This window comes from Anabrus simplex, chromosome 13, assembly GCF_040414725.1.
Source record: "Anabrus simplex isolate iqAnaSimp1 chromosome 13, ASM4041472v1, whole genome shotgun sequence".
Taxonomy (NCBI): domain Eukaryota; kingdom Metazoa; phylum Arthropoda; class Insecta; order Orthoptera; family Tettigoniidae; genus Anabrus; species Anabrus simplex.
In genome coordinates this window covers 31,895,049-32,039,227 of record NC_090277.1, presented here as the reverse complement: position 1 = coordinate 32,039,227, position 144,179 = coordinate 31,895,049, and the positions used below count along the sequence as shown (strand labels likewise).

The window sequence follows — 144,179 nt, the reverse complement described above, 5'->3', positions numbered from 1 at the left end:
TATCTCCTTTCTTCCTGATCACTTCAGAGATTCTTTCAGTTTCTTTATTTTTCTACAGGTGCCTCATTCTTTCTGTGTCTGAACTAACAATTTTCAGTCTTTAATGGGCGCCAGATTTTTCTTAGAATCCTCCTTACCTTTATCTCCAGCTCTTATATTTCTGACGATTTCATGGAGAGCATACACTCTGTAGCATAGAGACAGTCTGCTTTAATTACCGTTTTATAATGCCTGAATTTATTTTTGTTGGAGAGATTCTTCTTATTACAGGTGTACTTGGTCATTTGGTAGGCTTGTTCCAATTTCCTTCTCTTGATTTATTTGCTTCTTGGTCTAGATCACGGGTCGGAAATGCGTGGTCTGCAAGGCTTACACAGTTTTCGTCATGATATACTGAATATATCTAGAATGAACTTGACACTGCATAAAACACTTCAGATGTTCTGCGACGTGAGAGAATCATCTCTACCGAAGTGGTGTCTGTGTAGTAACTCAAGATTTAATCAAACATTTCATTATATAGCAACGTAAAAATATGATCGATTAGCAGTGAGAAAGGAAACTGATGACTATTTTAGTACTTATTCTCCCTTGCTACGTTCATCAGATCATGCATGACAGTTCTCAGATTTGTGGAATGGGTGCCAATGTCGTAGTGATTCGGCAGCAGCATATCATTTTCCACCCACTTCCTATAATAAGGCCTGACATGTACAGAGAGTGGCTGCAGGTCACGCATTCAGTATGTTGCCCAGCATGGTAGGAGAGGTGATTGTATATAATTTCTAACCACTAGATTGCGTGCCTAAAGCCTGGATTTGAATCCAAATCTCTCTGCAGTATTCACAAGGAGTGATAGGGGTAATTCACGAACTGTGAATTTTCACTGAAATCTAAAAATTACGAGTAACGACTCTTGCTTCTTACACTGTCACTGTGTTTAGCAGTGTGCTGGCGAATTCTAATCGAACTTATGGTTCCAAACTGTAGCTAGCTTCAGGTAGTTCCAGTATGAAATTTTAGATGGCGGTGGAGGTCATTCACAACGGGTAGATAAAGGTAGGAACGTTCTGTAGATGGCAGGCAAGTGGGCATGAAAAGGGTGATTTTTGTAATTAAAGGCCGTATGCCTCGAAGCGAAGTATTTCATGTCTAACCTCAGTCAGTGGGACCTTATGACAAAGAATAAGTCGTATAACATCAAGTAATATGAAGATAACACTGCTGGATTGCATTGAATCCGACTTTACCCAATCTATTTACATTATTCGAACTAATATCGATTTTAAAAGATAGTTCTCATGATGCTACAGTATTTGTGTTGTTTGAATTCCAAGGGCCCATATACCTGCGCTGTAAATTTTGGTCCTTGTGCTTGTTTATTAGAAATATATCTTGGCCAGTCCTCCAGAAATCCTGTATTTCCTCTTTGAGTACAGCTCAGGGGCTGAAGCTGAATAGTTTTATTAATGTGTTTATATATATTTCCTGTCTCAGTGCACTTAATTCTGTTATTTTTATTTTAATGTGGTACTTAGATACGGATGTGATACCCATATTTTGCGTATGTTTTGCTCTGCTGTGTTGCTTTTGAAGGAATTTAATATTTGTTTAATATCAGCTTTCTGGTAATGTGTCAATCATTCATTTCAAGGTTAACTACTTTGTTGTATGAGGTTATGCTCTCAATAACATAGTATGCCGTACGAACTAGGGGCATCAGATCATTATCATTATTTAGGACATAGCAGCTTGAAAATAATAGCATATGAATTGTAATGTTTTGGGAATGGAAATAGTACAACTGCATTATAATCGTCGTAGTAGGTGAGGGGGTGTGGTGAAGGAGGGGGAGGAATAGGATAGAAGGTGGAGGGAGGGACGTATTGTGGTGACCATAACCGGATGTGCGCCACTACGGCGGATGTCACTTCTCTGCGCTATCTGTTGATAATAATAGTAAGGTATTGCACACAATGCGCATTACAAGGTGCCATCTGTCTTTGAGCCGAAATTTATTACAGACTTTCGTCTCTGTCCTGTTATATCCTTTTGGTGCTGACATAACGTGAAGTTAGGTGCACCACCATGTTTGCGAGCGGTATTGATTTTTGTAGAGTTTTAAAAGAGAAAAATTATTGTAAGTATAAAACTTAAAAATAATTAAACCTCGTCATCGCTGGCAGTATAAATTTTAGAATTTTGTCGTGTTGACCATAGTGTAGTATTATTATATTATATTATTATTATATTATATTATTATTATATTATTATATTATTATATTATTATATTATTATTATTATTATTATTATTATTATTATTATTATTATTATTATTATTATTATTATTATTATTATTATTATTATTATTAAACGCACGTTCAAAATAAGGCCTGTTAGGCAGGATGAGGAGAATGTTGCAAACACTTACAAGCACTAAAACACGAAACATTTCATTCTTTGTTTAATAATGTGTTTTATGTCGTAGTGTGATATTTATATTGAACTCGTGTGTTCGACAGACTGAAAAGCTGTACTTGACATAAAACTCAACTCGCTCTTGTATGTTAGATGTTTATTAATGAATGTACTGATCAATTTGTAATTTCTAATTAATGTTAAGAATCTATATACCGTATCTTTGCGGTAAAACTCTCAAAAATACTCTTATATGCAGGACTTAGCTCTATCTATTACGAAACTATGCACTTCTCATGATGCTGTGTAAATTTTTAAAATAATTTTGGAGTCAGACAGTAGTTGTCGTAGTTTGCAAGCAAAATCATACCCAGAATATTTCAACGAGTATACTTCTCATTGAACGTAGCTTTTGACAATCCTCATGAAAACTTGCCTTTTTCTTTAAGTCCACCATTAATTGTACTAGGTAGAAGTGAAAAATGTGGCTTAGTTAATGGGAAGTTTGGGTATGTCAGGCGGAGTTCAGTCGACAATGTTGGTGAGCTCAACGGGTTTGCTTGTATTATATATCAGCAGCAAAAGCCTTTTGTGGCATTTCCAGTGCCTTTTTATTTCGTTCATTTAAGCAAATTGTATTACTTACTCCTGTAAATAATATCACAGGTAACGATCTAACATCCTACACAACTGAAACATGGGAGTTTAAAATTTGTGTGAAAACTGCAGGCAATAACAGGCTGAGCCATGTAATGTTTAAGGACTTATTACTATCTGACAGTTATGAAGGTCATAACTCAGACAATTTAAAACTTTGCGGTTTGAGAGTGTGTATATTTTAAAAATTGTCATAATCAGCTGAGCTTAACCAAACAGACTCTGAAAAAATCTTTAATATTTCCATCGTTCTATAACATGACAAAATAACAATTGCCAAGTTCTCAAATATCCAAAGCGTATACACAAACAAAGTGCTTTTTTGCTGAGAATGGCTCCCAGACTAAATTTGGACAGTTTTCCCATGCATACACGTTGAACAGCACCTCTTGTGCAACTAATGAGTTCTATGAAACTACATTTGCTGTGATCAAGCAAGAGTGTAGTACCGAGTCAAAAATAGTTTGTGGTAACCTAGCAAACGCGTGGGCTGTGATGTTAAGTATTGATGGAGGTACATGGCATAGAGATCCATGGCCTGCGCAACTGCAAGGGAACTGTTGCTAGGTGATATTACGTCACACATTTTGAGATAGAATCAAAGTGCAGCAAAGCTTATGTAGTGAGCTCGCAGTTGCAATCAGCAGTATTCTCCAAGGAGAAAAATCAGCTCACGCAAGAAACTATCCTTATGTCTGCCTGTTTTCAGGCAACCTTTGTTGTACGGGAGTGGAAGCTGTGTGAATTCAAAGTAAAAATACTGGACATGAAATCAGCGTGAATGATCGCTGATACAAATAGGTGGGAACACAGGAAGGTACTCAGAGAAAGGAGAAAAAGTCTAAGGTAAAAATGAACTCTTATGGATGAAGCTGCGCGCTTATGGCAGCTTCAGTGGTGGGGTTATGTGAGGCGAATTGTGGTGGATAGGTTACCTAGGAGAATAATTGACTTGGTCGTGAAGGGTAACGGAAGTAGGAGGAGACCAAGAAGGAGACAGTTTCCAATAATTTAAAGAGAAGAGGTATAGAACCAAACAACGCCACAGAGCTAGTTGCAACGAGCTAGAATAACACAGAGAGGCGGAAGCGCTTTCCCGCTGAATCAAAGGGACGTTCAAACTATCACGAAGGTAATAATTTATTAAATTAAATAACACGATACGCCAGTAGACTTCGATTTAAAAAGAAGTTAAAGAGAATACATGGTATTTCACTTGCTAATTACGGTACTCAACAGCTTTTGGATTGTTGAGGATTGTTGCTACATTCCGACGAGATCAAAGAGTACATACACATGGTAGTGGTGCAATCAAATACAAAAATCAGCTGATTACTTTAATCCGATAATTTGTAGTCTAAGTTCCCGGCACGTGTGTGTATCTTTTAGAGCATAGTACTCTCTCTCTAAGCGTTTTGCTTTGCTGGTATTCTTTGATTTGTTCTTGCAAATTTCATTCCTCTTTGTGTTAGTAGAAACCTAAGACATTGTAACTAGGATACGTCTGAAAGTAGTTCACTGTACAGTAGCATACGAGTAATGTCTTATTAGATATTAGCGTGCTTATTCTATTACTGTAAAATGTTTCTGTAGTATAGAAGAGGTATCCGTAGAAAGTCGGTATTCAGTAATTAACGGCGGTTTTTATCCTGTTAGGGTGTTGTAGGTTAAAAATAGAGTACGAATAAGTAGTATTGTAGTGTAGCAGTATATTAATTACCTTATTTTCGTGTGATCTTTGTGCTCTACCCTAGAAAATATTTCTTTTCTTTCATTTTTTTGCACATAATAAGTTATTTTATTTTTCTTTACTCATCATTTTCTGTACAAAGTGGATAAGGAGTGCAAGTGTAGGAACTGTGGGTGTGGCGAGGCTTTGAGGAGTATTAAGGAGGAGTTGGAGAGTTTGAGGGAGATATTTATGATTCTCTGAGAAGACAGGAAGGAAGGTAGGCCTCCCTCAAACAATGTACCGGATACAGTAGGTTGAAAAGTGGGATGGGAAGGAAAGGGGGAATTGTAGCAGACAGGTGGTCTAATGTTCTAAGGGGAAAGAGGTTGCAGAATGAGGGCTCTATATTTAGGATCAGAATTCAGGACAGGTGTCTGTGATAAATCGGTACGAGTCACTGCAGGTAGAACAACAGAGGGAAGATGGGGAACAGGGAATTGTTGCTGAGATATGTGGAAGTAGCAGGAAGGGAAACGGTAGGAAAGGGAAACGTAGAAGAGAAGACGGGAAAAGACAGGTGGAACAGGGTCATGGGGGAAAGGGAGGAGGAAGTAGATCCTGCAGGTGTCAGTAAAAATGGGGTTGACTGGGAGGGGAAGAGATCAAATGAGGTGGGTAGGGTTGAGGCCCTGGTCATGGAGGATTCTATTGTTATACATGTGGAGGAAAGGAAACCAGGGTAGAGTGTTATCCAGGAATTAGGTTGAGTCAGATGTTGAGGAAAGTAGAAGAGAATAGGGGGCAAGGAGAAGGTGGCAGTGTTTCACATTGGTACCAACAGCGTAAGGCAAGCTGGTATAAGTACCAACATAGTTGGTGATGTGTGGGTCTTTGTAATTGCAGTACGGGTCAAGTTTAAGGAAGCAGAGATTGGTATCAGTGGAATACTGCGTAGGAGGGATACTGACCGGGGGGTGATTGGGGATTTAAATGAGACTATGTGGGATACTTCTAGATCCTAATGGGTGGGTAGGAAATAGGGATCTGCGTTCAGATATCCTTAACTTAAATTGCAGTGGTACATTTAAGTTAGGAAATTTATTTGTAAGGGTAATGCGGATGCACATTCAGGTAAACGGGGTGGTCTAGGGAGCGGTGATAAGGGTACATGGATCTGGAAGTTACGTAGGGATGACATAAAAATATCAGTGTTGAACTGTAGAAGTATTGTAAAGAAAGGAATAGAATTGAGTAATTTAGTAGATATATACTTACGAGATGTTGTAGTTGAATCATGGAAGAGAGACGATATAATGGACGCAGAAATGTTCTCACTGAATTGAAGTGTGTATCGTAGAAATAGGATAGGAATGGTGGGAGGGGGAGTATTAATTCTGGTGAAAGAAGAATTTGTAAGCTACGAAAAACCTAAAGAAGACAAACATGAAATTATATGTGTAAGGCTCATTTCTAAACATAATTGGCAACTGGATGTCTTTGGAGTGTGCAGACGGGGAAAGGGTAGCGTTGACGCTGATTCAGAATTATTTGATAAGATAATCATTTATGTGTGAAACGACATGGAAAAGAATGTGATTGTAGCGGGAGATCTGAATTTAGCAAATATCAATTGGGAAGGTAATGCGAACGACCAACAAATGGCAAATAAGCTAATATGGGAAGGACAGCTGATTCAGAAAGTGACGGAAACAACGTCTTGGACGTGGTGCTAGTAAAACCAGATGAACTCTATAGAGAAACAAAACGAATAGATGATATTAGTTATCATAAAGCCGTTTATGTCGTAGTTAAAAGTAAATGTGATAGAAGTAAGGTCTTAATAGTAGGACTATTAGGCAGTAAAGCAGGCATGAGAGAGTTTTTAAAAAGTAAGTATGATCGATGTAAAACGGTAAATAAAAATGTTAACAGACTTTGGGATGGGTTTAAATCAATTGCTGAGGAATGGGAAAACAGGTTTGCACATTGACAGGTGGTTAGATTCATATAATAGAGAAATAAAGTGACTGAGAAGGAGGTGCAGACTGGAAAGAAATAGAGTTAGAAATGGCTGTGGAATAAAGAGATATTGAAGGAAATTAAGAAGAAATTGAATCTAGCAAATAGGGCAGCTAAAGATTCCATGATGGCAAGCATAATTGGCAGTCGAAATTTTTGTGAAAATGAATGGGTATGTATAAATATTTTAAAACAGAAACAGGTTTCAAGAACGAAACTCCAGGAATCATTAATGAACAAGGAGAGTCTGTATGTAAGGATCTTCAAAATGCAAAACTATTCAGTCACAGTATGTAAAGGTTGTTGGTTACAATGATAATGCCCAGATAGTGGAAGAGACTAATGCTAAAGAAGTACTAACATTTACATACAATGACATTTACAATAACATACAAAAGTTGAAAACTAGAAAATCAGCTGGAATTGATAAAATTTCTGGGGATATACCAAAGACAATGGATTGGGGTATAGTACCATATCTGGAGTGCTTATTTGATTATTGTTTACATGAAGTAGCTATACCAAATCAATAGAAAGTTGCTATAGTACCCCCTGTGTATAAAGGAAAGGGTGATAGAAATTAAGCTGAAAATTACAAACCAGTAAGTTTGACATGCGTTGCATGCAAGCTTCGGGAAGGCATCCTTTCTGATTATATTAGACCTGTGCGCGAAAGTAATAACTGGTTCGATAGAAGTCAGTTTGGGTTTAGGAATGGTTATTCCACTGAAGTTCAACTTGTAGGATTCCAGCAAGTTATAGCAGATATCTTGGATTCAGGATGTCATATGGACTGTATCGCGATTGACCTGTCTGAAGCATTTGATAGGGTGGATTATGGGAGACTACTGACAAAAATGAGTGCAATTTGACTAGACAAAAGAGTGACTGAAAGGGTTGCTATATTTCGAGAAAATAGATCCCACAGAATTAGAGTAGGCGAAGCTCTATCTGACCCTGTAATAATTTATAGGGGAATTCCTCAAGGCAGTATTATTGGACCTTTATGTTTCCTTATATATAAAGTGTATGAGTAAAGACTTTGAATCAGAGATAAGGCTATTTGCAGATGATGTTATTCTGTACAGAGTGACAAATAAGTTACAAGATTGTGAGAATCTGTAAAATGACGTCAATAATGTTGTGAGATGGACAGCAGGCAATGGTATGATGGTAAATGGGGTTAAAGGTTAGGTTGTGAGTTTCACAAACAGGAAAAGTCCTCTCACTTTTAATTCCTGCGTTTATGGGTTGAAAGTTCCTTTAGAGGATCATTGTAAGTATCTAGGTGTTAATATAAGGAAAGATCCTCATTGGGGTGATCACATAAATGGGATTGTAAGTAAAGGGCACATATCTCTTCACATAGTTACGAGAGTGTTTAGGGGTTGTAGAAAGGATGTATAAGAGAGGGCATATAAAGCTACAGTAAGACACCAACTAGATTATGGTTCAATGTATGGGACCCTCACCAGAATTACTTGGTTCATAAACTGTAAAAAATCCAAAGAAAAGCAGCTCGATTTGTTCTGGGTGGTTTCCAACAAAAGAGTAGCGTTACAAAATTGTTGTAAAGCTTGGGCTGGGAAGAATTGAGAGAAAGAAGAAGAGCTGGTCGACTAAGTGGTATGTTCCGAGCTGTCAGCGGAGAGATGGCGTGGATTGACATTTGTAGACGAATAAATTTGAGTTGTGTCCTTAAAAGTAGAAAAGATCACAATATGAAGATACAGTTGGAATTCAAATGGAAAATGTTTGCAACTATTCGTTTATAGGAATGGGAGTTAGGGATTGTAATAAATTAGCAACGGGGATGATCAATATATTTCCAAATTTTTGAAATCATTTAATAAAAGTCTAGGAAAGCAACAGGTAGGGAATCTGCCACGTGGGTGACTGCCCTAAATGCAGAGCAGTATTGATTGGTTGATTGATTAATTGATTGATTGATTGATTGATTGATTGATTGATTGATTGATTGATTGATTGACGCGGTTCTTAAATGACGAAAATTGTTGAAAGTACGCATTTTGAAGCACATTTGTAAAATTATAGACCGTCAGTCGAAAGCATACAGCATTGTTATCAATCAATATTCTAAAGTCTAATGCCTTGTCGATGCAACCACTCTTTTCTTTCATTGGCTGTTCGCTTCAGTTCCATGTAATTGTTACAACCTAACCTCTTCTTGATGTCGTCCAAATACTTCATCCTAGGTCTTCCTCTCCCTTTCTTTCCCATCACTTTCCCTTCAAGTATGTTAGTGATGAAAGTATTGTGTCTGATGACATGTCCAATACATTTTATTTTTCTGTTTTCCATTTCCTTTAAGGATCTTATCTCTTCTTTAACTTCCCTTAAGACTTCCACGTTGGTTTTTCTATCCGTCCAGCTCGTTCTGGTCATTTTCCGCCATATCCACATTTCAGCAGCTTCGAGTCGATTCCTTTCTAATTTACGCAGAGTCCAACTCTCACTTCCATACTGAAGTGTACTCCATACATATGATTTTGCAAAGGATTTTCTGACATCTATATTCATGTGTGCGCTGGTTAAAATGTTTTGCCTGTTTTGCCAATGTTATTCTTCTCTTTACTTCCAGGAAGCATCTATTATCCTCTGTTATCATACTACCAAGATAACAGAATTGTTATCGTAGAGTAAGAATTACGCCACTTCAGGGAGCGGCCGTGGCCTTAATTAAGGTATAGCCTGGTGTGAAAGTGGGAAACCACCGAAACCATTTTAGGACTGCCGGTGGTTCGATTCGAACACACTATCTCCCGAATGCAAGCTCATAGCACCCCTTGTGTGTTGGGGTGGTAGAATAACAACCACGGTATCACCTGCCTGTCGTAAGAGCCGACTAAAAGGTGCACCGCGGTATCTTCACTTGGGAGCGTGGGTAGGCCATCGCAGGGCACTTAGCTGAGGCCAGGTATTGATTGTGCGAGCCTCCTCACCATCCTATACGACCTCCATTGGTCAACTCTTGTTCATTTCCGTCCCCGACCGTATTTGGTTTGCGAATACTAAGGGAGTCTTTCATTTTCATGCCTTTCGTCCCATTTGCCACTCTAAGGCAGACAACATCAGTTTTCTAAGCGTCGGACATCTTCCGTTATTTTCCTTTGATTAGTGTAGAGATATGCTTCCTATTCAAGCAACCACCACCACCACCACCACCACCACCACCACCACCACCACCACCACCACCACCACCCCCAAGCTTACAGATGCGCGACCTTAACAGCAAGGACAACTTGCTCGGTACTGGGTTTACTAGGTGAAAAGTAACCTTAAAAGATGTGATTTATGAATTCTAGCCTAATTTTAATTATTAATGCGACTGGCATCTACATTAAACACTTTAAAAACTTCACAAACAGCTGTAACGTACAGTTCTTACTATGCTTGGTGCACCTTTGACTCGAACTCAAACCAATGCCCAAGCACAAGACATAGAGAGTGACACACAGCCTTCAGGACCTTTATAAAAGAAGAAACTAGAATATCAAACTTCAGTGAATCACATACCAACAACAGATGGAAACAAAATTAAACTCTCAGGGACAAGAGGTAAACAGGTAGGCTAACAAGAAATAATCACTTGTGATAAGTGGGAATGAAGAAACGTTATCTATCGTCATTCATACAACTCAAAATATGGCTGCCCTTGATGAAAATGCCTCCGTTAGCGATGATGTCAGCCATATACCCCATCCATGTTGCTCTAGCACGTTGGATATTTACAAATAGAGGATTCTAAGTGTGTTTAGTAAATTCACAGGGGCTTGCCGACTGAATGCTGAAGGCTTAACAATAAACAATTAAGATGTATGTATGGTTGTAAAAAATGTGTAAAATTTACTTTGCACAGAAATCCTCTCTAAGCAGATTTCAGTTATACAAATGATATATACATCAAACTTCTTTAAAATTTCTGATCATATCTGAAGAGTTACATACCACTTCATTTGAGCTATGGCACACTAATGACAGATACTTTCAACTGTCACTAGGGAAACTGAAAACCGACAACGTTGAGAAATGATTTAGCTGTTACCAGGAGCACTCAGGGAGATAATTATCATCCAGCAGTCACTCAGCTCATGGAGTGGGAAATAAAAAACACGATGGTGAACATGGCATGTCACAAACGATATCACCACTCTGATACACGACATACTTAGCTAATGGTTGCTCACTTAGCGGCATTTGACAACAATTCCTAGTGTATTAGTTGTTCACGTGTATTGCTGTTATTTAAATTATCTCTGCCATCAGTGACGAGATTTCTGTTAATTTCTTGTAATTCATTCGAGTCCTGAAGTCCAGACATATTGTATAACTTCTCTTGGTCATTCACCATGCACTTTGAAAATAAGCATCTACAAACCGCATCGCACACGAGTTATATAAACCAGCACGTAGCACCTACTGTCGCGTTATCACGCGGAAAAGATGATCTCTTGCAAGCAGATGTAGTAGAAATAATTCCATATGCCTCTAGCAATAACGGGCATAAGTATCTACTTACTGTCATAGATGTGTACTCTTAGTTTGCTTTTGCACAACCTGTGTGTTCTAAGACAGCAGTTCAAGTCAAAGACGCATATAACATATTATTGAACAATCGAAACACTGCCCAATGCTTCTTCAAATCGAGCAGTGTAAGGAATTTTGCAACGTAATTTTTCTTCTTACCCCAAGTTCCTTGGCATTCAACACTACTCTACCTACAGCAATCTCAAGGCAAGTGTTGTAGAACGCTTTAATCCTATACTCAAAACAATGATGTGGCGAGAATTTACAGCTCAAGGTTCTTATCGTTGGATTGAACTGGTACCTAGACTCGTGTCTACCTACAACAATACACCTCATCGCATTATCGGCACAATGCCAGGTGTTGTTAGTAAGAATACACCACGCTTAGATGCTATTCATCTTGTAAGCAAAACGGCTGATCCGCGCCGCCACCGCTTTGAAAATGTGATTTCGTCCGCTTCAGCAAACACAAGTCTATCTTTACAACGGAATACACCCCTAACTGGAGCACAGAAATTTTTCAAATCAGGGGTGTTTAACTTGCTAATCCAGTTACGTATTTACTTCGCGCTCTCACAGGACCTCCTATTTAAGGAGGATTCCACATAGAAGAACTGCAGAAAGCAAAATATCCTGATCACTATTTAATCGAACGTGTTATTCGAAGTTGTGGAAATAAACTGTATGCCAAATGGCTTCGTTTTAACAACTTCAATTCATGAATTAATAAAGAGTATGTACTTTAAAACTTGAGGGGTGTTATTCTCGAAACTCTACCTCTCCATTCTTCTACGTCATAAGAGAAGATTAATCTTGAAAATCAACATTATTACTACTAGTTAATTTAGGACATGCTGTAGGGTGGGATTAATATTAAATAATTTAACAACACCTGTAGTTCACAATTCCTATTTATTTCAGAATACACACATTTTTCTTTCTTCAAGTAAATCTGTTCTGTCATTTCTTACATAGATTTTTTCTACTGTCTTCACTGTTTAATGCCACTACCCAGTAACGGTATTCCTTTCGTTGCAAAGGCAACGACAATTGCTGCTATCATCTCAGCAACTGAATCATTAGGTGACGACACACGCTGCATAGCTTTACGAAGCAGATTTTCATCAGCTACACCTCTAAGTTGAGGATTGATTTGACGATAAGCAATGTAATGCTCTTTGCAGGCAGCATCTAACATATTCATAGCAGGAACACCACGTGACAAGCCGACGTCAAGTCGTGTTAAGGGACGCAGTACTGGTAACCAGGATGGCGAAGCTCTAAAGAAAGAAGATTAATTACCTTGTTGATGAGTGTACGCCCAGCATGTTCCTCACCTCCCTCCCAGCACATTTCTTTACCTTTTTCTGCGACAACTTGCTTACTCTTTTCGCAGCCATGATAAGTGTTTATAAGCGAAGACAACTCGTTAGTTTTAGGTCCGTGATAAAGTATAATTAGTTGACATCTACGGCACTGTCTCATTGAAGGTCTCCTTGTTAAACGCACTTGTTTATGATGTAAACTACACGTTTGAAGCTCCAAAAACAGTATCTTGAGTCCACTCACGAGGCACCTTGTACCAGATATTCTTTACAGCATTCGCAGCTACACTGACCAAAAATGCCTTTCGTAATGCATTCAACTCCACTTCATTAAAAGTGTTAAATTTTTTGCAAGCATACCATTTTACGATTGCCTTTTCAATTGTGTTACACTTAGCATCAGATAGAAATGACATGATGTCTTTACTGTACAAATGTTTCTTTCACACTGACTTCATTTCGACACTGCAATTTACATATGTTGTTCACCTCCCGGCATGCACTGCAACACAACCAACCAAAGAGCATGCACACATGTCGTAAAGACTGTTTAATAGTTTCACCACTATGCTCCTCGTGAAGAGCTATAAATGGTGGGCATCCTAATTCATGCATGACGATAATTTCATATGTTCATGGCAGATACTCACGCAACCATTCCTTATTTTCACAAACCTTTAAAAGTATCAATACCTGCTCTTGACAAATGAACGTTCATGATCGTAGATAGGAAGCGATAAGGTACGTATTCCTTTGTCTTCCCAAGGCAGACTCACTTTTTCTATCTATTCTGTCTGCTTTTGGTCTTCATCTGTTTGCAAACAGTAAGGGAAGGTGGGCTCAATTCTAAAATGACGAGTTTTGGTGCCCAAAACACAGTGAAATCCAACACAGCCACCTCCTTGAACACAAATTTGTTGCCGTTCACTTTAGAGCCAAGTATTGTTCTTGTCATGGTGCAATTAAGCGCTCTACCCTCTATAACTGTATATCAGAGTCTAAAGAAAAACTCACATTTATGCCGTCTATAAAGGCACCAATTTACTAGAGAGTTACCTTGGTAACGAACAAGTCTAAACATGCATAACCATGTCGAGGTAATCGCCGCATGTTAAAAATGGATTTTTAAGTCGCCCGCGCTTATTACGTCACAGACCTGTAACTACTCCAAGGAGGTGACTAGTCCAGATGAGGAGGAGGAAGAATATCTGACCGCAAAACTGGGCGTAGGTGGCGACTGTGTAGTTAGGTCCCTCCATAATTGTGTCTGTAAGGAGGAAGGGGCATCTGTCCGTAAAACTGGGCCCAAGATCTGTCACTACACCCCAACAGGGGGACTAGGCCAGATGAGGAGGAGGAAGGCCACCTGACCGTAAAACTGGGCGCAAGATGGCGACTGTGTAGTTAGGTCCCTCCATAATGGCGACTGATAGGAACGAAGGGCATCAGTCCGTAAAACTGAGCTCTGTGTAGTCAGGCCAGTGAAAAATAGCGACGAGAAGGGCATCTAATCGTAAAACTAGGGCAAGATGGCGACGCTTTAGTTGGGACCCTCAAAAATTGTGACGGGAAGGGCATCTGACCGTAAAATTGGCTCTGTGTAGTTAGGCCCTTTCAAATGGCGACGGAAAGCGCATGTGATCGTAAAACTGGGCATTGTGTAGTTAGACCCCTCCAGAATGGCGTCCGGAAGGCAAACTGGCCATAAAACTGGGTTAGGCCATATGTGCCCCCTCTGGTGGAAGGATCAAAATGGTGACGAGAATGGCATCTGGCTGTAAAACTAGACCAAAGATGGCGACGGTGTAGTTACGCCCCTCCAAAATGGCCCCGGGAAGGGCATATGACCGTAAAATTAGGCTCTGTGTAGTTAGGCCCCTCAATGGCGTTATGCATGCTCTATTATGCGAATCCCCATTGCCCTAATACCCAAGATGGGGTCGGCAAAATACGCGAATCACCATGGTCCTACTACTCAAGATGGCGTTGGGAAGAGAAACTGGCCGTAAAAGTGAGGTTAGGCCCCTTCATGAGGTTAGGTTTGCTCTCTTACGCGAATCTCCATTGCCCTACTACTCAAGATGGCGTCACGGAAATCCCCGTCGCCCTACTACTCATGGTAGCGTCGGGAAGGTCATCTGGCCATAAAAGTGAAATTAGGCCGTCCAAGGTGGTGACTGTTGCCGTCGGGAAAGGCTCATGACCCTAAAGGTGAGGTTGGGTCACACCAAGATTGACACTGTGAGGTTAGGCTTGCTCTCTTACGCAAAATGCGCGTCGGGAAGGGCATCCTGTCGTGAAAGTGAGGTTATGGCCCTCCAAGATGGCGACCGTGAGGTTAGGCTTGCTCTCTTATGCAAAATCCGGAGGGGGCAGTCTGTATATATGCTAAGGGTCAGTGATATTGCCAGGGGTCAAAGACCTCGTGGAAAAATGCTGACTCAGCACCCACTGTTTCTGAATTCCCCTTGCTACACTACTAGTAGCGGTGTAGGGAATGCGTGCCTGCCTCTTACCAAAGGCTCCAGTTTCGATTCCCGGCCAGGATCTGAGGGTTAGTTCGAGGTACATTCAGCCTATTTGATTATAATTGAGGAGCTATCTGGCGGTGAGATGCGGACCCGGCCATGAATAACGGCCGAGAAGATTCGTCGTGCTGTCCTTACGACACCCCTTAATCTGCTGGACTTCGGGCTGAGCAGCGGTCGCTTGGTAGGCGACGGCACTTCGGGACAACTGAGACACGGTGTTTGGTTTGGAAAAGTAAACAGAGAAGGAAGTGACATCCCTGCAAGGCTCTTTAGTTTCCAGCTAGTTCTTCCTTCCGGTCTCGTGCATTTAGGACAGTTGGAAAATGTATGTCTTAACAAATGCTCCTCATAAAACCGTTGTAAAAGTACTAACTGTCTCTATATATAACAATCAGTACAAACGCCTCATTTTGATGTGGCTCAGTTGGTTGAGTCGCTGTCCTTCTGAGTCCGAGTTCACAGGTTCAAATCCTGGCTTAGGTCATTGGCCCTTAAAAGGGGTTGAAATGGTAACAGCTCCTTGTCGTTGGTTTCTGGCTCGTTGTTAAGTATTATATCAGGCGGCTTGCGAGCGCCTTACAAATGTCCCTCATGCACTATTGATGCAGGGGATAACTAATAACTTATTTTCGAAGGAGTGCTACAACGTGCTGTATTTCGGATGTTGTGAAATAAACAGCAGTCATTTAACGGCACACGTTCCACAAGAGGGTGCATTTGCAAATACGCCAAAGATGCAGAAAATAAAATTTAATAACTTATTTATACACGTGCAGACATTCCGTTCTTGAAGGTGTTGTTTGTACGAAACAAATACTGTTCGGTGAAATACATGTCTAGAAGGCAGACGTCTGTTTGGAAACACTAATGCGTACCGTCTGCGAGCTTCGGCAGCATTCCGAATACATTTCCCATAGATTAAAATAATGTCTGCGTATTTATCGTTGCTGGACACACTAGCCCTTGCCGATATATAGGCAGCAAACATAATGCTGCTGTACCATACACCAGCCTAGCACTATGCGGCCAAAAACGAGGTTTACCAATGCAAAGGTTTGCATTAGACGAGTAGCACTAAAGGACATGTTGCGAGCGACCGTCCAGTAGTTATCTCTTCATATTCTAACGTAATCTGTCTAGTGGCCGTAGCGCCCCTGTGAAAATCATTTAGTAGACTTCCCATTGATCATTAATGTATGCGGGACATTTATAAGTAAAAAGAAAGGCGCTCACGGTGCGCCTGGTACATATATATATATTAGCGTCACAAAGCCGTAACTATTCTTATAAACTAATAAACAATGAATAGTATAAATAACTAACTCGAGACATTGATAAAACATAAATTTGAAGAGATCATCCCGAAACTAAAAGACATAGCTGAGAAAATAGCCTTGCCAAGTCCAAGGAACAAGCATCAATGGTGGGATGAGGTATGCGATAAAGCACTTGAAAGTAGACATCAGGCATGGTTAAATCATCAAAGTCAGAAAACAAAGACATCGTATGAAGAATTTACCAAGCAAAGAAAAATTATCCAAATAAAACCATCAGAAATATTAAAAGACAACATCAAGAAAGCATTATTCAACAAATAGAAATGGATCAAAAAAAGATCAATTCTAGGGATTAATATAAATACTTAGTAAACAACTTCAAAAATATGAACCGCCAACACTTATGCTAAAAGATAAGAACGGAGGGATGGCACATAATAATAAAAATTATATACAAATTCTAGCAATCACATTCAATAAATTATTGAATTGTGAAAAACCAAAAGAAGTCCTTCATATAAACACAGACATGCCCATTAAAACTCCACTAGAAAATATCGATCCACCCAGCTTTGATGAAGTTAATCAAGTTATTAAAGAACTGAAAAATTATAAATCTTGTGGGGAAGACCAAACATTTGCCGAGTTGTGGAAAAATGCAGTGGAATCAATTAGAGAATCACTTCACCAATGCTTGGTTAAAATTTGGAATGATGAGAAATTACCGGACCATTGGATAACTGCAGTAATCCACCCTTTACACAAAAAAGGAGATAGAACAAATCCTGATAACTATAGAGGACTATCAGTCCTTGATTGTACTTATGAAATATTCTCGAGAATAATTTACAATCGGTGCAAATGTCGACTGGAAAAAGAATTAGGGGAGTACCAGGGAGGATTTCGACCATGGCGTAGTTGTCCACATCAAATCATAACACTAAAATTATTAATGGACATCTACAAAAGAAGACAGAAACAAATGATTATCACTTTTGTAGACTCTAGGAAAGCTTATGATTGGATTCACCGACCTTCAGTATTAAAAAAGATTACGAAATTTTGGAGAACATCCTAAATTAGTTAAAATGACAAGCTTAACGTTAACAAACAGTAAATCAAGGTGAACTATTGCTAGTGAAATAGGATTAAGAATTTCATTTAAAAAACTAAAATAATGGTAATAGATCCCCTTTTAATAAGCAGTGTTCTGATATGTGGGAATGAAATAGGAATTGCAAAACAGTTTAAATACCTTGGAGAAACTATAACATACAATTTAAATGAAAACATTTCTTGGGCAGAGAGAACGAATAAATTATCCAGAGACCAAAACGTAGCCAGAAATACATATAACATGAAATGTTTGTCAATAAATACAAAATTGAAACATTATAAGACAGCAGTTCAACCTGAACAATTTATGGAATTGAAACATTATTTAAACAAAAGCAAAAGAATAGCATAGACAAAATTTTAAAAATAGAAAGAAGAATAGTAAGAACATGCATTAATAAGAAGTACCAAAAAGAAGGAGAATGGCGAATAATCCGAAATGCAGCAATATATCAGGGAATAGAACCTAAAACGGATTTTATAAGAAAGAAGAGAACATCATTATGTGGACATCTGCTGAGAACACCTCAAGACAGGTTATTACGCAGAATTTAGGAAAAGCTTTGGAAATAAAGACAACAACCTGTCTGGATAAAAGAAATAAAAGAAGACATGAAAGAATTAGACATAACACTGGAGGATTTAAAGAATAAATCAAACAAAGTAAATAAATTGAAGAATAGTAACATTAGATTCCTACCAAAATGTGATAAAAGAGAAACAAATAAAGGGTATTTTCAGAAGAAGAACGGTAACGAAGATCGGATAGAATGAAGAAATACTGGAAGAACAGAAAAGAAAAACCATAAAACACCATAGAAGACCGGACATAAATTGACTACAGTGGTCCAATGTGGCCGTAAAAGCACAATAATAATTCGGTATCCGAGGGTTACGATGGAAATTAATAGGACAAGGTAAATCCTACCTAGCACATGTTGTGACATGTATTTCTGTTTACCAACTAACAAAATATCTATACCCTTAATCGTTACATTCTGAACCGGGTGGTTCACCAGCCCCTTATTATTTTCGGAGGTACAGTAGGTAATTCAACTAACGTGTATATCATAGTTATCCGAAACACATTAGTACCTGCTCCTTTATGACCCTAGATCGATAATACCGTTTATATAATGCTCATGAATACGGTAGAAATCATTAACACAACTGCAAATAACAATATCTTACGTTTAGTCAATAAGTGTCTATAAGGACTACAACTTGGTAGCTAAGCACTACGGCTCGCTCTAGTTAAGGAGGCTAAAGCACGCGGTACTTCTGTTGCATCAGCCAAGCCGCGTGGCAGTAGGTTTTATTCAAAGAGTTAATTGTTATTTGGTCCTGAAAAGGACCGATTTTTCTGATTATTCGTAACCAGGTTGGAAGACGATGTGATGGTCTGTAGGTAGGAAGGATTGTACCCTGCAAATTCAGAGTAACAAGTGTTCGAAGTGCTCACCACTATATAGAGTTCGTCTAACATTTACAATTACGGAGCACGTTGCATACATTTGAATTCGACCGCACTTTCTCCGTAAATTAGCAACAATTCAACGTACTCTTCATAGGAAAACATCGTGAGGAAATTAATAAGTGCTGTGAGTGACCTGGTATGTGTGTGCGTTGGATTCCGTAGGTTGTGGATTCGAATCCCATGCTGGCCGTCCTGAAAACGGTTCTTTCAGTTTCCCATTTTCACCACCAGGCGAACGCCAGGACTGTACTGTACCTTAACAAATGACCAAGGCCGATTTCCTTCCTAATGCTTCCCACACCCATCCTTAGGAAAAAGACGCTAAATCGGAGCGCACCCCTTCAAACTATTAGCAAAAAGTATGGATTGTTATTGTATCCCCACTAAAATGGAGCACTTCTGTCGCTAAAAAATGTTCTTATGCTATATTCGAACCATTACGCTGCCAATATTCACACATCTCCTGCTCCTGCCCTTAACCGATTCAGCCATGCTTAAGTGTGGCTATTCCACATCGAAAGTTATCACACCTGTCAAAGTCTTCAGTGAAGGTTTACGGTGTTCATTTAACTTCCTTACGCTAGAGAGCACGCGGCATAACCTATCAATTCGCTCGTATTATGGGTACCTGTGTTATTTCAAGGCGCAATAAATCACGTTTGCAGAATGGCCCTTATTATTTGGCGCGGAAATGTGCATAGTATAGTCCGCGCAACTTCTAGTGATATTTCTTTGTACGGGGTTGAGGAGAAAGGAGGGAGCTAGCCTGTATCCGGGATACTGCCAACTGAATGGAAATGAAATCTCAATTGAACTGCTAATAAGATGGTATGATCGATATGATTTTGCTACAACTTTATTGACATGAATTTTCAGACAAATCACTTTCACAATCTTCACTGCTCTCATAAGTACTATTAAGGGGAGTCGGAAACAAAAAAATTAAAAACTGACTTTTTCCAAATGTTGCCTCATTCTATTATTTGGACTCTGCTGATTAAAATGGCGTATAATTTATTTTAATACGACACATGGAAGCATTTTAAAGAAATATTTTAAATTCAATGCACAATTGTCAAATTGGGCAACTTATACATGTTTGTTTTGGAAAATATAAATATGTGGAACCCTTTAATCTGGAAGGCTGTGGTTTTCGCTGTTCTATTCCTGAATGTTATGCGCAGAGGTTTCCGGCACTGTCATAACAAACATTTCAATATTTTCTATTAAATAGTGTTGCATTTTAGGCACTATTGTGGGTAAATGTGTGAGTGAACATTCTGATTTACTTTGAAATCATATTCTGAAAAATGACTTTCTTTACACGTTGGACCCATTATCTCAGAAACTACACTGGATAGGCAGTTCATTGTTTGCAGAGAGTCACCTTGTGCCATGACACAGCCACTGAACCAGATAAAAGCACTTCACATACATAGTTTCTGACTTACATACATTTATAATGACATTTTTTGTTAATTTGGAACTTATTAAACAAATTCATAACTTTACAATCGTTTGCTGCAATCATTCCAGCCTGGCTAAGTACTTATGGAATGGGTGTAAATAAAAATAGTAAAAATATCAAAGCTCTAAACTTAATACTTCCTGCGATAACGGGGCATCTTTTCCGTCAAATTAACATTATCAGGATAGGGCTTTCCGACTCCCCTTAATAATAATCTCATCTACGGCTATCTACGGTCATGCCTCCAGTATTCTTCTTCCAGTTTTTCAACATTTCTGCCATACTCTTCCCAATCTGCGGCAGGCCCCTCTAGCCACTGGGCCATTGTCACTCGTGTATCATACCTCGATGGTATTTTATCTACCTGTCGAGAATGATATGGTGCATTATCCTACACTATCACAAATTCAGGGGTAAATTAGGGAGCACAGATGTTTCGAACAATTTCTCAAAGTTATGGGAATTCATTTGTCCATGGTAATCGCCTCGGGTACTTCTGGCTTCAAATATTAATTGTGCTTCTCCAACGAACCCTTTCTTAGATGCAACACTTGCAATGATTGGCCTTTTCGAAGAGCTTCCCCATGCTGTAACATATTTTCCCCTCTGCCAGCATTTTTCAGTTGTTGCATTATTATAAATCCAGTACTCGTACAAGTAAAATACTTCCTTGCCTTCTTCCGCAGCATGTTTAATTTGGACGAGGAAACGTGCCCGCCAATTAACTATGTCTGCCCGCTCCAGCAATAAAACACGTTTGTTTGGGACCTTCTTCCGCACAAAACCCACACTTTCCAAATTTTTCGGCGAGACGTTGGGCTCCACTTCCACTTAACTTCTATTTTCCGGCACAGGGATCAGTTTCTTCAAGGCAGGGCGCCTCTTTTGGGACGGTATAGAAGTTTTCGATAGTGTCTTTTATCACTCGTTTGTCGAAATCGTCCAGTTCTATCTTTCCTTGCGTTCTCTCCCTACGAGAAAGAGAACACCATATAACACTTGCACATGACAACCTACTAGTATCCATAATGATATTGTTTAGAACAGATTAGGTAGACTGGTTAGACAGACCTACCTATTTTACCAGGTGTGCATGTAGAATCGCCTGGTTATGAGGCAGAGAATGCTTTAAACCTATTAATAGTTGCAACAGATTTTCCAGTATTCGTGGCAGCGCGTTGATTAGACTTGTTGAGAGGGAAGAGCAGCTGTTTACTTTTTTCTCCATAACCACAGCACTTTGTAACTTGGGCTATTATTTTTCGTCCCACTATGCGTATAGCCCTTGATGGTCGTTTCCGTGTTGCAGTTCCAGGTGACTCCTGTGATGAACTTGGGTTTTCCGCACTCATGTTCACTCCTAACCTATATTTAGGCTTTTTGTGTGAACAACAACAGTACGTAAAGTGTACGCCAGATGTCCCACGGCGATGCACAATCGATTCATAGTTTGTGTTCAAAGGTTACCAATATGAATCTCGAAGGTTGCCAAGGCCTACCGATTCAAAACTAGGGTGTCCATGTATCACTAAAAGTTGCGCGAGTGGTAGTTTTTCCTTTGAAAGGTCCATGGATAAATTCCCAGTGATAACACATATACGGGAGAGCCTTATTGACCATAAGGAGAAACCTCAGATTATTTGGTGTTCGTAAAACAGAATTATAAATATCTTTAGCATTTACGAGTGATTTGGGTTGCCTGTCTCCAAACAAATGAGGGGCTGGTGAACCACCAGGTATATATGTTGTTTGTGTGTATTTTTTTCGCCGCATTACTTGTATAAAATATAGCTTATTTTCAGCTTATCACATGACCACTATTGCAATAAAATTACCGTATTTATTCTAAAGCATAATATTGCATCTTTACTCAAACTATTTATTATTGCATTCATTTCAGTTGTATTCGGAATATATGAAATATGACAGTTATGTTGGGATGGGAATAACAGGGTACAAGGAGTCCAGAAACCCCAGGAGTTTTTACGAATGTACTCTTATCCAGCATTTTATAAATGATGTATATTATTATTATTAGCCTCTGGAATCCGCACGAGTCCACCACTCTTATTTGGAGCCAAGGACACTCAATTCCTAATTACATATTCTATACCACCCATACTCTCTGGAAGTTTGGACACCAATCGCTATAAAATTCTGAATGAAGACCTACCTTAAAGGAAACACCAAACTGAAATCCTGGCTACGCTATTTCTATTAGCATTTTGTGTCCACACAACCCCCCTCCCCGGCCACGCTAACCCAATCGGCCGACCCTGGCTATACTACTGAGCAATTGATATGCAACACACGGAAGCAGAATCTGGGGGAAAATAAGAACGATTAAAATTTTAAGAACCAGTTATTTTCTCTGTGATTTAAATGGTAAAATACATTGTACAACAAAAACGGTTGAATGTTTCCTTCACTTCGTGGGTCAATTTTTACTGATTTAGGGTTGAGAAAAATGAATATCACATAGAAAAAGTTTTATTAGCTCGTTTATGTGATATACAAAAACTGGAAGTAGTTTAACGGATGGAGAGAAAACGATACAGTTTTATTACATATGCCAACAACATTGAAAGTCTATCTGAACGCACGGTTAGTACTTGAACAAAATTAAATAACATTGCACCAATCACCCATATGAAGAGTACATAGAACCAAAAAAGTTAATCCGTCAGACGGCAGGCACAATGTAACTAAGAGGCTCCACAGCCATTTCAGTCCCATAACTAGGGTGGACGGTAATCATTTCTTCTAGCCATTATGGCTAGACGGATTGGCACAGCAAACACAGCCATCTTGGAGACGATTCGAAGCCAACTCCCTGTTCACAGAGTAGGAACACAGGTCAACGCACGTCGACAATTGACTCACGCCCCGCGGAGTCAGGGAATAAAAGCCATAGACTTCACTCCACGACGTCCAGTCAAGATATTAGATATACCACAATTAACAAATTGCAGCCAATCGCTGTTTAGCTGTTCATGGGGCATAGTTAAAAGATACATTATAAATTCCACACATACAACAGTTATAGATGGCAGTAGTAATACCAGTCCCCTTTAAATTATACCGCTATAGAAATCAATAACGAACATGTTGGTGCACTTATTGACACGGGTAGCATTGTATGTCTGATGAATGCTGAATGGTATGGAAGTATGTCTAGTTTGTGTAAACTTCTTTCCATTGAACCCGAGGTCGTCAATTGTGTCAGTTCTGATGGTGAACAGTTAGAAGTCCTGGGATCTATTTTAATTAAAATTCCCTTCTTTAATTTCTCTTGGAAAATTAAAAGTTTTTTGGTTCGGAAACTATTTTGTCCATTCATCATTGGTGCGGACATTATATAAAATGTAGGGCTGCTGTTGAATTTACGAGACAAGTGTCCCAACTTTAAATTTTGCCCATCTCTTAGCTTTCCGGTGCGTGTTACTTACTCATGTACCGCTATGTCTATCATGGATGTCGACGATCTTGATAACTTGGATCAAGATTTAAGACATCTGAATGATAACCAGGCTAGTGAAATTCGTGAAATATGTGACGATTTTAAAGATATATTCACTGATCGCTTAGGTTGTACCAATGTACTTACTTACAAAATTGATGTTTGCGATAATATCCCGGTTAGACCAGCACCATATCGTTTGGCTCATCCCAAAATGAAAATTCTAAAAGGTATCATTGATGACATGCTCCGCGTAGGCATTATTCGACCCTCCACTTTACCATATGCTTCCCCAATATTCTTGGTGTAGGTCCCGCAAGAAGAGCTTGCCAAAGAAAGCTGCGCAGAACATCGGCAGTGTTCGGGTGGGCTCGGTAGTAGCACTGCACGCCCTCCCCCCTCACTTCGCTAAATCGCGTTACTGCAAGCAGTTGTTAATGAACCGTCTGCGCTGGCGGTCTCGCCATCTGAACTGTGACTGGCGTTCGAGTGAAATCTCAGCGCGTGTATGTAATGCTTCTTGTAGTTATAACCAGAGCCAGGACATATTACCCTATAGCATAAGGATATTGTTGGACATGACCGCGCATTTCTCAAAATCGTCTAATTCACACTTCTTGTCAGACTTCGGTGTTCACTCTCCAGGCGTTGAAAATGAATCCACTTCACCCCTTTCGATCTTCTTTGCGTCTCGTATTACATTCCGCACGGACCTTTCCGACACACCCGTTGTTTCGGCCACTTTCTTTTGAATAGCACATAAGTTTCCAGTTGGGTGGGTTTCGTTTTTCATGAATTTATACATATAAATAACTTCTTTAGTTTGACTGTGTAAAGTTTTAGCACTCCCTAATTTAGAACGAAACGGGGACATCGCTACGTACACTGAATATTATACTACAACAAATTCACTTTCAGATACGAAATATAAATAAAATATTAATAATACAAGCACACGCTTCTTGCTTCTTTTCAATACAGGCTTGATAAAGAGCTGTACACTGTGCCTCTTAGTGAGCGGTTGAGTAACAATGAGCCCGGTAATCAGCATTCGGGCGACACACAGGAGCCCCGCAACGAGCTTAAACTTCGCCAACAGATATTGGTCTCTGCGCACGTTTGAGTTTCGGCAAGCTCTTGTTGCGGGACCTATACCGAAACCCTCTGGTGGTTTCCGTTTGGTAATTGATTACAAACAGTTGAACAGTAAGGTAATACTTCAATCTGTACCCCGTCCTGACCTACACTCATGTTTCGCATGGTTTCATGGAGTTAATATTTAGCACGTTTGATTTTAATAAAGCCCATCATCAGATTCTCCTCGACGAGGAAAGCAAGCGTCTCAGAGACTTCTGTACGGATTGGAACTTGTATGAATTAAAGATTTTGCCGTTCGTTTTATCCTCAGGCGCTACTTTCCTTACCAGACTCTTGGATTCTATCTTGGGGGACATTAAATTTAACTACGTATACCACTATTTGAATGACGTTATTGTGTAGAGTGAAGCCCTTGAAGATCATCTCGTACATTTTAAGGAAGTTTTAGAGCGATTCAGGAAGGCTGGATTAACTGTCAAACTTTTCAAGGTTAACTTCGCACGTAGCCAAAACTAATTTCTAGGCCAGATTGTATCAAAAAACAGTGTCTCAATCAATCATTCTAAAACAATAGCTATTGAGGAATTCAAGCCTCCCAAAGGTGCAAAATGTGTAAGCAGATTAATTGGCATGGCTGGAGTTTTCCGGAAGTTCATCCCTAAATTTACAGATATTGCTGCACCCGTAAATTTGCTTCGTAACAAGAACCTAAAATTCATCTGGGAGGAACCCCAACAAAACGCTTGATGAGTTGACAATGGCTCTGTCCAAAGCTCCAGTTTTGGCTATATCTCACCTTCCCAAAATCTTTATTATTCAAACTAATGCTTAAGCTAAAGCTGTTGCCGCTGTACTATTGCAAGACTCCGATCTCGGTCGTAGAGTAATCGCCCATGCTTCTTGATGCTTGTCACCGCTTGAAATTAAACATTCCATCTTTGAATTGGAGGGATATACAGTCCTTTTCGCCCTCGATTAATTTCGCATATATGTCGAACATGTCCACTTTTAGCTTGAAACCGAAAATGTGACATTGTCATGGTTTCTCAGTCAACCACGTAGATCCGGTAGATTGACTCGATGGGTCTATTAGGACCTCGTCTTTCAAATTCACTGTCCGGCACATCAGAGGATCAGAAAACGTTGTTGCCGATAGCTTATATCGCATGCTTGACGTTCATCAAGATAACCCTGATTCAACTCCAAGTTTCCTAAATTTGCCTCAATTTTGTTCAGGCCCAACTGTCCTTATGAATGCCATTTTACAGACTTTCCGGTTCTGTATCAGGACATTGGTAAGTTTCAGGCTAACGATCCCGAGATCGAGAGTATTATTGATCAAATTTCTGCTGGTACTATCGTCAACCCCTATTCTCTTGTCAATGGTGTTCTGTGTTGCAAGAAATTCAAAATTGTTGCTCAACCTGATCTCATTCCGGCTATCTTCGAATATTACCATGAATCTGTTTGTGGAGGACACCTTGGCGTATTTAAAACCCGTCAAAGGATCAGATACTATTTCATTTTAAAGGGGATGGATGTTGAAATTCGTGAAATTCTTGCAAAATTTTTGCCATAAGCAAACCTAATCTGAATACGCGTGTTGGTTTCCTGTCTTCTCCATGTGCTATACGTCCTATGGAGAGGTTATACATAGTTTACGCGGGTCCGTTCCCAAGGTGAAAATTGGGTCACCAGTTCGCTCTCGTGTGCGTTTTAGCTGGATCTTCCCAACTCGCCTTGCTAACGCTCAGACCATTATATCTAAGTTGACATCCATATTCTCTTGTTTTGAATCTTGTAAGTTCATTGTTTCGGATAACGCTAGAGCCCTTCGGTGTAATGAATTTAAGAAATACTGTTTCGACCTGTCAACCTCTCATGTTACAACTACCGCCTCCTACCCTTGCCCCTCCCTTGCGGAGAGTGTTAATCGCAATTTAAGATCACCACTCATTGCATACCATCACTCCGATCAATCTAAGTGGGACACCAGTCTTCATTGGTTGTATTATGCCTTAAAATCCGTTGTTTATGTATCCCACATGCAATCTCCTGTTACTATGATGTTGATTTAGAGACCATATTCTCCACTGTCAAATGCATTGTAACTCGATTATATTCTTCCTGTCAATTTGTGCTCTCATGATATGCGCAAGGTACGTGATAGTGCCAAGTCCAGATTAGCTGTACCATATGAGAATGTGCGTAAACAATACGATAAAGATCGTAAGCCATGTGGTATATCCGTAGGCTGATCAAGTCTTTGTTAAGATTTATCCTTATAGCAAGAAAATTGACAAGTTTGCGGCCAAATTGGCGCCTCGTTCCAATTTTCTTTGCACCGTCTTACAATTTTTGGCACTTATCTCTTTGCTGGTTTGTGATCCTCTTGCTAGAAGAATAAAGTGGTTTCGTTTGAGCCAGGTGAAGACTATGTAAAAATTTGGTAAACTAATCAGCTTAACTCAAGTTGTAATATTTCGTAAACGCACGGTTGTAAACTTCATGTAATTGTAGTAACATAAGTCGTTGTATTCCCATTGTAAGAGTGTCAGGGAATATCGGAACCACAGTGATTTCAGAGGCTCATTTCTCAAAGGTCTGTGCTGAACTGACATTAATGAACAGTATCCGTATGGCAGGCATATATTGTAACTGATGGATGTTCCCCACTGCAACGTACCAATGTTATCCCTGATGCTTCTGCTCTCAAAAACTGTTTCTGCGACGTGTGCACGTGACTCGATTGTTTCAAGGAAAACTCCACCATCTATACTGTAACATGAGCGAGGTAACCCTTCTACTATGCTGTGTGACGATAGCCAGTGTCTGAGCTCGCATCGACTATGTAAGGACAACATCTGAATGGCAGTATGAACATAGTGCTGGCCACACCGTATTCGTCATTTCAGGGCCACTACTACTTCTGTCGACGACATTGCCTCTGTGATGCTGCCATTACACCATAAAGCAAGAAGACTATGAGAAACGTCCATCTCAATGAGATTTGCCCTGCGACATTTTAATTCAGTCGCAACAATATGCGTGAATTGTCATGATTCGCCAGTCACTAAATATATTAACCCATGTACTCAAACTGTGCTTATCGCCCTACCCTGGTGTGTTCTTTCGGAGGGTGAGGAGATAGCGGTATAATTTGAAGGCGATTTCTATAACTACTGCCATCTATAACTGTTAGTATGGGTGGAATTTAAAATGTATCATCTATCAATGCCCCATGAACTGCTAAACAGCAATTGGCTGCAATTTTTTAATTGTGGTACATCTAATATCTTGATTGGACGACTTGGAGTAATTTCTACCCTATTATCCTTGACTCAACTGTGCATTTGTCAACTATCGAAGTGTGTTGACTTTTGGCCCTACTCTGTGAACCGGGAGTCGGCATCTGATCGTCTCCAAGATGGCTGTACTTCAAGAGACAATCTGTCTAGCCATTATGGCTAAGGGAAATGATTACCATCCACCCTAGTTGAGCCTATAATTACCAGAACCTACCATGATACGTCATCTGGCTGTTTAAATTTACTCTTAAAATGGCTGATTAGTGCTGTGTAATACCAATTCTTTCTGTAAACTAACAGTGAGTGGTAATACTATTTTATAACATGTGACGAAAAGGATCATTATGGACCTCTTCTTCGGTAAATTTTGTAAGCTTCATACTTTGGAAAGTATCTCGTCTACCATGACTGTCTTAACACAAGGAGTTTCCACGAATGCATGCATGTCTGACTGAAATATTTGCTATCCAGCGCAAAAGCGAAGTGTTGGTATATCCTGTGGTAATGCGTGAAAATGCTTCAAATTTGGTATTCATCGGTCGAGAATTTATTCGAAGAAAGTTAAAAGAGTTCCCATCTAAACTTTAAGGTTATATCCGGTATGTACTCTGACGGCCTTGAAACCCAAACGCACATGTGGTCTCTGTATTTGTTCTAGTATTATATTCAAAGACTATTCTTGGCTCAGCTAAGGCCTAGTAGCACATTATTATCATTGTTGATACTTAAATTTGTCGTTCTCAGATGTGTTCTACATAATTTAATTTGTTAGGTGTATTATTATTAATATCTTTTCTTGATAGCTAAATCATTTATTTTCTATATTATATTCAGGGTACTAACCTCCTACCCAGTGTTCTGATAGTCATGATGTCAGCATATGTCCGAAAGGTAAAGCTGAATGCGTGAATTGTAAATTTCAAAATCAGAAAAACGTCATGAGAAACATTTCGGAAACTTTAGATTCTCAACATTCTGCTGTCATCAGACTGTCCGATCTACAGGAAAATATTTAGCATCGTTAAATCAAAGTTAATTATGACTGAACTTTTCATTTATCAACAAAATTTACATAAGTCTTTAGTCCATACTCAAGAACTACTTTTAAATATTGATCATAATGAGAGGACAGTTCTGTGCATACAAGAACCGAATGTTAGCAATAATTCAGTCATTGGCTTTGGATTAGATTTTCATGTTTACACTGCAAGAAATAATGCGCCTGAAGAGCGAAATCGTGCGGCTATATTTACTAAATCTAAGACGGTCATTCTGTTGGGGCAATACTGTTCTGCTGACAGAGTAGTAGTGTGCACAACGTTTAATAGAGGGAGCTTTATATATGCAATCTGTACTTTCACTCTACACGAGATATGAATATGGATATTAATTTCTTGGAACGTATCTGTGAAGACCTGAGAGGGAAACCACTACTCATAACTGGCGATATTAACTCCAAGCATAGTTTCTGGGGTAGTCCTGTTAAGGATACTCGAGGAAGACTATTTTATGATTTCTGCAGCTCTCATAATTTGACTATCTTAAACAACGGCAATAAACCAACTTATATACGTTGTAATTCTCAGAGCTTTTTAGATGTTAGTGTTTGTAGTCCCGCGCTTCTTTCATTTATTTATAACTGGAAAGTCAGTGATACACCAATGCTGTCTGATCACGCTTTATTAATGATATCTCTAAAACCTACAGCAGAAATACTTACAATACAAGCCAACAATTACATAACTCGTATCTATAAGACAAAGAATATTAAATGGAATTATTTCCGTCTGTCTTCTAAAAAAATTGCAGACAGTAATGAGAGACATAGAACTCTGTAGTACAGCGGACGAACTAGATCAAGCTGTTAACAAATTAAATAATGATATAATTAATCTAGCTGAAACTAATTTACCTAAACAATCTCAGAAATCTTGTAAAAACTTCTGATGGAATTCTGAACTTGATCTTATGAGGAAACGTGTTCTTGCCTGTTATAGAAGATTTAAATGTAGTCGTTGTCCGCTGCTAAGTCAGAGGTATGAAGAAATATATTTTACCGCTAAAGGGAAATACGAAAGAAATGATGTCAAAAAGGAAACAAGAAAGGTGGAAAGAATTTTGTTCGATTCCTACCAAAAATAATCCCTGGGGACTCATTTGTAACTTATCCAGGAGGCCAGATAATTTTAATAATAATCTTACTACAATTGAGACTTAAAAATGGATTTCGAGATACCGCTGAGGTTTTAATGAACGGATTTTTTGCTGATGAAGTTGATGACACAGATTTACAAGAAGAGATTAGGGTATTTTCTCAAATTCCGCCTGATACTGTAGATGACTTACCGTTCTCGGACCAGGAGGTAGAACGAATAATCCTTTCACAAGATGATAAGAAAGTTCCTGGATGGGATGGCATACCTGCTAATATAATTAAGAACATTCACGTATGCTTCCCACAAATATTTGTTGTTCTATTTAACAGATGTCTCGCTCTACATTTCTTTCCTACTTCCTGCAAACTTGCAATAGTTAAGATAATTCCCAAAGATAGTTCCTTAATATTAGGCACAGTTAAATCATTCAGACCTATTTGCCTCCTTCCAGTACTAGGGAAAATTCTCGAGAAACTTATATTTGATCGAGTTATGTATCACATGTATAATCATGGTCACTTAAGCCAAAAGCAATATGGTTTCACACCTAAAAAATCCACTGAATATGAGGTTCTGTGTGTGGTTGATTGGATCAAAAACATCTTCAAAATTAAGAAGGTAGCTATATTGATATCTCTGGATATAACAGGTGCTTTTGATAATGCCTGGTGGCCTAAAATTTTATCTCAGTTGAAAGAGAAAATATGCCCTAAGAATTTGAATACATTTATACAAGCTTCATTCAATAATCGAAAAGCGAAACTTCGGATTGGAACCACGAACTCCGAACGAAGTATTAGCAAGGGATGCCCGCAAGGATCAGAATGCAGCCCTGGTTTTTGGAACATCTTATATGACGAACTTCTACAATTACCTCTTCCAACAGGGTGTAATATTATTGCTTATGCAGATGATGCCCTCCTTCTAGTTGAATCTGATAATGTACCTAGCAAATTCAGCTTCACGCACCGTATCTCAGTGGTGCTCTCTAAACAAACTTCAATTCAATCCTTCAAAAACTAAAGCCATGTTTGTCTCAAGGAGAAAGAAAGTTAAAAGACCCAAAATTGTTATGAACAATCACAGAATAACACTAGATGATCAACTTCTATATTTAGGTGTTGTGCTTGATAAACAGTTGACTTTCAGGGCACATCTAAATAGATTAAAATTGAAATCAAGCACACTTTTACAAGGACTTACGATTGCTTGCAGACTTTCTTGGGGACTTAACTCTGAGGTTTTACGAATAATGTATCATACAGCATTTGTACCTTTAATACTGTAGTGTGTGTCCGCTTTCCGTAGTACACTGGAAAAGGGATGGGCTCAGGATAAGCTGTTGAAAATTCATAGAGGGTTTGCTCTAAGAATTTCTCGTGCATATCGCACTTCATCTACTCATGCAACACTTGTAATTGCTGGAATAGAGCCGCTGTTTTTAACAGGAATTGGCAAAGCCGAGCTGTCGTTACTGAAGAAAAAGAGAGTATCACCTTCGCCAATTTTGAACATTATTTTAGAGCATAAGTGTCACTTTTTGGAATCTGCTCATCCACGTCAATTCAAGAAACTTATGCGTAAAGATTGCTATAACACACATGACTGTATCATATACACTGATGGCTCCCGCATACCTAGTTCTGATGGAATTGACAGTGTTGGCTGTGCATTTGTAGTCTATGAGAACGATGCTGAAATATTTGCAGCTCAGTGTAAACTTTCTCCCAACTGCTCAATTTTCAGGTAGAACTTTGGGCCTTAAAGTGCGCGTTGCAATGGTGCAAAACTAACAACAAAAGAGCACGAATCTTCAGTGATTCACAAGCTGCATTGAACTCAGTAAACGATAAATATGACTTAAATCCAATAGCTGTCAATATCGGAACAATAGCTCAGGAGTATTAGCACATTTGTACATCTTGGATTAGAGGTCACACTGGGTCTACTGGTAATGAAAAATACATCAGCTGCTACGTCTCTCTTGGTTATTGCATATGATAAATCTCCAATCCTATGTTCAAAGACAAATCAGGCAACATATTTTACATCACTGGAATATTTTATGGACATGTAGTTTAAAAGAATCTGTTACACGAGAAATATTTTTTCCGGAAGTTCAAAATCGACTATTATGTGAAGCATTGGTTCCGAACTTTGTTTTAACTCAATTTTTAGCTGGTCATGGAAAATTTAAATTGTATTTGGAGGACCTTAAACTTGATAGTACAGACGGCTACTTATGCTTTAGTGAATCAGTTCAGACAGTGCATCATTTGATATTTGAGTGTCCAGTGTTTGAAATGGGAAGATATTTTTTGCAAGGTCAGCTGAATAATTGTAATCTGGAATTTTCGAAACCACTGTATAATGTACTGAGCCACACCCTCCCCATCTATCACTACATAAATCAGCGATCCAAGCAATACCTTAGTGAAATATTCATGGGGAACAATATTTGAGGCCCGGATCGTGTCGACTGGGCAAGGCACATACATAACCCTGAGCTGAAAACCCCCCTTGTAATCAGGCAACAAGGGCAAGACTACATCTATTTGAAATAAAAGAAGAAATGGTTTAAACCAGGGGATTTATTAAATAAATGTGAGAGAAAAAAAATTAAACCAAGAAAAGAAAATCACACAAAATAGATAGGGAAATTAATCGTAATACTGATGGACATACCTTGCTCTTTTTCACATAGTTGAAACATGGCGTGAAAACTCACTAATACTCTTCAAAAATATTGATACGTAATTTAAAATGCTCACTGCTCCTCGACACATCGCTATTACAATACCAGCAGCTTCCTTTCATCATAAACTATTCAACCAGGTCGCCCGTTTTACCAAGATTCAAATATCCAAGGCACTCCACCATACATCACATCAGGCACCTAACAATGCGAAACGTTCGCATAACAATAAGCAGTGCCGGAGAACAAAAGGCAGATAAGAATAACGACAGATGAGACTGAGCACAGCCTCCATGGACCAATCAAAGCCAAGACAAGACCCAAAGAATACAATAGGTACGCCCATGCGCAAATATGAAACCAACATGGCGGGTACTCAAGCTGAGCATCAGCCATGAATAATAAATAAATATAACTCTGCGCTGAAAACCAAACAAGGCGCAGAATTTGAAAGACAAATACAACAGGTCAATCGGCATATCAACCTTTCCTCTCCCACACATTCGAACTCACATGCATACCACATTCACGCACACACAATGAGGGTATCGGGAAAATAAAACACGAACGGCCGCTCAGATTTCGTAGTCAAATACAAACCATAAATCATGACTCCACGGTCATTATCAGTGGGTCTCACGTACTCAAATGTTTGCGTGCGACGTGCAATTACACATAAGGTCAGAACTGGACATTACTTTATTCACATCACTGGCATGTTGCGCCTTGTACAACCTGGATTGGTATCTCCTGCGGTCGAGACAAGGGGCACATCACGAGGATCACGCAGTATTAAAGCACGCAGTGCACCAAATCATAACCACAGAGACCCTTTTTCAATTATCACAACAAGACCACAAATACATTCATTCAAAGCACATCGTATGACGGAGCGGAAAGTTGTATGCCATCGACCGTAACATACGGGAATAAATCGTCACCAAATTTAAATATAAACCAACTATCGCGTACCTGTGATTATCAATGGTAAAATCGAATAGCAGTTAGCGTGAAAGGTCCAGGCTTGAACACATTAAATGAATATTTAAAGCATAAAAAGGCCACACCAAACATAGCGGCAGCCATTGTTAGTATCTGCCCCACATAGAACAGCAGAAGAACTCCACAGAGTAAAAATTATCGCTCAGCAAAACGAACGACCTCACAGATAAAAACATAGCGTGTGCTGCTCCCTACTGGACGTCATTAGACTGACACACAAAACTGAAGGAAGCTATTTACATAATTAAATGTCAAATCGTGGAACATGCGATAAGCATGGTTCAGTACTCAAGAGACAATGTTGTTATGTGCAGTTTCTCACATTCATTAACACATTTTTTTGTAAACTAAATTAATAAGAACATCCCTTTGTTGTAATTTTAAACTATAACCCTAATATACCTATGGTAAAATAGGGTTCCTGTATTGTTTATGGATATTAAATAAATAAATAAATAAATAACCTCCCCTCTGGAGTTTCTCATTTCTTAACATTATAGTTTTATTCTGTTTCTTGTAACCTTAATTCTTGCTATTGTTCTTCCATCTCACAATGGTTATGTCATTGTTATGTCAAGTTGATGGATATTTATATAACATAATTTGATAAGCATTGCGTCACCGTTACGAGCTCACTGTCCCTCGAGTAACGTTGTGGATCAGACGCTTGTGGTGTGGTGGTCATTCAAGACATGATTGAGGATGACTGTGGTTTATTGTACCTCATATTAAGTTGCGATGCGATTTAAGGAATGTGATCATTACGACATTTCTTCGGTTTAACGTGCGATGTGATTTTGTGAAAATAATTACTTTTTGTGTGAATATGTCGCGTTTTGACATGTTGCCTACTTGTAAATTTTCTAGTTTCCTACTTCGCATCCTACCACTTGTAATATTTTGAATTTGTTGGTTGGGATGTGTCTTCTTCCCTTCTGGTTTATCTTCTTAATATTATTTCTTGTGTGACTTTTAAATGGTGTGATTTTCAATGCACTCAATTTTCTAGTAGAAAAACTTTGTCTACCAAAAAGTGGTACCCCGCTCTTTTAAAAAAGGTTAATTGGGAGCTCTCAACCCATAATAATCATTATAGCAATTGATTTAAAAAGGTTTTGTCTTACCAAGAGAGAACTGCAGTTCGCTGCAAAATATTCTTTTAAAAAATTAAACGGTTTGTGATTTAATATTGTTCCAATGTATGATTTGATTTCTTCTTATTGTTTTTAATTTTATATTGTTTCATTTTATGAACTATTTATGGGTGTTACTCTCATTTTTTAAATATTCTAGTATATTAAATTTTCATGTGGTTAAAACAATTTAGTATTTGATGGTATTTCACATGAATTGCTCTATCGTATTCCCCTGGATCCACCCTCTGTTGAGGTTCTTTTTGACCTTTGGTTCTGCCCAGATTACATCGCTTCCCAGTCCTGTCTTGTAATTTCATCGAGGCCTACCCTAAGTGGTTGGCATGATTTCACATTGGGATGGCCTCTTGTCTCTCTTGTGGTAGTACTGGCAATCGCAATGAGTTTTTGCGGTCTTGTGGACAGTTGTTTCGTCGTCTTTGTGATCGATTTTCGGTACGTTACATGTTCAAACAGCGTGATGAGTACGAGACTGGGCTTCATACTGGACAAGAGTTCAAATTTTGGTGGATAATATTTGACTACAAATAGCGGAGGAGAGGAAATGTAACTTTTGTGGAACCTGGTCTTATTGTGTTTGTTAAGTGTGGTAATAACCTACAACTGGGGAGTGCTTACGCACTTGGTACTGTAACACTTGTGGCGGCTTGGTATTATGTGTTGGTGAGAGCTATTGGATTGCTGTATTTCAGACTTTCCGTAATTCATGTTCTGGAAAAGCAAGTGTGTGTTTCTCGAGTGATGTATCTTTAAACCACATGTTGGAGTCAGTGAACACAGTATTTTATAGGTACAAAACCTGTGTGATATAACAAGTGCCAATAATGAGATTATGCAAATTGTGTTCATACACATAGCCAGTGAAGGGTACTTATCTACATATATATATGCTCCATTCATCGGACTGACTGCAAATGGAGGCTTGGTCCTCACTTTTGGTTTCCCACAGTTTTTGTTGCCTATTATTGTGTAAAAATGGAGTCTTCCAGCGATTTTTGTGGGCGTTTTTTTATGTATATCTTGGTGTGGTGATTAGGTGCCATGAACGGATATTGTTCAGAATATTTGATTATTTTAGAATCAGTGGAGTTATTTATGAACCTAAGTGCAATCCCTACCTACTTAGTCGTTTTCAGAAGGTTACATATGCCTCATGATGTACCAGTATGCACCTTTAGGTACACACCGTGGGAGAGAAAGAAGTATCATGCTTTTACAAAATTCGAGCGGTCCATTCTAGTGAACTCTGTAGCCCATACTATGGACACTTCTGAACATTGTTTTATTAATTTACTTTAATTCAATCATTTTAGTAATTATTGCAGATAGACTTTATTTAACGACCAAGCATGAGGCGATTAAGTGCTTTTTCATATTTGCATTCATTTTCATCATATTGCAGTGGTTACTTATTAACATTGTATTATAAATAGCGCCCAGCTTGGGGCTATTAAGTATTTTATTTCATTCATATCTGATTATTTTAAATTTTGTAGCAATGGTTATTATTGATATAAATTGTTATTCACATATATTGCAGTGTGTCAGATATTGTATATCCAGTTCGCACTCTAAAAGAAACTTCTTGGCACACCCAAAACGCAAAGATGCGGACGTGTCTAACAAGCGGTCATTTCTCACGCAAATACGATATACATAACCAAGTGCATATTCCACTCACACTTATGACAGAAACTGTTACACACAACGTCCTCAACAAGGGTGAAACTCAATATACCATATATCGTGTTTTCGAAAACTTCACTTAGTAAAATACCAATTATCGCATTTATGCCAAAGAATGTGTTGTCGCAGTACTTCTCTCTCAGAAAACTTCTACCGTCAGTCATCACACCAGTGTGTAAACTCATCACTATATGCAAGCAGATGATCTCGGATATAGAGGATCTGGGAAAATTCCCTACCACATTATTTACAATAATGAAGACGGTCATGAGTGTGTGTAACAAGGTGTTGCCGTTTATGTGCCTACCGCTCACTAGATTGCGTACGATGGTGTTCTAGAAGGCACGACTTGCTAGCAGTGAAGACAAGTGTAGGGGCGCCTACCATTATACGTAAGCAGGTGTTACAAAATTATTGACAAAAATGACGACGATCATCACTATGTGTGAGCAGGTGTTTGCGAAGATATCCCAGTTGAGAAAACTTCTTACCACATGTTTCACAGGAATACGGACGTTCATCGGTATGCGTGGGCAGATGACGCTGAAGATACATCTTCAGAGAAAATTTCTTATCGCACAAATGACAGGAGAATGGACGCTCTTGAGTATGTGTGCTCAGATGTATGCGAAGATCTGCCAGTTGAGAACACTTCTTACCGCACGTTTCACAGGAATACGGACGTTCTCCAGTATGGATGAGCAGATGACGCTTAAGATACAACTTCAGAGAAAACTTCTTATCACATTGATGACAAGGAAATGGGCGCTCTTGAGTATGTGTGGTCAGATGTCCACGAAGATGACCCATTTGGGTGAACTTCTTACCGCATGTTTGACAGGAATAAGGACGTTCTCCAGTATGTGTAAGCAGATGACGCCGAAGATGCACCTTCTGATAAAACTTCTTACTGCATTGTTCACAACAAAGCAGACGCTCATTGGCATGTGTCGACATGTGTTCGCGAAGATATCTAGTCTTAGGAAACTTCTTTCCACATGTTTCACAGGAATGCGGACGTGCATGTGTAAGCTGGTGCTCGCGAAGTTTCATTGCATTGGAAAACTTTTTATCACACGTTTTACATGAATGTGGACGTTCACCACTATGTGTAAGCACGTGTTGTTCAAGTAGGGAATTCCCAGAGAACTTCTTATAACATTGATTACAAGAAAACTGACGCTCACCAGTATGTCGGCGCATGTGTTCGCGAAGGTGACTCTTGTGAGAAAACTTCCAACCGCACGTTTCACAAAAATATGGACGCTCAGCAGTGTGTGTAAAGAGATGCGCCCGAAGATTAGACCTTTGTGAAAACTTCTTACCACAAGTTTTACAGGAATATGGACGTTCACCAGTATGCGTACGGAGGTGTTGCCGAAGTTGATACTTCTGAAAAAACATCTTATTACATTGATGACATGAATGTGGACGTTGTCCTGTATGTGTAATCAGATGTCGACGAAGATTCGACTTAAGAGAAAACTTAGAACCACATTCATTACAACAAAATGCCCATTGTCTAATGGGATGGCTGGGGCTTACTTCAGGGTCATGTATCAAGTCTAGGTTGCACTCATTATGAGTGGGCAAAATGCACATTACCTCACTTCCGTTTTTCAATATTTTGCAGCTACTGTTACATGAACCCTCTGGAACTCCGGTGAATAATGTAACGTTCCCGAATCTAGAAAACAAACGGTTAATATATTTTACGAGTAAGACAACAAAATGAAATAAAATATCCAAAAGTAAATGCAATATATGTACCAAAATTGCTTCTTATCACGTTACATGGAACTCCAAATCATAATTTCCAATTGCTAAATAGAAAGTTTGCACTTAACAACAGCACATCCAAACAATTCAATAGGGTCCAATAGGGAAGGAATGACTGAGAATACTTATCTTAGTGATTTCCTTATGTGCAATCTTCAAGTTTATTTGTAACTGAAACTCATCACATTAGGGATGCCAAATAATACCTAATGTTTTAATAGCTTCAACCTTAGTGATATTACATGTTGACAACATTTCTCTGTCATCTACAGGGACAATGGCAAAGGCTCCTGGACAATTTGATGTTCAGTTGCTGAGATACACATGTGTACTCCAAAGCCAGGACGAAAATTCTGCCTGAAGCTACTCAGATACTTCAAATGAGCTAGTACCTGTCAACACGTCGTCAACGAAAAAAAAGAGATGCAAATAGGGTGAGATTCTGTGCGTTCCTCAGCAAGTTGAACTAGAAATTTCGGAGCAAGGAATGTGGCAGAACTTGTAACAGTAGTAAGGTGGCAGACCTTGATCTCTTCATCATAGGATTCATGCCGCAGAATATTCACAAGACCCCAGCGGTTGGGATGTATTAACACAAATTTTTATATCTTAGCAATATCCCCTGAAAGAGTAACATGTTCTGAAACATAAAAAGATAGACAGGAAATCAGGCTCAATTTCAGGGTCAACCATTTACAAAGAGTTCAAAGCTATCCTATTTCAATGTTTACAACATCTGTCAAACTGAACACTTGGCTTAGATTTCATGCTAGAATTTTTGAGCACACAATGACGGGGCATATAAAAGCTTAATGAGTTAGAAGTCTCAAGGGGTGCAATTTCCATGTGTCCCGTTTCACTGTATTCACCCATGAGAATTACATATAGCTGTTTCAAATGTGGAAATGCAGCAAACTTATATTCAATGTGTATGAGCGTTTTAACATCATTATGCTTAGACTGAGCTACTGGTGACACTTCAGGACGAATAAGAAATTTGCCAACAAAACCGCCAGAAATTATCCATTTGATCATTATTCAAGAAAATGTCCACATGCCCTTTCTTCAGGAGTAAGAAATGGTTCATGGAGTTCTTCAAGCTTCCAAAACCTTTGGAATTTTGTGTAAAGAGGATCAAGATTTATAAGCCTGGCACACCGAACCTTGGCGTTATTCTTAACACAAAACTCAGGAATGGTGCCTGACAATCACCAAGCAAATTTGGAAGTCTACCAAGGTGGGATAACCTTTCTTATGGAAGGTATTAGAAGACAAAATTTCATAGTAGACTGAAGTTATTCGCATGATATAAATAGCAGAATAATGCTTAAATATACTAACACTTAAAATGACAATCTGAGCAATATATCAACTGGAGCATTCAATTTCCTGTGCAGGACGTTGGCTTGTGGTTATATTCACGACTGCACGGTTCAACTTAAATGTATAATCTGACGCAATAGAAAAAGAATCAAGGTTGCATATGGACCTTCCAGTATTGCCTATACCAAATACAGGCAGCAAAAAATCTTAGTACAAATGTCAAGCTTCGTGACAAGACTTCAAGACAGTACGGATAAGTGACTCCCCCATTCCAAAAAAATCTTTAAGTAGTACAATCTCTCCCAAACTGTTCTTTTCTGCTAAACAAGCCATGCTTAACTAAATATTAGAGTGGGTGACACACTTGCAGAAATTCTAACATTTATGTCAAAATTAGGAATTGTTTGGTCATTACCAACTAGTAAGGTTGTCCATTGTACCAGGGGCAGTTGTGTCACTTACACTGTTTAGATACATGAAAAGCAAAAACATAGAGACCAATGGTTATTTCCCTCACAAACTTGCGGCAATAATGTTTGCTTTTTGTTTGTTCGAACTTTGTAAATCAGGATTGCAATGATTATCAAGTTTGCAACACTTACAATTAAAGGAGGTGCTCTTGTTGGTATTGTGAAGTAAAATCTAAATGAATGACAAAATGACCGTGAATCCAAAACAATCAGTACATCCTATTCACAATGCCTTATTTTCAGATATAATGCATGTTGTCCAAAAGGGTCCAAAATCCATGTCACTGCCCCTTGTAATAGTATTAATTACTGGTAAAGCAGAGCCATGGCCATCCTCCTATGCTGGTACTAATCACAGGTATCACACTCATGGCATGTCGCATGAAGGTATTAATCATAGATAATATAGACAAATGGCATGGCACACATAATGGCACCACTCACATGTAACACAGACCTATGGTGTTCCCCACATTAGGGTACTATTCACAAGCAATGCAGACCGATGGCGTTCCACACATAGTGGGACTAAACATGATCACCAACTAGATCAATGATAATTAAAGGAGCCTACCCGCTAGGTAACCAGACCCTATTGGTACGGGAAGCAACAAAATGAAACTTCAACACGTATTCATTGAAAATAATCTAAAGTGAATTATGATGACAAATTAGCATGAATTCAAAACAATCAGTGGATCTAATTGACAATGCTTTAATAACTTCTCTATGCAGGGTAAGATTAGAAATAACTTTAGGATAAAACATACAACTTAATTTGGTGTCCCAATGCTCAATTCTGCATCAGCCTGTTTGCATCCCAGAGTACACATGGTTTCCTTCTTGACAGAGCGAGTTTGCTACATGATTTATAGGTTCTAAAGAACATCCACTCAAGAGATGGTAAATTCGAATCCGCTGCTCAGAAGATAGTTTTAAACTGGTTTCACATTTTCATACCAAGCTGCTTAACATAATGTCCCTGTAGTGTGAAACTGCTTCTCCTCAAAGACTTAGTAGAACTTGATCTCCTTCTTATGGAGTACTCAGTACTCATTTCTGTTACAAAGTTTAGTGAACCGCATATATATCTCTCGGACCTCTTAAGAGACAGACAGACAAGATTACACCTTTATCAAATAGACCCAAATGAATTGCTGTTAAAATTTATACTTCATCCATTCAGATTAAAATAAATGCCTTCCTCACCACCACCATTAAGAATTAAATCCTGAATCTCTGAGTTTTGAGACAGAGAGATTTGAACCCCCAAAAACTACAAATTCTGTAACAGAAAAATGTGTTAACACATGTATTCACTTAGCTAACTGGTATTCATATAATCTTTTGACAAAGAATTGGTTCATCACGAGATTTGACTACTGAATAGTAAGAATGAAAACCTACAACCTGTTTTCCAGTCATTGACCGGGTCAGGGAAGGAATGAATGAAGCTCCCATCTTGTGGCGAGGATAGAAATTGTGATGGCTGCCGAGGCCTGTCACACTCCTGTGAGGCAATGATTAATGACTGACAGATGAATGACATGAAATGACATTCGAGAGTGTTGCTGGAATGAAAGATGACAGGGAAAACCGGAGTACCCAGAGAAAACCTGTCCTGCCTCCACTTTATGCAGCACAAATCTCACATAGAGTGACCAGGATTTGAACCACGGAATCCAGCGGTGCTACCGCCTGAGCCACACAGGCTACTATTGAGTAGTATCACTATCATAATCAAACTTATGTTTGAATGGTCCACCTTATCAATGCTATATTATGCAATGTGTATAGACTATATAGTATTGAAAAGGTGGACCATTAAAACATAAGTTTAATTATTATTGTGACCTCAATTTAATACGGATCAAAATCATGAAGTTCATATCCTATGATATTGAGTAGTATGGCAAGGCAAATATGAACTGTGACATAACAACTTCAACAGAAACAACAGAGAGCACCATCAGTTAGAAATATAACACCTGCAGGAAAAGCTTCTTCCATGGTGTCTGGAAATTCTATACCACCACCACCATGAGGACAACAAATTGTGATAGAGAAGAATGCAGAGAAGCAGGCCAGGAGCCTGGAAGACAGTGACTCCCCAAGCCCATATCACTGCATGTAGCTTGCTGTTGCTCCAGAGGAATAAATCCCACTTGCATTGCCTGGCAGAACACACACACACACCTCTCAATCTCCACATCAGAGTGATATGGTAGCACAGTTCCATTTACCAGCTGCGAACTACTCATTGGTATTTACGCTATTAAATATCAGGAGCTAAGTAGAGGCACCAAAAAAAGCCACATTGCTCAGAAAAGTACAACAACGTAGTGGCACAGCAACAAACACTGGTCTTCTTGCCCCATTCTGAATACTGAAGATGAGAAATCAGAATCTGGATATCAAACACTCATTTCCAATCTACAATATTATCACCAAGCTTCTGCCCAATACCACAAGAGATTATCGCCTAGAAAATCGGGACAGCAAAGATGGCCATACCATCATAACTTCTAGAAATTATTACGCAGTACTAGTCAACAAAATAAGACTGGCGCATTTTGGACACATGCCGCAGCACAGAACCTGGCTCAACAATGCGGCGCCTTTGAGTCCAGTCTCCTCCTAGTCAGTGGTGGCACAAGGTTGATAGCAGCCACATGGACGATGTTATTGCTGGCCATCTTCAGAAACAAGGACATCAAATATTCCGGGCCATTCAGATCCGGAATTCTAATGGACACACCTTGCTGATGCGTATTCTCTACCGGAATATGGCAATACGGCCTCATGGTCATCTTGACAACAGCGCAGACACTGCGATTACTGCCAATTGTATGATCACCCTAATATTACTTTCTTCAAAATATATGTGTGATTTGTAGTGGTCAACACAACTCAAGTGCTTGCACGAAAAAGGGATCACTCATACACAACACTTGCAGTGAAGATCATCCACCTTCTCAGTTAAGTGCAAGGGTACATATCAACCTTCTCCCACTCAGCCAGAAAAAGTGTTACTTATCACACCGACATCCCTACACCAACCTCCCCTTCCACTCTTCTCATCCTTCTACTGAGAACATTCTGAAAATCATCACTATGGAGCTCCAGAATATTCTCCCATTCCAATATCCTGATGTTCTGTATCAGATCCAGCAAGCGGCGTGATTGATCTTCCAGACTCACTCCGACAGAAAGTTCTCTGGGTTGTGAAAGCACTGTGCATTATTTGTCTTTGATCCTAGTTCACTGTTTTAGTAAATGAAAGTTTATTATAATAACGTGTGTTCTTTAAGGGTCAAGTGACCGCTGCCCCAACAGATGTCACGGAGTAGCAATTAGTATTCATAAATCCATCCCTCCACAACAACATTATCAATCCTAAATGAATATCTATCTGAAAACATAAAAATATAAATCACAAATGGAAAGAAAATAATAGCTTTAGCAACAATTTGTATACCTCTTGGCTATTCCCTAGCTGAGATATTTGTAGAATCATAAATACAGTAGTTACATCATGATCATAGATTTTAAAATTACATCATAAACACAACAACAGCAACAACAAGAAACTATTTACGATCAACTATTACATGATGTTGACTTACCCTTCCCTTTCTCCAAACCGCCCTATAAAAATACGAGCCCTGAATGTCTGATCCTCAGCCCAAACCTAGCAATGAACTGTAATATTACCATTCTACCTTCAATGGGAAATGACCATGTCCCTGTCCTACTAAACATCAAAAATGAACTAACAAATCCATAGCAACATAACCAACATCCCCCAACAGTCACACGGTATACATGAGCCTATTGGGTAGCATACAGACCAACAATATTAGACATAATATGCAATGCTGAGCCACCTACTTCACAGCACGAATTACAAGATAAAGTTAAGAAATTAGTTTTCCCACTAACTATTGTCAACCGACTCCATATTCCTCACCACACCTCCAATCCTCCCAAACCTCCCCTGCCACCCTAAGCATTCCAAATATTAAAATATTCCCATAAACAGAAGGCATACCTTCTAACCTATGACCCAAATATTAGGAAATACTGTTAGAGATGCTTGATCATTCATCAAGAAGGCTATTAAAAGAAAAGCATGTGCAAATACTTGCACTGAATTTCCCAACACCACCGACGCTCGCAAATACCGGACCAAGTTAAAAAACTGACAAATAAAACGCAATCCTACCAGTATTATCTAATAATACACAACAAACCTTCACTCAGTGATAATAAAACAAAGACTGACATTTTTGCAGATCATTATAAAGTAATTTTCTCACCATCTTTCGATCCCATATCTGCCATCCTGCCCACAATGCAATATCAGAATATTCGGGTATCACACAAAATCCTATTTGCCCTACCTCTGAATCCCCTCAAGCTCTTGACTCTCAACATCACCTAAATGCTCCTATTACAGTCTAAGATATAAAAAACACACTCAGGACTACAAAGAACACTGCCCCTGGACTAGATCAAATTTCTCACCGATACATAAAAGAAGCTCCATATCCCTTCCTACAACTCTGAAATAAAGTATACACCATAATTCTTCCCCTCTCTTCCACCCAAATCGGGTACATGCCAAAATTTTGTTATTTTGAAAACCCAAAAAACTACCATCCCAATTAAATTCATATTGTCCCATAAGTCTTCCAACAGTGTTCTAAAATCTTTGAAATCATCATAGCTCACTGTATATACACCTATCTCTACTCCCTCCATCTCATACCACAGTAACACGCCAGTTTCTATCCTCAGCACTCCATAAATAACCGTGTCTTTCATATCTCTGTATCCATCATTCATTAAATCTCAGCCATAGACGCCCAAAAGAGTTTCGGTTTACCCGTTCTGTCATCTAGTGGGCCTACAGTGAAACAGAATGTCGAAATTCACAAGCAGACAGCCAGATGGCGTCAAATTGAAATGTCTGCACATGGTAGCTAAGGCCATACCGTTATTATTATTATTATTATTATTATTATTATTATTATTATTATTATTATTATTATTATTTATTTTTCTGTATCCATCACAAAATATTTACCTACAAAAATATGTGCAGCCCTTACCAGTCTTGATGTTGAGAATGCCTTTCAACGGACTGATATATAAACTCCATCACCTTCCAGTTCCAATGACAAACCCCCATTTCCTAGCCAAAATCAGTATCCATAACATATTTACCTACAACTTTCCAATTATAGCAGGAGTACCACTAGGTGTCCCACTGTCACCACTTTTGTATGTCCTGTGGCTGTAGAATCCAATAACTGATCCTTGCAATCCTGTCTTCAAACCAATTTAAACAAACTCGAACAATGGCTCAATCTCTGACAAACCAAAATTAATTTAAGCAAAAATTTTTTTTTTTCCTAATCATAAGTAATCAACGCTAGCTGTAATGACCACACTTACATACCTAGGCATAATGTTTCAAAATAGTTTTCAATGGAATGTACATTTGGACCAAATTTTGAAAAAGGCATCCCACAGGATTCCCCTCCTGCCCTGGCTGATAGGTCAAACCTGGGGATTAAATGCCATACAAATTACACCTCCTACCAAGCACCACTTCCGATTCAGACAATAGATACATTTAAACTCAAAATGGAATTATGGACAAATACTGATCACACATCTCTGCCCGAGGTTCTTCTAGTTATTTTTCTCTTCCTCGGGAATTGAGACAACTTGGCTTATTCACATGGTGAGGAATTGGTTAATGATGTTATGTCATCGATTGTATACTTAAATTTAAAATATATATATAAACTAGCTGATGTACCCGTGCTTTGCTACGGGATTCTCAGAAAGATTGACTTTGTGGTTTTCCTAACTGAAGTCAACATAGGTCTTTACAAAAACGTCCTTAGGAAAGTAGCGATTAAGAGCAATGTTATCATATAATATACGCGATCAAATGAAAAACTGCGCATTTTCTTACCTGTAACGAACAGTACTACGGTGCCGATCTTACAGTCCAAAGTTGCAGAGCTGGAATAAGCAGACCGCAGACAGCTGTGAAAACTCCTCTGTCATTATTCCGTTAAATATGCACATAGCTAATTAAATCAGTGCCTCAGAGTAGGGATTGAATAGCTCGAATGCTATGATGCTAAAGAAAAAAGTTATCTAACTCCCCAGCTACTTCTCGCCAATATTCAGGCAGACTGTTGCACACAGTACGACAGGGCGAATTGGCCATGTGGTTGGGGTACGCAGCTGTCAGCTTGCATCCAGCAGATAGTGGATTCGAACCCCACTGTCGGCAGCCCTGAAGATGGTATTCCGTGGTTTCCCATTTTCACACCAGGTAAATGCTGGGACTGTACCTTAATTAAGACCAAGGCTGCTTCCTTCACACTCTTAGCCATTTCCTACCCCATCATCGCCATAAGACCTATCTCTGTTGGTGTGACATAAGGAAAATAAAAAATACTCGGTACGCAGCAGTGAGTGGCAACAGAAGACATAAATCACATCACAAAAACAATGTTCAATGTAATGTTATTGTTGATCAATTTATGAGCTTTCTATATTTTATTTATAGTGTAGACTGTAGTTCCTTATTTTCCGACTTTACATACCGATTTTCATTAAATTCTGTTTACCCATTTTCTCGTGACTTGGCGTTGATATGGACTTTGTAACAAAAATCCAAATTCATAAATATCTCTTTGATCGTAGTTGGTACAGTAAGAATGCATAAGACATAAATGATCGGACATTTAATACTATATAGCCCTAGTTATGCAGTAATTATCGATATGACCACTAATTACATAAAATCAGTTTCATGGTCCGTATCGCACTTCAATGGATTCACAATTAAGTATTTATTATTTTCCACCTAGTCGATACAATGATTGCTTTAGGCAATTTAATTGTTAAAAGTGGTACATGTTTCATGGCAGCAAGGAGGTTCTTGACACACCTATATACCCCGCTCCTCCACCTCCTCAGGTGCAAGAGCAAGGAAGAACGCATCATCAATATTACACCAGACACAAGACTGTGAAAGAATGACAGGAGTTACTGTTCCAAAAGAAAGCAGGCTTAATAAGAATTGACAACTAGGAATTAGTTATATTTTCATCTGCTTATTTTGATGTGCTGACCTAGTATTGGTGTTATTTAGTAGTTTTACGATCTCTATTTGCTGTTATTAGGGTTATATTTGTGAAAGTTTTACGCCCTAAGTGACAGCCATATTGGATTTCCCACAATCATTCCATAGATAACACTAGATAGAACGGCAATTTATTAAATCTATCTATAGTCTCTTGCCCTAAGTGTCAGCCATCTTGTCCGATTCAGCATAATTGCCATAGAAACCACGATTCATATAGGAACTTCACACTACATATCCGGTGTTACCTAGACCACAGAATCTGTTATGATATATGGAGTAGACCGTACAGCTAGTGTCTCAACGCCGAATGTTGGGCGGCGGGAAATAACCCGACCTTTAGGGAGGGATATGGCCCTCAGTGGAGGAAATGCCACTGGAATCCATAATGACGGAGGGCAGCAGCTTCGCCATTAGTGCACGTTGGCGTCAGCCAAGGTACCGGCTGATACGGTGATGTGACACACATTTGGGAGCGTAACCATAGTGGTGTAAGCGGTCTCAAAACTGCGCGAGGAAGGCAACGGGAAACCACCTCGTATTTAATCCCCAGGAAAATCTTTAGCATGACAGGAAAACATGAAACCAAGGCCCCCAGTCCCCGGCAGCCCTTCAGTGGGCAGGGGGTGCTAAGAATCTCCAGGCCAGTCAGGAGAAGGATAGCAACGTGGAATGTTCGCAGCTTGTTTCAAAGTGGAAAGACTCATAACGCCATCAGAGAGATGGAGAGACTCAAGATCGACGTTCTTGGCATTAGCGAAATGCGTTGGCCTCATTCAGGAAAGAGTGTGGTCAGTGGTTATCAAGTATACTATTCTGGTAATGACGATCCTCGCCATCTTAATGGTGTGGGTTTCATTGTACATAGAGATATCAGTAAGTCTGTGAAAAATTTTATTCCAGTATCAGATAGGGTATGTTTACTACAGCTTAATGCACGACCAATTTTAGTGAATATCATCCAAGTATATGCTCCAACATGTGATGCGTCAGACGTTGATGTCGAAGATTTTTACACGAAAATCGAAGCAGCCCTGTCATATACCAAACCATCTGAGATAAACATTGTGATGGGCGATTTCAATGCTAAAGTTGGCCATGGTCGACGGGCTGATGTAGTCGGTGACTACGGATTAGGAACAAGCAATACTCGAGGTGATCGACTGGTCCAGATGTGCCAAGAGCAGAGCCTTATTATAGCAAACACGTATTTTCAGCTACCTCCACGTCGCCTCTATACGTGGACCTCTAATGCTGACAACAGTATTAGGAACCAGATTGATTACATCACAATTAACAAGCGGTTCAGAAATTCCATCAAATGTGTGAAAACATATCCAGGTGCTGATATCAACTCAGACCATAGCCTGCTGTTTGCTTCCATGAATCTCAGGCTGAAGAAATGTCATTTAAAGGGCAGTTTTAGTCGGATTGAGATTCAGAAGCTTCAAGATCAAGGACTGAAGGATGAAGTTCAGTCAGCTCTACGTGTAAAACTTGCGGAAGTTCAAAACAGCGTTAATATAAATGATGTTGAAGGCACTTGGAATCACATCAAATGTGCAATTAACGACGTAAGTCAAGTAAAATTAATGAATGCTGGAAGAAGGAAAAACAAGCCATGGATGACAGAAGAAATCCTGAAACTGATGGACCAGAGAAGGTCTTTTAAAAACAAAGATCCTGTAAAGTACAAAAGTTCGCAGAATTTAATACGACAAAGAATAAGGAATGCAAAAGAACAACAACTCTCTGAGGAATGCAACGAAATAGAATTAATAAATTCCAAACATGATTTTTTTAACATGTACAAGAAAGTGAAACAAGTAACCGGTGCATATAACAGGAAGGGTAGTGGAGTCCTCTTTAATAAGAATGGTGACATCTTAGCGAACACAGAAGAGAAACTTAAGGAATGGATGGAATATGTACAAAATCTCTTCTTGGATCGCAGAAATGTGGATCATGGTGTTTGGGCAGACGATGGTGTGGAAATCACACGTGCAGAAGTAGAATATGCCATAAGAACAGCGAAGAATGGGAAGGCTCCAGGCCCTGATGAGATGTATGCCGAGATACTGAAACTCCTAGAGAAAGAAAAATCCCTTTCATTATTAGTTGACCTATTCAACAGTATCCACCGCAGTGGAACCATTCCTCGAGACTGGCTCAAATCGACTTTCGTAATATTGCCTAAGAGAGCCAATGCAAAATTCTGCAATGAATATAGAACAATTAGTTTGATGAGCCACGTTCTGAAAGTATTCCAAAAATTGTTGCATGCGAGAATTTATCATAAATGTGAGGAGAACATCGGAACCTCGCAGTTTGGCTTCAGACATGGTTTTGGTACTAGAGAGGCATTATTCAGTCTGCAGGTATTAGTCCAACGGTGCCGAGATGTCAATGTCGATGTTTTTGCTTGTTTCATCGATTACGAAAAGACTTTCGATACAGTCCGCCATGATGAACTTATGAACATTCTTCGGGAATTAGGACTTGATGGACGGGACATTCGTATTATTGGTAATCTCTACTGGAACCAGTGTGCTGGCATAAGAGTTGATGATTGTGTCTCGGAAGAAGTCTCAATTATGAAAGGAGTTCGCCAAGGCTGTATTCTTTCCCCCATGCTTTTCGACATCTATTCATAAAAGATTTTTCGAGATGCTCTTTACGGAAAGACTCAAGGAATTGTGGTTAATGGTATCATCATAAATAACATCAGGTACGCCGATGACACTGTGCTACTTGCAACCAATCTCCAGGATCTACAGGAACTACTTAATGCTGTCACTGAAGCCAGCAGCGCAATGGGCTTGAAGCTTAATGTAAAGAAGACCAAGTGGATGGTTTTAAGTAGGAATGAAGATGGCATTCGAGGTAATCTCACAACAGCAAAGGAACAGATCGCGAGAGTGGCAACATTTCAATACCTGGGATGTCACATCAATGATGACTGGGACCTTACTCACGAGATCCGATACAGAATTGAGCAGGCCAGAACTTCTTTTCAGAGACTTAGGAAACTTTTGACAAGCCGTGACCTTTCCATTTCACTACGGACACGACTACTCCGGTGCTACGTTTTCAGCATTCTGTTGTACGGCGTTGAAGCATGGACACTAACTGAGACCATGTGCAAGAGATTGCAAGCATTTGAAATGTGGACGTACCGAAGGATGCTTAAGATACCTTGGACAGCTAAAATGACCAATATAGACGTTTTGCACCGTATGAATAAAGAACCAGAAATTCTCACTACCATCAAGAGAAGGAAACTAGAATACTTTGGTCATATGATGCGGAACTCTAAATACCACCTTCTGCAAGTAATACTCCAAGGGAAAATTAATGGAAAACGTGGTCCGGCGAGAAGTAGGACATCATGGCTCGGCAACTTGAGCCAGTGGTTTGGGGTGACAAAGCTCACTCTGTTCAGAACAGCTATGAACAAACAACAGATCATGCTACTGATCGCCAACGTTCTGCGAGGACATGGCACATGAAGAAGAAGAAGATTAATAATAAGAACCACATTGTGATATCTGGTTTTCTTCATTTCAACAATTACTTATAAACTGTATAATTTATAATTTGACCCTTTTTCACGAATTATTAAGAAAAGAATATTAATTTAGGACATATTCTCTATGGAATATTGTACAAGTGTTTCCTTGACAACTGCTTTCAATTGTAGTAATAATTTATATATTTTCTCTTGAGTTTTTGTTTGTTTTTAATGTTGTCAATCTTATGTTAATTTTAAGGACACTTCCTCTTAAGCATTGCTTTGTCAATTTTATATATTTTTCATCTAAACAGTGTTATGTGGCTGAAGATGTTGATAAAATACGAAACATGTACCACTTTTAACAATTAAATTGCCTTAAGCAATCATTGTATCGACTAGGTGGAAAATAATAAATACTTAATTGTGAATGACCACTAATAACATTTAAAAATTTAATTTTTCATTTCCCCTAAACTACCATTTTACTCAGCATGAATAAAATGTTTTGTCACAGATTATAGCGATTTGCATACCGATTTTCATTAAGAAAGGATCACTAATAAATATTTGAGCATTACATTTTAGGCCTTCCCCTAAACTACAATTTTTCTCAGCGTAAATACAATTATTTACGGCCTAGGTTGTAGCGACTTTTTCCCCGGCTTTGCCTACCAATTTCGTTAATATACGACCATTAATATCAGAAATTTTCGAGAATTAAATGTTAGGCCATCCCCTAAACTACCATGTCACTCAGCGAGAGTACAATTACCTATGGCTTACTTTATAGCGACCATCGCATACCGGTTTTCATTAAGATATAACCACTAATAACATAAATATTTGTGAATTAAATTTTAGGCCTTCCCCAAACTTCCATTTCATTCAGCGTGAATAAAATTGTTTTGGGCGTAGATTGCAGCGACTTATTTACCGACATTGCATACCGATTTTCATTCAATTCCCTTCAGCAAGACAGACAGACAGACAGACAGACAGACAGACAGACAGACAGACAGACAGACAGACAGACAGACAGACAGACAGACAGACAGACAGACAGACAGACAGACAGACAGACAGACAGACAGACAGACAGACAGACAGACAGACAGACAGACAGACAGACAGACAGACAGACAGACAGACAGACAGACATTATGGAAAATTAAAAAAACTGCATATCCTTCTTACTGTGGACACGACTGATATAGAAATACCATTCTTTTTAAATTCTGAGCAATGTACAGACAAAACTCTTATTTTATATATATAGATGTATCTAAGTAAAAAGATAAAATGAATATATTTAATTAACACTGTTTTACTTCGAGAAAAACAATGTTTCCTGTTCTGTTATTATATTTGTAGTGATTCAATATTTTAACAAGAAAAGTATTTTTATTTCTGACAGCATGTTTTACAAAAGCAGAAGAAAATATTTTTTTAATTTACTTCCACAAAACGTGTGAATTTAGCACACAACCATAACTAAAACAAATATCTGTAAATGTAATTGGCCAAAGAGTCCATTTGTTAGACTGATGGCTCACTCCCGTAGTGGGGAGAATGAAATAACTATTAAATTAAAAAGATAGGTTCATCTCTCTTTGCTTCTCTCTGTCATGAGGAAAATATCCATGAAACAACCCACCCCGGGTTATATTTACAAAGATTGTGGAAGAGCGTTCCTCTGGGGATACAACAAGAGTGTGATAAGATCTCGTAATAGTACAATTTCTTGGTGCGAACACTGTAAGTCTGTTCAAGAACACTTCCAACAGCAAACATGATGAAGAAACCTGTAGTGTAGTTTCATCCACAAAGAAGTTTAAAGAGCTCAAATATACACTAGCAGATAATAATTTATTCATGAGTAGTAAACTTTTACAAAATATTTCCATCTCTACTTCAGTGTCTCTATTTACAACAAGTTATGTTTCTATGCTCACATCTCAAGAGGAAGAAAAAGAAGATCTGATTGGTATTTACCACCACATTTTTAATTTTATTTCATTGTCTAAGCCTACTAAATGTTCTATCACAGTGCAAACATCTAAAGAAGGAGAGCAGCCGGATGAGGTACAAAATGAAGAAGGTGATAAAAAAGATGACCGAGAAGGTCTCAAAGCCTTTTTCCAACAAAGCAGGTTAAATACAGTTTTCTACATATCAACTGTTTGCACGTAGTCTGAAATGTTAACAACAAGCCTCTGTTACCATATGTAGATATAGGATCCCAACCTACTCGTAGAATACTTGTAACAGATAAAAGCCAATCAAGATTGTCATTACACAATGTATGAAGCACAGATTCTAGAAGTAGGGCATAACTAAAGATGTAAAACACATTTCTAATCTTTTTGGCCGAACTTCAGTTTTCAGTTTTGCACAATTATATCGAAACAGATATTCATGAACACAAACTTAACTGAGTTGTAAGAAAATAGTTGTTTAAATGTAAAAAAAAAAAATGCTCACCTCATTAACCCGTTAAGTGGGGAGGTCATACACGAGGACTTCTTGCATAGTGGGGAATCATTTTCAGTAAATTTTTTCTTTAAAAAAAGAAATAGTTTTTGCAAACCTACACCCGCCTAAATATTATATTATGTTAAAATTAGCATAAAATTATACGTTGCGGTGTAAATTGCGCTATTATTTACAATTAAAACGATTTTTCAATTCATCCAGTGTCAGTGCAAAAATTGCATATGTGCCATTTCATATTTACTTCGATTCGGAGTATTATTTGTGTTGCTTACATTAATTCAACGTTGAAATACGTAACCCACAAACAAAAAAAGTATCATATACTCCAAATAATACAGACACATTCACTCAAATATCACATTTTCCTGAAATAAAATAGAAGAATGTACTCACCACGTAGGCCTATAACTTGCCATTGAAGAGGGCAGCGAGTAATCCATGAGTTCATTCATCACAATTTTGTCACCACATTACACAAAATTACACTACACTGTTCAACACTATTTACACTCAATAGCTATAACAAATGACTGGAGAGAAAATTGAAAAGAACTATTTCAGGATGGTGACTGATAGTTGCCGGCATGCAGAATGTACAGCGGTCACCGAGTGTAGACTACGATCTTCTCAGATTCCCAGAGTATGGAACCTGAGACTCGCTGGCATATTTGCAATGCTCATACTTCAACTGTATGGTATAGCCTGAAGCAAGGAGAGGGGCACAAAGTGACATTGCATACTGCACAACAATACTGAGTGTCCCGCCGCTGGCCTTTTGCCACGCAAACAACGCATCTCTTATTTGCGTGCAGTCTTGATTTCGAGGCTGGATTGAAATCTGGAAAATGCCTTCCCGAGAATCGAGTTGACAAATCAACGGGTGCGGGTCTCACTGATCGAATTGGCAAGGCTGCGTTAGGGGTAGCGTTCGCATACTTCTGAAATAGTTTCTGCACAATTTGAATACGAAACTCCAGCTGAGTGAATTTACCGCCGTGTTTCTTGTATATCACAAAAGCATTGAACACTGTTATATCCAGTAGATGTCTAAAAATCTTGTGGTAATATTTCTTCATTCTTTTCCTCGCCATACTGTATGGCACGATACAATGGTCCGATAAGTCCACCCCTCCCATTGAGTCATTGTACTCAATACATACGACCGGCTTCTCTTTGGTTTCTCCTTTCTTGTTTAGAACAGTGCGCATTTCCGCGTCATGAATACTACTCAGCATGCAGACTTCTCTCTTGTCTTTCCACTTCAAGGCCATGAGTTTGTTTTTATAGGCAAAAGCCACCTCCCCTTTTTTCAGCTTTTTTCCCATGACGTCCTTCGGAAGATTTTTTCTGTTAGATTTTACAGTACCGACAGCGCCTGTCTGAAACTCATTGAGCTGATCGAAGAGTTCCGGGCTACTGTAATAATTGTCTAGAGCTATGAGATATCCCTTATTTAGAAGAGGTTCGGCTAGAGCAAACACTACTTTCGAGGGCTTGGTATACTGAGAAATATTTACCCCACAAACCTCATTTACTAGCTCAGTTTCCTTGCCTGTGTACCACAGGATATTCCACACATATCCTGTTTTAGCTTCACACAATTTAAAAGATTCCATCCCGAAACGAGCTTTCTTCTTCGGAATATACATTTTCCACCCCAAGCGACCTTTCCAAAGGAGTAAACTTTCGTCAATTGATAGACGATCATCTGGTAAATAGGACATTTTAAATTTTGATACAAGAATATCTAGAACTGGCTTCACTTTGTAGAGTTTTGGGGATACTTGCCGATCGTAAGCCTCATTATCTGAGAAATGTAAAAATTTCAGTAGAAGGAAAAAAACATTTCTCGGACATGGTCTCGTAAAACACGGGCGTAGCAAACAATCTATTATGTGAAAAATAATGAGATAGCTTCGGCTTTTGAATTATACCCTGAAGAAGAAAGATCCCAAATACAAGTTTTATTTCTTCCTTGTTAGTAGGAACCCAATCCCTCTCCCTGCTTCTCCTTTTCATCTTAGCTGTTCCTATACTAGCTTGTATTGACTGCTGAGCGTACAGATTAGTTTGCTCTGCAATAAGTTCGCACAGTTCATCGTCAATGAAATGCTCAAATATTTCGTCTGGTTCTTTTTTATTTAAAAGTTCGCCCTGAATTCCACTTTGATATGTAGCTGGAAATCGGGCTCTCCTACATCCCCTTACATCCCAGTCACTAGGCGGAGTAAGAGGCAAATCGCTCTCACTTTCTGACTCGCTACTCTGATCGGAGCTCGAACTCGACACCTGTCCACGGCATCTAGGCAACAGGCCTACTCCGACGGAAGCACTCGTGCTTGGAGCATCTAATAGCGGGATAGTTTCACCATTACTATCTAAACTAGAATCACTGCAACTATCTTCCTCACTGAGCTCGAGAATATCCCGTATATCATCACTCGGAAGATCTACAATTCTTTTGGACATGTTGACTACAAATATGAAACGCTACATGTAGAATTAAAACAATAAATCACAAGATAAATGTGTATACCAACAAAACAGCTTATGAGAGCTGAAAACATTCACACCGAGACACGAAATACTACGCTCCCCGCGGCACACTGACTGAGCTTCTCGCCAACCGCCACATAGGTTGTTCTTGCGCTACGCAGCTATGTAGCAGATAATAAGGGGATTCCTAGACGAGAACTGCTTAGATACACGAAGGTGAAAAAAATTCTGTCAGATGGCAGCACCTCTCGGAACATACGGAGAAAGTTTCAAACCTACCGCTTGTTTCGTAACGGAGATAAACAATTAAAACTTTCCGCGCTTCACATGACGCGCGCCCACCATCGGGCTCGCTCCAGCCGCGTCACCTGAAGCGAGCCCCACTCTACGGGTTAAGCCACACTATTCAGTCACTGCTCATTAGCCCGCACTCATTAGTAACTGTTAAGAATCCATTGTTCAATTGCCCCCTGATCATTTGCAATTGCTTATTAGACCCTGCTCATTGAGTCATGCTTAATTGACCCTTGCTCATTAGCAACTGCTCATTGCTGATGACCACGCAGTTTCCAACAGTCTTACCCCTCACCCAGGGAGTTTACCAAACTTGAGAGATGGATGGGTGTTTGTACCATATTTAGAATTAGATGACATCTTCTCAGCCTAATTTAGTCTATATAAACTTGATATGCTATAAGTTTTTAAGTTCACTTCTATCATTCTTAGATCAGCCTTTCAAGCTGATGGTCATCCAGTATATCAAGACTCAAAAAGCTAGTGCTCTGCCACCTGAGCTACTCAGCCCAAGTTAGTCACACAGACATGAAATGCTGCTAAGTTTTAATATCAACTCTGCCCATTGATCATTAGATCAGCCCTTTAGACTGACGGCAGTGAAATTTTCAACATGCGAATAGCCACCACTCAGCTCCTTGAGCTAATCAGTCTAAGATAATCTACACAGACTTGGTAGTTATCTTAAAACACATTTTTTAAAGTTCTGAACACAAACCTTTATTCCCAAAGTGATGTAAATGTTATGGTAGTCCAGCCCCGCGGTGTAGGGAGCAACAGATCCACCTGTCACCAGGCAGCCCCGGGTTCGTTTCCTGGCCATGTCAGGGGATTTTAATTGTAATGATTAATATCCCTTGCCTGGGGACTGCATATTTATGACGTCCTTAATCTTCCTTTCCTAACATACAACATTCCACACTACTGCCATTCCAATTACATGTAGGTTCATACAATGTGATGCCAGTAGGAGCAAAAAATCAATGGGTCAAGGCCCTGAAAATATAGCATTTACAATAAAAAATAATAATAAAAACATTATGGTATGTAATTAGAAGTCTCTAAAATTCAAATCTATACGTTCAAAAAGTTAAAATCAACAAGTGAGTGACTCTGTGGTCACTCAGATCTGTGACCCTGAGATCGACCTCCATTACTCACATTTTTATGGTCAGAGCACACAAGGTTGAATTTGGGTTTCATGGCAATAAGTTTTCCTCCTGCTGAGTTTCCTGAATACTGTGTATGACTGAGGTACCACTTCTATGTCATAGATTTGAAAATTTTGCCAGGATTCACTAACGCACACAATTGGTGGGTCTAAAGCAGCAACAGTGGCCAGAACTGCCTGTTTATGCTTCACATATTTCAGGCTGCAGGATTAAATCAAAACACAGTAACTGTCCTGTTATGTGCAATCCAATATTCTGAGTTGCTAACATCACTATTTGCACTGTTTGAAGTCATGTTTAAAAAAGGATATTGAGATTGAGCAGAACTACATTTCCAACATGACCATGTCTGCACCTTCGAGTTAATTTTCTACAGTAGAGATGTCTTAATCATTATACATGTCCTCTGGACTGGTGAGTACACATCACAAATACCCAATTTACATGATGTTTAGAATTATACATGTTGCACAGGCATTTGAATTAGACTTCTGAGTTTGGTCCTGGGTTCAATTCCACATCTCTACTAAGAGCAACTGAACACATCACAAGGTGGGGAAATGCTATGGGTGGTTTGACAACTTTGCTCCCTCCAGCAACCCTCTAACCCCCCAGACGTCCGATACCCATTCCTGTGGTGGACGGTAGACCTTCAATTCTACACCACGCTCAAGAATTATCTCAGATTTAGATACTACTAATAAGCACTTATTAATTTCTAAATCTGTATACAATTCTCTGTTTGTCAAGGAGTGCTTTGATATTATTTTTGCAGATGTTATTACACTTAATACCATTAAAAACATGACACAAACTTGGAGAACTCATATCACTACGGAGCTGCTTCCCACCATACTGAACTATTTTCTGGTTATTTTGTTGTGATGCGCTGCAGATTAAAATATTCGAGAATACCATTCTTGCAAAACCAAACATTTCATTCCTTCACTTTCATCCAACAGAGCCAGACAAGTGGCAGTGTTGTCAACATTCCTATTCCAGAACATATTTTCCACCTGCCTGAACACTGAGGATGCCGAGGCCAATGTCCCACTCTGAATCAACCCCTACTTTGGTTTTTGTTTATTCACTTAATTTAAACCTACCAGGATGCATTTCTCAAATAGGTTGCTTACCTGTTACTCAAGACCATATTTCAGTTTTATTGATTTGATACAGTAGTTCTTAGAATATTTTGATGAGTGAGTGTGTAGTGTTTTGCATTTCTATTATACATTGCCCGATTGTGCAGAAATCAGCTAATAATTACAGGGTCAGATGTAAGAAAAAAAGATCGTGAAAGAGCAACAGGAGGCCAAGTTAAATGTTTGAGAACAACAAAGTCTTGACATTTAGACCATTAAATATCTCCAAATTAGATGGAGCAGGGTTCATAATAAGGTGGCAGAGGTGAAGAAGAATAAACAAAATACAGGTGATGGAATATAACACACCAGCCTCTGAGGATCATTGCTGGATTTTGAACCACTGGATCCCAAGATCAAATTTTCAAAGGTCAGATTAAATTCTGAGTATGAAAAGCAAATTGAGTACATCAGAACATGGTCGTCCAACTACAAATAATCAGGCCTTGAAATAGAAGAAAGATTCCAGGCAGGTATCTGATGCTATTCTTCCATCTAAAACAACATTAAGACATATGTACCTAACAACACCAAGATAAAAATCTACTATGCCATCATAAGAGCCATTATAATTAATGGCTTTGAAACTTAACAAGCCACTGAAGGCGACAGTAAATATATCAATGTCACAGAAAGAAGGTATTTGTGAAGAGTCGCTAATGAAAAAATTGGGGTTTCAACAGAAGAATGCAAAGACGTACAGAGGTATGAATGGAGACAGAATCAAGTGCCTAATTCACAGCAGGTTGATTCCCTGGACTGGTCATGTTGCAAGAATGGAAAACAGCAAGGTCATGGTCAACCAGACACCCCAGAAACATGTATTACAATATGGAGAAATACACTGGGCTGGTAATATTAATAATCATTGCACTGGGTCAGATACCGAGTGGTGCCAACTAGGTGGCCTGCTGATCACTAGATTATACAGGCTGGTTTATTTTAATTTTGTGGAATTTTCTCATTAGCCATGATCAAACCAATAAGTTCAGGCCATGAGTGAAGCAGAGGAGACAGAATTTGAGAATGATCTGGATTGAACTGAGCTCACCTTGAACCCAAGATATTGGGATATTGAGATCTTCACACTACCTCTTGTCTGAGCTGCTGAACATATAAATAGCAAATTCCATTTTGTCGAATATTAGGGGTGTAAAATCTAATTAAACTAAAGAGTACTTACCTGTCTTCTTCTTTGAAACAAGCGACCAACTGACCTACGGTGTGTTCATCAACACATATTTCATCCTTAATATTGGTGGAGGGCTGTAAGGAACAAATATGCAAAACAAAGTAAGAAATGTAGAGTAAGCAGATAACTAAAGTAAAAGTTCATAAATAGACATGACATACCTGACAAAATAAACTGCATAGCTGCACAATAAAAATATAAATTTATTATCTGAATGTGAAAAGGAAACAAACAAACAAGTGTCAAGTCAAAATTATATGAAGAACAGGAACAAGGAAAGGAACTCATGAAAGGATAAAGAAGACGGAACTGAAGGAGGGAGCAAAAGAAAAAGAAATACTGGAAGGACAACAATAATCTCTGCAATTTTTCAACAGCTTCCTACAACTGCCTGTCATTGTGTTCATCCTGTTATGTGTTCTTAAATGACTGGTCACTTGTTTGTTTCTTGTGTTCCCACAGATGACTCTGATTGTCAAACAGACATACATTGGATCTTAACCTGAGAAAGGACAAATTCTAGCCTACCACGTTCATGTTTGTACAACAAATAGTCAGTTGTTGGACTTTTTTATTGAATCTAGACAATCGGAAGACTTTATCAATATAGATTTACAACATTTACTTTCAGATTTTAAGGGACAATGCTGGCCATGTTTTCTATGGATAGCAAGTACACCATATTCCTGATAGCCCCAGAATTTGTTTTTGGACAAGTCACAGAATATTACTAGAATCTGACGGCTAGTTGCTGGTCCAGTCATGCTATATGAGAACAAAGAAGATGTTAAATGATACAGAGGAAGAGTACTTAGTCTAAAAAGGCAATAAAAATGGCCAAGAAATTCTGCTGGGCTCATCACACATTGACTTATAAACTGCAGGTCATCAGGCTGAGCAGCGGTCTCTTGGCAAAGTAATGCGCATTAGCACTGAAGAGCCATTCTCTGTTCAGAGAGTTTAAAACTACCTAATATGTTTCATACACATGAGCAGAAGAGCCTAACATTTTTAAAAATAATCATTCAACTTATGGTGTCTACACTTGACTTTGTATGCAATGTTAGATTAATGTTATCTCTCGGGTTTCTTGAAAGAGAGAAACCTCACAATTTGAAGTGAACTTTCCACTGTGCTAACAAAGGTGAAAAGATTCAATTTAGTTCAATGTCATTGAGTATTTCATCAATAGAACAATATTCAAATTAATTCATCAATCTATACCTTACTAATGAAATTTGAAGCATCATAACTAATGTCATATATTTTGAAATTAACAACCAACAAAAAAGAGTAAAATCCACTTGTCTTGTGTAGCAAATGTTGGAAAAAGAAATCCAAGATCCAAAGCACATGGCTAACACCACCTGGAAAATCTCAAGGCTCAACTCTTTTCAGATGATTCTCTTTGCGATCGGCTGCATCTATGGATATGCCACATAGCATTTGTAGGATTACACTGACTTTAATGTAAAATTTTATACCGGAAAGGCAACCCCATTTGTTCACATCAAAAAAGATTTAAACAACAATCTATATTAACTTCATGAGAATAAACATGCTTGAAAGAGGTGATTCTCCAGATATATCCATAAAATATTTTAAATGGACTGTCATATGAAGATTAAGTAGGCCACACGTGTATGAAAACAAAAATGATGTTTAATTAGCTCTAGAAAATGAAGGTGAACTGAAGTATGGGAGATAAGACTGTTGGAACTTTAATAGTTAGAGAAAGATAATGAGAATGATTTTTCTTCAGAAGACAGTGTTGTTTCTTACATTAATAATGATAGTGTTGGGGAAAATGATTCTAGTGATGGCAACTGCATGGACAATGTAAACGAAGACTGCGGTGGTGTGACTGCTTTAACGAGATGGATCATCAACATGGAATTGGACAACCTTTTCCAATACACCCAAAACAATTCCATTCACTGGTCTTTCTGGTCTCAGTGCCGTTGTTTTGAGAAGAATGTGTATTAGATGTGTGTTCAGAATTCCTTGGGGACAAGATCTGGGGAATGATTGCAATAGGAACCAATGACTATGCTGCTTTCCAGGCGAATAATTTGATGAGGAAATATCTGAAAGGTGATAGTAAATGGTATCCTTGCATGGTTAATGAAATAAAAGTGTACTTTTGCTGATGATTCTCATGAGTCGGGTAAGAAACCCTAAACTCAAGTTGTGCTGGTCTAACATGAAGTTTCAGAAAGTAAAATATTTTCAGAGACTATGATATTTGAACTACTCTGTCAAATTTCACAATTTCTGCACTTCCCTGATGACATGTTTACAGATCCATATGACTGTCTAAGAAATATTAGACCAGTTATTTCATATTTGCAAACAAAGATTCAGAATATCTACAACCTTGACACAGATACTGGTATTGACGACAGTGTTATGAAATTTTTAGTTAGGCTCCCATTTGTGCAATAAAATCCTTCCAAAAAAGCCAGGTTTGTTATTAAAATTTATAAACTCTGTGAATATGCTTCTGGACACTGTTCCCAGTTCAAAATTTATACCAGACAAGGCAAACAGGGTGTTATTCTAGCAACAAAGGCAGCAGTGTTGTAAATAATGGAAGCAAACTTGAACCAAGGTCATATATTATATCATGATGACTGGTATGTTTCCCCTGAACAATTTTGCACCTTGTTGGAGAATGGAACTCATGCTGAGGGTTCCGTATGCTCTAACAGGAAGAACGGGCCTCCAGAGCTCTGTACAGTACAACTGACGAAAGCTAATAATGTTCTCACCATAAATGGAAAGACAGAAAGAATGTGCATTTACATTCAACTGCTGATAAGGACTTGGACTTTGATTTGAAAATTCAAAGAAAACAAGGTGGAGGAGAGGAAGTGGTGAAAAACTGGGTATTGGAAGATACAACTGGAAAATGAGTGCAGTATATCATCAAGGCCAAGTCCTTGCATCTTTCCCCGTAATACGATAAACTATCAAGGGTTAGAAAAAGATAATGCTGTGTTCATTGGATATGGCCATCTTCAATTCATACGTTGTGTTCATGAAGGTTACTAGCAGGCAGCTGCATAACACAGAATTTCTTACAGCAATTGCCAAGCAATTATTGCAGACGGTTACTCTCTCACCTAGGACAACAAAAAGGGAGAACACCTAATCAAGACAGCCACCTGCGGCTTCAGGCAAATGTATGGGGACATTTTCCAGTGCGTCTTCCTCCCACAGAAAGGAAGAAACATCTTACTTGACTCTGCAAAGTTTGCAAAGGTCATAAAATAAGGTCCAAAGTGAGGTGGCTATGTGAAAAATGTTGTGTTCCACTCCATCTGAGGAGCTGATTCTAAAAATATCACACAATGATTCACTAATGAACACTGAGAAAGAGCTAATGTACAGTTAGGCATTGACCTGTGATGTATATAGCTTTGAAAATATGCCACTTTTTACCAATCCTCACCAAACAAAATTAAAGCATAATTTTCAAAAGTAGAGTTTTTATTAGTCATGTTCCAATGTGCTAATTAGAGTATAGTTTCAGAATTTTCCTGGTTTAAAATTGGGAAACTACAGAAAACCATCTTTGGAAGAATGGCTGAAAGAGAAGTGCAAGGATGCTCAAGGCCTTATGTTCCTAGGAAAGATAGAAACTGCATGCAGGAAAATCAAGGAAGCTTTTGGAGAAAGGAAAACTAGGTAAGAAAGAGTAGTGATGGTGATACAACAGAACAATTACAAACCATGACTCTAATTTTTGTTCCGTATAGAAAACAGCGATTTCACTTAGTTCACAAAAAGAGTATATTTATTACCCCGCCTATTCCATGTAATGTGGTTAAATAAACATAGAAATTCCAAATTTTAAGGGGACATGTTTTGCCCATCTTTTATTGGGCATCATCAGCCATATTTAATCCTAAAACAAGCACTGTTTAGGGCACATTGACATTTATAATTTATAAAAATTGAACTATGATTTCTTAAGGTAATAACTCTAAGGAATAGTAGTTACAAAATATGATGTTGAGACATAATATATACAACACATGTTAAAATCATTGTAAACAAATTTAAAATCTTTGTCCAAAAGAAAATTTGTGTCATATAAAATTCTAAAAACGGCACCTGTCTGATACTAATAATAATAATGTTATTTGTTTTACGTCCCACTAACTACTCTTTTACGGTTTTCGGAGACGCCGAGGTGCCGGAATTTAGTCCCGCAGGAGGTCTTTTACGTGCCAGTAAATCTACTGACACGAGGCTGACGTATTTGAGCACCTTCAAATACCACCGGACTGAGCCAGGATCGAACCTGCCAAGTTGGGGTCAGAAGGCCAGCGCCTTAACCGTCTGAGCCACTCAGCCCGGCCTGTCTGATACTGAAGTGGATCCTCTTTGTAAGAAAATTTGAGCATACACTTGCTTGGGGCAGTTGTCAACACAAGTCTTCAATAGACTAAAATTGTTGAAACATAGAGGACGGATTTTGTTAATTTTTCGAGAAACAACGCAAAAAAATATTGTCCAGGTGGAAAGGCAAATGTTTTAAATTATCTTACTAAGTTGATTGATCTAAAAATTATTGTAATATAACCAATGCACAAAGACATTGGTATGCTGGTTGAAGCTGCTTTTGAGACGAGTATATCAGAGTATTTGACTGTCACATGAAAATGTAGTACCTTTAAAAGATATACAACACTGAGGAAAAGAATGTGTTTATACTTTAATGAAACCAAAAAAAAACCTGTATGACGTGTATGTTTTAATCGTATGTTAATGCCCAAGAATTATGTATTATATAAAACGGGTACTTACTCATGTCTATGTCTATCTTAATGTATTAGCAGAATTGGTCTGTCTGGAGTTCCTACTCCTCTCGTTGTATCGATGTGATAGAGGAGGAGGGGAATGCTGAGGGGAAGCAGAGGTAGGCAGAGCACTGCATGTCGATATTAATGTGGGAGGGGAATTGTTTGGAGGGACAAGTACAAACATAGTATTCGGTGAGTTAAGGGGAGTTTTTGATTAAAAGGATCTAAATATTCGTGGGACTTTGTTCTGATCTGGATTGATTATTTTTAATAACTTAGGTGTTAAAGTATATAAGGGACTTTTGACTTTTGTATTATAGTTTAAGGTTTCGAACAGTTTGTAGAACAACCAAAGGCTTTCATTATCAGATACCGAGAAATAATTATTTACAATCTGCACCAAAATCAGTCTGATGCAATAAAAATTGAAGACTTTGAGAAAGCATCAGTATTCCATAAGGAAGTGAGGCAGGACTGCAGATTTCCCCTCCTTCAGAATGTTCATATAGAAGAAAGAGGCAGTAAAGATAATCAAAGAGGAATTTGGAAAGGGTATCACAATCAAAGGAGAGGAAATCGAAACTCTGAAGTTTGCTGATGATATTTTATGTCAGTCTGCAGAAGATATGGAGAAATCGCTGAATGGTATAGACAGAGTCTTGGGGAAAGAGCACAAGATGAAAATAAATGAATCCAAAACAAAAGTAATGGAGTGCACCGGAATGAAGTCATCTGACGTAGGAAATATTAGATTAGGAAATGAACTTCTAAAGGTAGTAGGTGAATATTGTTACTTGGGTAGTAAATAAACTAACGACAGCAGAGTTAACGAGGACATAAATTGCGAGACTGCAAGCTAGCACAAGCAAGGAAGGCCTTTCTTCAGAAAACAAATTCGCTCCTTTCAAACATTCATAAACCAATTACTGAAATATAGTGTTAAAGATGAATGCTGAAGGTGAGTTGGGTAGATCAAATATGAAATAAGAAATACGGAAATAAACAGGTGAGAGATTAATTTGGCTAAATTTGACAAGAAGAGGCATATCTTAAGACACCCAGGACTTGTTCAGTTTGTTTTTTGAGGGAGGTGTAGACAGTAAGAACAGTAGGGGTAGACCAAGATATGACTATGACAAGCAGATCAGAGCAGATGTAGGATGTAATAGTTATCTAGAAATGAAAGGGATACCACAGGATAGGGTCACATGAAAGGCAGCAACAAATCAGTCATTGGACTGATGACTAAAACAATAACTAGTGAGAAATTGTGCCCTGGTTAACAGAGACTGCAATTCCTTTCCAAGAAGACATGCTGAGAACCTGGTTATATTCATTAATCAAGATGAACAAGCCAGTCCAAAGCAATTATACAATAAACTGTATTTAAGCTAAACAAGCTCATACCGTATTACACCTTTCTCCATATCACCCAGAAATAAATCCCATTAAGCTGATATGGGTAAGTGTCAAGAATGGCATTTAGGAATATAATGAGATGTTCAGAATTGAAGAATTACAATGATTTAATGTAAACAAATTGCTTCTATTAATAAAAAAGGACTGTAAGAAAAATTTATTAGCACTAAATAAATTTGAAAATCAGTAATTTCAAGTGAAGGTAAACCATGGTAAACCAAAACATGGGAAGTGAAATGGACAGAAATCATGTCAGTGATGGGAGCAATACTGAAACTGCAAGAGAAAGTGATACTAAAATAACAGACCCTGCCAGTGGAAGTGAAATGAACAATGATACAGAATATGTTGAAACAGTGGCAGGAGCAGTCTCTAAGAGACTATTCCTAGCAATAGTGACAGTGAATGATCCATAGTCTTCTACCAAGTCATTAACATACTTAGTTATGTGTATTGTGCATTCATATGTGTAATTATTGGAAGGATTTGGGAAATTTTCTTAGCAGGAATACTACAATTTACAATAAGATTGTATGTTTCATATGGCATGCCTTGTACAATATCCTCACATATACCCTCCCATGTATGCTCGAACCTAGTCCTTGTCACCTTCCACTGTCCTGCACTTGAAAGAGTGTTCTCTACAATTTGCACAAGCCGTACACAAAGATTGTGACTTCATCCTCAAAACAACAAAAGCAATGTAAAAAAGAAACCTACACCACCTGAAATCTTTCTGATGTACAGCATACAGGCGGACAGGTTTAAAAAAATGGTATATCTAGGGAGTAACATAGGACCATTCCGCTAATATCAAACACTGTATAGAGAAAGCAGAGTCCATCTTCATTAGCATGTGGCAACAACTATCTTGAAATGATCTCAGAATGAAGCTCATAAAGAGAGAAACTAAGTGCTGTGTCCTATCCACCTTACTAAATACTGTACAGTTCTATAAATTTTATTACCCACAGAAAAGAGAATCCAAACTTCCAAGACGTAGTTAGTAATGGCAAATTGTCTAATTCCTGAGGGTTATTTTCATGTCGCAACAACAGAGATAGGTCTTATGCCAACCAAAGTATAGGAAAGGGCTAGGAGTAGAAAGGAAGCAGCCATGGCCTTAATAAAGGAACAGCCCCAGCATGTTACTCATATGAAAATGGGAAACTACAAAAACCATCTTCAGGGCTGCTGACAGTGGGATGCCCCACACAATGAGCTGTTGACCTCAGCTTGGCAAGACAAACTCAAGAAGCTGAAATACGTGTATCACATTATGAGGACTTCTAAACAGGACAGTCTGTTACAAGTATTATTTTGAGGAAAAAGTTTAGGCAAAGGAGGATTTATAAGAAGATGGACATCTTGGATCAATATTTTGAAGAAATCAGATAGAGTGATGAAACCAGCAACCAGAAGCCATGCAGTGGAGGGACTTTGAACAATAATAGGTGCTATATATTACCTAGCATATAATTTTGAACTATATGAAGAAAATATGAAAATCATTTCAAAATATTGGAAATCTCACTAGGCCTATACATCTTTCCCAGGAACTTCAAAATGTCTGCCTTAAAATGAGGAGTTGCTCAGTGAAGTCTACTCAGCAGTTTGTTACAATTTCCACTATCAGAAAAATGCCATTAAAATATTAGATTACCTCAAATGTGTTCACCTGTGTCTCTCTTGCCTCTGCCAACTCTGATTTCGGTTCTTCTTTCAAATGCATTTCTTCTGATATAATATTGTAGTTGTCCTGTGGAAAAGTTAATATATTAGGCAAATTTTTCAGACACATCTTGAAATGTAGTTATATATGAGTGGGATTAACAATTCATCATTTGCTAGTCAATGAGACAGTTTCAGTTTCAAATCTTCATTACATTTGTCAGATAATTTCTATGTCGAGTGTTCATAAAAGCATGACAACTAAGAGACTTTTAGGAGTGAAGGAATGTCCCGTTTGAATGCTCAGAGATATTCTTGAAGAGTAGAACAATTATATAATATAAAACCTTCTAAAATTACACCAAATGATCAGAAAATATACAGACATGAATACAAATAATCTGCTCATTATAAACAAACCAATTCTGAAATATTTAGAAGTTGACAATTTATCACTGTAATCATTCACATTTTGTACTGGCAAATACAACTCAGCAGGAAATATGTATGTTCCATATTCTCTCCTGTATATGAAGTGCTCAGCCTGAAGGCAGGGAGGATCCGCAACAGCTCTACCATCAGCTGCCATAGATAGCTGGGTGTCACCGATGAGGCAAACTAAGGAAATGAAGAGTAAGATAGTTTTCCATTGCTTTCATCTTCCAGGCAGACAGTGCTGTTACACACCAGTCCCTCATGTTCAATGAACTGTACACATAGATCACCTATATGAACATCAATATCACACCTTTTCCTATAGGATCTGGCTGTATTAGGAATGGTGTTACACATACAGCTCATATCTCAGTCACTTTCTTATCGTAAGAGTAACGGATGGGACTGAGACCCAAAATACAAGTGACAAACTTGTTCTGGGCCTATCCAGAAGACAACAGGCATTGAGCACACAGTATCTCATCAAAGATGGATTAGGGAAGGCCACCTCAAATGAAATCTGGAAAGGAAGTCATCAAGGACATAAGCTCTAAACAACATGAACCATACAAACAATTATTCCTATAGGTTATCTACAATATCACACAGGGCCTGTATGCCTGACATCAGTGCTGCTTGTGAAGGTATGAGTACATATGGCCAGCTGACAGGGATATGCTTAATGTTGCACTGACACAGATAAGTCTTTTGGCAATGATGCGATGGATAAGGCCTAGGAGTGGAAAGGAAGTGACCATGGCCTTAATTAAGGTACAGCCAGAGCATTTGCCTGGCATGAAAACAGGAAGCCACGGAAAACCATCTTCAGGGCTTCCACACTGGGTTCGACCCACTATTTTCTGAATACAAGCTCACAGATATGTGACCCCAACTACATGGCCACTTGCTCAATACAGATATATTGTGCATTGTGACTGGACTTGACATGTATTGAGAAGGAAAAGGACAGATTGTTGTCACAAGAATGCCAGCCCTATGTTCAGCATATGGCTGCAAAGATTAGTGTATATCAGGATACATTTTGTTTTAACAGTTACTGAATTATAACTGATGCTGCTTTAGTAATTCCTGTTGGAAATTTAACCCATTTTAATGTGTAAACAGAGGAAGCACTGTCAGACACAGTTATTATTTATTTGATCATGTTTCTGATTTCCTTTTTAAAGAACTCAACAATGGCTCTGCACACTTTGATGATCAGTACATGTATCAAATGACCAGAGGCTATTACTGCCAAGCATGGATCTTAGCATTTCATTTTCCCTCACATTTGCAAACAAAGGAAATAGCATGCTCACTGCCAATAAAACATAACCAAAAAACCCACCAGAGGCAACTTGTTAAAATTAATGTATATAAAGCAGGGACTACTAACCAGTTTTAAATGATATTTTCCTAACTATTTTCTGCTAATATTTATTATGAAAGTTAAAACTGTATTGATCTGGATGACATTATTTTAAAATTGTTTTAATTTTACCTTTTAAATCACCAAACCTATGACCAAAACTACAGCTTTTGTCTCCTCCCTAAGAAATAAATGCAGCAATTGGTGCAGGCTACCAGGAAAATAAAATGGCTGACATCATGGCAAAGCATACGAAGAGGAACAGGAGGAAAGTCTTCCATCAGCAAGAAATCACTGAAGGTCTTCACAAGAAACATAATGATTTGGGTCTCAATGTACCAGGTAGCTATTTCCAAGAGGTGATCCTACACTTTGTCAGGCTTCAGGCCAACCATACATCAATATCCCCAGTATCCCTATTGTTACCTCAGGAAATTTTCACACCACCACATCTTCAAAATCCTTGTCAGTGGGCAACATCTATTGATGGCAGTCCAGGTTTTACAGAGCAGAGTTTTGAGAAGAAATTTTAAAAAAAGTTAGGGCTATTTCACAATCAATCCTCAGATCTTAGATGCTTAATGAAACAGCTGTTAAGAAGGACTTGGTGCAGGGCAATAAACAGCTTTGTGTCTATGTTAACTTAGGTCAGGGATATTTAGACACTGGTGAGTATGATGTGGCCAAGGAAGCATTAGAATTTATGGTGGCATAACTGAATAGGACCTCAAAAATACCAGTGAATGGAGAGACTGTACAAAAAAATCATTTAGTCATCAGTTATGAAGGGATTGGGACTAATAGTCTTAAGAATGAAGTTTGTTGGGCTGAACTCCCTGTGTCCTTTTCCTCACCCAGCAGAATTTGAGCAAAAGACATTAACTTACCTTGATGCTGCTCACAATAAAAAATTTGCTATGAATTCCCTAGCAGAAAAGCAGGTTCTCGTAGATGGTAGTGCTCCAGACCAAGAAAATATTACTGAGGTGAAATACCTGGAAGAACTTCGCATTATTACAGGAAGTGAAAGGCCTGCACACTGGTTATAGATTAAGGAGAAAGAATTTAGATTGGGTGAGGCAAAGATATATGTTTTCCCATTGCATAAAACTTCAGTAATTCTGTCGCTAATACCCTTAAATTTTGCAGAGATCTGGGTGATGAAATGATTTCTGATTGTGAAAGTACCACTAAGCTGGGTGATGAAATGATTTATGATTATGAAAGTACCACTAAGTTGCAATCTTCCTAAATCTTGCATTTGATTTAATAAATTCATGCCATCCTATGGGTGAGTGAACCAAGGCTGCAAACAGATATTCCAACAAGGCCAAAATATTATTATCTTAACAATATTATGCTAATTCATAGTTCATCCCTAACTCTAAGAAAATAACTGCAATGAATGGTATCATTTCTAAATTGCTAAATGTGCAAGGTTTTACAGAAACATATGTCTGGGGAGAGGATTCTAAACTTAAAAAACCTCCTCATATGGAGGTTAAGCCAGGATCATCTGGAATTATTATTTTCATGTGTGAGGTATAGAGAAGGAAATAAAATGCTGCTCAATTCAAAGCCGCACACAGGAAGTGTCTGATTGGTCATCTTGTAGTTCTAATATATTTGTTTGAAAGGTACAGTTTTACTGAACCATGATCTTGTGCAGATAATTCATAAAGAAATTGATTTTATGAGACTTGAACAAGGTTATATCACCAATTATGAAGTCCTTTCTTTATATAGTGAATACGCTGATTATATTGCAAGCAGTGTGGTAAAATGTACTACTAATTCAATTAAATATCTGCAGTATTTGTGTCTTTCACAGTGTTATATAATACCAGCTTCATATCCGTATTGACAGTACTTCTAAAACTTAAATACTTCCTCCTCTTCAATACAAAATTCCAGGTAACTTCACTGATTCCTTGAGGCCATGCTGCCAGCAGGGGAAAACACGGACACGGAACTTATGCAATTCTCTTCTTGTACTGAATATGAGGAATTAATAGAGTCTTAGACATTCCTATTTTCTTATAGGTGACAGCTCAAAAAACAGTTGTTGTTGTTATTATTATTATTATTATTATTATTATTGTTATATATAATTCGCTGGGGCCATCAAGGACCACGTTAAGTCTTGTTGCATTTGACACTGAACTTCGCCTTCTTTAAAGCACAAATTTCCCTCATTCTTTGTGAGTGGGCCTGCTTACACTCCTCTGCCCAAGCGGCACCGTGTCTTCTCTTCGGTTGCTTGTCTCGGTTTAGCCCGTTCGTCAATATTTTCTTGCGGAAGAGATCTCTGTTAAGGGCGTCTTCAGCTGAGATATGTAGCATTTGCAGGTCTTCTTTGGTATTTCTAAACCAGGGAATTGTGGTTTCGGGGTTTGAATCAAAAAGGTGAAAGATACCTTTAGTTAACTTTCTTCCATCCATTCTTTTCAGATGACCGTAAAATCGTGCCCGTCTTTATCTGATTGTGTCGGTAATTTTCTCTATTTTGCTGTAGACTTCCTCGTTGAATCTCTTTTGATAGATTCCATTTCTGTACTTTGATCCCAAGATTCCTCTCACAATTTTGCGTTCTTTTTTCTCCAGTTCTTCAAGGAGTCCTTTGTTGGCATTTAGAGACAGGGTTTCAGCTGCATATAGAACTACTGGCTTCAGAACTGTTTCATAGTGACGTATCTTGGTGTTTTGGGAAAGGCATTTTTTGTTGTAGATTGTGCGGGATGTTTGGTAGGCTATTTCCAGTTTGCTTACTCGCTGCTGAAGTGCTCCTTTGTTTTCTCAAACGATATCTGCAAACCAGATTGTTCGGCAATTTCTTTTAAAATTTCAACTTGAGCTCTAGCGGTTTCTATGTCGTTTGAGAGAACAGCAATATCATCGGCAAATGCTAAGCAGTCTGTTGCGATCCCCTTGGATTTGGTTCCTATTCTCAATGGACTGTAGTTGGTATCCTGTAATCTCACCCGCCAGGTTCTGATGATCTTTTCAAGAACACAGTTGAAGAGTATTGGGGATAGCCCATCACCTTGTCGGACTCCTGTTTTGATGTCAAACGAATGCGAGAGACATCCGTGGAACTTCACCTTGGATTTTGTATTGGTCAGGGCGGCTCTAATTATTGCCAGCTGTTTCAAATCAACTCCAATTTCATTCAAGATGTTTAGGAGGACTTCCCAGTCAATGGAGTCGTACGCTTTCTTAAAGTCCACAAAGACAGACACATACTGCTTGGACCTTAGTGTACAATATCTGATGATCGTTTTGAGATTTTGGATTTGTTCGGCTGTTGAGCGACCTTTTCTGAACCCTCCTTGGCATTCACCTATTTGATGTTCGACTTGTGCTTCCAAACGCTCCAGGATGGCAAGTGATAGAATTTTGTGTCACGGGTAGCAAAGATATTCCTCTGTAGTTGTTGATGTTCTTCATGCTGCCTTTTTTGTGTAATGGATGGATCAAAGCTATTTTCCAATCTTCGGGTAGGGTCTCCTTGTTCCAAATTTCTTCTATTTGCTTTTGCAAGATATCAAGTGATTCCTTTGGGGCATATTTCCATAGTTCTGCTACTTCTGAGTCTTCTCCCGGCACTTTGCTATTTTTGAGACGGGGAATGTGGCGCTTGATTTCAGCTCTGTCGGGTGGTCTGTGATCTGGGTACCTGAGTAAGGGTTCCTTGGTCTCAATGGGGCTTTGTGGTTTAGAGCAATTAAGTAAATTCTTGAAGTAGTCTGCCAGAATGCTGCAATTTTCTTCATTTGACATTGCCAGTGTGCCATCCTTTTGCTCAAAGCATAGAGACGGTGGTTTATAGCCAGTGAGTTTGCGTTTGAAGGCTCTGTAGTACTCTCTGCTTTCATTCTTCCTAAAGTTTTTTTCTACCTTTTCAATGAGAGATTTTTCGTATTTACGTTTCTCAGTTCTGAACACCCTAGCTGCTTGGGCACGTTGGGTTTTGTACATTTCCCAATCATTTTCTGATTTCGTAGAGTAGTACTGTTTCCATGCATTGGGTCTTTCTTGGAGGACTGATTCGCAGGTACCATTCCACCAGGCATGCTTTTTGCTTCTCTTGATTTCTGCAACGTCTTTGGCGGCCTCAACAAGGAGACTTTTGGCACTGTTAAAGTCACAGTCATTTGGTCTAGCCTTCTCCTGGAACTCCTCGACCCTTTGCCGAAGTTTATCATTGTCGAAGCGTATGATCTGTTTGGTTGTCTTCCTTATTATTATTATTATTATTATTATTATTATTATTATTATTATTATTATTATTATGGATGGCTAAATTAAGATGAGAAGGATTTTTGCTTGAAAAATTTTGCTTGATGCTCTTTCTAATAGCAAGACATTTCAATAATTGGGCTAACTGATGATAAATCACCACCAGGGATGTGATCTCAAAGTGAACAAAAACTGAAATCACATAGCATTTTTGTATATCATGTAATAAAGGCAATGAACAGATGATTGTATATAAGAATGCATTTAGTATTTTGTACTGCATAAATAATAGAGGAATCTTCTGGATAACTTCAGGCCATGCTGCCAACAGGAGCAAACACGGACACTGCGCTAATGCAATTGTTATCTATGAGAACATTAAGAAATGTCCTGTTAAAGGAATACACAAACACATACATCTTATTATAGACTGTTATTCCTTTCGTGTTCAGTCTGCAAGCCTCTGTGAGTTTATTTATCACCACAACAAACCCTATTTGCAACTAGTTCTATACTTTTTATTTTATATCATAAGAAATTGCATCTAATCACCATCGCCCTTGTCTCCCTGCACTCCTCTTACCCCCTATGACTGACTCCATCATTCTGCTAGGTAACCTATCCTGCTCCATTCACATTGCATGACCCCAATCACGGATTCGCTTCATGCATACAGCTGTATCGATTGAGTTCAATCCTAATTTAGCCTTTCTCTTATCATATCAATTACCTTCCTGCTGTTTGTTAAAATCAATTTCTTGCGGAATTATCCTTACTAGATCATGGTTCAATAAAACAGTACCTTTCAAAAAAACCTGTTTTGTTCCTACCTGTTTTTACCAGCAATCATTCTCACTACATTCATGTCTCTTACTTCTAACTTGTGAATAAGATGTCCTGCATCAACCCAGCTTTCACTCCTGTAAAGTAAAGTTGGTCTGCAAACACACAAATGTGAAGATAGCTTTGTCTGAGAGCAGACTTCTTTTTTATAGAATAATCTTGATTGCAACAGTGAGCTCAGTGCATTAGCTTGATTCATGTTTACTTACTATATTACCAGCCTGCGAGTACACACATCCTAAATATTTGAAATTGTCTACCTGTTCCAACTTTGTATCTGCAATCTGACACAATTCTCTTGGATCTCTTACCTACTGACATCAATTTAGTCTTAGAAACACTAATTTTCCTACCATACTCAAGGCACCTATTTTCAAGTTCCAAGAGAGTAGACAGCAGGATTTTGGCAAAATCTGCCATTAAGATATAGTTGTCAGCATATGCCAGATTGCTTACAAATTTTAATCTTACTGAATCCCTCCCTGCCACTTCTTACCTTTTAGCAGACGATCCATGTAAACTACGAACAACGAAGATTTAAAAATCTGAAACTGATAGCCCCTTTGTGGTCTGAATCCACACCACTTTTCATCCAACTTCCTATCTACCACCAATGTCACCCTCCCTTCCAAGACACCAGTGAATACCTTGCCCAGTACACTCATCATTGAGATACTTCAATAATTGTTGCTATCCTTCCTCTTTGCTTGTTTACAGGTAGGTGCAAGTTAGAGCTTTCATCCAATCTGAAGGTACCTTATTAATACCCCATGGCAATCTTACCTTATGCACCCACTTCAACCCTTCCTTCACACTGTACTTCATCATTTCTGGTCCAATTTCATCTATTTCTGCTGCATGATGACAATGGAGTTTTTTTATCATCCTTTCCACTTCCTTAAGAGTAAGTTCACCAATATCATTGTCCTCTTGAGACAAGAGTTCAGAAACAATAGGGCTTACAAATAATAATGCTGTACTGCAAGAATGGGCTACAGATGGTATTGTTGATGAGAGATATCATGAAGGGGCTAGAGGTAAAGGCTACATTCTACCAAATTGGGGTGTATTTAAGGACAGTGCAAATTAGACCCATATTTGATGCATCCAGTACAAGGAAGAGGGAGTTGTCACTGAATGACTGTATCAACAAACTCCGAACTTAATCAAACTTATTCCCTCTGTTCTGTTCAGGCTTAGACAGAGGCCAGAGGGTGTGATCTCGGACATAAGGAAGGCATTCCTACAAGTGTCAGTAAAGAGGGTTGATCGATTTCTGTGGTGGGAAGATCATACTCATACGAGCTACAAGGAATTTCGTCATCACCGAGTGGATGGGAAACTAGCATTCTTTTTTCAGACACAAAAAAACTCAGTCTCTCCACTACTGGGGCTGCTAGGTCTTGTAACGAAAAATTTCAATATACATTATGAGCCTGTAATGCTATTGGCTTTAAGTCGCACTGACACAGATAGGTCTTATGGGAATGATGGGGCAGGAAAGGGCTAGGACTGGGAAGGAAGCGGCCATGGCCTTAATCAAGTTACAGCCCCGGCATTTGCCTGGTGCGAAAATGGGAAACCACGGAAAAACATCTTCAGGGCTACCGACAGTGGGGTTCGAACCCACTATCTCCCGAATACTGGATACTGGCCACACTTAAGCGACTGCAGCTATCGTGCTCAGTGAGCCTGTAATGAGACGAGGTATTCTACGTGTCAGAGTGTCTTTTTCCCCAATGGTTTCTCCTGTCCTGAGACTCTGATGCTGAAGGTTCTGTTGCAAGACAGTTGGGAACAGAGAATAAGTTGGGACACAGAGGTACTACAAGACACAAAAGATATCTTCATAAAGTGCAACAAACAATGCCTATATCGAGATGATTTATCATGGCTGACTGTAAGGAAGCCTCATTAACTTCAGTAAATATGCTTATGCTGCAATTGTACTGTTAGGAAGCAAGCATCCCGATGAAATCAGTCTGCAGGTAATATTCACAAAACGGACGGTAGCACCATTTAAGAGAAACCATCTAGAATTACCTTCCTGCTGTATTGGTGCTTGAATGTTAACCACTGTAAAAGACAGTCTCAAGCTTTTTGGTGTGCAATGCTATTTTTGGACACTGCATTGATATGGATAAAGAAGAGTGTCTTTGTACGATTCAGAGTGAAAGAAATATTGACTCTCTCCCATTTACGAGGAAGACATAATCCAGCTGATTTGCCATGACGAGGTTGCAACGTGGATGAGTTTCAGGGGAATCCAAGTGTTGAGGAGGTTACATAGTTAAATCCCACAACTACTACCGTAACGGTCAGCCCAAAATACGAACTAGCAGTTACACTACTGCCCCAGTTCGTGAGTAACAAGTGGAAGCACAATCAGACACTATACACTCCACACAAACAACAAGAGAGCAGGAAAAACTTACCTTAACAAGTGGAGAAGTGTCACAACAAACCATGGATAATTAAATAAACCACTGTACTGAATACCAGAGCACATTAAATGAGTGAAAGAAAGAACAACAAAATTTTCTTAAGAAGGTTAAAATAATTTAATCTTGATACCCAATGTAGAACAACTTCATAGGAAAAAAACATACTGTCCATTGAAGAGAAAAAGAAACAATAATATAAGGTAATTAATGACATGATAAGATAAAATAAAAGGAAAAGCAGGAATAAAATTAAAATTAAAATTTAATTTCTGATACTGTGGAGAAAACGCACATGGTCCTTAAACCTACCCAACAGGTGGAGTTCCTTTGAAGTACATTTAGAGGGGATACAGCTTATCTCTCAAAAGTCCACACTAATAATACTTTCCATAATTCCCCAAATTAGATGAAATGTAATACCCCTTCATACAACACGTATCCAGATCACTTAGGATATATACATCATATATATATATATATATAAATTTCTACAGAGGACACCCGAAAACATGAACAGCTACCGCCCTTTTAATTTTTGAACCAAGAGTTAAGATTACGGCAATTTCAAAAGTCTTAAACACACCAAAGTTCTACAAGAGCGCATGTTTTCCAAAATATCACTCCAGTCTTCGAAGACAAGGTTCAATTCAAATGAAGAAGAAACTTACAGTTGCAGCATCAGGCTTGTAGAAAAAACAAAGCGTCAGTTGCTCCATACTCATGTAATGATAATATCATCAAATATTACATTTACTGCAGAAAAGGAGGACGGTCTTCAAATAAAATAAATAAATCCTTTAAGGATGGCAGAATGCCATTGCACTAATATATTATGTCGGATCCATAATGTGTGCTAAGGCCAGAAGGCGGAGAGAGTAAGTAACATGTCCTTCCTCCACCATGGTCAAGCAATTCTCACTCTTAATAGCCGGCCATACACGGAAAGGAATTCTGACAGGCGAGGTCTCTTGTGACGCATACCGACAGGCTAGGGCTGCTCGTTAGTGAGCAAGGTCAGTTTGAGGCGTTATCCGCTACAGACCAGATCTGTTGTCAGCACCTCAACGGAAAGACCTCGCCTCACAGATCAAGCCTTCTGTAAGGAAAGCATGGAGTGGACAAAGGCACTGGCTAGGGAAATTTATTGAAATGTACAAAGAGCGGCTGTGTCTCTGACAATTAAAACATGAGGTGTCGCAATCAAGCGTTCTTCAGTATCCACCTTTCCTCCTTCAGCTTAGAAGCTACAATATCCACAGTAAATAAGCTTTCAACTAGACTGTTCTCCAGTAAGAGCTACGCAAAATAAGTCATTTTTTACTAGTGGCTTACGCCGCACCGACACAGATAGGTCTTATAACGACGATGGGATAGGAAAGGCGTAGGAGTTCAAAGGAAGTGGTCGTGGCCTTAATTAAGGTACAGTCCCAGTATTTGCCTGGTGAGAAAATGGGAAACCACGGAAAACCATATTCAAGGCTGCCGACAGTGGGATTCGAACCCACTATCTCTCGGATGCAAGCTCACAGCCGCGTGCCACTGACCGCACGGCTAACTCGCCCGGTACATCCTTACCTAACATCATATCATAATCGCTGTGGTCCATTCGCAAGTAATTCTTGTAATCGTCCCATTCATTTTCTTTCATGTGTTGTATCAGGCTCATGTGACTAAAGCTGTCTCGCTCTCCTATCCATGATTTCATCCACTTCGATCGATTTCTTTGTTTGCATGATTTAACATATAGCAAAATGCACATTCCAACAGCCGCAACAGCATTTTTTCCCCCTCTGGACACCGTCTGCTTCGATGTCCATCGCACAGTTCTAAGTACGGCAGACCCGACCGGCAAGGATTTCAAACTAGTTTGAAAGGCCAGCGGATGAGGCTTGGCCTGCTGAGAACAATGGGATCATTCCATTAACGAGAGGGTCTGGAATGTTGACAGATTATGTTGCACAACACGACAGGTTTGGTGTCACAGTTGATGGCGAGCAGCGGGCCGGGTCTCTGAAGGTCACGCCTGGCAGGCGGTCTCTCGGATCTGGCCCCAAAGGCGAGGCCTGCCAAAGAATCTGTCCGTGTATGGCCAGCTAATGGCAGGTTGCTCCCGCTGGAAGAGAGCAGATCATCATGATGGCGAGGAGCTCCCTGATTGGTTGGAAGCGAGGTCACGTTTTGACCACACCATAGCAGATGGCAGCACATAGTAGAATAAGAGTTAAGTATCGAGAGCAAGTCCCAGGGAATAAATTAATTGCTTAAGAAATGTGATGACCTTAAAAATAGGAGAAGAGCCAAGTTGAGAATGAAGATGTGACACAGTTTTCTACAGCGAATATGCCAGAACTAAACCGTTCCTTGGGAAGGGAGTTTTAAATCCGTAATACTGTCTCAGGTCCTGCCCTGTTAAACCTGGGAGAAGAAAAGTGACCTTGCGGTGAAGGTGCAGTGCAAGAAGAGGAAATCAATCGTGAAAGAAATAAGGAAACTGTGACTTATGCAGCCTCGTCTGGGGCGGACATATTCTGAGGCATGGCCCTCCTTGTGTTCAGGCGGCTAGGACTATGCAACCCGCCGGTGGTCCATAACCCGTTAGAGGAGAGATCCTCACTTGGACTATGAGTAAGTAGGCCAGCATCCTGCTTCAGGAATTTACCGAGCTTAGAACATTTTAAGCAAGCCTCGGACCTATGGGAGTAACGGAGTCCCACTTCCATTTGACAGGCGAGGGACTCCTTGGAAACAACTTGGCGAGCGAAATGGAATTCGATGGGGAGCTATCAATATAAATGGGGCTTATGGAAGAAAAAAGTAGAACTGGCTGAGTGAGCAAAGAGGATGCATCTAAATGTATGAAGAGTAAGTGATATTCGGGTAAGGGAAGATAACGAGGAAGAGATAGTGTACTTGACGGGTGTTAGAAAGGCAAGGGCAGAGTCTGGGGTAGGGCTCTTTATCAGGAATACCATTGCACGCAACATAGTTTCTGTTAGCCACATAAATGAGCGAATGATGTTGGTAGATTTGGGAGTTGGAGGAATTACGATGAGAACTGTCACAGTGTATTCACCAGGTGAGGATGCAGATGAGGACGAAGTTGATAAGTTTTACGAAGCATTGTGTGACATCGTGGTCAGGGTCAACAGCAAGGAGAGAATAGTGCTAATGGTAGATTTCAGTGCGTGAGTTGGAAATAGAACTGAAGGATGCAAAAGGGTAACTTGTAAATGTGCGGAAGATATGAAAGCTGGACTTCTGTGCCAGTATGGGTTTAGCAGTTATGAATACATTCTTCACGCATAAGGCTATTCACCACTACACATCGGAGGCTAGGGGTACCAGATCCATAATAGACTATATCTTAACCAACTTCGAATTCAGGAAATCTGTTAGGAATGTATGAGTTCTGAGGGGATATTTCGATGATACAGACCACTATCTGATCTGTAGTGAACTAAGTATCCCTAGGCCTAGGGTAGAGAAAGTGAAATCTATCTGCAAATGAATAAGGGTAGAAAATCTCCAGGACAAGGAAATTAGACAGAAGTACATGGATATGATCAGCGAGAAGATTCGAACAGTAGACAGTAAGCAGGTTCAGGATATAGAAAGAGAATGGGTAGCATACAGGGATGCTGTAGTAGAAACAGCAAGGGAATGCCTAGGAGCAACTGTGTGTTAAGATGGGAAAAGGCGAACATTTTGGTGGAATGATGAAGTGAGAGCAGCTTGTAAATGTAAAAAGAAGGCTTTTCAGAAATGGCTCCAAACAAGGGCCGCGGCAGACAGGGATTTGTAGGTAGATGAACAAAACAGAGCAAAACAAATAGTTGCTGAATCCAAAAAGAAGTCATGGAAAGATTTTGGTGATAATCTGGAAAGGCTACATCAAGCAGCAGGGAAACCTTTCTGGACAGATATAAAGAATCTTAGAAAGGGAGGGAAAGAGGAAATGGACAGTGTTTTCAATAACTCAGGTAAACTCGTAATGGATCCCCGGGAATCACTGGAGTGGTGGAAGGAATATTTTGAACATTTTCTCAACGTAGAAGGAAATCTTCCTGCTGGTGTTGTGAACAGCCAAGCTCATGGGGAGGAGGAAAATGATGTTCATGAATTTACGCTTGAGGAAGTGGAAAGGATGGTAAATAAAGTCCATTGTCATAAAGCAGCGGGGATAGATGAATTAGACCTGAAATGGTGAAGTATATTGGGAAGGTAGGGATGAAATGGCTTCATAGAGTAGTAAGATTAGCATGGAGTGTTGGTAAGGTACCTTCAGATTGGACAAAAGCAGTAATTGCACCTATCTATAGACAAGGGAACCGGAAGGATTGCAACAACTATCGAAGTATCTCATTGATTAGTATACCAGGCAAAGTATTCATTGGCATCTTGGAAGGGAGGGTGCGATCAGTGGTTGAGAGGAAATTGGATGAAAACCAGTGTGGTTTCAGACCACAGAGAGGCTGTCAGGATCAGATTTCCAGAATGCGCCAGGCAATTGAAAAATGCTACGAGAGGAATAGGCAGTTGTGTTTATGTTTCGCAGATCTAGAGAAAGCATACCACAGGGTACCGGGGGAAAAGATATTCGCCATACTGTGGGACTACGGAATTAAAGGTAGATTATTAAAATCAATCAAAGGCATATATGTTGACAATTAGGCTTCAGTGAGAATTGATGGTAGAATGAGTTCTCGGTTCAGGGTACTTACAGGGGTTAGACAAGGCTGTAATCCTTCACCTTTGCTGTTCGTAGTTTACATGGATCATCTGCTGAAAGGTATAAAATGGCAGGGAGGGATTCAGTTAGGTGGAAATGTAGTAAGCAGTCTGGCCTTTGCTGACGACTTGGTTAATGGCAGATTGTGCTGAAAACTGCAGTCTAATATCTTCGAACTTGAAAATAGGTGCAACGAGTATGGTATGAAAATTAGCCTTTCGAAGACTAAATTGATGTCAGTAGGTAAGAAATTCAACAAAATTGAATGTCAGATTGATGCTACAAAGCTAGAACAGGTCGATAATTTCATGTATTTAGGTTGTGTGTTCTCCCAGGATGGTAATATAGTACGTGAGATTGAATCAAGTTGTCGTAAAGCTAATACAGTGAGCTCGCATTTGCGATCAACAGTATTCTGTAAGAAGGAAATCAGCTCCCAGATGAAACTATCTTTATATCGGTCTGTATTCAGACCAACTTTGCTTTACGGGAGCAAATGCTGGGTGGACTCAGGATATCCTATTAATAAGTTAGAAGTAAAAGACATGAAAGTAGTGAGAATGATTGCTGGTACAAATAGGTGGGAACAACGGCAGGTGAGTCATTGGAATGATGAGATAAAGGCTAATTTAGGAATGAATTCAATGGATTAAGCTGTACGCATAAACCGACTTCGGTGGTGGGGTCATGTGAGGTGAATGGAGGAGGATAGGTTACTTAGGAGAATAATGGACTCTGTAATGTAGGGTAAGAGAAGTAGAGGGAGACCAAGACGATGATGGTTAGACTCAGTTTCGAACGATTTAAAGATAAGAGGTATAGAACTAAATGAGGCCACAGCACTAGTTGCAAACAGAGGATTTTGGCGACGTTTAGTAAATTCACAGAGGCTTGCAGACTGAATGCTGAAAGACATACCAGCCTTTAATGATAATGTATGTATGTATGTATGTATGTATTGTACCAGGAAGGCCTAGGTCCTGGTCCATATTAATTGAAAGAAATGTTATTTCCAGCATTAAAGATCCGACCGACGTACGAACATCCATGTAAAGAATGTTCCAGTATGTGCCAGACCCTACGAGTGCACTAGGCGGAGTCAAGTGACGTCACCTGTCGCTCGAAGCTCACCTCCCCGAGAGATATTTCTCGAAAGAATTTTTCTTTTAACAGCTTTTTAACGCCTTAACCAATTTCAACGGGACAAACGCTGAATTATAGCGGACGTCATAAAAGTTAATCCCTGTAAATTTCAACTTAATTCATCAAATGGTTGTTGAGTTATGATAATTTAAAGTCTCAACGAAAATTACGTAATCCTGGTCACATGGCCGAGAGAGCTGCCACCCCTCCCTGCGCTGGTATCTATATATGTCAAGGCCAGACAAGCAGCAAACCAGTACGAGGACAAGCTGACAGCTGTGTGAGTGAGACAGCGGAGAGACCGGCCCGCGTACAGTATGTTCGCGCAGTCACGGTAGAAGTACTTTCCGTTGTATTTCCGGAACGCGAAATTATATCGCCGATAGAATTATTAAAGGACGTCGCACTGCAGTTAGTACATCGCATCGCGATTACAATATAATCCTAAAGACATTTAAGAATGTAACACGAGTGAAATTATTAAAGTACAAGTATTAACTTTTTTCACAGAACATGTCATTACGTGTGGACTTAGGTAATTTCAAATAACATTGAACTTCTACAGAACCTAACATTTAGAATTATCAGAACTCATTTCTCCTCGAGTATCGAACTATATTTCTTCATTCACGTCACATCAATATAAGACTCACAGTAGTAATTTGAGTGAAAAAGTAAGAACTTTTCTGAGTTAATATAACATTATAATAACAGGATTAGCAGAAAATAATCCCTAATAACTTAATGACTGTATTCAAAGACTGTGCTTATCGACTTGCTTTTTTTTCAAGTGTGAACTGTGTGTTTATGAACGTTTCAATAACGACTGTAAATAGTATTTCGTACAGGAAGGACTGTGATTCTTCATACGCCATAAATAGTGTTCAACAGTGTCAGTGATAACTACTCACACTAAGTGAATTTTCGTGTGCGAAAATCACCCGAACAAGCTACAATTCTACCTGATCCAGTTCCAGCCGTCATCACCTCATCGGGAACGTCAACATCGCCGATCCTGATTCTACATGGAACATTCCAGCGGTCCATCCTTCGACATTTTGTAGCAACAGTTCTTGTCATAAGTGAGTAACAAACTGACTAAACTTTTTCATTTATTTTGAACAGTGAAAACTTCAGTGTCGCGTGTGAACAATTCGTATAATTTCTCAGAAGTGATTAATTTAATTTCAGTTTCATTTCTCGTAGAAAGACTGTAGGCTTTTCAAGTGTGCTATATATCAAAGTTGACGAACTGAGAACTGAAACTTTTAATAATTTCTCATATCCATTTACAATTATAAAAGTGTGCTTAGGTTTAAAAAGACTTTAGGTGGAAATTCTCACATATGAAAGACTTTGAAACCAATGATATCTATGCCATTTTTTTTCAAGAAGACTATTTTCGACATTTAATTTCAATGCAAATTTTGAGTCAGTAATCATACCGCAGGGTGAAGAATTAATAAATTGTTTAAAAAAAATTATTTACCATCTATTATTCGCTCTGCGAGACTATCCTTCTCTGTATCGGCTCCAAAACCAAGTTCCACTCCCTGACGTCCTACTCATGCCCTTTGCCCACAACTTTTCCTGGTACACAGAGGATAGTATAATAATAGATGGCGCCGCAACTTCAAGGGCACGATTTTGGAGCCGTACTATAATAATAGATGACGTCGCAAATTCAAAGGCTCGATTTGAAGCCGTGCTATAATAATAAATGATGCACTTGTAATAATCGCAACATTCAGGGTTCGATTCAAGTCATTATATTTTGAGCACAGGATTCGACTGCAGAGAACTTGTTGTATTTGACTTATTCGAATATTCCGGAAATATGGATAACTTATTTGCAGCAATCGAAGCTCTCAGGCTTAGCATTAATGATCAGAATGCTAAGATTGATAAGTCTAATAATCAGATAACACAAATGCAGGCTCAAATGAACACGCAAATAGATCGAATTAATACGCAAATGGTAGAGTCTAATAACCAAATGCAGGCTCAAATAAACACACAAATAACCGCACTACAGTCACAAATAGTTGACTCTAATTCTCAACTACAGGCACAAAATACTCAACTACAGACGCAGAATACTCAACTTCAAGCGCAGTTAACTGAGTCGAATAGTCAGGTTGAAGACTTAACTTCTAAAATTGACAGGACCTTGGACACTAAGTTTGCTTAAGCGGATAAAGTCATTAACAAAAGACTCACTGAATCTAGTGCCCTTATCGAGCAACGATTCCGTGAAGCTGGAACTCGCCTCGAAAAGAAACTTACTGATTCTAGTGCACAAGTCGAAGCCACATTGAAAAATATGCGGGATCAGTTTGTTGAAAACTTAGAGTCTATTAAGGAAGAAATAAAGACAGAGGTCGTCAAGTCTTTAGACAAAGATCTTAGAAATGTTCTTCCTTCCGTTCAAGCATTTTCCACTGAACTTAAAGATTTACGGACTGAATTCCAAGAATCCCATGGTAACATCTCACAAACCCAAGCAAAGCTAGCTCAGGTACAGGAAACCTTGCGAGATGCATTAAAGAGCGACGTGGGTAAATTACGAAGCGAGATAGGATTAATTAAGAGCACACAAGGAGAACTCGACAAGCGTATTACAGGACAGCTAGACAGTACGCATACCCAGATAGCTGCTTTCTGTAAAGACGTACAAGTCATTAAAACTGACTTGAGAAATGAAATAAAAAATTTTGACACTTCAATTAATTCTAAAATTAAAAACTTATCTGAAGAAATGAACCAAATTAAACTTAAAGAACATACAACTGACGTCACAATTCCTGGTTCGTCGAGGGAAGTACACAGCACCACAACCCTTATTAAAGTACCAGATGACAAACCAGTCAAATTTTCAGGACGTGATGAGTACACTGCTCGAGAATTTTTGTTAAATGTCGATGATTACCTGGAGGAGAATAGGGTAGATGACGATAGGAAACTTAGAGTAGTATCCAAACTTCTAGAAGGACGAGCCTTATCATGGTTCATAGCTTTTAAGAGCAACTTTAAAAACTATGACGACTTTAAAAAGGCACTTCTTAAACGCTTTTGGGATTCAGAAAGACAGCACCTTGTCAAGATGCAACTCTACTCTAGTAAATACAATACTTCAGTCAATACTTCCCGATATTCAGATTACTGTCTAATGCAATTAAAGAAGCTCCAGTTTTTAGATCCACCTTTGCCAGATATTGAACTTATTCAGATCTTGACACTTCAATATCCGCCTCATGTTCAAGAGATACTAGTCGCTGCCAACATTAAAACATTGGAGCATTTTGACGCTACTTTGCGTAGGTTAGATACGGCTAATACCCAATCTAGTCCGAAAACTAACAGGAGTCGAGAAATAAATACGAACTCTGCAGAAATAAAACCGCCGGAGAGAGAGGAACCCAGGACACGTGAAGAAGGCAGATTAAGCCCTACCAACCCAACCAGATTCCGGAATTTTAGACGTCAGAGGAATCAGGATAGACACCCTTACCAACCTAGGAATTCATGGAGACAGCGCGAAAGCACTCCTGAAGGAAATCGTGAGGCCAGACGACGAGAACTTGAAAGTAGATGGAAGGACACACGGGAATACATCAGGGAGAGAAACCGTAATCCTGATGAGCCTGGAGCTACATCCCTGGAATACCAACGTCAATTCGGACCAAGAGAACAAAGATCACCTGATCCTGAACTAACAGGCGCTATAAAAAAAACGCCGATCTCGCAATAGGGAGATTGACTACAGAACACGATGAGGACGAAATGTCAAATTATTGTACTGCTGTTATCAATTACTGGCATATTGACGATTCCGAATTACTATTCGAAGACACACAAACACCAAGGCCAATTATTACACGCTCATTACCTGTCATAACAGTATGCACAGGCAACCTACAGGTGATTACGCTCATCGATTCTGGAGCGCAAGCTTCTTTAATTTCTGATAAGCTTGTAGACTCGCTTAAAGATCAGAACAATGTTTTATTATTACCTGCAGCTCAAATTAAAGTAAGAGGGATAGTTCCTGATAAGATTGTTAAGTGTAAATCCCAGGCATTTTTAGAGTTTGAAATTAACAGTCAGATATTCGAACACATATTTTTGGTAGTATCACGTCTTAACTTCAACTTAATACTTGGATCAGATTTTATGATCAAATACAAAGGAACCATTGACTATGATGCCAACCTCGTAAGATTCAAGAATAATTCCGTAGGACTACAGCTGGTAGGACGAAGTGACCTGGAAGTTCAAGAAAATGGAGCCCGTTTCGAAGGAGCCGGTGGTGACATTATTAAGCCCGCTGTAAGTGAGGTTGCGCCAGCCGTAGCGGAAAGTAGAAAGGGTGACCAAAGTGAGGACGATGCAGAGTCCATATTTAATGAGAACTCCATTATAGGTCCGGACTATATAATGTCAATAGCCAGTGTGGTTGAAGACCCGGAAATTAAATTAAAATTGGAGGCTAAAAATGACGTTCTACAGAAATTTGCATGTGTATTCGATGACAAGCCTGGAGAGATAGCTGACTATGAATATCATCTTGATGTAAATGACTTGTCTCCTTATCAGAAGAAACCATATCCCGTACCCGAGAAATATCTAGAAGAAGTTCGTAACTTAATTCATAAAATGACAGATGATGGGATAATTTCGCCTTGCGTAACTAAGTACTTGAATCCATTGGCCATAGTACGTAAGCCTAACGGCAGTATTAGAATTTGCCTCGACGCAAGGGTCCTAAATGACCGACTGACCTTAGAATATGACCGTCCTCCATTACTTAAGGATATTATCAGAAGATTCCACGGCATGAATTTCTTTAGTTGCCTTGACGGAACTTCTTCATACTATCATATAAAATTGGATGCTGAAAGTAGGCTATTCACAGGCTTCTTATTTGAAAATAGGACCTATGTTTTTAACAAAATGCCCTTTGGAATTAAGAACTCGGGAGCTGTTTTGATCAGAGCCTTGGAAAAACACTTATCAGATGATGTAAAGGACATAACTACGATTTATGTTGACGACATTTTGATTGTCTCGAGAACTTTCGAAGAGCATGTGAGAGATGTCAATCTGGTCCTGCAGGAATTGGAGAAGAAGAATTTCAAGATAAATGTCCAGAAAAGTCAACTTTTCCAAACATCAGTATTATTCTTAGGACATGTAATTAGTGGTGATGGAATTCAACCCAACCCTGCAAAGATTAAGAGTATCATTGACTTTCCTAGACCTCAGCGCATTAGAAATGTGAGACAGTTCCTAGGACTTTGTCAGTTCTTTTCTCAACACTGTCCAGACTACACTGAGACGGTAGCTCCTCTTCAGCAACTACTACTTAAGAATAATAGATGGAAGTGGACTGAAGAATGTGAACGAGCTTTCCTTGCCACCAAGGACATGTTGAAAAACTCTGTTAAACTAGTTTATCCGGATTTTTCTCTTCCATTCTTCATAGAGTGTGATGCCAGCTCTGTAGGAATAGGCGCAGTGCTGTATCAAACTAGACCTGAAAATCCCGATTACAGACTTTTCATCTCGTTTCTAAGTAGAAAACTACGACCTCACGAAAAGTCTTATACCATAACTGAACTCGAAGCTTTGGCTGCTGTTTTTTCTCTCCAGTATTGGAAGAAAATCATCTACGGCTATCCCATTACGATTTACACAGACCACAAAGCTCTGACATTCATACTGTCATCTGACATGACAAATGAGAGAGTTTCCCGATGGGCTCTTTTTATTCAACAGTTTGACCTCACAGTAATACATAGGCCTGGCCGGAAGAATGCATTAGCAGATGCCCTCAGCCGTAACCCTGCTGAAGTTATTGAAGTTCACGAGGTTAACATCATGACTGACGATGACGAAGAATGTCTTCGCAAACTTCGTTACCTTGCCCAGATGCAACGAAGAGACACCAATTGTAGGGAATTAATTCGATTTTTATCAGGTTCGATTCCCGCCGATGATGATGAATTCCCACGTCTCCAACGACTTTCTTCAAACTTCTGTTTACGGGATGGGTTTCTTATGAAATACATTGACTTAGCCAAGACGCAATGCAGGATTTATGCACCTGTTAAAATCAGGAAGGCTATCATATGGCATTGTCACTCAATTTCAGGTCATGCTGGTACGGATAAAGTTCTCAATCTTATTAAGGAAAGGTTTACATGGGAATACCTTAGGCGAGACATTAGGAGAATTTTACGGTCCTGTGATTTATGCCAGCGGATCAAGCCGAATAATTATCTCCTCAAGGAATTTCCCAAACCGCTGATCCCGGAAAAGCCCGGAGAAATAATGGCAATCGATCTGTACGGCCCTTTGCCAAAGGCGACCAGGGGGAACAGACATGTCATTGTAGTTGTGGATGTCTTTTCCAAATATACTATGTTATTGCCTATCCAGAAAGCTAACGCCGGTAACATCTTAAGGAGGCTGAAAAGGAACATCATCCCTGAGATGGGAAAGCCTGAATACCTACTAACGGATCACGGAACGCAATTCACTTCCGTAGAATTCCAACAGGCTTTGGAAGAACTCAACATTCGACATATCATGAATTCTATTAGGCATCCGGAAGCTAACCCTGCTGAAAGAATAATGAGAGAACTTGCTAAATTCTGTCGAATTTATTGTAGTGAACATCACTGGAAGTGGATCGAGGTCTTACCAGTAATGCAAAAAATTATGAACTCCATTGTGCATGAATCTACTAATGACATTCCTCTCAGCCTACATCACGGGTCAAAACCAGAGCGACCTTGGGACAGAATTTTACCAGCCCTACCAAATGCTATTGTGCCGCAGCAAGTCAAGATCAACGACGCGCTGACCAGGTTAAGACATGCAGCCGCCATCAGAGAACGACGCCAGCGTAATAGGAAGTTCAGAAGACCATTGAATCCTGGAGACCTTATTTTAATACGGAGACCAGCTACTTCCAACCCTGAGAGAAGGATTTACGCTAAGTTCTGTCCACTATTCGTAGGTCCTTACCGTATCCGCACTGTATTGAGGGGCTTATGAAATTGTACGATTGGACGGCACTTTTGAAGGTATTTATAACTCAGCCAATTTAAAACAATATGTACCACAGGAAGAGTAAAGCCTGGAAAAGAAAATCCTGCGTATTTTCTTTTCGTCCAACCAAGGGGAAGATGTACCAGGAAGGCCTAGGTCCTGGTCCATATTAATTGAAAGAAATGTTATTTCCAGCATTAAAGATCCGACCGACGTACGAACATCCATGTAAAGAATGTTCCAATATGTGCCAGACCCTACGAGTGCGCTAGGCGGAGTCAAGTGACGTCACCTGTCGCTCGAAGCTCACCTCCCCGAGAGATATTTCTCGAAAGAATTTTTCTTTTAACAGCTTTTTAACGCCTTAACCAATTTCAACGGGACAAACGCTGAATTATAGCGGACGTCATAAAAGTTAATCCCTGTAAATTTCAACTTAATTCATCAAATGGTTGTTGAGTTATGATAATTTAAAGTCTCAACGAAAATTACGTAATCCTGGTCACATGGCCGAGAGAGCTGCCACCCCTCCCTGCGCTGGTATCTATATATGTCAAGGCCAGACAAGCAGCAAACCAGTACGAGGACAAGCTGACAGCTGTGTGAGTGAGACAGCGGAGAGACCGGCCCGCGTACAGTATGTTCGCGCAGTCACGGTAGAAGTACTTTCCGTTGTATTTCCGGAACGCGAAATTATATCGCCGATAGAATTATTAAAGGACGTCGCACTGCAGTTAGTACATCGCATCGCGATTACAATATAATCCTAAAGACATTTAAGAATGTAACACGAGTGAAATTATTAAAGTACAAGTATTAACTTTTTTCACAGAACATGTCATTACGTGTGGACTTAGGTAATTTCAAATAACATTGAACTTCTACAGAACCTAACATTTAGAATTATCAGAACTCATTTCTCCTCGAGTATCGAACTATATTTCTTCATTCACGTCACATCAATATAAGACTCACAGTAGTAATTTGAGTGAAAAAGTAAGAACTTTTCTGAGTTAATATAACATTATAATAACAGGATTAGCAGAAAATAATCCCTAATAACTTAATGACTGTATTCAAAGACTGTGCTTATCGACTTGCTTTTTTTTCAAGTGTGAACTGTGTGTTTATGAACGTTTCAATAACGACTGTAAATAGTATTTCGTACAGGAAGGACTGTGATTCTTCATACGCCATAAATAGTGTTCAACAGTGTCAGTGATAACTACTCACACTAAGTGAATTTTCGTGTGCGAAAATCACCCGAACAAGCTACAATTCTACCTGATCCAGTTCCAGCCGTCATCACCTCATCGGGAACGTCAACATCGCCGATCCTGATTCTACATGGAACATTCCAGCGGTCCATCCTTCGACATTTTGTAGCAACAGTTCTTGTCATAAGTGAGTAACAAACTGACTAAACTTTTTCATTTATTTTGAACAGTGAAAACTTCAGTGTCGCGTGTGAACAATTCGTATAATTTCTCAGAAGTGATTAATTTAATTTCAGTTTCATTTCTCGTAGAAAGACTGTAGGCTTTTCAAGTGTGCTATATATCAAAGTTGACGAACTGAGAACTGAAACTTTTAATAATTTCTCATATCCATTTACAATTATAAAAGTGTGCTTAGGTTTAAAAAGACTTTAGGTGGAAATTCTCACATATGAAAGACTTTGAAACCAATGATATCTATGCCATTTTTTTTTCAAGAAGACTATTTTCGACATTTAATTTCAATGCAAATTTTGAGTCAGTAATCATACCGCAGGGTGAAGAATTAATAAATTGTTTAAAAAAAATTATTTACCATCTATTATTCGCTCTGCGAGACTATCCTTCTCTGTATCGGCTCCAAAACCAAGTTCCACTCCCTGACGTCCTACTCATGCCCTTTGCCCACAACTTTTCCTGGTACAGTATGTATGTATGTATGTATGTATGTATGTATGTATGTTGTGACGAGAATTTACGATACCCTCATTTGTAGGACATATGTATTTGTGTGTGGAGACCTTATCTGCAGTTCTCGGTCATTGTTTGAATTGCCGTTAATTTATGTGCCTGAACTATGCCTATTTAAAATGCATATTTTGTCATTATTACATCAATAACTTTGATTTTCCTCATAGGTTCAGTAATCAAATCTTTGACTTCAGCATGCGCAATCTCTCTTCAACTGAGTGTTGCACGGCTTGACTGGCCTGCACGCCAGTCTGTCCCCGGCAGATCGCCATGATGGAAGGGTTTGGAGGAGTTGTGTACAAAATGCGATTGAAAGTTGTTGGAGAGGAGTCTGATAAACCAGGCTAATAGCCTCGTTAATTAAGGCATTTGCCTTAGTTGAGCGCAATAATGTTGTAGTGTGTTTCATATTTACAGTTCTTTAATATTAGTATGACCGAACTATCTGAAGGAGGGTTCTTCATTGCAAAATGGGCTAGAGCGTAATCTACTGGATTACCGTATATTAAACTGGACACCCAAGGATGTAAGTACAAGTATCTTCTTAATTGTTTCAAAACTGTTCTGCTTCCAGATTATTTGGAGAAGAAGAATGTGTGTATCAAGCTATCTGTGACATCTATTATATATATAAAAAAGGGTTTTGGCAATGCTGTTAATATTATTTCGTGTCTACTCCACTACTGCAATTGAAATTAGGCCTATAGTTTATGGACATGTCGACTGCCGTTTATTCATTAAATTAAGCTGGAATTTCTTCTTCATCGGACATTTTAATGATATAAATTATGCAACCCGACAAAGACGAAAACAGAAATGATAATAAAAACCCATAACTATCATTCAATGAGCACAAGAAGCAAAACACCATCGAGCAGCAGCAGCATTAACAAAACCAGCGTGGAGGGCACAGAATATAAGGAAAAGGGCTGGATCAAACTACCTACTTGAGGTGTCACCAGGTCAACATTACTAACTACTAAATGAAAGGAGGATAAATGTTTAAATAACTTGAACTTTACTTAAGATTAGGAAAAAATTTAAACAGAATTGATGAATGAAAACTGAAGAACAAATCATAAATTAGTAAATAACCTCTTTGAATTATAGATAAAAATTAATATTTAAAGCAAAATACATTATGAATGCGCACTCGGATAACAATGTAAAATAATGTTTATGTAGTAATAAATGAGTAAATGGAAGGAAGAGAAAAATTATAATAATTGAATTCATTAACATAGGAGGCAATGTCTATTTTTAAGATAATTAAAATCGTGAGTGTACACTCAGATAACAATGAAAAATTAATCTTATGCTGTAATAAAATAAATCATAGAACTTCTACTCCAAAAAGGAAAAGTTCTTATTAATTCCTTTTTTTAAAGAAAAATAATTAGAATCATGAAAACACACTCAGATTACATACTAAAGTAACTTGTACAGTACCAAGAAATAAGCGAAGTCTGCAGATCGCATCAGAATCACTCAATGACAAATGTTAAAATGGATCCGTGCATTAAACATTAAGCTCACAACTGGCCAGCTTTTCTTTGTAAATAGGTATATTACAATTAATCTCACTAAACTGGAATTTGTTTCCAGAACTAGTACACAAGGATTTCAATCATCCAGAAACACGGAAATACACTCAATATTTAAGGCACGATAGCCGACCTAAATTTCCACACGAAAATAATGAAAAGAACACAAGATAAAATAGCACGAACCCCAGGAAAAAAAACACAAATAATTTACAAATTACGAAGGCAAACACTTAACATACCACAGAAAACGAACAATGGTACACACGAAGCATGCAGCTTCCCAAAAACCGAAGCCAAAATCCCAATTAAAAAGACAATAGGCAAGGCCCACAGAAAATTAGCGCACCGGAGATAAGATAAAAATATGACACGCAATAATGAAAGAAAGGAGGAAAGAACGCACGGACACAAATAACCTGAGGAGGGCAGAAGTATCATTAAGAAATGGGGAAACAGATTCCAGTTCCTTATAACCAGGATATTATAATAATTATGTATATTATTTTAAATTTAACATTTTCTCCAACCATAATATTAATGGAGGATTTAAATGCCGGTTATACAATTTTAATTTTAGGAGGCCCTGGAAAATGGTAATGCCCGAATAAGTCCAGAAATAAACCATCCCATTAAGTAATTAAACAATGAGCCATTACGAAAACAATAATAGTACATAACGTCTTTCAAAACATTGTCAACAGTCCAACGGATATCACAAATATGAACCAAGACAAGTAGAAAGAAATCCACCAACAAAATTAATAATAATAATAATAACTTTAAGAAACAGAAAAAGGCAGCACAATGATAATCTCAGTTAAATTAAAGTAATGGAATAATAGGCCTATCACCCACGCATATACCATGTTCCAGAATTACTCCATCATAATAATTTGCAATTTAGAATATTACAAAAATCTCGTGAGGTTACATTTTAATATTCTGAAGGTTCAATTTATATCATTAAAATGTCCAATACAGAAGAAATTCCAGCTTAATTTCATAAATAAACGGTGGTCGACATGTCCATGAAAAGGTAGGCGTAATTTTAAATTACCGGTACTAGGTTGGCTTGATACGATTCAAACAGTGTTGCTGAAATACTTCACAAAATTAATGTCACACACATTCTTCTTTTCCAAATAATCTGGCAGTAGAACAGTTTCGAAACAGAAGATGATACTTGTACTTACATTTTTGGGTGTCCAATTTTATATACGGTAATCCAATAGCTTACGTTCTAGGCCATATTGCAATGAAGAACCTTCCTTCAGATAGTTCGGTCACACTAATATTAAAGAACTGTAAATATGAAACAAACTACAACATTATTGCGCTACAACTAAGGCAATTGCCTAAATTAACGAGGCTATTAGCCTGGTTTATCGGACTCCATTCCGCCAACTTTCAGTCGAATCATATACACAACAACTCCTCCAGACGCACCCATCATGGCGCTCAGCTGGTCACAGACTGGCTTGCAGCCGAGCAAGCTCCGTATCGCGCAGTTTAAAACAGTAGACAGGATGCGCGGCACTTCAACAAGTTTATTGGACGAATCAGAATTTAGAAGCTACCGACATAACAATGAATTTAAAATTCATTTTAAATAGTCACAGTTCAGGCACATAATTTAACGGGACTGCAAACAATGGCCGAGAATGGCAGACAAGGTCCCCACACCCAAATACATATGTCCAACAATGAGGGTATCGTAAATTCTCGTCACAGATAACTCCCCTCCGAAAGCCAAAACATGGGAAGGCGTAGGGTCAAGACGTAGTTATACAATATAATATGGTACAATTTCAATGTCCAAAATAAATCTTCACACGTTGATTACAGAAGATGATAGTCCAACACATCAAGTACAGTAAACATGGAAAGGTCTTACTTGGTTGAAGGATAGCAGAACTTCACCATATACCAGTAGATAAACACGTTAAGTGTGACCCAAGAGATACAACGGGACCAGTGTCACACCACACACCACACATGTTGACAGTACATAACGTAGTTCAATCACACCAGCACATAGCGTAGTAAGCAACTATAGGTGTTCAACAAACTAGTTCTCCGTTCAGCAGATGCATGGGTGTAATGCCGCGCGATTAAAACTGAAACACCACACACACAAGCAAAAGCGACGGACCAGGTGCATATTTATAGACCACAATGAACCAATATGGTTCAACCACACATGTTAGAGACCATAAAATTTTTCCAACTAGCTTTCCAGGACACTTTTGAATATTCCAGTATGTCTTGAGAGATTACGCAACTCCCACATGCCCGAATTTACCAGAGATAATAGTTCAAAATTTTCACCCGAGTTAGACATACAAGTACCACGGTTAACGTCATTACACCAGACCATTAGTTTGTATCGGCATTTGAAAAATTACCAAAATAATTTAGTTATTTTACATTGTTTGTTGGCTAGCAAGCAAACATACACAGTTTTTTTAATAACTAATTTATGAGTCATAGTATTACCCATCCAACCTTTGAATAAAATGTACTAGTTAAGAAAAAGGGAAAATAACTCAACTGAAATATTTCAAGACTTCAACATACTAGTATCGAGACTAACCCAGACAGATCAGAAAAAATAATTTTGCATATTTAAAGTGGCTCATGGAATCCAGTGGCAAGTTACAGTAGTTTTAGTCCCAGCAAGTTAAGTAAAATTCAATAGACTCAACAAATTAATAGGCCGAAGACCATTATAGTTTACACATTCATTTACATGAAATACTAGCATTCTTCCACACATTACATAATTTCACAGGACAGTACCGATACCAGAAGGATCCCCAGACAATGAACAGAGAAGATAAAGGACCAGGGGTACAGGGAGGTAACAATTGAAAAATATATTACTAGGTGGACCTTGCAGTATACATAATGACAAACCATCTACAGAAATCAGGTAACCCAGAACATAAAGATTAGGAAAATAGGTAACGAAGAGGCAGAAAAATTACAGAAAATATAATCCCCGTAACCATAATGCAGCAATCACATGGATAATCGACCCAGAATAAGAAGCAAGCAATGGCAATAACTGGGGACTTTGCATGCATAATAATTGATGGTGGGGAGATCTCAAAGTGTGTCTGCAAGAGATTACCATGCAGCCATTACCGAGGCCAACAACTATACGACAACTAACAATTACAATCAGGACAGTAGGGAACAACTGATAAGCCATGGAAATTACATTACTTCAACCAGTACCAGCTCTACGGAGCATAATAAGGGCAAAAATTCAGGGAAAATTACATCTCCATATAAATAATCTTTGGATATAATTTAACGGGAATGCAAACAATGGCCGAGAATGGCAGATAAGGTCCCCACACCCAAATACATATGTCCAACAAATGAGGGTATCATAAATTCTCGTCACAAATTGTATCTGCTAAATATTAAAATGTAACTTAACATGATTTGGTAAAGTTCTATATCCAAATTATTATCATGGAGTAATTCTGCAACGTGGTAAATGCGCGGGTGAAAGGCCAATTATTCCATCCCTTTATTTAACTGTGATTATCGTTATGATACTGTTTTGTTTCCTAAAATTATTATTATCATTAATTTTGTTGGTGGATTTCTTTCTACTTATCTTGGTTCATATTTGCGGTGTTCCTTTGCTCTGTTATCAATGTTTTGAAAGACGTTATGTGCTAGTATTGTTTTCGTAATGGATCATTGTCTAATTACTTAATGGGATGGTTTATTTCCGGTCTTATTCGGCCATTACCGTTTTCCAGAGCCTCCTAAAAATTAAAATTGAATAACTGGCGTTTAAATCATCCATTAATATTTTGGTTGGAGGGAATGTTAAATTTAAAATATTATACATGATTATTGTAATATCCTGGTTATAGGAAACTGGAATTTGTTTCCCCCATTTCTTGGTGATACTTTTGCCCTCCTCAGATTATTCACGTCTGTGTTTTCATTCCTTCTTTCTTTCATTATTGCGCGTCATATTTTTATCCTATCTCCGGTACACTAATTTTGTGTGGGCTTTGCCTATTGTCATTTTAAGTGGGATGTGGCTTGGCTTTGGCAAGCTGCACGCTTCGTGTGTACCATTGTTCGTTTTCTGTGGAATTTTAATTGCGTTTCCCTTCGTAATTTGTAAATTATGTGAGACATATCTTTTTCCTGGGGTTCGTGCTATATTGTCTTGTGTTCTTTCAATTATTTATGTGTGGAATATTTGGTTGGCTATCGTTGCCTTTAATATTCTGTGTGACTCCGTGTTTCTGGGATGATTGAAATCCTTGTGTATTGGGTCTGGAAACAAATTTCAGTTTAGTGAGATTTATTGTAGTACACCTGCTTACAAAAACACTGGTCACTGGTGTATTAATTTCCTAAAGCACGGATCCGTTTTGACATTTGTCTTTTATTGATTCTAATGCAAGCTGTAGTTTGTAATCTGAGTTTGTTTTCATGATTTTAATTATCTTAAAAATAGACATTTGTCTCCTATTTTAATGAATTGAATTATTACATTTTTCTTTCTTCCATTTACTCATTTATTACTACATAAAATTATTTTATGTTGTTATCCGAGTGCGCACTCATAATATATTTTGCTTTAAATATTAATTTTTATCTATAATTCAAACAGGTTATTTACAAATTTATTATTTGTTCTTCAGTTTTCATTCATCGATTCTGCTTAAATTTTTCCTAATTTTTAAGTAAAGTTCAAGTTATTTAAACATTAATCTTGCTTTCATTTAGTAGTTAGTAATGTTGACCTGGCAACACCTCAAGTAGCTAGTTCGATCCAGCCCTTTTTCCTTACGTTCTGTGCCCTTTACGCTGGTTTTGTTGATGCTGCTGCTGCTCGATGGTAAGTATTTTGCTTTTTGTGCTCATTTGGTTATATTTATGGGTTTTTATTATCATTCCTGTTTTTATCTTTGTCGGGTTGCATATGTATGTATGTATGTATGTATGTATGTATGTATGTAGGTATGTATGTATGTATGTATGTATCAGAATTGCCACAATGGTTACCTGGATGTTTCAGTTTACTATTAACAAAAGGAACAAGAATGAAACACTTGTGGGAGAGAAAACCATGGATGATATAAAGGCATCAGGAAGGTTACTCATTTGATTAGTTCAAGAAGATGTTTCTGGGGGAGAAGGGATTTCTAGCTGGAAGTCACTTTGCACATTCAAAGACTGTGAAGGAAATTTGTGAGTACAAACAATGATCACTGAATGAAAAGATAGTGAGAACTTCAGATGCCCAGGGGTACTACCGAGTAAATATTGACTGGTGCAACTTCTGATTCATGAGGAACATGTTAGAATGTTACACGTTGGCACTCGCATGTTACTGTTGCCTTTGCGGGAAAGATATTCGGTTATACGAGGAGGAAGGAGCAGCCAGGCCATGCTGTCAATATGTGTGAGATGTAAACAGCAGGAAGATAAGAAGCCTGATGCTAATCCTGGAACTCTATCGGAAAACAGAATATAAGATGCTGTGGCATTTGAGGAGACAAGTGTAGACCTTGCTGGACCCTTGATACTGATAGCAGGAGGAGAAGGGTGGAATGTCCCCTTTACATTTGCCATGAATAGAGCAGGCAACTTGGAACAGGTCAGCAGTTTCTTAAGGTATGCATTTTTACTCACTGTTCGACGGCTCATCGCTCGATGAGGAAGACCGAAAGCTGTCTACAATGACAATGGAACAATTCACCGGTACAGATAATGTGTTGCGAACTGTTGACTAAAACCACACAGAAAGAGAGCACACAAAGCATCGAATACAGTGGATGATTAATCCTCCCACAGCAGGCTGGTGGGGTGGTTGGTGTCAACGTCTGATTCGGGTAGCAAAAATAATTCTGAGATGTGTCCTCAGGAGAGCTTCACTGTGCTAAGAAGAGATGACGACACTACTGTGCAAGTGTGAACCAGTGGTTCATTCCAGTCCCCTTACCTGCTTGCCTGAGAAGCCTGAAGATCTCAACCAACATTCACCTTCAAGTTTTTTGCAAGACAATGTCTGCATGGGAATACTAGATTTACTGGATTATGTGGAGTTATCAAGAAGATATTGATTTCTACTACAGTATTAAACAATTAAAAACAGGAAAGAATTTCCACCAATCAATACTTGTTTTTTGATTGCTTATATTAAGCTACAGGACCGGTTTCGACACCATATACAAGGTCATCTTCAGCTGAACCATGAATACATTTTATATGATGAAGCTTTGATTAAATTGCATTGTCAAAGGAATGTTATATGATGATGTGCATTTAGTCACATACAAATGGGGCATGTCTTATCGTGAATTGGCATATATGTCAGTTTGTACAATGTTGCAACTGTATGTCTAAAATATTATGTTGAGGTCCTAAAATTAGTGTATAAAACATATCTTCACTTAAACTAACTTATATATATATATATATATACAGGATAAAATACAATATATAAAAAACATTTCGTGTACATGAACATTCGTATCTTGCTTGTTGGTCAATTCATCAACTCTCGTATTTAAGTCCCATTTACATTTGTACACTCAGCTACTGTTCTTGGAGTTTAAAAGATATGGTTGTAAAATTGCGGATTTTACTTCATGTGTTTGAATTTCAAGGAGAATTAAATTTAAATATCCAGACGTCGTTTTAAATTAACGATTTCGCCCTACAGTGTCAGTGATGTATATATACTTTAGTGTTGGCTCAACGATAGGTTTGGGATGCTGCATGTATATAATTATTGTTACAGGTGTGTAGACACTGTATTGTTGGTCTACGATAGGATCAGGGCACTGTTTGTACATAGCCAAGTCATAGGTTAGGCATTTTTACAAATCGAACTGAACGATGGTAGTGTCTGGAGTGATAGATACAGGTTCAGAAGATATTAACAGGTACTATTTAGGCCATGATTCAGCATAACCTTTAATAGATGGAAGGTGCTCCCATAAAAGCATCGCATTAATAGTGGCTTAAATGTAAGCGTTGTCCCACATGAAAATCTGGCTAATGGAGACTGGTCCCTACTAATTAGCCGCGTGTGTTCATGTTCGATGAACTTTCGTTTTCCATTTGACATTGTTTCTTTTCCTTTACTTTGAGATTTACTGTTCGAGTGTATAGTATGTTACGGCAGTGCAGTGTGTTGACAGTTGATTCATAACTACGAAAGCCGATTCATTCGTCAGCTGTTATAATATTTTATTTTTATTTTCCGTTATTCACATTACTTAGGTGAGACGTTGATCTACCGATCACTTATAGTTTAGTTTAAGGGGACAAGTGTAGGTAGACAGATTTGTAATTGTAGTTGTGGTTATGTAGAATTGGAAAGATTTCATGCTGTTCATTTTGAACAGTGGACTTGTATCTTTAACGAATTTAACAACGTAATGGTTTCACACTGTCAGTGCCGTGCGCATTTGTTAGGTAGTAGTACAGAGTGCCACCAACCTTTTGTCCGTTTTGCAACTCTCTAGAAAAAATTCATCACTCTCTCAATTTATACCCAATCTCAGTGAAACTTTTTTCTATTATACAAAAGGAATGTTCCTTTGAGTTAATTGCACTTTATACTTTAATACATTTATATTTATAATTACAATAAATCACGAATTTAAAAACGTAATATCGAATTAATGAAAATCGATATTTTAAGGCAAATATGTGATTCTAAAAATAAGTATGAGACATTAACTGTTCATATTTCATGTAGTACAGCCTCTTGACTGTTGTTTCGGATAAAATTATGTTATTTGGAGTGGTAATATGTCATAAAATCAAAATATAAGCTATAGGTTCAGCATCACGAAGAGGGCCATGTTTTGGTAGCTTGAGGAAAGGGGTAAATGGTTGGTATAGTAAATCACCATCAGGGGTACTTCACCTGAATATTGGCAATGTGTGATATTGTTAATACAAATATTACTGTGGAAATCTTCATTACATTCCTCATTATCTCTAACCATGGTAATTGGTGGTGTTCTACTTAATAAATAGTTTTCAGAATCACTCTCACTGACTACAACCTCACTAGAAGTGTTTTCAATACTGCTATGAAGTCCAGTTCACTTTCTAACTCGACATAATCATCGTCATTCTCCAAACAATGGATGTAATCAGATCATCGCCCTGTGTAAATAGGTCGTCCTGTCGACATGTGCACAAAATGTGCGGACACGACCTTCACGTTTTTAAATATTCGTCGCACGAAAACAAATAATTTCATCCAACTCCTAGTGGTAAATTTGGGGACTACACACAGTCCTTGTTAAGAATATACTGATATGTGCTACCATCTAATGGAAAAGAGAGAACTACGGCGGTCTCTAAACAAATCTACATGAGGGATGATATATCATTCCTGGCACTTTTGGCGAGTTCACAGAGGAATAAAAAAATCATCCCTTGGTACTCAAAGAGTTCATAACCTGAAAGTTGGTTTAATAAGAAGACTTCTCCAGTGATTTATCACTTTCATTTAACTTCAGTGTTTAGTGTTTCTTCTAAATGGTAGTGAATCAACATTGCCCTGCATTTCGCAGTTTTGTTCCTTCAGAATGATGTAACATAAGATCCCTCAGATCAAGTGTTGTTGGTTCATTCTTTTTTTTTTTTGCTAGGGGCTTTACGTCGCGCCGACACAGATGGGTCTTATGGCGACGATGGGATAGGATAGGTCTAGGAGTTGGAAGGAAGCGGCCGTGGCCTTAATTAAGGTACAGCCCCAGCATTTGCCTGGCGTGAAAATGGGAAACCACGGAAAACCATCTTCAGGGCTGCCGACAGTGGGATTCGAACCCACCTGTCTCCCGGATGCAAGCTCACAGCCGCGCGCCTCTACGCGCACGACCAACTCGCCCGGTGTTGGTTCATTCTGAACATCTATTTGGGATGTTGCATGTTTCAGTATTGGGACTCATCTATAACTTAAGGGTGTCCTTAGATGACAACACACGGTAGAATTTTATTTCAGATTGTGATAATTGCCGTTTACTTGTAATAAAAACCATGCTTTCAAATAATATTTCCCAACCTATTCAAAGCAAATGATATTTAATTTGATTCGATCAACGATCCGTTCGGGGGATGTTACGGTATCCAAGAGGATAGTCGACTGGTGGATAACCTTAATTAAATGCAAATCTGGAATTCTACTTGTTGAAGGCCAGATTTTTTACACGGATCGTGTGGGTCAATGTTGCCCGATTTTCAGGGTTTCTATTCTTTTTCTGGTTTTGCTGTCCAAAAACCTTGCATTGCATTTTCACATGTTGAAAGACACTAATGTAAATAATGTCTAGATCCTTTCACCATTCACGTTATGGATTGTGACTGCGTTATAACATGTTGCGACAAATATAACTGATTTTTTCGAATTCATTAAAACATGATTATCATGATTGCACTGAACAAATGTTCAGTAAGTACAATTTTGTTCCTCATTTGAAGTAGTTGTGCTCGCCTCTGAACACTGTCAATGAAGTGACTGAAAAGAATCCTACACGACCCTAGATCTAAGAATCAATATTGTTCCACCGAAGTACCCGAGACAGACAACCGACGATGGAACGGTAAGTTCAAGGGTTCAACAGGGAATAAGAATAGTAATCCTGGAGATTTATCTATCTGTGCAAACTCAAAAGCAAAGGTGTAGGAAGCCTTAAGAGTATTGCAACAGTCATGTTATACCTTGAAGCATTGCTGTTGTAGATATAATTCTGGTAATTTCGAATTTCCAACAGGTTGGGACTCCATCTTATTGAAGAATAGAAGTTGTATTGCTACCTGGATGAGTAACTCTCAGCCGCTGGATTGGAGTCAGTACTGAGGACCAGCTGGAGTTCACATCTCCTTCTAGGTTGCATCATTTTTTTGTTGGGTGGACAATTTTAAAGCATTCTTTAAGTACCACTACTGGGTACTTAAATTGCAAGGAGAGTAATTTCACAAACTGCTCCATCCAGGAGTGCTGTCAGCATTGCCAACAAGCCGTGCCATCCTGAGCACTTGTTCAAGTAGAGGAGTATAAATAATAATCCATCACACTCACATAGCTCTCTCTTAACATTGTTTTTCAGTGGCTTCCAAGATGTTATCCTTGTTTTTAAAGAATATAATTCACAATACTCAACAGAATGGTTCATAGGAAGGTTAATGTAGCTCTGACATAAGAAATGACTTTAAAATCAGGAAGTAAACAAATTCACAAAGATATTATTGATATCAATAAAAAAGGTAATATAAATTAAATGGAAGCAGAGGGAACAAAACATGAGAAATTGTTCAAAAACAACTAAAAATTTGAAAAAAAATCACAACAAAAATGTCCCTGCATGACTAAAAATCAATAATTAGCAAACTACCCATACACACATCAATATAAATCTGTCGGTGCCAAAGAGGATAATATAGAATTATTAATACTGCAATGATGGACTAAATCGACTCATGACTGTAGGCAAAAATGACCTGACCAGACACAATGACTGATTTTGTAATTAACAGTAACCTAAATGTCACTATAGCAGTTTTACCAAATGAAGAAAAAGTCCATAGCAATGATAGGATGCCAAATCACCACTAAATTTCAGATACTGATTTCTCAAACTCACTTGATCTTAAGAGGGTTCTGTAGGTAAGATGAAGGTGCTCATTCTCTAAATAATAGGGCCTGCTCAGTTAATTTACATTGAAAATTATTAGTGTTATGTAACCAATCATTAAACTATCCCTAGGAAAAATAATGCACACAAGGTCCCAGTGTCAACAACTATCCACTAATTTAATTAGAATGGATGATATCCTACATGCCATCACCACTCATTGATGGCCATTGACAGCTACAATAAACATCACACATCATAGACTTCCACCCAGATATGTCATGCTATGAAATTAGACAAAAATGAAACACCTTGACAAAGTACCTTTTAAAAGTTGGAGAGTTAAAGCCTCTTGTTATGCACCGAACATTATTCCAGATTAAATACCTTGTAACTTACAACTCTGAAAATGTTTTCAATATAAATTAAATTCCAATCGCTATACTTATGTAGAATGGACTTGCCGTGCCTTCAAGACAGAAAGTTTCCTCCTTGATCTCTATTCTCTGGTCCATTTCACACTGCAAGAGAAGTCCTTATATGAAAATGAGCCAAAAATTACTCCCACTGAATTTTTACTAAAAATAAAATGAACTGGAAATATATAATATTATTATTATCATCATCATCATCATCGTCATCATCATCATCAGGGTCATAGTTTATTGACCAATGAAGTGAGAAATATCTTTTTCACAGCCACACAGCCTCTAGTCTTCCATGGAGATCAAATCACAGGGACAGGGCTTTTATTAAAAACATCCCACATGCACTGCCAGGAACTGACTGTTAGTGGAACGGTACTTTTTTTGAAAACAGAGAATTCATTTCTCCTTTAGCAGGTTAGCAATCCCTATCTACTAACACTGTGGGACCATGCAGTTGATCTGCCACTGTTAAGCAGAATTTTCGAGGTGCGTGCCAATCAAACTGATAAGACAAAATGGCACGTCTGGGCGAAACTCTCCAAACACAGCCAGCCTAACCACCCAAAAGCTGGATCTATTTCCAATATTTTAAGATCTGCGGCATTGAGAGCCATTTTTGGAATTACATCTCCACGGGGTGTACATATTTTTGAAAATGGAGAATTTCACTTCCCCTTTAGCAGGTTCCGCATATGCTGGCAGGACCTAGTGTTTACAGTGCACTGTGTCTTCTGGTGTAGGCTAGAGCAATTTTGTTACTTTCATAGATCTGTCTCTGTCTTATCCTTGGCTTTGACAATATGAAAGTGACTGAGGTATGAGCGATGATAGTAATGCCAATCCTTATACAGCCAGTCCCTGCTATGAATGGTGTGAAAATGTTGCTCATGGAGTCGGTTGGTATATGCATTTCAGTGGGCTTGGCAGACTGATATGTAATAGCAACTCTGGCTCGGTGAGGAAAGCAACGGGAAACTACCTCACTCCTCATTTCCCTCGTATGCCTCTTCAGTGATGCCTAGGCCATCTAAGACAGCTGATGGCAGAGCTGTTGAGGATCCCACCAGCGGCATCGCTGATGGACTGAACATACATACATTTATCGGGTTAGCAATTCCTATTTGCTAACATGGCAGGACCATGCATTTTGTCTGCCACTGCTAAGCAGAGTCTTCAGGGGCATGCCAATTCAACTGATGAGCCCAAATAGCACACCTGGGCAAAACTCTGCAAACGCACATGGTCTAACCATCCAAAAGCTGGTTCTATTCCCGATATTTTAAAATTTCTCCAACTCGATTTTGACTAGCATTAGGAAAAGTGGTCTGTCTTTATACTGAAAACTCCCCATCTCTATTGTTAATGGCAACTGACTTGTGAGTTTACCATTATGGTGCAAACTCTTGAACTCTGTTTTGAATGGTGGTAGGAAATGTGGCCTGCCAATATCAAAACTCCCCAACAGCTACCTTACATTGGAAACCATGTACGGGATCCTATGCGTTTTGTTTCTCGAATAGCGGTAAGGGACGCACAATTTAATATAACATTTATCACTGCGTGTATAGTAATTTACATAGAAATATGTACAATAAGTAGAATATTGTAGCAAAGCATGGGTACATTAGCTAGTTTCTAATATTTCTTCAAGGAATGTTTGGGATTACAAAACCATATGTGTAATTGTATGCCACATGCTATTTTTGAGTTACTTGTTTTTTTGTCATTATTCTCATTGTTTCCTTCTTTTATTTTCTGATTTCATGTTTAATGGGTTACTTATATTCGTATCAAGGCAACTTTTTATTAACCTTACACCAGTGGGTGGCGAGGGAATTCCTTAATTCTTGATTTTGTCACACTGCACAATTGTTTTGCAAGTTTCTTATCTTCTACATCACTGTTGCATGTTGGTGAAGGTTTGTTACTTTCGTTTGCGGTGCGTTGTTGTCATCCTTGCCGTTCAGTGAGATTTTCGTTCACCTTGCACTTTATTACATTGGTATTTGTAGCTTTATTGAATACAGTAAATATATTGAATATAATTGAAAATATTGAAGTATGGTTGTCAAGAACGCACAGAAGCTCTTTCAATGGATATATTGTTGATTGGAAGTGATATGCCTGTGATGGTGCACATCGATTTATTTAGATTTTTGTGAGCTTCTCTTGGTGATATTATTCAATTATAATTACTTTTATTCTAAATGACAGTATTTATATTATATATTTCAGCCTTATTCTTGGTTTCAATGACTTGGGAACTTATTAAGGATTCTACATTTTAATATTCATCATTCTAACCGTGAGTTGTGAATTATGTTTAAATTCAACTGCCTTAAACTATATTTTATTAAGGGATCCCTAATCATTATTTTAATTTAAAATAATAATAATAATAATAATAATAATAATAATAATAATAATAATAATAATCGTATGGCCTCAGCTACGTGTGCAGACATTTCAATTTGACGCCATCTGGCTGTCTGCTCGTCAATTTCGACGTTCCGTTTTACTCTAGGCCCCGAGTAGATGGCAGAGCGAGTAAACCGAAACTCTCTTGGGCGTCTATGGCTGAGATTTAATGAATTTTGTCGGGTAAACACCAAATGTGTCACCAGAGATCTTCTACATGTCGACATTGTACGACATGGAGTATCGAATGGACTTTTTTCAGCCCTTCAAAAATGCGACTACCTCTGCCGTGTTTGAACCCGCTATCTTGGGATCCAGAGGCCGACACTCTACCGCTGATCCACAGAGGCAGCTTTTAATTTAAAGGAAATTCATTACTTTCATCCTACTTACCAACGTATCATTAATAATGTTTTACCATTTCAATTGCACTATTCAAGTTGTTTTAATTTATAAAATCCATTGTTAATGGTAATGGGTGTTCTCATATCTTCCATTCAGGCAAGGGTACAAAACATATTACAATTCATTTTGTATTCTCATTTACACCCACTTTATTGTTCTCCAGGGAATGGGCCTGTCTTCAGCATTACTTCAGTTGGGTATCTTTGAGTTGGGATGCCTTCAAAAGGTAGGTTTGTTAAATGATGTTCCTTGTACTTGTGAGTTTTCTTGTTTTTTATGCTTATCATGTGGTGATGAATTTTTTATGTTTTGATGAGCTCTGTTTTACTTGTTCTGCTTATGCTACCTCTAAATATGCTGTTCACACACAGAAGCAGTAAGGGGTAACATAGCCTGTAGTGCTCGGGAAGTGCAAAATAATACTTCAGCATAAAGGATGACACTGTGCAGAACTAATAAATGAAGGAAAAACATGATAAATCAGTGATATCTTCTTACCGTGAAGTTGAAAAATTAACTATGCCTGTTTTCTGCCCTTACTGCCAAGGAAATGTCTTGCTCCTAGATGGTTGCCAGAGATAGATGTATTGAGAAAACAGGTCAATGCATCAAAATAAAAAATTAAAAGATGTAGCAAATCTACTGGCACGAGGCTGGCGCCTTCAAATACCACTGGACTGGGCCAGGATCGAAACTGAGTCAATCAACCCAGGATGAACAACAATAGATCACAAAAAGTAATATCAAGTAACAACTTGAGCTACACAGATGGAAACAGTCTTGCGATATATGAGGTAGAGGTACTATAAAAGTCCGCACCAGGTGGTATGGATGACAACATACTGAAATAAGTACACAACTTCTGGATGACCCTGTTTAACAAGTGCTTACTTCTTGAATGCTTTCTTGAATTCCTTACTTTTAACCAACTATATTTTATCTTTATCTTATGTTTCTTCCCTTTCCTTGTATTCATCTGCTTTTCCTCTAATCCTACATTTCCTGCATCAAGACTGAAGAAATGTGAAGGTGGCCCTTCATTGAGTGCTGATGCCCACCCTCCTGATGAAGTTGAGAAGCACAAACCAGCTTGTTGGAAAGTAAGTAAGTAAGTAAGTAAGGCCCCCCTTTGTTTGTAAAAGAAATTGGAAAATTCTTAGGATAAGGTCATATTTGTATATATTGGTTCCAAATGTTTAACTCAGATAAGACATGGGTCTTGACCTTAAGACTGGCAATAGGCTGAAGACACCAAAAACAAGGCGAAACACATACCTATGCAGTGTGTACAAATCACTTAGAATTTAATCACCACAAATGGTGAATTGTATTTAATAGGTGGCTACAATAAATTTTATTCTAATAGAATCTTACTTATAGTTATTTCAATACAGAACAAACATGGAATTAGTTACTTACATATGTCTGAATCGTAATATTTGATTTTGTTTACTGTCGAGTTACCACCCTAATAAACATATTAATAATAACAATAATTGTTTGAGTCATCAGTCCATAGACTGATTTGATGCAGCCCTCCATGCCACCCTATTCTGTGCTAATCTTTTTATTTCTATGTAACTACAGCATCCTACATTTGCTCCAATCTGCATGTCATATTCATACCTTGGTCTACCCCTACCGTTCTTACCACCTACACTTCCTTCAAAAACTAACTGAACAAATCCTGGATGTCTTAAGATGTGTCCTATCATTCTATCTCTTCTTCTCGTCAAATTTAGCCAAATCGATCTCCTCTCGCCAATTCGATTCAGTATCTCTTCATTTGTTATTCGATCTATCCATCTCACCTTCAGCATTCTTCTGTAAAACCACATTTCAAAAGATTCTATTCTCTTTCTTTCTGAGCTAGTTATCGTCCATGTTTCACTTCCATACAATGCCACGCTCCACACGAAAGTCTTTAAAAACAACTTTCTAATTCCTATATCAATGTTTGAAGTGAGCAAATTCCTTTTCTTAAGAAAGCTCTTCCTTGCTTGTGCTAATCTGCATTTTATGTCCTCCTTACTTCTTCCATCGTTACTGCAGCCCAGCCCCACTCCTTTCTGTATTGCTGCTTCTTTTTCAAAGCCCTCGATTCTTATCACTGCAGACTGACTTTATACTGATTGTAGATTATTCTTCATTCTCGGTATCTGATCCCAATCACCTTCAGAATCTTAAATAGCTTGGTCAAATCAACATTATCGAATACCTTAACTAGATCTACAAATGCCATGTACGTGGGCGTTTCGTTCTTGATTCTATTCTCTAAGGTCAGACGTAAAGTCAGGATTGCTTCACGTGTTCCTACATTTCTTCTGAAGCCAAATTGATCTTCTCCCAACTCAGCTTCAACTTGTTTTTCCATTCTTCTGTAAACAATATGTGTTAAAATTTTGCAGGCTTGAGTTACTAAACTAATGGTGCAATAGTTTTCACACCAGTCAGCACCGGCTTTCTTGGGAATAGGTATAACTACATTCTGCCAAAAATCAGATGGGACTTCTCCTGTCTCGTACATCTTACACACTAAATGGAATAACCTTGCCATGCTGGTTTCTCCTAAGGCAGTCAGTAATTCAGAGGGAATGTCATCAATTCCAGGTGCCTTGTTCCTATTGAGGTCACTCACAGCTCTATCAAACTTTGACCTTAAAATTGGGTCTCCCATTTCATCAGCATCAATGCCCTCTTCTTGTTCCAGAACCACATTATCTACATCTTTACCTTGATACAACTGTTGGATATGTTCCTGGCATCCTTCTGTTTTGTCTTCTTTCCCTAGAAGTGGCTTTCCATCTGTGCTCTTACTATTCATACACCTAGATTTCCTTTCTCCAAAAGTTTCCTTGATTTTCCTGTATGCAGCATCTATCTTTCCTAAGACCATACAACCTTCGACATCCTTACACTTCTCCTTCGGCCAGTCTTCCTCAGCTACCTTGCACTTTCTATCCACTTCATTCTTTAATCACCTGTATTCTTTTCTGCCCTCTTCATTTCTAGCATTCTTGTAATTTCGACGTTCATCAATCAGGTCTAATATCTCCTGAGTTATCCACTAATTCTTAGTTGATCTTTTCTTCCTTCCTAACATTTCTTCAGCAGCCCTGCTGACTTCATTTTCCATGACTCTCCACTCTTCCTCTATTGTGTTTCCTTCAGCCTTTTCATTTAGTCCTTTTGCAACATGTTCCTTGAAACAATCCCTCACACTCTTTTCTTTCAACTTGTCTAGATCCCATCTTTTTGCATTCTTTCCTTTCTTCAATTTCTTTAGCTTCAGATGGCATTTCATGACCAACAAGTTGTGGTCAGAGTCCACGTCTGCTCCTGGAAAAGTTTTGCAATCCAACACCTGGTTTCTGAATCTCTGCCTAATCATAATGAAGTCTATTTGATACCTTCCAGTGTCTCCATGTCTCGTCCATGTATAAAGCCGTTGCTTTTGGTGTTTGAACCAAGTATTGTCAAGGACTAAATTATGATCAGTGCAGAATTCAACCAGCCAACTTTCTCTTTCGTTGCTTCGTCCCAATCCGAATTCTCCTACTGTATTACCTTTTCTTCCTTGGCCTACCACTGTATACCAGTCTCCCATCACCTTTCACACACTGTATTAAATTTTCTATCTCTTCATATGTCCTTTCGATTTCATCATCATCCGCTGAACTAGTAGGCATATAGACCTGCACTATTGTGCTGGGCACTGGTTTGGTGTCTATCTTGACGACAATAATTCTTCCACTATGCTGGTCATTGTAGCTTACCCTCTGCCCTATTTTCTTATTCATTATTAAACCAACCCCTGCATTTCCTGTTTGATTTTGTGTTGATAAGTCGGTAGTCACCTGACCAAAAATCCTGTTCTTCCTGCCAACGTACTTCACTTATACGAACTACATCTACCTTTAGTCTATCCATCTCCATTTTCAGATTCTCTAATCTACCACAACGATTCAAATTTCTAACATTCCATGCCCCGACTCGCAGAATGTCAGTATCCAGCTTCCTGATGATCGTCCCCTCTCGTGTAGTCCCCACCCGGAGATCTGAATGGGGGACTAGTTTACCTCCGGAATATTTTACCCAGGAGGAAGCCATCATCAGTACATCATTCATACAGAGAGAGCTGCATGTCCTCGGGAGTTAGTTACGGCTGTAGCTTACCATCGCTTTCAGCCGTGTAGTGGTATCAACACAGCTAAGCCATGTTGAGTATTATTACAAGGCCATATCAGTCAATCATCCAGACTGCCGCCCATGCAACTTCCGAAAGGCTGCTACTCCCCTTTTGATGAACCATTCCTTAGTCTGGTCTCTCAACAGATACCCATCCGATATGATTGCACCTGCGGCTCGGCTATCTGCTTCATTGGGACACGCAAGCCTCTCCACCGCGGCAAGGTCACATGGTTTTCAGGGGATTCAGAGTATAAACAACAAATAATTGTTTTGTCAGATCATCCTAATTCGAATGAAAAGTGGGTGTTTATAAATAATAATCAATGAAAATTTGAGGCTACAGAAATCTAACGCCACGTTCAGATGAATAATAATAATAATAATAATAATAATAATAATAATAATAATAATAACAATAATAATGAAAGTTAGCATCGAATATTGGTTTGTCAATATATTCGGGTCTTGTGAAAAGGTGTGTATTTTACTATATTAATCGTGATCATAGTTTCGAGGCCACTTCAAAGCATAATCAGTTTCATAGAATAATAATGATTATTCTACTGTATTTTTCAAACATGGGTAAGTGGAGATAAGATAGCGTGTTGATTGTCAAATAACGCAGTGTAATGCAGTTGTTGAACTTAAACTATGACAATAATAATAATGACTGTTCGGAATTTAAATTGGATTAAATTAAAGCAGTACACGTAAATTTTAGTTGACGAATAGTGTATCATTGTAAAGGCAATCATATGTGCTGATAGATACTCGTTGGCTGAACAGTCAGCATACTGGCCTTCAGTTCAAAGGGTCCCGGGTTTGATTCCCGGCTGGGTCAGGCATTTTAACCATAATTGGTTAATTCCAATGGCACGGGGGCTGGGTGTATGTGTTGTCTTCATCATAATTTCATCCTCATCACGATGGGGCAGGTCGCCTACGGGAGTAAATAGAAAGACCTGCACCTGGCGAGCCGAACCCGTTCTGGGATATCCCGGCACTAAAAGCCATACGACATTTCACATTTCATGTGCGGATAGATGGCCATGATAGAGGCTGTGTCAATGAATCATTGTTAACTCGCCAAATACAGAAATAAATTAGATACAGGTCCGACTGAAAGCTAGAGAAGCTGATAAGTGTTGAATGTATGATATCCCTGAAAATGTGAGAAGTAAATTTTGTTTTTAATGTAAAGGACTACTGAAGTTATTATAATTGAAAATAGAAGTGAGCCAAAGACGGCTGCACACATATGCGTCATGACGAATGAGTAAAATAGTCTTCTAGGGTAAAGGACGAATAAGGAAGAATATTAATAGCTCTATGGATAGAAGCAAATCTATGATGATATATGAGATGAATAAATATTAAAGATGCAAACGATGAACAGGGATAGTAAGAAAAAAAATTGAATATAACGGACCCATATGAGATCAGCTTATAAGTGAGGTAGCGATGAATATCATCTAAGTGTTGCTTATGAAAGGGTAAAAACATCTGATGACAAATGATAAGATAGATGATGCTTTGTAATGTGAACTGATTGCCGACAATGGTAACTAAAATTGATAAATGTTGCAACACTGAATATTATAACTGTAGAGAAACACTGTATGCTCAAAATGGATGTTTGCTTGTGATTAACCGTGGTAACTCACGAGTAAAAATAATTGATTTGGTAAACATTAAAACTCTTTACACGAATTGTTCGTCTTTAATAACAATCGTGAGTAAACTACGGGATGTAAATTATCATACATTTTTGCAGACATTTGCGTCACTGGTAACAATTTAAATCAAGGGTTTGATGATTATTGAAATAAGCTTGGAAGGTCGTGAATATTAAGTTTTGTAAATAATAGATTGTAGATAAATTGAGGTGTTTTGAGTCATGTCCTATTTCTGGAACACTACGTTGTTAGTGTTGGATTATCATGTTGTAAATATTCATTTTTCTTGTAGTTTTATATTCAAACAGATGATAGAGTAAGGTAGAATGGACAGCCAGTTAGTCTCAGTCAGAAATAATGGCAGCTTTAACTTTACTCCCTAGAACGATAACACAGAACCTATGTAATTTAAATGTCACAATGAACTTAGTGAAATAATAAACTTAAGGTCAGGTCAACAAACCGACTGGTCATGTGTATATAAAAGTAAACGCCCCACACTTAGGTATGAGTGTGAAACATATTTGCTATACCCCTAATAACGAAAGTTGGTGTCTGATATTTCTTAGAGGGAGGTCCGTTTACTGCCTGCCGTGGCGGGATAGAGGGAGTGGGGGTATGGTTGCCATGGAAACGAGAGTGGGGTGACTGCGGTCGCCATGGAGATAAATCTTCTGGCCAGCTCGTCTTGCTGGGAGTTGCCAAATCTCTCACTTCACTTCTGAGTCATATCTTGTCACATGCAGTTCAGTGTGAGTGGCATTCTATTTGCGATCACTGTCAAATTATCAGCAGCCTGTCAGGGTTTTCCAACATCAATGCAGCAAGGGGACAACTAAGTGATAAGTTTTCTCCCAACCCGTACCCTCTCTCTTAAACATTTTTTGAGACAATATTCGTCTATACTTTTTAACATACTGTAATTATTCCAGCTGAAGACATCCATCGTTGACATAGCCGGCTGGTTGGCGTTTGACATCCAACAGTTGTTCCTCACTCTCCCTGCACGCTGTTACATTCAACCTGAGGTCCGTACTGGTTCGAGATTAACACTATTTACGGCCCATTTCCATCTGGCACATAAAATAATATTCAAGATCTTAACCATAGTTTCGGCCTCAGCCACACAGTTATTTGCATTGGAAAATACTAGAAGCAAGATTCAAATACTCAAACAAGGAAAAAAACACATCAGAATCTGCTACTCCTTACATAGTCAAACAGACTGTTGTGTCAATAAGTGTTAAGGAAGAAGAACCTGTATTTATTATCTAAAACAATACAAGTCGCATATTATGAGGAACTAAGAAACTGTGTTTAAAAAAATGACAGAGGTTTTTATAGAAACATTCATCAATTTTATAGAAAATTTCCTGTGTATCAACTATATCAAAACCATAGTCTTTTTAAGCACCTAGACGCACAAATAATACTATATTTTTTAACAAGACATATTACTTGTATTAAAAAAAAAGATTAATACTAACTAGCCAAGTTTTAATATTTTCCATGTAAAATACGACTTGTTGTTTTAAAACTGTGGTTAAAATGGCAAAAGTAGATTCTTTTATCAATTTTACATGATTCTATTGTACATAAGCTACACCAAATCATAGACTTTGCCAATTATACAAAAAATAATTTTAGATGCACTAAATAATATTGTATTTTTCAAAAAAGACATGTTATTTGTATAGTACAATGGGCCTATGCTATTTAGCTATATTTCTAATGTTTTTCATGTAAGAATAGGACTTGCTATTGCATATTTTTAAATTTTGAATGTTCCTTGCTATAAAAAACTCAATGGCTGATGATGGCATAGTGGATTGCCGAAACCGGTCCCAAAGATGTGTTTTATGATAAGTTCAATAAATATGTAATGTTCTAAATAGACCATTACGATAACGTATTGAATAGGTGGAACCTTTAGCTTTACTAAGCATTGTAAAATCTTGAGTCAATACGGACAAAAAATGAAGTTTTTAATACTAAATAGACATAGCTTTTGTTGTTGTGCTTTCTGCATGCTTACTTTTGACATGCAGGTCAATTAGACGAAGAAAGGCAAGACTTAAGCTTTATGTAATGGATACTCTTACAGAAATTTATGGAAAAGTCAGGGATGTTTGGTGACATGGGTTTATTTTACTGCTGGATTTACATTGCAGCAACACAGATTGGTCTTATGGCGACAATGGGATAGGAACGGGCTTGGAGTGGGAAGGAAACAGCCGTGGCTTAATTAAGGTACAGCCCCAGCATTTCCTTGTTGTGAAAATAGGAAACCAAGGAAAACCATCTTCAGGGCTACCGACAATGGGATTCAAACACACTATTTTCCAAAGCAATATAATCTTTTTGTGCTATCATTACACAATTATCATTTTTTCAACTTATTTTAATCTAATCATTTTCTTAACATTAAGTTCTGGAAACTTGTACATCTAATCCAAGCGTACGGACAAAAATTATAATTTTTTTTTATATAGGTGTAAGTAGGCCGAATGGCCGCATGTTGTAATGTGCTATGGCTATGGAGCCAAGCTCTGCATATGGGAAACGCGTGAGTTCGAATCCCACCATCGGCTGTTCTCAGAATAGTTTTCTGTGGTTTAATATTTTCACTTGCAGGCAAATGCTGGTACAATTCATATCCGCAGGCCAGAGCTGAGTCCTCGCACCCCTTACCCAATTTCATTCACCATAACACATTTTGTCTCCATTAGCTCCTCAACTGAGGTTGGTGCCAGGAAGGGCATCCGGGCATAGAAACATGCTGAATAAATTAATCTCATCTCATCCCGACCCGGTATCAAGAAACGAGACTGAGGGGTAGACATACATACAGATAGAGGAAAGTAGGCTAATTATATTTTCAGCAGCTGCTTACTTAACATCTCAGTATGAATATTTGAACAGCTTCAGCATTACGTAAGCATTAATTTTATATTAATATTGTCCACTTTTGTATAAGAAAGTGTAAGTTAACTGTTAAGTATGAGGTGAGCTACAATTGCTTGAAGAAGGGTAGCACTGTGTCAAAGAAGTTAAGTGTTACAGCAAAATCCTTTGTTTTGAATTTGGAAAGTGTAAAATTCAATGGTTTTTATACTCCTACCTTTTGTCCTAATTCATAAAACTCATTTAACTATCTTTACACCCACAACCATCTGGTAACTCTAAATAAAAGGTTTATTTGAGTCCTCTTTATTCTCTGTCAGTTCCAATTGAGACAGTATTAAGTAGTTTGAGACCCCCCCCCATAACCTTTTCGACCTGGCATGTGTGTTGCCATTTGGAAATTCTATGTCAATCGGCTTTCGCCAATATCCCCTTTGTTATGATATGCCGCGCGCTGTTGAACGGAGTATTGGTCCGCGCCTACTGCGCGTGCGTGCGCGAGTGGTGAGGCGAGTCTACTGTTGACTCCTAGCAACTACTTCCGAGCGAGTCGGCGTCCTGTAGCCGCCATGGATGGACGTGAATGTGTGTGTTCCGCTATGCGGCGGGTGGTTGTGCTGAAACCCCCGTGAAATCCAACTTAAGAGGGATTATCCCTTATTCCATTAGTTGCTGGCCTCCTACTGTTTCATTGGACTATGTTTTTGCTACGATAATCCTCCAGGATCCTTGGTGAACAACTTTAGTTCACGGCCTCGTGGTTGCCGGTCTTCAATAACAATGGCCAAGGTTTGAACTTCTCAATTTTTCTGGACTTAAAGGTATGTAACTGTTTTGGATTAAAGTAATTCTGGGGAAGCAAGAAGATTTATGTGTTTCGGCGTACTTCAAGATAACTGTAATGATAATAATAATAATATTTGGATTAAGACTTCCTTTTCGAAATTTGTGCTGGATATCGTGTGCGTCTATGAACCATAGGAAACGGTTTCGGCGATTAATCATTTTAGAATGCTGTTCGCACGGTGGAAAAATTTAGTATGTTTATCTTAAAATTCAGTAAAAATTTTTTTTGCACTTGATTGTACCATAAGGTGTGAACCAAGGCGCAGTTTCCAAGGTAGTGGGGTTAGCTTTCCTTCGGGTTCCTTGCCTTCTGGGATTTTTTTCTCCTTTTTGATCTTTTTGCATTGTTTCTGGGATCTCTGTTTTATTTTTAATTTAAAACCGTTGGTTTTATTTCTCATTTGTAGTCGGTGCTTGGCTTGTCCGTTACTATGGCAACGTGTGTTTGGGGAATTGTTGTGGGCTTTTGTTTTTAACGGGCATTGTTGTTGGTTCGTGTGTGCTGCTGGGATGAATATATTTTTGTTGCCTGGTATCGTTGGCTTTTCTTTTCATATAATGTGATTTATTTCGGCCTACCTCTTTGTCGTTTCGTTCCGTTCTTTGGTTGGGCGAAAAGTGTAACTTCTACCTTTATTTTCGTGTGCCCTTGGAAACTGCCCTTGGTAGAAATTGGAACGAATTGTGGTAAAGTTAAAAGGCAACCGGCCTAAAGGTCATGGAACTACGTTTGTTTACTAAGCATGGTATTTGTTTTTCTCTTAAACGCGTGATTGATCACATTTAAATCAATATTTAATTATCTTGTTTGAGGTATGGAGGTCACTGTTGTTTTTTTTCTTGTTGATTTTTACGATTTAGTTCCTTTATTATTTGTTAAATGAAGTCTGCATTTTCTTATTTAAAGTTGCCTCATTGGGTATTTATTTACTAATCATATTAATTTCTTGCAAGTTAATGCAATTATTGTTAATCGAGTATTTACTTTCTTTTAAACAATATGGTTCAAGGTATTATCTGACTTAATAATGAACCTAGGTCCACTCCAGATATTATCTTTTGAAATGTTACCTTTCATTTAAATGTCTATTAAAGTTTTCTTTCATATCACTTAAAAGTTGGTTTTCATTTACCACATTTGGTGCAGCGCTGCAACTATTTCTTTGTTTGGGTGTCCTCGGACCTTAAGTCGCTTTTCCTTCACGTTTTGGGTAAGTGTCTCTCTTTTCTTCCTTTTGGGTAATTTTAGTATCATGTGGTTTGCTGGTGTTGTTTTTACCCTTGAATTTTTTGACGTACTGTGACTTGTTGTTCCACCTTCCGCCTTGTTCTCTCTTGTGTTCGCTTAATCTACCCATTTGGGGCGGACACAATAGCAACCTTCTCACCAGTCTCTCTCTATCTCCCTTCCTCTCTCCTTCTCTCTCTCTTTTTTTTCTCTTCCTTTTTTCCCTCAGCTGGTGGGTAAGGTTATTGACCTCATCACCGCTAGGATGTTACCGGGGTCCTAGAGGGTGGTGCCGGTTAGAGTGGTATCAGAGCGGTGGTTGTTTGTTGTTCCACTGTTGTTCTGAACCTGATTTGAGTGGTAGCAGACCTGTTGTTGTTGTTGTTGTTGTTGCTCTGCTGCCTAATCTCAGTTGTTTCTGCCTTGTGCAGCCTAACTTTCCTCCCCTCCTACCCTTGCTTGGTGCAGTGCTGTGGCGAATGTAGGTGGACGGAAATCAAAAATTAAGAAGCTAAAAGTGTTATTGTCAATAACTATTGTGAAAGGGAGTGCAAGGATCTTGTGTAATTTTTTTAAATTATTTTGTTCCATGTTTGCTACCATGGCGCGTGCCGTTACGAACCCCTCTTTCCTGCGTCGTGCCGAACTGGAGTACGAGTTATCCATTCGTGGCCTTGAACCTGACCGTACTGTCGCTGAGTGCGCTGCCTTGCTATCAGCCAACTCCCAGGTCCCCATTAATGTATTTTCTATTGACAGGAGTCGAGTGGGTGAGTACCTTAACCTAATCTGTGACAATCTTAACGAAATTAACATTATTCGTGAAGAATTTATTGAATTGCCTCCGTCCAAAGCCCAAGTAAACCGGCTGAGGGCCAGAGCTGACCACTACTCGGGCCGAATTTAGGATATATTATCTATTAAGCCTGATTCTGTTTTTGTGTCAGAATGTGCTAGATTGTTAACGGTGGTTTCTGGCATCACCTCTGATTTAGATTTGCTGTTAATTAACAGAGATATGGAGAATTGTTCTATTTCTACTGGACTTAACCCTACTGTACCTACCCAGAGTGTCCCTTCCCACCAAATTACGTCCTCGTCCCATGCCCAAGGTTCGTGTTGCGTGACTGCTCCTTTACTGGAAACCTTAGTCTCTAAGCTAAATTCGGCGTCATCGCCTAACTGTTTAAAGGAAGTTTTTCGCGGAGTGAAGTCCTTTTCTGTAAATTCTATCGATGAGTGTATTCGATTCTTACGGTTTCTGGTGGAGTTGACCGAGACTGGTAATGTGTACTCAGTCGATGATTTGGGGATTTTCCGCGCCCTCTTCCCTCATTGTGAAGGGATTCTAAAGAGAGAAATTTCTGAAGCTATCTCTAAAAATTTATCGATTAGCACCTTTCATGAACTTGTCCTTTCTAAATTTATTCCCTCTCTTGCTCTCCAAAGTCTTGTGCCCCAACACTGTTTCCGGACCCAGTTCCTGCATGAGAACTTGCTAACTTATGTGCTGGATCTGCGATTCTTTTGCAAGGTTTTTAGAATTTCTGTGCCAGAATGTGAAATGGTCTCTAGAATTTTAAAAGGAATATCTCCTGCGTACCGCTCCTATCTTTCCTTAACCCGTTGCCCTACTACCTTTCAAGAATTGGAAGAGGCTTGTTCCTTTGCTGAAGATGTCAAACATGGGGATGCCTCCAGACCTGTGAATTTCCCTCCCCCTACTACTACCAATTGTCCCGTCCTTCCGTCAACACCTAAAGTAGTGAATGCCCGTAAATGTTACAACTGTGGGTCCCGAAATCATCTAAGAAATTCCTGCCCTGACGTTAGACGTGGTCCAGGCGCTTGCTATTCCTGTGGCTCTAGGCAGCATGTTAAAAGAAATTGCCCCTTGGTAAACAGAAATGGTACTCAATGACTAGAAAGGGAAAGGGCAAGGTCTGCCAATACTAAGTTTGTAAACCCTGAATCTCGTAAAAGAACGGTGTGTCCCCCAAGGTGCAATAGTATTTCTGCTCATGCCCCCTCCTCTGGCACGTGCACATTTGTCGAGGTCAACAATGAACCCGTAGATGCCCTTCTTGATACTGGAAGCGTAGTATGCTTGATGAATTATGCCTGGTATTGTCAAAAGAAATCCTCGTGTAAACTTCCGGAAATAAAACCCACTAATCTAAGATGCGTTTCGGCTAATTGTCAGTTTTTAAATATTTTGGGGACTGTGAAGGTCAAGTTGAGGATTGGGAATTTCACTTGGAAGATCAAGTGCTTGGTGACATCCAATTTATCATGTAACATTATTCTGGGTACCAATTTTCTATCTTGGGCCGGTGTTGTTTTGGATCCTCAGTGTCGAAATTTCTTTTTTAAATTTTCTCCTGACCTGAAATTTGAATTGATTAACGTTCCCTTGAAAATGCCTAAAGTTTTGTGTGCGGGTTATCCTGAGTCAGATGAGTCTAGTGACATTGATCGGCTTGACCTGAATCATTTAGGAGATGCCGAAGCACGGCAAGTTCGTGTTCTTTGCAAGGAATTTCCCGATGTGTTCACTAGCAAGTTAGGCTTGACCGACGTACTCGAGTATGACATTGAGTTGTCTGACCTGCAGCCTGTTCGATCCCCTCCTTATCGCCTTTCCCCACCCCGTATGTTGGAACTAAAGAAAATCATTGAGCAAATGGAGAGAGACGGAGGGATCAGACCTTCGACTTCCCCGTATGCGTCCCCTGTGTTCTTGGTACCCAAACCTTCTGGTGGTTATCGTGCTGTGATTGACTATAGGGCCCTAAATAGTAAGATTGTACTCCAATCCATTCCTCTACCCGACCTTCATACTTGTTTTGGATGGTTCTCAGGTGCGAAATTTTTCACTGTCCTGGATTTGAACCAGGCTTATTACCAAGTGCCTTTATCGAAGAGATCAATTCCCCTCACTGCTTTCATCACCGACTGGAACTTGTATGAGTTCCTCAGACTTCCGTTCGGGCTCAGCTGTGGAGCGGCCGTGTTGTCGAGGTTGTTAAATTCCATTCTCTCTGACATTAAGTTCAGCTATGTCTTTAATTACCTGGACGATTTAGTAATTTATTCGAATACCTTCGAGGAACATATGGTGCACGTTAGGGAAGTATTGCTACGGTTAAGGAAAGCCGGCCTTACAGTGAAGTTATCAAAGGTAGCTTTCGCCAGACCCAGCATGTCTTTCTTGGGACATGTAGTTTCTTCTGAGGGCGTTTCCATAGATCATTCCAGAACTCAAGCCATTAGGGATTTTTCACCTCCCAAAGACGTCAAGGGCGTTGCTCGATTCATTGGTATGGTCAATTTCTTTAGAAAATTCATCCCTAACTTTGCTGAAGTGGCTGCCCCGTTGAACGACCTTAGGAGAAAGAATGTAAAATTCACTTGGGGTAAAGCCCAGGAGGAAGCTTTCAATTCATTGAAGGTCGCACAGACTAATGCACCTTTGTTAGCTATTCCTGATTTCGAGAAACGTTTCATTGTCCAAACTGATGCCTCCGGGCGTGCTATTGCTGGCGTTCTGTTACAAGAACATGAAGATGGGCGTAGGCCCGTGGCCTACGTATCCAGGGTCCTCAATGATCTGGAGTCTAAGTACTCCATTTATGAACTAGAGTGTCTAGCTGTGCTGTTTGCTCTGGAGAAATTTCGATCTTTCATTGAACACGTCAACTTTGATCTGGAGACCGATAATCAGGCTCTTTCTTGGGTGTTGAACCGACCCAAAAGGACCGGTAGGATAACTAGATGGGCATTACGGATCTCATCCTTTAATTTCAATGTTCGCCACATTCGTGGGTCTGAGAACGTCATTGCCGATGGCTTGAGCAGGATGTTTGAAGGTAATCCTTGTGTGGAAGCCAACCCATGTGTCGATGAGCTTGCTGTCAATACGGTTGGAGTTAGTGCCATCCTCACCGATTCCCCATTGCTGTATCAACAAATTGGAGATCATCAAAAAACTGATCCGGATCTGAAAAGGATCATTGACATGATCAGTAGCGGGATTGAAGTAAAACCTTACTCCTTATCTAAGGGTGTTCTCTGTTGTAAGGGTCGCAAGGACCATAATTCCAAAATTGTCGTTCCTAAAGTTCTGGTACCTGTCATTTTCAAGTATTACCACTGTTCACCCCTTGGCGGTCATCTAGGAAATTTCAAAACTCGTTTGAAAATCAGGCAATTCTTTGTTTGGAAGAAAATGGATAGTGATATCAGGAACATGGTCAAATCTTGTAAATCTTGCGCCATCAGCAAACCTAATTTGAATAATCGGGTGGGATTATTGTCTTCATCACAAGCTTCGCGCCCCATGGAACGACTGTTCATAGATTTCGTAGGACCCCTCCCCCGATCTTCCTTGGGAAACACCCACATTTTTGTCTGTATAGATGCCTTCTCCCGGTTCTGTTGGATCTTTCCCACCAGGTCCACTAATTCACGTACTTCTATCTCCTGTCTTAATTCCATTTTTGCATCATTTGGTCCACCTAAGTTCTTAGTATCTGACAATGCTAGTTCTTTCACCAGTAACTCCTTCAAAAGGTATCTGTTTGAGTTGGGCATTTCACATGTCACCACTATTCCATACTATCCAAATCCTTCTTATGCAGAGAGGTTGAATCGGAACTTAAATTCTGCGTTGATAGCGTATCATCATGACAACCAGTCCAAATGGGACTCCTGTCTGCATTGGTTGGCTCATGCTTTTAATTCCGCTACTCATGAGTCCCATGGTAAGACGCCTATGTCTTTAATGTTTGGCTATACTCCGTACTCTCCTATGTCTAACCTGCTATGTATTGAGGATCTTCTCCCAGACCTATCTAGGCCTATTGATGTTCAAAAGATCTGGAATGAAGCAAAAAGGAATCTAGCTGTGTCATACGAAAAGGTCAAAAGGCAGTACGATAAAGGTAGGAAACCGTCAAAATTTAATGTTGGTGATCTCGTGTATGTTAAGTGCTACCCGATGAGTAAGGCTGTGAATAAGTTTTCGGCAAAACTTGCCCCTAGGTACCAAGGCCCGTGCACTGTGTTGGAGTTCTTGTCTCCCGTTTCAATTTTGGTAAGTGACCCTGTAGCAAAACGAATTAGGCGCGTTCATGTTTCTCAAATTAAACCTGGTTGATCTGGCAAATTGTACCGCATCTTCCGCTGGATGGATGCACCTTTGGTAACTGACCTGTATCGTTAGTGAATTTAGCACACATACTGTGGGATGGCGAGCGAGCCAATCTGGTCCTTTCTGTGCCTCGTGTTGGTGACTCTAATTTAGTACTCCTTGTATGTTACGTTTCTAGGTGTGGATCCTTGTAGTTAGAAATTGTCTTTCCTTAATTGTCTTGTGATGGTGGTATTAATACCTTGGAATAGATATCCTCGTTATCTAACCTTATGCTTATGTGGTGCGCTACCGAAGTTCCATTAGGGAAATCTAATGACATCTAACTTAATTTGCGCTTTGGTTGTCCCTCTGTTTTCTCTAGGCTTTTAGTATGTAATTTCAAAGACTTATTTCTTCTGTGGCTCCGCATCGGATTCCTTCCGCTGAACCCTTCAATCATCTTGTGACTTAATCATTGCTGAGCTATGGTGTGCTTGGGATGGAATGTACGGGAGTGTGTCTGGTGCCTGAGTGTTTACCATTTTGTCATCCTTTCATTGTGTGCGCGTGTCTGAAGATGCGTGGTGCTTAGTCAAGATTGGGTTGCTATTTGTGCCATTTTAGTATTGTACGATTTCTGATTGTGGTGTGTTTCGATCTATTGGTGTCGGAAATGTCCCCTGCTTGCCTTCTGCATGGACCGCGTGTCTTAAAGGTGTTTCTTTTCCGGATACTGATGTTTGTATTCATCCATGATTGAGTGATCTGACACTCCTCCTTTTGGGCACTCTTCGCGGCTGTTCTAAAAGTGGTTTCCTATGCCTGAACCATTTATATTATTTTTCCTGTAATGGGTTTTTGGGCTGAATCTATCTTCCTAACCTTTTGATTTTGGGGGTCGTTTTGGGGTTATGTAGAAAATCTGTCTCCTTTTTTTTTCTGTGGGCGTTCGGTTGGTGCACTCCTGCCAGCATTATGGTTGTATCTCCGGTGTTGTAACTTGGTAATGTTGTTGTAAGCTGTTAGGATTATTTTGAATTGTGGACCGTTAGCAACGTAGTGTAATTTTCCTTATCTACCGGTTGGCGTGTGGAGTTTTTGGTGGTACGGTCGGACTTCCTTCCTGAGGATATTTCTCCTTTTGTGCTTCTGTGGGATGGACCTAGTCCTTAATCTGTACCGGGTTTGCTGTCGTAATTTCTGCTTTGTATTGTGCTGTTTGGTTGTGGTCTGTGAACACGCGTTGAGGATAGTTATCCTTTATCTCTCTATGAATAACCCGTGTTGCTAGCTTGTCATTATGTAGGTAATCGTGTTTGGGATTACGTTGTTTGCTGTCAAGACACCTTGGTTGGGATGTGATTTGTCCTTTAATTTACCTCTGTGTCACGGTAGATTTGGCTGTTGGTTTGGTATCCACTACTCCGAGGAAGTACACCTTCGGGTGGGCAATTCTTAGTTATCTGTTGGCTCTGGGATTTTCGACTTGTTCTTCCTCACGCAGAATTAGGTTTGTGGCTACTATTCTGTACCACGTTGCCCTGTGCATTTCTCTTGTAGTTGTACTTTGATGTGGCCGTTATGGATGACTGACTGATCGCGATTTTTCCATCTGGTAACCTATAGGAGTCTCCTGTTTGCCCATCGATGCTACTGTTGGCTGTCTTACCTCTCTGTAACTCGAGTGGTTTCTGCGTCCCTTCTCTCTGATGGTTTTCCGTTGGTCTGTTCAAAAATTAGTTTTCTATGCTTGAGTCCTCACCTGTGTTTTGTTGGTGAACTAGAATAAGTTGCCGATCCCAGTGTGGTTTGTATTTTGCTCAACCCCTCGTTCTTGACCCTTGGACCGATTGACGAGTTCACCACTCTGTGGTTGTGTGTGTGTCATTCCAATATCTAAAGTGTAATTTGATAGGTCATTCATGTGTCCTCTTAGTTTAACCCTTGCTATTCTAAACCATATGTTCCAAGGACGACTATTCGTTGGAGTGGTCCTGTACCTTTATTTATATATTTTTCTTGTGGGTGATTTGTGCTTGAGGAATATTACTGCTTTCCCTTCCGTTATGTTCATGATCCTTCGGGATATCTGTCTTTGTCCTAGTTGGTATTATGTGTTGGATTGTACCCTATGTTTCTATGTGTTCTTGTCAATTCTTTCTCTACGTGTCATGGCTAAGTGTCCTTCGTGGCAGAGTAACAGGGTATATTTTATGTAGTTTCCCTTTGATTTCTTAATTGTCGTTGAATGGACCCTTCTTTTCCTTCGGCGCTATATCGGACCAAGTGGAAAGCTCTGGGCTTCAGCTAGTTTGTTGGTAACTAGTTTAATGTAAAGTTAATTGGCGGATCTATGGATCCTGTAACTGAATACTCACTTACTTTAAATTTCCTGGTCTGGTTTTTTTTTCCTCCCTCTTCTTGTGGTTTCGCCCCCCATTCGGGTTTTCCGGTGCGTTTCATTCCCCTGTTGTCATCTTTTTGCAACACGAGATCATGCATTTCCTTAATATCAAAGGAGACTTGTAAAGGTATTCGTGCATTAAAATTAATTTACCACCGTGCTTGAGAAAATAACCTGGATGCGTGGACTAATAATCATGTGGTTTTCGTTTGATTTTTGTCAGTATATCTGTGATTAGTGTGAGAGTTGCCAAACCTCAAAGGTGAACTTGTTAATGTGTCAAAAACTATATCATTGTGTGATGCATTGAACCAATGTGTATTGGGTGAACCTGAATATTTGGTGAACTCTGGTCATTGTGCTCTCTATTTGATGACAAACATTACTCTGGTGATTCTCCGAGTGCTCGGTTAACGTTTCTGGACACTGATGTTGATCGCACCCCGTCAATTATTTCTAAAAACTATGTGATATGGAACTGTGTCTTGGATTATTAACCTGGTCATGTGAACTCCTAACTAAAATTAGTTAATCTTAGTGGTCGTTTCCTGTTGGACTACTTCGCCCAAATTTAGTATATATGTGACCACCACATCATCATCGTGTTATGCTTCAGATTTGTCGTCTTTCGGGGCGGGAGGATTGAGACAGTATTAAGTAGTTTGAGACCCCCCCCATAACCTTTTCGACCTCGCATGTGTGTTGCCATTTGGAAATTCTATGTCAATCGGCTTTCGCCAATATCCCCTTTGTTATGATATGCCGCGCGCTGTTGAACGGAGTATTGGTCCGCGCCTACTGCGCGTGCGTGCGCGAGTGGTGAGGCGAGTCTACTGTTGACTCCTAGCAACTACTTCCGAGCGAGTCGGCGTCCTGTAGCCGCCATGGATGGACGTGAATGTGTGTGTTCCGCTATGCGGCGGGTGGTTGTGCTGAAACCCCCGTGAAATCCAACTTAAGAGGGATTATCCCTTATTCCATTAGTTGCTGGCCTCCTACTGTTTCATTGGACTATGTTTTTGCTACGATAATCCTCCAGGATCCTTGGTGAACAACTTTAGTTCACGGCCTCGTCGTTGCCGGTCTTCAATAACAATGGCCAAGGTTTGAACTTCTCAATTTTTCTGGACTTAAAGGTATGTAACTGTTTTGGATTAAAGTAATTCTGGGGAAGCAAGAAGATTTATGTGTTTCGGCGTACTTCAAGATAACTGTAATGATAATAATAATAATATTTGGATTAAGACTTCCTTTTCGAAATTTGTGCTGGATATCGTGTGCGTCTATGAACCATAGGAAACGGTTTCGGCGATTAATCATTTTAGAATGCTGTTCGCACCGTGGAAAAAATTAGTATGTTTATCTTAAAATTCAGTAAAAATTTTTTTGCACTTGATTGTACCATAAGGTGTGAACCAAGGCGCAGTTTCCAAGGTAGCGGGGTTAGCTTTCCTTCGGGTTCCTTGCCTTCTGGGATTTTTTTTCTCCTTTTTGATCTTTTTGCATTGTTTCTGGGATCTCTGTTTTATTTTTAATTTAAAACCGTTGGTTTTATTTCTCATTTGTAGTCGGTGCTTGGCTTGTCCATTACTATGGCAACGTGTGTTTGGGGAATTGTTGTGGGCTTTTGTTTTTAACGGGCATTGTTGTTGGTTCGTGTGTGCTGCTGGGATGAATATATTTTTGTTGCCTGGTATCGTTGGCTTTTCTTTTCATATAATGTGATTTATTTCGGCCTACCTCTTTGTCGTTTCGTCCCGTTCTTTGGTTGGGCGAAAAGTGTAACTTCTACCTTTATTTTCGTGTGCCCTTGGAAATTGCCCTTGGTAGAAATTGTAACGAATTGTGGTAAAGTTAAAAGGCAACCGGCCTAAAGGTCATGGAACTACGTTTGTTTACTAAGCATGGTATTTGTTTTTCTCTTAAACGCGTGATCGATCACATTTAAATCAATATTTAATTATCTTGTTTGAGGTATGGAGGTCACTGTTGTTTTTTTTTCTTGTTGATTTTTACGATTTAGTTCCTTTATTATTTGTTAAATGAAGTCTGCATTTTCTTATTTAAAGTTGCCTCATTGGGTATTTATTTACTAATCATATTAATTTCTTGCAAGTTAATGCAATTATTGTTAATCGAGTATTTACTTTCTTTTAAACAATATGGTTCAAGGTATTATCTGACTTAATAATGAACCTAGGTCCACTCCAGATATTATCTTTTGAAATGTTACCTTTCATTTAAATGTCTATTAAAGTCTTCTTTCATATCACTTAAAAGTTGGTTTTCATTTACCACATTTGGTGCAGCGCTGCAACTATTTCTTTGTTTGGGTGTCCTCGGACCTTAAGTCGCTTTTCCTTCACGTTTTGGGTAAGTGTCTCTCTTTTCTTCCTTTTGGGTAATTTTAGTATCATGTGGTTTGCTGGTGTTGTTTTTACCCTTGAATTTTTTGACGTACTGTGACTTGTTGTTCCACCTTCCCCCTTGTTCTCTCTTGTGTTCGCTTAATCTACCCATTTGGGGCGGACACAATAGCAACCTTCTCACCAGTCTCTCTCTATCTCCCTTCCTCTCTCCTTCTCTCTCTCTCTCTATTTTTTTTCTCTTCCTTTTTTCACTCAGCTGGTGGGTAAGGTTATTGACCTCATCACCGCTAGGATGTTACCGGGGTCCTAGAGGGTGGTGCCGGTTAGACAATACAAACACATCAGTCTCATATGGTAAATATAAGTAATTTAATGAGTTTTCACATATGATTCGTAAGAATCCCAGTTTCGCCAGTTACTTGAAGGATGTCTTCCTGTACCAGTCCTTCAGTAAGGAACTCCCTCACAGTTTGTATGCCACAGTTAAGAGTGATCAAAAGAGTGACAACACCGACGGGCCAGGTAGTCTACAACAGATCACAGCGGTCAGAATGAATGAGGGAACAAGTGAGCTGGAAGTGAGGGGTAAGAGAAAGGAATGCTGGAATGTGGCAAAAATATGAAATGGCACATGTAATGCTCTTCCTGCTAAACCTAGGTGTCAGACGCCAACTTTACTTATTAGAGGTATAGTGTCAATGATGTATAATGCAGTGTAAATGAATGGGTGTGTTTATGTAAGCTGCAGCAAATGATAATAATTCTAAATAGGAGAGGAGGCTAAGTTGACTACTGACCCACTGCATATAATTATTTTGTTAATTTTGTTAGTATTGGTCCGATAAGTCCACAGGGGAATAATATTTAAATCATGGCTGATAATTGTGTTTTTAATATTTCATTTATGGTAAATGTTAAGACAGCCATGACGCAATATGCATCCACTGAATAATCAATAGATGTGTAAGACTCCATTGAACTGAAGTGAAATTAATGAAAAAGCGTGTTCATAGTTGTGTTTCATATTGTGTGAGTATAATATTTGACTGTTTGGAGTCATTAATTAATAATGCTGTGACAAATAAAATTTATAGTTTCACTCTTAACAACATTATGTAATTTTAGTTAGTCTTGAGTCATAAATTCTTTTGGAATTCAGTCAGAGGATGCTGTTGTTTGTTAACTGTTTATCTTGACTTTCTGATTGTGATTTATGTTAATGTCATGTTATTATGTTAGAATTTTCTGCTACTTTATTTAATTTCACTTTTATTTAACTTCAATTTAAATTTCTTTCATTACCAATTTTATTTAAATTCAACTTCATTTTTATTTGCTTTGATTAATAAAGTTTGCTTAATTTAATTTTATTCAGTCTTAGAGTTACATTATTTAGTAGTTTGCTTGACCCTGTAGTTAATTCATGACACCCCAATACCAGCCCTGTACGAGGAATCATCGGACAGTCCAACACCCTGAGAAGAGAATCTACGTGGTGGAAAGTTATGTTCATTCTCAGCTAGCTGTGGCAGGTGTTGGAAGAGGCTCATCACCACAATTGCTCTGGTCGAAAGGGCCCAACATATACATGTGTGTGCCTTAAGAAGAGACAGCAAGATACACATATATCACCTGAACAACTGATAAAAGTAGAGTTATGTAACCAGTCAAACTCAGACGAGTGCTAAGGCTTTACGTGCAATTTCTATAAAGTTATCTGGAATGATACTTACGCATGAAGAATTTGATGTTTCCTCAAAGGAGACTGGTTCCTCTTTGATCTTTACTTCGAAGTCCATTTTAAATAGCGCGTGAAGGTTTAGATAGTTTTGGGATGTAGATTACTTCCACAGACCTTGCACTGAAACATGAGCAAAAAACACAGTTTTTTTTGTCAGTCAAGCCTGTATTTCTAGATGACTATTGATATTGTGCTCATAGCCACTGGACCTCCATTTTTACCTGGAAACTGAACCTCAAGGGTAAACATTTTTCACTGAAAGAACATCACACATTCACAGATTGGGATTGATTTGCACACACCTTGTGAAAAGCCTGTGAGTATGCAACTTGCATATCGCCCACTGCAATGGGGGAATAATGACTGGTTTGATGTATCCCCCCATACAACCCTATCCTGCGCTACACTCTAAATGCACTCTAATTTATTAATTAAATTTTGTCCTCTATACTACAACTTATCTTTGTTTAATAATTTGTTTTACACCACATGGACACTTATGGTGTTATGGCTAGGAGTAGGAGGGAAGTGACAATGGCCTTGAGTAACAAACAGTCCCAGCATTCGCCTGGTGTGAAAATGGAAAAGCACGGAAAACTGTCTTTAGGGCTGCCAGGCCGCTTACTTCCCACTCCCAGCCCTTTTCGTATCCCACCATTACCATAAGTCACATCTGTGTTTGTGCGATGTAAAGACATTTGTAAAAATATTTTACAACCAAAACTTCAAAACTATTCATTTTCTAGCACAACCTGAATGGCAAATGATCTGCATTTAACCAATGTAAAGACAAAACCTCCCCACCCTGTTCATCCACTAAGTCTATTGGCTATGTACATACTGTACTGTATTTACATGAGAGTCCAGTGGTGATTCAGTTACAATATAATTTTGAAAGTCACTACTAGGAATGTTCTGATGTAGTTCATCCAGTTTTGTTTTAAATGAAGAGCCCGGCAGTTTTCATCACATTTATAAATTATGTAAATCATCCTGGATGTTAATAGCAATTGTTTCTAAGCCCTGTGCCTTACGTATTTTAATAAGCCCGTTTCTTACACAGATATAGGCATAGTTCTTCTCTCAATGCACATACCTCACCTGGGCTAGCAGCCCCTTTAAGAGCTATGTTGAATTCAGTAGCAGTTTAGCCAGATTCCTTATTGATGAAACAATTATTTGATAAAGGATAGGCAGGTACCCATTGGCAATTTTTACCAAAATTTACAATCTTTACTGATTATGTTTCAATACATACTATAAGTTATGTTTGTCACTATGAGCTCCTTCATTAAAACAAATAGTTTTCAATTGGCTATGGACTCCTTTGTTATAACAGAGAGATTCAAACTGGTTATAAGCTCCTTTATTAAAACACACCAATCCAAACTGGCTATTAATTACTTTGTTACAATAAACAGTTCCAAACTGGCTATGAACTATTTTGTTACAACAAACTGTTCCGAACTGGTTATGAGCTCCTTCATTAAAACAATCCGATCCAAACTGGCTATAAACTACTTTGTTACAATAAACATTTTCAAACTGGCTGCAAAGTATTTTGTTACAACAAACAGTTCCAAAACTGGCTGCAAAGTATTTTGTTACAACAAACAGTTTGAACTGGCTATGTACTCTATTAAAATTATTTTAATGAGCATACACAAAGCAGAATGCTTCCAGAACTGATTGTTAATAATGGTTTGTTGGAATTATTAAATGGCAAATGTGAACTGTATCAACGCCATCTACGTATTGTTACAAAACATTTAATGGATGATAGAGGACATCACCATTCCAATGTGAAGTATTATCTGCGTGCTTTTTATCGATAGATAAACTTGAAATAATTGATTATAAAACTGAACACAATAGATCGATTCTCTCGCCGTGACCATTAAAGCACAAATTCATAAACTTAATACAATAAGCCCGTAAGATAATTGTGTACGGGTTTGAGGAGTAAGGAGGGAGCAATTCCGGTTTCAGTAGTACTGCCAACTGAATGGAAATGAAATCTGAATTGAATCGATAATATGATCGATCGATATAAATTTTGCTAAACCTTTGTTATCTTAAGCCAACAACTATGTCACACACACATTATATAACATTATATAACATTTCTCGATGCGAATCTTATTCCTAGAGTGAATTCTATAGTTTGGCTTTCCTGTGTAAATAACAACAGTACTAGTACGTAAAGTGTACGCCAGATGTCGCACAGCGATGCATAAGCGATTCACAGTTTGTGTTTCAAAGGTTGCCAGTACGTATCTCGAAGATTGCCGAGGTCGACCAATTCAGCACTAGGGTGTAAATCTATCCAGAAAAGGTGCGCAGATAATACTTTGTTGTTGCACCACGTACGCGTCGAATTAAACGTGCATGTATAGAACACGCAGTCCCTTGTATTGAATGAGAACTGCTGGCTACTTGGCTACAAAATGGTCCTGAATGTAGTTAGAACAGCATGAATTCAGGACTCACAGTTCAGAACCAGTTCTGAATTTCTGCTCGAACAGCACGTATACTACTGCGCATAAGCATGCCATTCACAATCAATCTGGTACCATATTAAAACAAACATGCATGCATTATCACTGAGAATGGCAGCTAGGTAATATTTAACCCTAGAACACTAACCCTTCATAAATTTTACGACGGTAGGTAGCAGAAACGTATAGTTTATTGCCTTCCGCGCCAGCGTGCCTGCCGCCATTTTGTGTGGCAAATTTTTTTCGAGCAGTTATTGACTGTGGCATGTGCGTTTGTTGATATCTTTGCTCATTCTTGTAATAATTGGGCGGGTGTAGTCATACTGACGAACGGTTAGTGAAAGTGTGAATTCTTGGGTTCACACAACAACTCTGTTTTCAACTGATTTAAAGGTGCGTACGTTATTATAACGATTTAAACAGTCCCTTACCGTTTCTTAAGTATACACGTATAGTTTTAAGTCACTATCTACCCTTTGTCTGTTATAATAGCGCACTGCAGGAGAGCAATCTGAAGATCAAATGGCTACCAGAATACCATAGAAAATAATTGGAAGACGAAATAAACCGATTATTATACGAATCGGAGAAAGAGACTGAAGAAGAGGACTTTGTGCAAGATGATAGTGTTCATGATACAAGTGATAGTAAGGAATGTTTCAATTATGAAGATGAGAATGGGCATCTAAGTCCAGAAAGAGGAAACGCATTTGGCGTTAGCGGTACATCATTTCATCTGTTTACATCTTCAGGCACTCAACAGATCCCAATTACATCTGATTCCTCTGAATAAGATGAACCGGATTATTCTGATTTTGATCGCAATATAATATTTATCAAGAAACGAATCGTTAGAGGAAGAAATAGTCACCCTTGGTCAACAAAACCAAAATGTCGTTCTGTTCGTTTTCCTGCCAAAAATAAAGTTTCGTTCTTCAAGTGTGTACCTGCAAATAATGCTAGAGATGCAACTACTCCAAGGGAATGCCTTGAGCTTTTTTCGACGAAGAAATGATCGCCAAAATCGTACTTCATACTAACGAACAAATGGATCCAGTAAGAATTCACTACAAGGATAAAAAGTTTACATCTCACACCAGTAAAGTTCAAATGCATGCTCTCTTGGGACTTCTTGCACTCACAGCTGTAATGAAGAACAATGATCTTAGTGTGAGAGAACTATTCAACATTACACTCTGTGGCACGAAATGAAAATCAACAATGAGTGCTGAGAGATTTCAGTTCGCTATGAGCTGTCTACGTTTTGACAACAAAGAAACACGTGAGGAAAGGAGGGAAACAGATAAATTTGAAGCAGTGAGAGAACTGTAGGACAATTTTGTTCAAAACTGCCGAACTAAGTACGCGCCAGGAGTATTCGTAACGGTAGATGAGCAATTCCTAGGTTTTAGAGGCAAGTGCAAATTCCATATGTTTATACCTAACAAACCAGCCAAATACGGTTTGAAGATTGTGATGGTATGCGACGTAAGCACGAACTACATGACGAATGAAATCCCTTACTTGGGAAAGAATACCAACACAGGGGATTATTAAGTGAAAGATCTGACGAGTCCTATCCACGGTAGCTATAGGAACGTTACAACAGACAATTGGTTCTCTACTGTTAAGCTGGCAGATGATCTACTAAAGGCACCATACGATCTGACAACTGTTAAAACAACGTCAAAACAAATGGGAAATTCCTCAAGAGTTGCTCAATACACGTCCCAGACAAGTGGGTTCTTCCATATACTGCTTTGACAAAGAAAACGTGTTAGTTTCCTATAAAGCCAAACAAAACAAAGTTGTTTGTTTGTTATCAACTACTCATGAAACAATAGAGCTAGACCCACGAACAAAAAAAGCCGAAAATGATTCATATGTATAACTACACGAAATGTGCTGTAGACACCATGACCAAATGTGTCGCACAATTACAAGCAGCCAAAAGATGAAACGTTGGCCACTTTGTATTTTTTCAGTATGATGAACATTGCTTTTGTGAACGCATACATCATCTATCGATTGAATACACTCACAAGAAAGGGAAAACCAGTCAGTCGGAAAGAGTTCATGAAGTCCCTGAGTGATGATCTTGTCGCCCCGCACATGAGGAGCCATCTAAACAATCCATCACTGCAACGATCATTGTGCCAAATGATCCATGAAAATCTTGTCCAGACTCCACGAGTACAGGGAAAGAAGAAGACCTGTCACCTCTGCCCTTCATCGAAGAGGAGGACGACATCTTATTGCAGTCATTGTCATAAAGCAATGTGTGCCGAACATCGAGCCATGTCTTGTGTTAAGCTACCTCTGTTGATGAAAGCTAAGCTATAGTAAAAGTGTGTTGTTCGCGTCTGAGAGAAACAAGGAGAAGAAAGAACTTGAAAGTAAATTCATTACTGTAGTGAATATTTATAGTATCTTAGGCTATATATTGTTTTCCAGTGCATGCCCGGGTTGTATAAAAGATGTATTTTCAGAGGCATGTATACAAATTAGAACTACAGATAAAATCTTGCAGCTGAACGCATAATGTGTCTTCATGCCTTTTTTACATTTATATTAATTTCATTTATTTTCTTGCTTTAACACGTTCATTTAATAGTTTTGTGTGTCAAGTTTTCTATATTAAGAAATCACATAAAATGACTTAATATCTATGTGTTTTGATTCATGTTAAGTTTACGACACTATAGGAACTCTAAATGTAAGCTGTTACGTACAAAATATAACAATTATAAATTGGAGTAGTCAAATTTACGAAGGGTTAGTACAGTAATATGTGGCGAAGTACAGCCTACATTCGGCTGAAAAACAGAATTATCTGCCGCTGTTCTTTTGTGTTTAAATACGAACAGAACAATAGAGCTTACCTTACTTGCTATCACGTACCGTAAGATCCTAAGTTCCTTATGAAGATGTAGAAGACTGAGACTCCAACTTTATTAGCAGTATGTTCAAAGATTTGAACACAGTGTAAAACGTTAGAAACTGCAATTACCTGATGAAGAAAATCTTAAAAGAAACAGGACAATCCACAGAAAAAACCTGCACAAGCTGCCGCAATATGTCTGAGATGCACAATAGATAAAAAATTAACTAGGATATTAAATAACAACAAGCCAACCACTTCGAAAGTAAACCAGATATAGGGTATACGGCTCCTAAAAACCTTCATAACCAGTGTGTTGTTCCTCGACTGTATACACACACTCCCGATATGATTCACTTATCTCCAGCTAACTGCTGTAGGCCCTACATGGATAAAAGTCATAAGTCTTCTTCCTCTCTAGGGGAAAAGTAATTGGCATGTTTATTTCACACACTCACTAATCTTGAAGTAGGCGGACACACGCAAAATGTTCACAAACAAAACGTCGCTCCGCACGTATCTAATCTCATATTCAAAAGAACACAACTCACCTTCAGGAAAGGATGGAATAGTGAAAGACAAAAACACCAGTGAAAGTAGGAGCATATGACCTAGGACCGAGAACAGAACACTAAAGCTTATAAAAGAATCTTAGCATCATCCAGGAATTTATTAATAACCGTACTTACGGCTGGAGTGGGATTGTGTTGTAAAGAGGAGACACTGGTTTGAAGTGGAGACTAAACTTATGAGACGACGTAAAAAAGTAGGCGAGCAGAAGCATATGAAGGGCATTGAAATAAGTGATTGGCATCCCCCTCTCGTGCGCCGCTTATACATGTAGGTAGGTTGGTAGGACGAAATCTGTATTTGTATTGGAGTGTTACCGCATGGTTGAAACGTAAAAGAATAGTATTGCTGATGTGACGGCGGGTATACGAGCCAGGATAGTAATCCGGGGGAGGAACGGATATTCGAAGTCTATCTATCTATCAAATGCTTTCATTCCCCACCCTGAAGGGGTGGGGCGGGCCACCTAGAGGGTGTCGCCCTCTCTCTGGCCAAGAGATGCGGGCAGGTTGGGGAGATGTGACGGAAGAAGGAGGTGGGTAAAGGATGTGAATGTGTAGGAGAGATGGCGAGGTGCTTTATTATATCATAGTTTGAGTGTTTACATTGATGTTATCTTAAAGCTATTTTACATTCATATAGATTAGGAGGGTTATATGTTGCTGAAATGGAGCGGGGATGGGTAGGTGCAGTTACTCTAGCATAGATGGGTTGATATGCCTGGAATTAGGTATGAGGTTAGGAGGTGGAGAGTAGTTGTGCATTGTTGGAGAGAGGTGATGAGGATGCGAAGGTCAGGTGTGGAAGGTCGCGGGGTGATGTATGCTATGTTGGGAGGGGTGAGGTAGACTGTTGGATATGCTGGGATTGGAGTGGGAGGTGGTCGGGTACGGGGGTGTGCGTGGTCAGGGGTACGGCGGTTGGGCGGGGAATAGGAAGGTTCTACTCTATGATGTTGGCCAAATACTTGAGCTCCTGAGCTGATGAGTTGCTGGACGTGTAGTTCGGATGGCAGCTGTAGTCGGACCATGTAAGTGGGTCCGTGGTTGTTGCGTATCCTTATGGCCCGTTGTGCTGGGATGCCTGCAGTTCGGAGTTCGTGGAGTATTTCCGGCTCGGCGATATTCGGAGAGATTCCACGTAGCACGCAGCTGGGCCTGGGCTGGGGCGATGGTGACTGTTGGATCGATGTTAGAATGTTCGAAGTGTTGACTGACGGCGATGGCGGAGGTAGTTCCTGCGGAGTGATGGGGGGGTTGCAGGGGTGAGCGTGACGTGGGATTCGGGGAGATGATGACATGACTGGGGAGGGGTGGCAGGTTACGCTGGTAGTGATCACGGTTGATGCCAGATTGCAGGGAGAGGTAGTAAGTGTAGTGATTGTGGTGGTGGTGGTAGTGGTTGTTGTTGTCGGGGGTGGGGGCTCATGGAGGAGGGGTATGAGGCCAGGATCTTTCTGTAGCTGGTTCAGTATTGACTGGGGAGGTGGTATCACAGAATAGTTCTTGCCTCGGAATGTTGCTCCGGAGGTGAACAGGCGGCGCTCTGCTTCTTCTCCGCTGGTTTGTATTATGATGTGCGCTGTAGGCATCCTGGTGCGGTAATCGTCTGGTCAGAATACATTAACCACCTGAGGGTCTGCTGCATTGAGCTCTTGGTAAATGTCACTTTCTGAGATTGTAAGGTCTATTCCTGGGATGAATACGTAGGGCATGGTGGATGGGGGAGGCGACAGCCAACGAGGCGTCTGCCTGTTTATGCTTTGTTGCGGTCGGCTGAGCTGCGATTAAAGGTGAAGGCTGCCCGGCCGAAAAAAAATTCTGGGAGTAGATATATGTGATGAGGTGTTTCTGCCAGAGTAGCGACCAGAGTCATTCGAAGTCAGGTGTTGCTAAGCGAGTAGCTTGTTTGGCAAAAAAGTCTGCTTGTTCATTACCTTATATACCGATATGACTGAGGACCCAGACCAATGTGAGGGAGACACCTGATTGGTGGAGAGTAAAGAGGAGGTGTTTAACATTATATCGGTACCAGTTGAATGAGAAAGCAGTTGCCTGTGGTGCACGTTGGAGAGTGGACGTGTGACTATCGGTGCTAGTATATTACTCCGTGTGGTGCGAGTAGGTTCGGGTGTTCAGTGTTTCGTCTTACTTAGCTTCCTTGGGAGCGGTACGAGGTTTTGTATTACATGTCTTAAATTCTAACTCACTCCCCACATCATGGCGGAGTCGAGTAGGGGTCAGAGTATGGAGGAGGAGTCTGTAGAAGTTGATACTCGTGAGTACTCTATGGACAATACACTTGTGTTAAATGACCCAACCCCATCGGATCGTAACCGTGCTTCCTCTACTAAGGTTGATGTGTATGCTCTTAAACCTGAAACGCAGACATACGATGCTACCCATAAAGGCCCCTATCTAGTATTTGTGGAGGCTATTGATGTAAGTAAGAAATTGGGCAGTATACATCCCATGGCTTTGGGAAAACTTTTTTTTTTATGACCGTCAATTTTCAGGTGTTACTCAAATTGCTCGGTGAGGTCGCCATAGGATCCAAATTGAGTTTCAGACAAGCACAAAAGCTAATAACTTTCTCACCAATCCTATCTTAAAGGAAAAAAAACTTAAAGCGTTTATTCCTTCAGCGTCACTGTATAAGATCGGAGTTATTCGAGGGGTTGATAAAGATTTGTCCGTAGAGGATATTTGTCAGGTTGCTGAATCGACCGCCCCTATCGTTGGAGCTCAGAGAATGAACCGCCGCTCCGTTCAGGATGGCCGGGTCAGTTATATTCCAACTGGCACCATTAAACTCACATTTCGTAGCCAGACTTTACCTGCCTTCGTCTCCATTTATCGGGTTCGAACCCAGGTCGACCCGTTTGTCTTTCAACCGACTATCTGTCGGCGATGCCAACGATATGGCCATACCAGAAAAAACTGTAGGGCTCAACTTCCTCGCTGTGCCAATTGCGCACAAGATCATGAAACTACAGTATGTAAGAATCCTACCAGACTTTGTCTCAATTGTTCCGGGGAGCATTCTGTGGGATCTCTACAATGCCCAGAACATAAACGACAACAGGCTATGAAAAAACAGCAGGCTTTGGAAGTTTCTCCTTTATCCTCCGAGTCCTTTTTTACCCCAGTGTCCAATAGATTCAGCCCCCTTTTGACCCTACAACAATTTCCTCCACTCCAGAAATCTGCGCCGGTTCTACAGCATCAGCAGCCCAGAAAACGTAAATTTACGGCGGTTGTCTCATCCCCCACTCCGAGTCTGGATAGGTCCCCAGGGTATGATGTCCAGGGATATCGGGAACTCCTCAAAATACCTCCCTCGGCTACGACTGCCATTTCTTCCACTGCCTCTGTATCCGGGACGAGCGCTCCCTCTCCTTCCCAGCAGGCTGTGTCGCCTGCGATCGTAAAGCCAGAAACATCCCGGGCTTCGAACCCGGTTTCGAAATTCATTCCAGCTATTTCCGATAAACTTGGGGCGTATGCTAAGGCAGCTGAGCACGATGCCACATGGTCAAAAAGGCTTCTTACTCTACAGGAGGACGCTGTGGCTCTTTTACGCAACCTCGAATCTTCTATTGCTTCACAGAATAGGTCTACCAGGAATGCCGGTAGTAATGTAACCAAATAACACGTATTCCCTCTGATAATGGTTGTCTATCTACCTCATATACTATTCATTCCCAATTTCGCGGTACCACAATATAGACGTGTTTGATTCTCGATATCTAACCGTAGTTACCTTATCCATTTCTTTTCTCTCTCCCACCCGGTCTAGTAGTTTCGATACCTTTCTTTGTCCCCTCGGTGTTGACCCGGTCTGTTTGTGATTAGTAGAATGTCGCCAAGTATCGGTCGCTTTGGCGTGAAGTTTAGTCCCCTTGTGTCCTTGTGTTTTTCCTGTGTAGTCGTGTTGTTTCATTCCTTAATTTCCCACTCTTGTTACACTTTTGACGCTATTTGTCCACCTCCTCCATACTTTGGTTTCTTTGTTCGGTTACGTGACTGGGTATACCGCTCTCAAGCGAAGCCCATTAAATAATGTAGACAAGACAAGACAAGAATGAGAAAGGACGAGAGGAGAGCGATTGTAGCGCACTAAGAGGTCTGTATAGATCGTAGCTTGATGAATTGTATGTTGCCGGATATAAAGAAGGGCTTGTCATATTGCAAACAGTTCTGCGGAATAAATAGAGAAATCATTCGGTAATTATATTGTTTAGCTACTTGTGTATTAGCTATAAAGAAAGCTGCTCCAACCCCATCGAGATTTTTAGAGCCATCCATAAACATATCTATGCCTTGGTCACCGAGAGATATGCGAATTTTCTTCACGGACGGTTCAATAGCCGGGTGACCGGAGGCAGGCCAATGAAAGCGGGTTGCGGTTGGTATGATGATACAAGAAAGGAAATATAGACTAGCAAAGAAAATGAATAAGGAGGGGCAGGGATACTTCTCAATATCGAATCGCAAGAAGTATGGAGGGTTTGATAAGCAAAATATAACGCCGGCTTACGACATCGTCGAGTAGTAGGGAGTTGATAGTATTCATATAGTAATTGCAGTTTTGGGATCAACGAATGATTCGCTATGGCAAATCTTTTTTTAAAAATATTTGGTTGCAAGTAAATGTCATCAGATTAATAACTCAGTTTCGCCAGTCTCGAGAAGAAGAGCATTGGTAGGCGTGGTTGTAAGAGCTCCGAAGCAAATTCGCAGAGCCGTAAATTGAATTGTGTTGAGGTGGGTTACGGTAGCCAAAGGTGCGGTATCCATAACGTGCGCACAGTAGTCCATGTACGAGCGAATGGTGGCCATATAAAACAACTTGGCAGTGACTGGATAAGCGCCCCAATTCCGACGAGTTGCCGTTTATAAGACTTTAATATGAACGTCAGCTTTTGTACAAAGTCGGAAGATATGCTGTTTCCAAGTCAATTTATGATCCAAAATTGCTCCGAGATATTTGTGATGGGTACAAAGGGGCATTTCGTACGTAGAAAAAGCAATCGGATCTGCATTATAACGACGTTTATGAGTAAACATCATGGCAGAACATTCTGGAATAGATAGTTATAGGCCATGTGGGTGAAGCCACGTGAGTAATGTACCCATGAGGTGGGGTAGGTGATCTCGGCACCTATCAACGTCTTCATGGGAATAATAAAGTACGAAACCTTCCTCAAAAGCAAGGAGGCGATCCGAACGAGTAACTAATTGCTCAAAATCGCTCAAGTAGAGTGCAAATGGTAAGCTACTTAGAATGTCGCCCTGGGGAAGCCCATGTGCTGTTTGACGAGAAGGAATGGACTATTGAGCTGATTTAAGGATAAGGGTACCATGCACCATTAGGTTTCGCAAAGTACGTAAAAAACCGGTAGACCATTTAGTGCAAGGGTGTTGCAAAGGAGGTTAAGAGGAACCGAATCATAAGCTCCTTTTATATCTAAAACGAACGCGAGGGTACTATGCTTACGGTATTTGGCTAATAAAATATCAGTAATAAGATTGTTTACAGCGTCATGAGCACTACGGCCTTTAAAAACGTGTATTGATTTTTCAGTATTAGATCATAACACTCAAACGCCCACGTAAATCGCTGTAAAAGGATTTTTAAAAATGATTTCCGAAGGCACGATCCCAAAACGATTCCATGAAAGATACAAGGATCAGTAGCAAGGTGACGATGTTTGAGAATGGAAAGTATGAAAAATTCGTTCCGTGAGGAGGAGTGAGTGTAGTTTGCAAAATATGATTTTACAAAGCCAAAAGCTCCTGTTTGGCACGTAGTGGAAAGCGCCGAATCATTACATAGGGATGTAATCGGGGCCGAGGGGAAGAGTCATTATTCGTATGCAGGGCTGACTCGAGTTCGTTAAAATTAATAGTTGACACTAATACGGAAAATTGAGGGATGGTGGTAGTATGAAGTGGGTTAAAATCTGGTACAACGTAATCCGGAGCAAGTAAGATAAGAAATTTAGTTAATAAAGAAGTGGTGAATACTGATGGCCATACAAGTAGATATAATGGATGGTTCGGTGGCCACCGCCAACGCCGGCTCCCAGGGGCCTCCTCCACCGCCACCACCTGGGGGGCCTTCTCAGGGGCCTTTTCCTCCTCCCGCGGGAAATTTGTATTTTGGTGCGAGATTTGAATTGGTAAACAAATCCACGTGCTTTTTGACAGCTAGCATCGACAACAACGCATCGCCAACCTTACTGCTGCTATGTTGAATGGGCGTAACCTCAGTGCTGCCAACTTAACCTCACTAGCGCGAGATTTGAATTGGTAAACAAAGCTACGTGCTTTTCTGACAGCTGCCATCAGCCGTCCTGCATCGCTAACATCAGTGCTTCTCTCTTTAGCTAATCATCTCTGAAATGTAGTGGCAGCAATATGAAAAATTCCACGTGCTCTTGTTTGGAAACAAACTTACGTGCTTTTTTGACAGCTGTCATCTTCAATAAACAGAGCACCGTGCTGTCATCTTTAGCTACCGCCAACTTACATCGCTTACCTCGGTGCTGTTATCTTTAGCTACTTACCTTTGAAATGTGGTGGCGGCAATTTGAAAAATTCCACGTGCTTTACAAACCCACGCGCTTTATTGATAGCAGCCATCTTTAATCAACAGAGCACCGTGCTGCTATCTTTATTGTAGTAGCGGGCAATTCCGTCAGCTGTCATCCGCCATCTTGCATCGCAAACCTCAATGCTGCTATCTTTAGCTACTACCTTTGAAATATGGCGGCGGATAATTTAAAAAATTCTACACCAGCCATCTCTTGACGCTAATTGAACAAGATGGCGGCTATACATGACACCTTAATGTGCCTCCGCAAGATGGCTGCTATGCATAGGTTCTTATGAGACTCCCTTGGGATGCTTGCGCAAGATGGCGGCTATACATGACTCCTTGTGAGACTCCCTAGGGATGCTTGCGCAAGATGGCGGCTGCTCTTATGAGACGGCTTAAGGGTGCTCGCATACGATGGCTTGAGACGCCCTAGGGATGCTTGCGCAAGATGGCGGCTGCTCTTATGAGACGGCTTAAGGGTGCTTGCCCAAGATGGCTTGAGACTCCCTAAGGATGCTTGCGCAAGATGGCGGCTATACACGACTCCTCATGAGACGCCTTAAGGTGCTTGAGCAAGATGGCTGCTGCTCTTATCAAGAAAGCTAGCTTAGAGGTTAACGTGCCGTGCTGGTTCGATTCATTAAATTTGGGGCTTAAATTCAAAATGTTAAATATCTCGAAAACGGTGCATCGTAGAGCAAAACGGACAAAAGTTTTCTGCCTAATGCCCAGGTTCGCAGTATCAGGAACATGATAGCATAAGAAAAACATACTCTAATAATGAGATCAACGGTTCGGGGCCTACTTAGGCCCTTTGGCATTTGCTGTGTTTTAGCTTGTATTGAAGCAAGTTTTGTAACATGATCAGGTCTAGCTATGGTAGAGAGTATAAGGTGCTGTGCTGGTTCGATTCATTATATTTGGGGCTAAAATGCAAAATGTTAAATATCTCGAAAACGGTGCGTCGTAGAGCAAAACGGATAAAATTTTTCTACCTAATACCCAGATTCACAGTATCAGGAACATATGTACCCTTGAAAATTGGTAATTGGTTTATTTGAGAAGAATATTTTATTATCAGGGTGGACTAATGCATTAAATTGCCAGTCAGAACGGAGATTTCAACTCTACAGTATCTCCGCGAGCGTGCAGCAGAAACGGGTTTTTTTGCCGACAAGCAAGCAGTGCCCTTGGGTTTCTTGTGCCGTGTCCTCGACCCCAGCTGTGTAACACGTGACCACGGAATTACCAGGTCTAGGGCGACCAATACTTCCTGGACTTGTATGTCAAAATGTTTCACCAATAGAATTGGAAGGTTCGCCTGATCGCAAGATTTCAACCAATAGCGTACTACTTGAAGACACACCTACGTCTCAAGAATATTAAATACTTGTGCATCTGGGGAAATTTTTTTCATTCTCGCCGTCGTATTCCCTGATTGCATTCGC

General features: G+C 39.2%; 1 protein-coding gene across 1 annotated transcript; it reads right to left on the bottom strand.

The window, feature by feature from the left end:
• Nucleotides 1–42,663: 42,663 nt before the first annotated feature.
• LOC136884873 (uncharacterized) lies at nt 42,664–135,658 on the bottom strand. The gene is made up of 6 exons (XM_068230025.1): nt 135,560–135,658; nt 130,172–130,299; nt 68,013–68,108; nt 60,111–60,193; nt 57,914–57,983; nt 42,664–42,813 (listed from the first exon to the last, which is right to left on the bottom strand). The coding sequence occupies exons 2-6, from the start codon at nt 130,235–130,237 to the stop codon at nt 42,664–42,666; spliced, it is 465 nt and encodes a 154-aa protein (XP_068086126.1). The 5' UTR covers nt 130,238–130,299; nt 135,560–135,658.
• Nucleotides 135,659–144,179: the final 8,521 nt, after the last annotated feature.

What these genes read in the sequence shown, in the direction of transcription:
- LOC136884873 (XM_068230025.1), bottom strand. Translation starts at nt 130,237, where the DNA reads ATGGACTTCGAAGTAAAGATCAAAGAGGAACCAGTCTCCTTTGAGGAA. An exon ending in AAACATCAAATTCTTCATGC is followed by an intron (nt 68,109 to 130,171) that starts GTAAGTATCATT and finishes ACTTTTCCACAG; the next exon opens with GACAACTACAATATTATATC. An exon ending in TGTTTCAAAGAAGAAGACAG is followed by an intron (nt 57,984 to 60,110) that starts GTAAGTACTCTT and finishes TTAATCCTGCAG; the next exon opens with CCTGAAATATGTGAAGCATA.